Genomic DNA, 113,860 nt, shown 5'->3' on the forward strand with positions numbered 1-113,860 from the left:
CTGGCATGGAGCAAGCGCTGATGGGCTATTGTTGGCCATCGTTATTGGTTGCAAGTAAACTTAAAACTATACTAAGTGCTCTGAAGAAAAATCACAAGAGAGATACTTTAAGAAAGTAAAACAGGACGATAACCTGGCCAGGGTTTTCAAGAAAGGCTTCCTGGAGGAAGTGAATGCTTGAAGTAAGATTTTCCAAATAATTACTAACACGACTAGGAGAAGGGTGAGTCTTCTGGGCAATGGTCAAATAGGTCCCAGAGCTCTGGGGTGAGAGGAGGCACGGCCCTGAAGTCCATTGTTATTGGAATGGAGAGAGCAAAGTGAGAGGGAGCAGGGCAAGCAGGGGAGAGTGAGGCTGGATGTGGTGGGCGGGGCCTGGTCCAGTAGGCCATGTTCAGGAGGGCTGGCATTTCCTAAGAACCACGCAAAGTCGCAGGAGGAGGTGTTTATTACTTTTCGAAGTTTTTGTTTTTATTTATTTTGAGAGAGCAGGGAGGGGCAGAGAGAGAGAGAGGGAGTCAGAATCCCAAGCAGGCTCCTTGGCAGAGCCCGATGCGGGGCTCAAACCCACAAACTGCAAGATGTTTATTTTTGCGAGATGTTTGACCTGAGCTGAAATCAACCGACTGAGCCACCCAGGTGCCCCCCTCTTCCCCCCCCCCTTTTTTTTTTTACAGAGAATGGTTTAACCCTTCCTGGCAATGCTGCAAGCCCTGCCACGTGAACAAACTTGGGCTGGCCTGCGGTAGACACATGGCCCAGTTCAGAGCCATTACCCCAGCCACCTACACCCACTGCCAGCCAGCCATACATGTGAGTGAAACCACCCCAGACCAAACAGCCCCCAGTCACCCCACTAGCTGACTGCAGCTGCGAGAGTCAGCCCAGGTGAGACCAACTGGAGAACTGAACTGCCTGGCTGGGCTCAGCCCAAATGGTCCGGAAGAATCAGGAGGTACAAAATAATAATTATTTTAAGCCACTGTGTTTCGGGTGGTTAAAAAAAAAAAAAGCTAACTGACATACCCTGGACCAGAGTAGTTTCTAGGCAACAAATATCACTTACCTGGATTCTGGGTCTTGAAAGTTGAAAAATTCCTTCTGTTTCCAGACTGGTTTCAATTTTTTGAATGAATTTTTATGAGATGAACTTATTTAAAAAAATTTTTTTTAATATTTATTTTTGAGAGACAGAGCGTGAGTGGGGGAGGAGCAGAGAGAGGAAGACACAGAATCCAAAGCAGGCTCCAGGCTCTGAGCTGTCAGCACAGAGCCCGAGGCGGGGCTCGAACTGAAGAACAATGAGATCATGACCTGACCTGGAGTCAGCTGCTTAATAACCGACTGAGCCTTGGAGGTGCCCCTTATGAGATTAACTTTAATGCCTGGGATCTTTTGGTCATTTTTCCCCTAGTAGGACTGAAAGTGGCTTTTCAAAAAACAAACAAACAAAAACCAGTTGCTCTGTTTTGCATCTATTTTCGTTTGCAGAGCATCTGAATAGGCAATTAAGGGAGAAATCATGATTCTATTTCATATTTTCGATACTTCTCTTGGTTAAATGATGCATCCCTAGCTGGGCTCAAGGAGGTGCTAGAGGTGGCCAGCTACAAGGGGGAGGGGAGTAACAGCCACCTGTTGGGCACAACCCATTGCCAACTGGAACAAAGCCCTGGAATCTGGAGAGAAGCCTCTAACTTGCAGTGTCCCTCCAGCGCCCTCTACTGGCAAGACCTGACCTCATGCCAGCTGATAAATATTGGAATTAAGAGGCAATCAATCAAAAATTGGCCCGGTGACTAATGGGCTCCCCAAATGTTAATAACAATGATAGCCAAGAGAATGGCTAACATTGAGTTCTCAGTGCTTTTTGTGTTATTTATCTCTGAATAATCAGGAGACAGCTTATGGGGAGAGAGGATAGTGGTCCTTTCTGTGTCTATGGTCTGTTCACCCTTCCCTAGGCTCAGAGCCTGAGTTGGCCCTGGGTAGCCAACTTTCCCCCCGGCAGGGCAGGCCCATTGGGTGGAGCTGAGTCCATCCCTGCTCCAAGGCAGGCATGTGCCCCGGGGATGGTGAGTCTGAGCTCTCTCCAACCCTCCACACCACATTGCGGTGGTGGGACAATGGGAAATAATCCAGGGGAGGAGCCATGTCACCTCCAGAAACTCAGACATCCAGACAGGATGTGCATGTGGTGCTGACACTCCTTGCCTCGCTTCCCTGCTAGTTTTAAAAATTCCTTTTTCTACCTAGCACTTACTATCCTCTGACATGTATGTTTCCCTTCTTGGTTTCCTTGATCTCCTCCTCTGAAGGGTAAGCTTTTATAAAGGGAGAGACTGAGGTCTGATTTGTTCCCTGCCGGGTCCCCAGATCTAGAACAGTGCCTGGTGCACATGTTAGGCAAGCAATAAATATTTGAATGTATGAATGAGCCATTAACAATTATACCACCTAGGACAGGGGCAGATGCAACTTACCTCAGCATAGCTTCCTGGGCCCCCAACTGGGTCTTAAGATATCAGTGACATTGTCTGCATAACATTGGTTCTCACTAGATCTGGAAAATTTGAGTCTTCTAATTCTACAGTGCCTTGAACACCCAGGACTTAACACCAGTTAAAGAATTTTTGATAAATTCAGTGCGTTGTCCGTTTGGTAACATGAACATCTTGTGAGTTGGTTTCTAGTAAATCACCCTATTTCCTTATTTTCACTCCAGTCCTCAGCCATGTGTAATTTCTTCCTGCAATCCAAAATGAAAACATTTTGAAATAATGCCAACAGATAAAAAATGTCAAATAGGGGCGCCTGGGTGGCTCAGTCAGTTGAGTGCCCGACTTCAGCTTAGGTCATGATCTCCTGGTTTGTGGATTCGAGCCCCGCGACAGGCTCTGTGTTGACAGCTCAGAGCCTGGAGCCCGTTTCGGATTCTTTGTCTCTGTCTCTCTCTCTCTCAAAAATAAACATTAAAAAATTTTTTAAATAATGACATTTGTCAGGTAGGTACTCTGAAAAACTCATGATGCAAGCGTGAATATACATTTAAAAAATATTCATCAATTGTCGGTGGATAATCATTTCCGAATCAAGGAAAATTACTCATAAAAATACAAGGGCATTTCCTGTGCATACACAAATGTTTCCCTTTTTTCCCCTCCTTTTTAGAGTTCTACAAATGTAGAAACATACATTCAGTTGTTTCAAATAAACTTTTTATTTTGGAAGAATTTTGAATTTGCAGAAAAGTTGCAGAGACAGTACAGAGAATTCTTGTATGCCCTTTACCCAGTTTCCCCTAATGTTAACATATTACATAGCCATGGACATGTATCAAAACGAAGAAATTAATGTTGGTACACTACCATTAATCTTCAGACTTTATTTGGATTGTGCCATTTTTTCCACTAATATATCTGGTCTTCCAGGCTCCAATCTAGGATAACAGTTTGCACTGAGCATATATTCAGTTTTGGGCGTTGCGCTTTTATCAATAAACAATATATCTTGGAGATGGTTTCATATCAGCAAATATAAATGCGGCTCCCTTTAAACCTAGCCGCATAGTATTGCGTGGTGTGAAAAGAGAATTAGAGAACTATTTCTTTTCTGACATGATTTATGCTGTTTTTCGGGGATTGCTTTTAGGTTATTCTCGTACAGAGCATCTTTGCACACACTTGTGAATGCATATGCAGAATAGATTCCCAGAGGTGGAATCACGTGGTCAAAGGGGTGAGTTTTACATTTTCGGGACTAAGCTTACCTGCCCTCGTGTGAGGAATGTAAACCACAGCGGGTGTAGACAGAGGCGTGTGCCTGCCCGATGGCTTGTACGGTGTATTCTTTCCATTCTATACTCTCAGATGATGAAAGAAACATTGACCCAGTGGGGCAGGAGAGGGAGATAAGCCTGGGGAGGTGGCAAGGAGACAAGCCATAAGGGACCTTCAGTGCCAGGCCGAGGTGCTGGACGTTATCCCGAGGACACTGGGGAGCCGAGTAGGATTAGAGGCTGGATCAAGCCATGGACAGACGTGGTCAGGTAGAGATGTGGTAAGAAGAAACATCAAATGGCTACCTCTCCCTTGGGTGGCCCCGGGAGCCTCACTGGGCCCTCACGTCTCTCTCCTTCCCTCTCACCCACAGGAGTGGGCATGTGAGCGGAGGGACCAGGGTGGACAAACCTGTTCTGCCGGCCGAGGCCTGCCTAGGACAGGCCACGCTGCTGCCAGTCCGGCTGAGTGAACTACACTCTGCAGGCGTGTGACCAGATGGAGCCAAGGAAGGTGGTGGCAGATGTGGGACAGAGGTGGAAGCCTGCCTGCCCGGCCTCTCCGAAGCCAGCGCAACCCCCAGCCCCAGCATTTGGCAGGGCCTGGCCTGTTTTAACTGTTTAGGTAAAATTCGAAAATGTTTCGCAGAACCATTCTTTCCTTGATACACATCTCATGTCCCATGGTGACGTTTTTCTTAACATTTGTGTATTGTTTTTGGAGGACAAGCAATAATCATAGAATATTGGCAAATACCAAAATAGCCAAGGAATGAACTAAAAGTCCCTGCAAGTCTCTCCTCTTCCTTAGTAACCGACGATAACCTTTGGGAGACTTTGTTTTACACTTTTATTTATTGATTTTTTAATGTTTATTTTTGAGAGAGAGACAGAGTGCAAGTGGGGGAGGGGCAGAGAGAGGGAGACACGGAACCCGAAGCAGGCTCCAGGCTCCGAGCTGTCAGCACACAGCCCGATGCGGGGCTCGAATCCACCAACTGTGAGATCATGACCTGAGCTGGATGCTCAACTGACTGAGCCACCCAGGCGCCCCTGTTTTACAATTTTAACGCTAACGTGCACATATTTATATTTTTATCAGAAAAGCGATCACACCCAGCACGCTCTTTTGTAATCTTCTGCATTGAACAATTTCCCAAGTATTTTCCCATGACATTAAATATTCTTTTGCAATGTGATTTTTAAGGAAAAAAACTGATTTTATGCGTACCAATTTCCATTAATTCCACAAACACTCTTTTAAAGTTCTTCAGATAGGGGCGCCTGGGTGGCTCAGTCGGTTGGGCGGCCGACTTCGGCTCGGGTCGTGATCTCGCAGTCCGTGAGTTCGAGCCCCGCGTCGGGCTCTGTGCTGACAGCTCAGAGCCTGGAGCCTGTTTCAGATTCTGTGTCTCCCTCTCTCTGATCCTCCCCTGTTCATGCTTTGTCTCTCTCTGTCTCAAAAATAAAATTAAAAAAAACGTTAAAAAAAATAAAGTTGTTCAGATAAAAAGCATATTAACTCTGGGGTGGTTGGGTGGCTCAGTCAGTTAAGAGTCCAACTTTGGCTCAAGTCATGATCTCACAGTTCGTGAGTTCGAGTCCCATGTCGGGCTCTATGCAGACATTTGAAAGCCTGCTTTGGATTCTGTGTCTCCCTGTCTCTCTGCCCTCCCCCACTTGCGCTCCGTCTCCCTCTCAAAAATAAACATTAAGAAAATTTTAAAAAAGTATATTAACTCTAATGTACGCTGAGCCCATGGGTTGAATATCCGCCGCGAAAGCACTAAGCATTTTCCAATAAGACTTTAGTGTTTAAAGCACAAGTGTGGGAGTCACTTTGGTGAATCAGCTTCTGTACGTTGAGCATGGTGGAGCCCCAAACATTTGAAATTGGGACTCATCAGAGACGGTAGCAGCCTCAGCAGATGGTGTATTTCTGCACTCGATTCTGATTACACAGGATTGAGAAAATTCCTGATTCATAATAATAAGGTCTATTAGTTCCTGAACTCAGAATGAATTGGGCCCTATGCCCTGAGGTAGGGGCTGTTAGAACACCCATTTCATAGACGGGCACACTGAGGCTCAGAGAGTTCAGTGGGGCTTGTGAGAACCTGGCGCTGCCTCTTTGCCTCTCTCAGAGAATCCACGTCACAGACGGGTCACCCTGAACTTGCTTATGAGGACACACCTACATCTAGCAGTAGATTTGGCTGCAATCCCCCATTTCCTTGACATGTTTACAAGACAGTCAAATATGTGCCCAGGATCGGGGAGAATTTTCATTCCAGAGCCTGCAGGAAAGCCAGGTAGGTCAGTTAACACGGGGCAGTTAAAATGTGGTGGGTATCACATCTATGTGGTGTTTAAAAAAATTTTTTTTTAATGTTTACCTATTTTCGAGAGAGAGAGAGAGACAGACAGAGCGTGAGCAGGGGAGGGGCAGAGACAGAGGGAGACACGGAATCCAAAGCAGGCTCCAGGCTCCAAACTATGGGGGGTTTTAAAGCTCTGGGTTTCAAAGCAAAGCTATGTGTTGTTCAGTATTTTAGAAACCACTTTTCTTGTTTTTGAAAAATAATAATCTTTCTAAAAAGTTTTTCAAACATTATAAAGATATGTATGGTATGCAGACCCTTCTCCTGTCAGCTCCCCGTTCTGCTCCCCTCCTTAAAGGAGTCCTTTGTGGGGAAATTTTATATATATATATATATATATATATAATAGTATGTATTATATATATTATATATGTACATATTATTATATATGTATATATATTCTGTGTATATATACTGTGTGATCTATATATTATATATATAATATATATAATTTTTATAAAAATGAGATCATGCCTCCTGTTCTGCTCCTTGCCTAATTACATAACAAGATGATCTATGACACATCTAAACCCTGGAATGCATTGCAACAATAAAAAGAAAAAAAAAAGAGGTGAATTCATAAATACTGAATGGAAAGTGACCATAATACATAGTTAAGTGAAGAAAGCAAGTTACAAAGCAATATTTTATAGCATGATTCCATTAAATGTGTGTGCACTTATATAAATATCTATAGATGTGTCTATATAAACTGTTGAAAAGCTAAAAAAGACATTCATCATGTGTCAATAGCAATTATCCAGGGGGATAATTTGGGGGAGGGGTGATGATTTCCTGGGGCGTGAAATATGGGACGCTTCCATTTCTAAATTTTTATAATCTTTAAGTAGAAGGGTTATAAATTCTTTTAAACATCATTCTGAAAACATCGACCCATTTCTTTAAAAAGACCCAGCCCTGAATATGTTATCCACAGGAATAAAAGTACTGTATGTGCAAGTTTTTCTACTCTGCATTTCTTGGAGATTTTTCCACGTTAAAACATTATTTTTTACTACCGTGTGGTATTCTAGAGTATAGACATAGCATAGCTAACTTAACCAGTCCCCGACAGAGGCTCATTTAGGTCACTCTAATGAACATCCTTATGTATACTTGCCAATTATTTATGTCATGATGACATTTTTCTATATTGGCTCATGTAGTTCTCCTTTTTTTAATGTTTTTATTTTTGAGAGACACAGAGCACGAGCGGGGGAGGGGCAGAGAGCGAAGGAGACGCAGAATCCGAAGCAGGCTCCAGGCTCTGAGCTGTCAGCACAGATCCTGACTCAGGTGGGGCTCAAACTCACAAACCGTGAGATCGTGGCCTGAGCCGAAGTCGGGCGCTTAACAGACTGGGCCACCCAGGCGCCTCCCTCTACATTCTTCTTAAACAGCCACAGAGATTCCGGCCTAAGGATGTAACGTGAGTTGTACAACCCACCCCCTGCCGATGGTTGTTTGCCGTTTTTCACCCTAACAAAAAAGCCTCTTTGACCATTACAAATTAAAAAAAAAAAAATGTTTATTTTTGAAAGAGAGAGAGGGAAAGAGAGACAGACAGAGCGTGAGTGGGGGAGGGGAAGAGAGAGAGGGACACGGAATCCGAAGCAGACCTTGGGCTCTGAGCTGTCAGCACAGATCCTGACACAGGGCTCCAACTCACGAACTGTGAGATCATGACCTGAGCTGAAGTCGGCCGCTCACCCGACTGAGACACCCAGGTGCCCCAGATCATTGCAGATTTTTAAAAGTATATTTTTAAAAGTTTGATATCTGAATTCAGCATTTGCAGACCATCTGTGGAGTAAATGAGGAGTGTGGGAAACTTCATTTGATGGAGAAGGAGGCCAGGCCCTCTTGGCAGGGCCTAATTACTATAAAATGGACAGAGGATGGCCTGCTTCAGAGAGGACAAAAGAGCGAGGATGAGATTCCTAGAGTTTTGCTGTCATCCACCCATTAGAGAACTTGCTGGAAGCTACAGCCCGTAGGAGGAGGTTATCTGTCACCCATACCAGCCCAACAGCCCGAGCTCTAATTTTCCTTTGATAAACCACCCCCACTTCCCAACACCACCCTTAGCAGTATTAATCCAGATACCCTCCCTTCCCCAACCAAAGGATGGGCTAGACTCTAAAGTAAGACAGTGAGATTGAATCCCTGACCTTGGGTACAGCTGTTGGGAGAGAGGCCTCTCTTGCTGCTGTGTTGCTTAGCTATGAGAAAGTCTGTCTGCGAATGAAGCAGGTTTCCTTGAAACTTAGATTGAACCCCTGGATCCAGACATGCCTGAAGCCAGCAATACTGACTCAGTTGCATGAGTCGAGAAATTCTATGTTATGTTTCAGTCAGTGCCAGTTGGGTTTCTGCCACTTCCATTGGAAGAGTTATTGTTCATTTGTCTTTGCCCCAGAAGAAAGCAAATTAATTCATTCAACCAGTATTTATTGAATATCCACGCTCAGCCCTCTGCTGGGTGATGCTGGGGACAATACAGTGACCATGACAGAGCTTGTTCCTCCCTTCCTGGCGACCCTAGTCCACCAGAGAATAAACAACCCCAAACTATTTAGCAATGAGGGCCAACATCTACCATGAAGGAGGAGCTTGGGGAGCTATAAGAGAGGCATTGGTGATGGGGTGGCTGGGATCCCGGAAGGGTTCCGGGAGGACAGGACTTGAAATTGACACTGAAAGATGGGCCAGGAATCAGCAAAGTGAAATGACGTCAAGGGCTAAGGGCCCACGCACCCATGTCCCAGGGTTTCGGGGCACCTCCAAGTCCCAGCAGGGCTCAGAAACCTGGGAAAAGGTCTTTGGTGAGGAAGGAGGGAAGCTTGAGGGAGGTGGGAAGGGGAGAGGTGAGGCAGCCATCCAGTCCGCGGCCGGAGGAGACAGGAACAGGAGGAGGAAGAGGCCGAGGCGTGCATGTGGCCTTCCTGTCCCTCACAACGTGGTGTAGAAATACATGGCCATCAGCATCACAGGCAGCTGGAGGAGGAGGCAGTGGAGTGAGGGGCGCTCCAGCCCCACACGCACATCCCGCCTAGCCCAGAGGCTCCCCACCTCTCACCGTCCACATCAGGATGGCAAACCCAAACCACGAGATGCCCCACGTGTAGCTGTCGATGGCATGGCTGATGTGCTCGAAGCAACCCTGGGAGGGGGAGAGACAGGGGGTGGGGGTTGAAAAAACGTCACCGTGAGCCTTGGGAAGGTGATTTCCTTCCTCAAGCCCTGGTTTGCTCACCTGTGCAATGGGGGGTGTGGCAGTGTCTACCTCCCAGAGCGGTTCTGGGGAACCAGGGATGCGATGTTGAGCCCACGACCCGCACAAGTGGGTACTGCCCTGTTGGTGGCTATGAGAGTCTGAGGGCAGTCTTGTCTAGAGCTGGCTTTCCATGCTGCCCGTAAGTTCCCAGGGTTTGAAATCTGCCTTTAGGATGAGTGCAGTTTTGCTACGTCCTTTAGGAATGAGGCCAGGTGGGGCCCGAGTCTCACAAGCGAGTCATTTCCATGTAGACCCCTGCCTCGACTTGGAAGCAGCAGAGAACGAGATTCAGGGTGTCTGTCCTGGAGTCAGGTGGGACTGAATTGGGGACCAGCTCTGCCACCTGTTAGCTGTTGGAGCCTAGGAATGATTCTGACCCTCTAAGCCTCAGCTTCCCCGTCTGTGCAAGTGGCAACCCTGACGCACCGGCCTCCGAGAGCACTTGTGGGGATTCCATGGGACGACATGCGCGCACACGCGCGCGCGCACACACACGCACTCCGCACAGAGTCGGGCTTGAGAAACGGCTGGGTGACTCTGACAGCGGTGATGGTTTGCACAGGCTCCTCTCTCCGTGACACCTGATCTAAGACGTGGCTGAAGGCCCCCCCCCCCCCGGGGGCCCAAAGCAGCCAGAGCAACCACTGGGACTGGTTCTCCTCCCAGCTAATCTCCTCTGGTTTCAATCTCTGCCTCGGCACTCACCTTGCACTGTTAAAGCGCCTAGTTGGGGCCTGCCCTCCTGAAATCCAGCCCCAGCTCCATCCCTCACTAGCGAGTGAGCTCCGTTTCCTCATCCTTAAAATGGGATCATTCTAATCTTTGCCTCCCAGGGCTGCGGTGAGAAATCAGACAAAAACCTGAAACACCTAGAAGAATGCCCGGCACCACGCAAAGGCTGGATAAGCGATGGCTGGCGTTGCTGTTGTGCTGGTATTGTTGTTGTTCTTATTCCCAACTGAGAAAGGCCAGGTCCTGGGCCTCCCCCTGACTAGCAGAGGGAGGCAGGGACTGACGGGGAGAGGTTTGGGCGAGCCAGAGAGAGGGGGGAGAAAGAAAAAGCCAGAGAGGGGAGGAGAGGACGGGAGGGAGAGATAGAAGAAACCGAGGCGGCCAGACCTGCAGACCGGTGGGGGCGGGGGGGGGGGGGGCGCACCTTGGTGAACAGGTAGTCTGTGTGGCCCAGGCGGCAGCCTTCTTCATTGAGGGGAATGAAGTTGCCTGTCCGCCGACAGCACAATGGGGGCCAGGGGAGCACCACCTCCGGGGTGGCTGCCCGGAAGGCCGAGGTGAAGTTCACCCAATCCATAGGACCGGATGTGCCACAGCACTCTTGCTGGAGAGAAAGGCCGGAGTCAGGCAGGCTTCGGCTCAGAGAGGACAGCCACTCGCCCGAGGTTGCAGAGTGAGGAAGCTGGGCCTGACTTCCCTATGTCCTCTTCGCAGGGGCTGGGGGGGTGGGGGTGGGGCAAGTGTCCGTGTGTGTGAACAGGGAGCAGGAGATATTTGTCCCGTCACCAAGAGGCTGGTGGAGGATTTGGATCAAACCCACCGTTTCGTTACTTATTTTAAAATTCTTTTGAATTAGCTGTCAACAAAACCCGAAGTAAATGACACCCAAAGGCAGAATTTTGGCTTCTTCTGGCCCCTGTAGGTGTTTAATTTGTGGCCCTGAATGATAAAAACATAGGTTCCTTCAAGTCCCCATCTTGGCTAGCTGTATGACTTGAACCGAATTGGGACCTCAATTTCCCTTGGGTCCTCAATATTCTTCTCTTGTGCCACATCGCATTGGGTTTAATTAAGAATGTGGCTTCGGGGGCGCCTGGGTGGCTCAGTCAGTGAAACAGCGACTTTCGGCTCAGGTCATAATCTCGCGGTTCACGAGTGTGAGCCCCACGTTGGGCTCTGTGCCGACAGCTCAGAGCCTGGAGTCTGCTTCGGATTCTGTGTCTCTCACTTTCTCTCTGCCCCTCCCTCGCTCATGCTGTCTCTGTCTCTCTCTCAAAAATAAACATTAGGAAAAAAAAAAAAAAGAATGTGGCTTCTGGAAACTGCTGGTCTGGGTTTCAATCCTTCTGGTTCTGCGACCTACCAGCTGTGTGACCTTGTGTAAGCCACGCAACCCCTTACCTTGGTTTCCTCATTGTTAAAAAGCTGATCTCCTTTATGGGGTAGTTGTGAGGAAAAAGTAAGCTTTAAAGGTGCTTTGAACAGTACTAAAGAAGTTAGTACTCATTACATTTCGTTATTATTATTACCATCATTATTAAGAAGGTATGTGTCATGATTAAGAGCAGGGACTCTGGTTATAGGCTGTCAGATCTTGATCCCAGCTTACCAACCACGTGACATTGGACAAGTGACATTCCCTTTTTGGGCCTGTCTCCTCATCTGGAAAATGGCCATGACCAGCCCTCCCCACCCCCCATAAGAACCGCAGGAGTGGGTATCATCTACCAGTGGGCATAATGGGAGCCCTAGCTACCTCAGAGTCCCAGGTCCTCCAGCCCTCCCCATCCCTTCGCCCGCCTCCACCCCTCCCCCCCCCCCCATGTCCACCTCAATCATGATGCGGTCCCAGAGACGAGTCAGTTCCCGGCCCTGGTCCGTGTCTGCACTGTAGAAGGTCAGCATCTGCTTGGTAATCAGGGATGGGTTGGACACCATCTGCGGAGGTCCAGGAAGAACAGGATCCAGTGGGGCTGGGTGGGGCGGGAGGTCGACCTCCATCCACCCCACCCCCAGGCCCAGACCCTTGCCACCCTCCCCCAAGTCATGCCCCTCCCCTGGCCTCTGCCCAGCTCACATAGTCTCGGTGAGTGTAGGATGTGATGCAGGAGGCGCATTCAAAGATGTAGACGATGAGCATGAGCACCAGGTACTGGGGAAAGAGGGAGGGAGAGACAGGGGGACAGCCCGGTCAGGGCAAAGCCTGTATCAAGTCACACCCCTTCAAGGGACGGACTGATGGATAGAAATGCAACTTTATTTTATTTTATTTTAATGCTTTTATTTATTTCTGAGAGAGAGAGAGAGAGAGACAGAGCATGAGCAGGGCAGGGGCAGAGAGAGAATTCTAAGCAATTCACAGAATTCTAAGCAGGCTCCAGGCTCTGAGCTGTCGGCCCAAAGTCCGACATGGGGCTTGAACCCACAAACCATGAGATCATGACCTGAGCCGAAGTCAGATGCCCGATCGACTGAGCCACCAAGGCGCCCCTAGAAATGCAACTTTATTTTTATTTATTTATTTATTTATTTTTAATTTTTTTTTTCAACATTTATTTATTTTTGGGACAGAGAGAGACAGAGCATGAACGGGGGAGGGGCAGAGAGAGAGAGGGAGACACAGAATCGGAAACAGGCTCCAGGCTCCGAGCCATCAGCCCAGAGCCCGACGCGGGGCTCGAACTCACGGACCGCGAGATCGTGACCTGGCTGAAGTCGGACGCTTAACCGACTGCGCCACCCAGGCGCCCCTAGAAATGCAACTTTAAAAAGAAGTGTAGGACAATGTGAACGGTAGCATCTACGTGGTGGGTGTACGTACAGGGGTTCCCCGTTCAAGTCTTTCACCTTTTCTGTGTTTTTGATATATTTCTGTATTTTTTTTGTAATAAAATGTTAGGAACAAATGAAAGCAACAGAAATATGTAAAGTATTTCCTGAAGCTAACTATTGGCTTGGGTGCGGTAAAATAAATGTCTACCATAGGAGAAAAAAAAAAAAAAAAGACCTTCTTGAGACAACCAGGAACATTTGGTTGTCTGTTTGTCTAGTCTGCGTTCAAACAGATATCGGAAGAGAGATAAGAAGGAATTTGGGTGGGTTTTGTAGGTGCACCAGTGGCATGATGGTTGTGCATAAGAAGAAAAAAAAAAGCTCTTCCCTCACCCCACGCCCTCTGCCTCAGAGCAACAGGGGGTGGAAAGTGGTCGTGCTAACCCCTCTGCCATGAGCTGAGACGCTGCGGTATAACCCGTCTGGCTGCTCAAAACAGTGTCCTCATCACAGAAATGTGCACTCAAATATTTATGGGTAAATGACTTGGTGTCTGCAATGCACTTCAAAATACCCCAGAAAGAAGAATGTGGGCAGGCAGGGGTGGAGCAGAGGGGACAAAGCTGGCCAAGTCTATGGCCGATGTCGTTGAAACCAGGTGATGGGGGTGCAGGGCTCATGCCACTCACTCTGCTCTATGTTTGAAATTTCCCATAAATTTCCCATAAAATTCTATGCCTTACGTGGAAAGATGCTCAACGTCACTCATCATCAGGGAAATACAAATCAAAACCACACCAAGATATCACCTCACATCCATCAGAGTGGCTAAAATCAACGACTCAGGAAACAACAGATGCTGGCGAGGATGTGGTGAAACGGGAATCCTCTCGCACTGCTGGTGGGAACGCAAACTGGTGCCACCGCTCTGGAAAACTGTGTGGAGGTTCCTTGAAAAACTAAAAATAGGGGCGCCTGGGTGGCGCAGTCGGTTAAGCGACCGACTTCAGCCAGGTCACGATCTCGCGGTCCGTGAGTTCGAGCCCCGCGTCGGGCTCTGGGCTGATGGCTCAGAGCCTGGAGCTTGTTTCCGATTCTGTGTCTCCCTCTCTCTCTCTGCCCCTCCCCCGTTCATGCTCTGTCTCTCTCTGTCCCAAAAATAAATAAATGTTGAAAAAAAAAATTAAAAAAAAAAAAAAGAAAAACTAAAAATAGACCTACCCTATGACCCAGCAGTAGCACTACTAGGAATTTACCCAAAGGATACAGGAGTACTGATGCATAGGCACTTGTACCCCAATGTTTATAGCAGCGCTTTCAACAATAGCCAAGTCATGGAAAGAGCCTAAATGTCCATCAACTGACGAATCGATCAAGAAGATGTGGTTTATACATACAATGGAATACTACTTGGCAATAAGAAAGAAATCCTGCCGTTTGCAGCAACCTGGATGGAACTGGAGGGTGTTCTGCTAAGTGACATAAGTCAGGCAGAGAAAGATATCATATGTTTTCACTCATATGTGGAATTTCAGAAACTTAACAGAAGACCAGAGGGAAGGGAAGGGGAAAAATAGTTTCAAACAGAGAGGGAGGCAAACCATAAGAGACTCTTAAATACAGAGAACAAACTGAGGGTTGAAGGGGCAGGGGCGCGGCGGGGAGGGGAAAATGGGTGATGGGCATTGAGGAGGGCACTTGTGGGGATGAGCACTGGGTGTTGTATGTAAGCGATGGATCACGGGAATCTACTCCCAAAGCCAAGAGCACACTGTATGCACTATGTTAGCCAACTTGACAATAAACTACATTAAAAAATAAAAAATAAATAATGAAAGATTGAGAAACAAAGCAACATGTTAATGACTGGTGAATTTAGAAAGATTTGTGGGAGTTTACTGTTGCCACGATTCTGTAAGTTGGATAATTTTTCAAAATAAAATGTTTAAAAATGTTCTCCAGTCGGTAACCAATGTTCAATTTGCAATATTTGCAATAAAATATCATGTGAAAAAATGCCCAGTTAAAAAAATAAAAATAAAAAAATAAATACAATTAAAATAAAATAAATAAAATTAAAATAAAATAAAATAAATAAATAAAAATAAAATTTTGTGTCTTAGTTAATGACAAACTAATAAGGGAGACAGCCACCTTTTTTTTTTTTTTTTTCACCCGTTGGGTGAGCTTTTAGGGCTTAGGTTAAATGGTTATGCCAGAGAATTCCGTGTAGGAAAGAAAGAAAAAGAGAAGGAAAGCCTTTCCAAGGCTCCATCTTACAATAATGCCCAGGTCCTTACCAAGGCTGGCAAGACTCACCCGATAGGCCCACCTTCCCCTTCTCGGCCTCCTGCCCCTTGCCCACCGCCCACTGTACCCACTCCATCCAACCTCATTTCCTCTCCTTCCCCACCACCCCCACTTGGCTCTGACTTCAGAGCCTTTGCTCTTGTTGTTCCCTCCCCCACGCATGCTCTTCCGCATGCTCTTCCTGTAGACTCAAGGCTCACTCCCTCACCTCCCCAAGGCCTTCGCTTTCTCTGGCTGCAGGCCTCCCCTGCCCCAGCTCCGACTCTCCCTTCCCTCTTCGCTGTGCACTGCTGCTCCCGTTGGAGCATCCTCCCCTGGGACAAGGGGTTCACCAGAGCCCCAGTGCCCAGCGCGGGGTTTGGCACGTGGTTCTTGCTCAATAAACGTTTGTCGATTGAATAAGTAGCTGCTCCCGGGAATCGAAAAGGCCCTTGATTGTAGAGGAGGCACCATGTTGGCTCTGCAGCAGTGGGGCCGGGATTAGAGGCCCTGCCTTCCCGAACGCCTGGGCTGTTGGCCTCTTTGAACCCCAGTTTCCTCAACTGGTAAAGGGGCCGAGAAGCATAACTTCGGAGGCTTCTGGCGGAGCTCATTTTCTAAACTGCTCAGCCTAGTGCCGGGCACATGAGGGGTGCTTGGGAAGTGTGGGTTTTGTGGTGGTGGTCATTCCCGGCAGAAATTCAGAGCACAGGCTCGAGCTGAACTACTCGGGTTCAAATCCCGGCTCTGTCACCCACTCGCCGTGCAACCCTGGATAAGTGACTTCACTTCTCCGAGCCTCAGTTTCTACTCTGTCAAACGGGTTCACGAGGAGGATGGTATCTCATGGTAGGTTGTGAGGAATAAATGAGCCAATCTATGTAAAACATTTAGAATATAGCGAGCACTCCTTGACTGGTAGCTGTGCTGTCATTACTGTTGTTGTTCACGAGCACAGACTCTGGGGACCAACTAGCTGAGGTTCGAATCTCAGCCCTGCCACTCAAGAATCATCCTCCTGGGCAGAGCTCCCTTGCCTCCCTCTCTGTGCCCCAATTTTCTTTGGAAATTGAGGATAACAGCTGAGCCTGTTACTGGGTGAGGGGAAGGTTAAATAGGACGACAGGCCCAAGTGTGGCACCATGCTGAACACACGCTCGTGGCCGCGGCGGTGGTTGTTACTATGGTTCCGTGTGGATGATCTCCGTGCCCACCCGTCCCCATGCCCTGCCCCCGGGGCCTCACCGTGAGGATCATGGACCGGCGGCGGCAGAGTGCCGCGCCCACTCCAAAGCTGGCCACCACGAAGAAGGAGAAGCCGCAGAAGATGGCGATCCAGGCGCCAGCGAAGACGTCATCCTTGCCTGAGACGCCCATCAGTGGGTACACGCGGTACTGGTCAGCGGTCACCCATACGGTCTCGGCAAACAGGGCCAGGCCTGACAGCTGGACAGGGCAACAGGTTAGAAAGGCTGGCTCAGGCGTGGCAGCCGGGGCTGCGGGACTCTCTGTGAACAAGTTCCCCTTCCGAGCCCCCACCGGCCTCGGTAAAGCCGGCTGTAAGAAGAAGGGCAAGGACCTCGCCTTCCGTGAGTGGGGATGGGGCTGGGCAGAGGCCAGAAGGGAAGGGCTGCCCGGCCGGATCCCTGCCCCCCGCCCACATCCCAGCCGCCCGTTGCTTCAAGGATACGAGGAGATGCCACAGACACAGCCCAGAGCGCACGACCGGAACAGAGGAGATGCTTGATCACATGCCCTCTCTCAATAGTGTTGTTATTCCCGAGCTGAGGAATCTGGCCGGGGCAGAACAACTACAAACACATCAACCCTTTGATCCACAATTCCGCCTGCAGTAATCAATCCTGCTCGTGCAGGAAAATCATAAACCCACACAGTCATTCCCTGTGTCACCACGTAAAAGGAACCGGCGTGCCACACGAGGGGGTGCTCTGCAGTCATGACAAAGGGCGAGGAGGCTGAGGACTCATGTGGAAGGGCCTACAGACTAGGTCAGCAGGAGAAACTGGGAGGCACAGAACAGGATGTGGAATGAGCTGTATCTTGGACAAAAAGGGAAGAAAATAGGTATACACGTTCCTATTGCTTAAAGAAATTGTTGGAGAAACTAAAAATCTAGGTACTGATAGGGATGAGAGATGGGAAGCAAGGAGAGAGGAAGACTTCTAGAACAGTGGCTACCTTTGACGACACTCACACTGACACTCATGGGGTACTTAGTGTGTGCGCGCCAGGCACGGTCCCACTAACTGCTTTCTGTGTGATAATCATCGTCACCAGCTGCAGAGTCATGGCCGATACCAACAGTAACCATGTGTCGTCCCACGCTCCGCACGAATCTGATAACTCATCTTAAACTCTCGGCATTCCTTTTTTTATCTCCATCTACAGATGAGAAAACTGAGGCCCAGAAGGATTACGTTGCTGGCCCCAGGTCCCACAGTAGAAAGCAGCAGAGCTGGGGTTTGAGCCCAGGCTGTCTGGCTCCAGAGCCATGTACAGGCATCACAGTTTAAAAAATTAAATAGTAATTAATAAGACATTGCTATGGTTAGTATTCATTACGATGGGCCTCCTGTGCCCCAAGCAGGCACTTTATGTCTATAGTCATGTTAACAAGGACAACATTTGTCAAGCACTTTTTCGGAGCTGAGGGTCAGTATGGATGAACCCACACAACAGTCCCCACAATGGGGACATAATCTATCGATGAGGAAGCAGCACGGAGAAGGAGAGTGGCTTGCTGGAGTTTGCAAAGCTGGGGAGCCGCAGAGCTGCAGAGCGGGGATTGGAATCCAGGCCGCTCTGGTTTGACAGCCTGCAGCCATCACCAACCCGGGAGTCCTGGGCCCTGAGCCCCCACCCCCAGGTATCTCCTCCTCCCTGCCCGCCCACTGGGCTCCCAGCACTGGGGGAGGTCTCACCAGAATAATGATGTTGCCCACCACCAGCAGTCCCACCACAACTGGAGACCCCTTCTCCGCCTCTGCTGCTGCAGAAGCCATAGTCCTGCTGGGGACACATGAGTGGGAATGAGGCCAGGAGGGGAGGGAAGCCCCACCAGCCTCACTCCACACCCCAGCTGCCGGGGGTGCTCCTGGCTCTCTGCTGGGCCCAGACTGGTGCTGAATGAATCTCCCCACAACCCTGATGGCGGGCCACTTTACAGACAAGGAAACCGAGGCTCATTGGCCAGAGCTCAGTGCTGGCCTCCCTGCACCTCATAGCTTCCTACTTTCCCTTGCTCATCCAGACCCTCCAGAGCCCCCTCCTCACCTTCTCTTTCCGAAGCCTCTGTGGTCAGCCCCTCCCACAGTGGCTGCCTATATATATATGCCCAGGCCCCTCCTTGGGCCAGTCTCCCAGGAAGGAGGAAGGGAGTCTGGAGGAGGAGGGGACAAGAGGTCAAGCAAGCCGACCAGCATGGGAAAACAGATTTATGAGCACCCCACCCCCCAACCCAGGTGATTTATAGACCTGAAATTCAAGATTGTGCTAATGTCTGGCTACATGAGCAGCGTGATGTGCCCATGGCCTCTGGTTCCCAGGCTGTCTTGGTGGGGGAGGGGGCCGGGCCACCTGATGTCTCTCCTTAGGACATGGGCCTTCTTGGGAGCAGGGGGGAGATCCAAGTTGGATCCACGTGTGAATCCTGAATTCCAGAACTGCCTCCTGTGCTGGTGGCTCCACCTCTCCGAGGCTGGGAGCCCAGGGGGAGGCCCAGACAGGGACCCAGCAGGCTAGGACAGAGCTGGACCAAGGCAAGGAGGTGGGGAGGAGATGAGGGAGCAGGTGAGAGGGCAGCTCAGAAGGCTGATTATAGGGGCTGCAGGCTAAGGGAAGAGGACGGCTCGAGACAGGTGTGTGAGGGGAGTTCCAGATGAGTGCGCAAGAGGGGGAAGAGAGTGTGCCAGAAAAAGAGGGAGGGCACACTGAATGGGCTTGGTGGGAGAAAAGCAACCCCTCCCCCACCCCCCACGGACAAAGCAGGGTCACAGCGAGGAGCCATAAGTGGAAATGTCTTCAGGCTACAGAATCAAAAGAGACCTACGCTGAAATCCCAGCTCTGCTCCTCTGGGCTGCGCAACTTGGTGCGTGCGTTTGCCCATCTGCAGAATGGGTATCATTCTTATACTTATAGCAGTGGGAACTGAGTGCAGGGATGTCTGCAAAGGGTGCCCTCTGGGCGCGTGTACTGCAAGAGGCCAGGCTGCGCCAGCAATGCTCCCAAGAGGCCCACTTTTCCTCCGATGGCGCCCCCTAGTGGCAAGAGGTTGGTTCCTTAGATGAAAATGGCTTGGGGCACCCAGTCACTCCCCAGAACTTTTCAAGAACCAAGGCATTTACCATGTTTTTTCTCTGAGCTGTAGCTCCCTCAAGTGGATGTGAAACCGGCAAACAAATGGGACTTAAACTTCACTGTTAACACAATGGCTTGGTAATAAGACACATGAGACGTGTTCCAGTTAAAATTAAAACAATTTGGCTTTTAGTCAATCCACTTTACATGTAAAATAGTTTTTCTCGGGGCACCTGGGTGGCTCAGCCAGTTAAGCATCCGACTCTTGATTTAGTCCAGGCCATGATCTCTCAGGATCTTGGGATGAGACTCCTGTCAGGCCCCATGCTGAGCATGGAGTCGGAGCATCTCTCTGCCCCTCCCCACTCTCTCTCCCTCTCTTTCAAAATAAATAAACATTAAGAAATAGTTTTTCTCTGTTGATTTACATTTATATTAAGGACTAATAAGAAAATTTAAATAATAATGTACATGACCTGTCAAGTACATTTTATGAGCTTTAGCTAAAATAACTTGGTAATAATAGGACCATGTGAATAATATGAAATATTTTTATTTTCAAATGGTTGGTAACTGTTAGTAGTTGGGAGTTACATGAAATGTCTCAGGCTTTTGGCTAAAATCAAGTGTAAAATATCTAGTAAAAACAAAAAGTTATCAATGGGGCATTACTATGTCACCAGTCATAAAAGGGATCCATTCTGTTCTGAAACATGAAGCCAGTGTAGTTTGATGTCAAACTTGAATTTTCATGATTCTTTCTTCTTATTATATAAACCACTCTTCAAACAATACATTTTGAAGTGCTAATTACTTCCTTTAAAAAATCATAATGCCACATCCTCTAAAGATGACATATGGCTATCCTATGATCCAGCCATTTGTCCCTGGGAATGCCCCCATTCCCGGCTACCAAATGCTCTGAATGTATTCGTATCAGCCTTGAACTGGAAACCACCCAAATGCTCCTCAACAGTAGAATGGATACGCACGTTATGGCACACACATACAAGGGATACTATTCAGCAATAAGAGGCAATGAACTATTGACACTTGCAACTACCGGGATGAATTTCAAAAGCATTACACTAAATGGAAAAAGCCACACTCAAAAGATTGTAACTGTATGATTTTAGTATGAGGTTCTAAAACAGGCAAAACCAATCTAGGGAGATAAAAGTCAAGGAAGTGGTTACTCTCGGGGGCATTGTGACTTGGGGGGGGGGCAGGGAGGGGATTCTTTTTCTTGATTTGGATACTGGTTACATGGAGTTGTTCAGATTGTGTGAAAGTACATTAAGCTGTATAGTCATGATAAGTGCACTCTTCTATGTATATGTATATATTTTTAATTGCAATGCATTTTAAGAGGGTAAAATCTTGGGGCACCTGGGTGGCTCAGTAAGTTGAGCATCCAGCTGTCGGTTTCAGCTCAGGTCATGATCTCACGGTTTCACGAGTTCGAGCCCCACGTTGGGCTCTGTGCTGATGGTGCAGAGCCTGCTTGGGATTCTCTCTCTCCCTCTCTCTCCCTCCCTCCCCTGCTCACTCTGTCTCTCTCAAAATGAATAAATAAAACTTAAAAAAAAATTTTAAAAAGAGGGTAAAATATTTGCAAAGAGACTTACTCAATGTGTTGAAGGGGTGGTTTCTGCACAAGAGATGAGTTTAGGCTGTTTATGGACATGAAATGAAATGGCATGAACCAACTGACATCTAACAAGAAAATGATCTGGTTCTAATCGTGATGGTGCCATCGAGAAAGGCTCAGTAAGTAGTTTGATGCTGTGTCCTAAATGCCTCTCTAACCTTGCTTAGAGCAGGTCTCCACAGGCCTCAGTGTCTGATTAGAAGTGAATAATATATTTTCATTGTATTTATTTTTAAGATGAGATGTTTTGGGGGCGCCTGGGTAGCTCAGTCGGTTGAGTGTCAGACTTCGACTCAGGTCATGATCTCATGGTTCATGAGTTCAAGCCCCGCGTCGGGCTCTGTGCTGACAGCTCAGAGCCTGGAGCCTGCTTCCAATTCTGTCTCCCTCTCTCTCTGCCCCTCCCCCGCTCATGCTCTGTATCTCTCTCTCTTTCAAAAGTAAATAAACGTTAAAATTAAAAAAAAAAAAAAGATGAGATGTTTTGTTTTCCATGGTCAGTGGTGAAAGTCTTCTAAAAATTTTGATAGGAAATATTCCAGGCAGACAAGAAAATGTAGAGAATACTTGTAACAAACACCTACATCCTCCCCACCAGCTTTGTCAAATGTAAGTATTTTTCTATGTTCACTGAAGATTTTGTTTTTTTTTTTTTTTTCTTTTTCAAGTGGCATACATTGCAGATGGCATTTGAAGCCACCTGATCTCACCCCAGAGACAACTTCATTCCTACATTTGGGGCTCATCACCCTCCACAACCCTTACACTGTCCTCTTTTTCGGATCTCAGGCGTCATGGGTTGAGTTAATTCCATTCTCTCAGCTCATTATTTTCCACAAGATAACTCTTGTTTTACATTTGATTTATTCCCTTATGTTCCCATATCCCAGTCTCTGTCAGTGCCCTCTACTGGCAAACATTCACATATGTTCGAATGTTGAACATATTTTTTAGTTGGCTGTGCTCTTGTCGGATGGATACCATTGCTTTCTGTGCATCTTTTGTTTTCTTTTTCTTTTTTTTAAGTTTTTATTCATTTATTTTGAGAGAGAGAGAGAGAGCGCGCATGCAAGGGGCAGAGAGGGAGAAGCGCCTGTCAGTGCAGAGCCCGACACGGGGCTCGATCCCACGAACCGTGAGATCATGACCTGAGCTGAAATCAAGAGTCGGGACGCCTCACTGACCGAGCCACCCAGGTGCAAGTGTTTTCTAATTTATATGCCCATGACTGTGTGCATTCTTTTCTCGCTTAGCACTGATTTTAGGATCCACCCATGTTACTCTGGACACATGGAGTTCACAGTGTCTCATGGTTGCTTGGGGCACCCCTGGTGTGCCCCCTCCACGGTTTACTGTCTCCTCCCCAGTGAGGACACTCAGACTCCTTCCAACCCCCCTCCCCCACCACGACCCCTGTGAATAATGCTGCTGTGGGCACCCTCATGCATGGCCCTTGGAGACTTATATGTCTATTTCCAGGGAGAATGGCTGGGTCATGAATATGTACGTGCCAGATTGCTTTCCACGATGGTTGTCCCGTCCACACTCCAACCGAGAACTCATGAGGGTTCCTGTACCCTTCCGTCACTGCTGACACTTGGCATTATCCAACTTTCTAGTTTTTGCCAGAGTAATTCAGTGTCAAGTGGCACCCGCCATTACTTCAGCTCTCACTTCTCTTTACTACTAATGATTTTGAGCACCTTTTCAAATGTGTATGAGCCTTTTGGGTTTCCACCCCCTGCACGCTTTCATGTTTTTAATATATACATAGATTTATCAATATATAGTTCTATATAACGATACACTCTAGACAAACTCTATCTTACATGTCCTTACGCAATTGACTTTTTTCACCTCGACATTATGCTTTCGAAATTTATTTTCATCACATACGTGGCTCTAGCTCATCCATTTTTTTGCAGCAATATTTCATAGGTTAAGTTTCCTTTCCAAGTTCATTTTGGCAAAGATGATAGAGAACAATAGCAGCACAGAGCTTTGCAGTCCGTCTACAGAGTCTGAAACCTGAAGTTTGGGCGCTAAGGTCATAAGCAAAGTCTGAAATCTCAGGGGCTCCTTGGCTCAGCTGAGTAATGGAGGGCCTGAAATTTATGGGTAGGGCTGGGCAAGCTCCCAAGAAAGGGGGACTTTGGAGGTGGGTGGGGCCAGCGTGAAGTGTGGATGAGGTGGAAAGAAGAGAGAAGGCACAGGGAGACTAGGACGGGGTGTGAGATTGTGAAACGAGGAAAGCACTGAGGCAGAGTTGTCAAAAGGTCCTTTTATTTTTTTCTCAAATTCATTGAGCACCAACCACATGATCAGGCCAGAACTAAAGCATTAAGGACACGGTGCACCTAATGAGTTTTCTCAGGCCCAGCCCTATGTGGGGCCATGTTGGGAAACGGTGGTGGTCAGGCCAGCTCAGTTTCTGCCCTCCCAGGCTCACAGGAGAATAGGAAGACAGACATTCACCAGAGAATGACAGCCCAGTATGGTCAGGGAGATGCTGAAGTGACCCAGGCCCCGAGAGAGGAAGCATGGGCCAGAGTGATCAGGGCCAGTGGGGAACACAGAGGTGAATGCGTGAACCCAGAGGAGGCGCCTCACGCAGCCTGGGGTGCAGAGGAGGAGAATGAGGCCAGCAGGTAAAAGGCAGGAAAGAACATTCCTGACAGAGGGAACATGGTATATACGTACAGTGGAATATTAATCAGCCTTAGAAAAGGATATCCTGAGGCGCCTGGGTGACTCAGTTGGTTAAGTGACCAACTCTTGATTTTGGCTCAGGTCATGGTCTCCTGGCCATGAGATTGAGCCCCACGTCGGCTCTGCACAGAGTGTGGAGTCTGCTTGGGAGTCTCTCCCTCTCTCCCTGCCCGTCCCCTGCTCGCTGACATGTGCACTCGCTCTCTCTCTCAAAATAAATAAATAAACTTTAAAAAAAAAGAAAAGAAGGATATCCTGTAATATGTGACGACATGGAGGAAACTTGAAGGCATCATGCTAAATGAAATAAGCCAGTCTCAGGAAGACAAATACTGCATAATTCTATTTACAGAGGTATCTATAATAGTCAAACTCATTAAAGCAGAGAGTGGACTGGTGGTTGCCAGTGCTGGGGGGAAGGGGAGAGGGGGAGTTGCTAATCAATAGGTGCAAAGTTTCAGTTAAGCAAGACGAATAAGTGTGAGAGATCTGCTGTACAACATTGTGCCTCTAGTTAATAATACTGTATTGTAAACTAAAAATCTGTTAAGAGACTAGATCTCGTGTTAGGTGTTCTTACCATAATAACAATAATAATAATAGAAGACATTTAGAAGGAATATTTCCTTGGTATGTCCACAGCCTAGAAAGACCAATGTGTTGAGAGCAGCTAATAGTTAGCATTTCCAACCCACTGGGCACGGTTCTAAACATCCTACATATAGTATTAGGCACTATTTTATGCATCATACATGTAGTATCTCATTTAATCTGTACAACAGCTCTATGAAGAAGGGGTCATTAACTTCATTTTATAGATGAGGGAACAGAGACACAGAGAAGTCAAGGAACTTGCTCAGAGTCTAACAGCTGGTAAGCGGTAGAGCCTGAATTCGAACCCAGGCGGTCTGGCTCTAGTGCCTATCCCCTTAACCACTACACTGTACTGCTTCTCTGTGTGTATACTGCCTTTGCAGGAATAGCTTCCTTTTCTTGTTTTTAATCAGGAGAATATATTCGTGTATTGCTTGCACAATTTGAAAACCTTCAGAATATCAGATTGACGAGGAATGCTCTCTAAGTACTGTTATCAATGAAGAAAAGCCAAGTTCAGGACACCAGGAACAGCAGGCTATGGTGGTGGACAGGCAGGCAGGAGGGAAAGTCTCTTTGCAAATGCATAAACTATCTCTGGAAGGAGACACAAGAAACCAGTAATGGCAGTCACCTTCTCATGGCTAGAGGAGAAGGTAAGAAACATATTTTTCCTGGAGAGTTTTTGCACCTTTGAAAAGGTTGAGAGTGATGTAATCAAATGATGAAATAGTTTTTCTACTCTCTTTACCCCAAAGAACACTGATTTTGACAATCACCCATGGACAAGAGTGCCTTTGTGGAAACCTGGGAGTCCAGCAGAGAAGTTCCATCACACACCTGGTGGAAAAACCTCAGACTGGATGCACTGAAGAGAAGTTCTACGCAACTAGGGGTCAGGAAGCAGCTGGGAGAATAGCAGCTGGGGGTCTTGGAAAGCATCAAAGGGACTTGGATCCTACTGACTGCACTGCAGACATCAGGGAGACCGCCCATGCTTTGCCTGTGGGTCCCCTCAACTGATCCATGGGCATCCCCTGTGCTGTGCATGCCTCACCCACACACCCACGCCCACCCCGTGGCTGGCTCCCTGTGGATGCCCATGAGGACTGAGAGTGAGTCTCTGAAGGTGGCTAGTAAGCATGTGCAGAAAGTCGGCTGACTCAGAGGGGCCGGGAGAAAGCAAGCAAACTTGAGCAATAAGCACAACCCAACGGAAAGCAAACGGGAGGCAGGCAGCACTTGGTCTGGCTTTGCAGGATCAAGAGGAGGCTTATCATCTTAAAAAGCACCCCCTTCCCTTGGGAATGCAAGCTGGTGCAGCCACTCTGGAAAACAGTATGGAGGTTCCTCAAAAAACTAAAAACAGGGGCGCCTGGGTGGCGCAGTTGGTTAAGCGTCCGACTTCAGCCAGGTCACGATCTCGCGGTCCGTGAGTTCGAGCCCCGCGTCGGGCTCTGGGCTGATGGCTCAGAACCTGGAGCCTGTTTCCAATTCTGTGTCTCCCTCTCTCTCTGCCCCTCGCCCGTTCATGCTCTGTCTCTCTCTGTCCCCAAAATAAATAAACGTTGAAAAAAAAAAAAAACACTAAAAACAGAACTACCTTACGACCCAGCAATTGCACTACTAGGCATTTATCCACGGGATACAGGTGTGCTGTTTCAAAGGGACACATGCACCCCCATGTTTATAGCAGCACTACTGACAATAGCCCAAGTATGGAAAGAGCCCAAATGTCCATCGATGGATGAATGGATAAAGAAGATGTGGTGTATATATACAATGGAGTATTACTCGGCAATCAAAAAGAAGGAAATCTTGCCTTTTGCAACTACATGGATGGAACTGGAGGGTATTATGCTAAGTGAAATTAGTCATTCAGAGAAAGACAAAAATCATATGACTTCACTCATATGAGGACTTTAAGAGACAAAACAGATGAACATAAGGGAAGGGAAACAAAAATAATATAAAAACAGGGAGGGAGACAAAACAGAAGAGACTCATAAATATGGAGAACAAACTGAGGGTTGCTGGAGGGGTTGGGGGAGGGGGGATGGGCTAAATGGGGAAGGGGCACTAAGGAATCTACTGCTGAAATCATTGTTGCACTATATGCTAACTAATTTGGATGTAAATTTCAAAAATAAATAAAATAAAATAAAATAAAATAAAATAAAAATAAAAAAATAAAAAATGAAATGAAATAAAATAAAATAAAATAAATAAAATAAAATAAAAAATAAAATAAAATAAAATAAAAATTTTTAAAAAAGCACCCCCTTCCCCAAGAGGGAACAAGAAGTATGGAGCAGGTGTATCCATAGAAAAGGTCTGAGGAAGCGTCAGAATCCCTCACAAAGCTTATGGAAGGTATTTCTTACCTGAAGCCATCAGTAAAGACTGGATAAGGTAACTGCTTCTACAAATGCAAACACAGCAACGCAAGACTTCAAGGAACATGAAAAATCAAGGAAACATACCGCCAAAGGAACACAATAATTTTCCAGCAACTGACCCCAAAGAAAGGATATCTGTGATTTGCCTGATAAAGAATTGAAATAGTTGTTTAAGGAAGCTCAGTGAGCTATGAGAAAACACAGAAAGACAATTCAAGACATTAGGGAAAAATACACACAAACAAAACTAGAAGTTTAACAGAGATATAAGTCATTAAAAAGTATCAAAAAAAGTGGTGCCTGGCTGGCTCACTCGGTGAGGTGAGTGACTTCAGCTCAGGTCACGATCTCACGGTTCGTGAGTTTGAGCCCCGCATAGGGCTGTCTGCTCTCAGGACAGAGCCCGTTTTGGGTCCTCTGTCCCTCCCCTGCTCATGTTCTCTCTCTCTCTCTCTCTCTCTCTCTCTCTCTCTCTCTCTCACACACACACACACACACACACACACACATAAAACTTTTACAAAAAAGTTACCAAAAAGAAATTCTGGAGTGAAGAATACAATGAATGAAATGAAAAATGCAATACAAAGAATCAGCAACAGACTGGATCAAATGGAGTAAAGAATGAAAAACAGTTGGGGCATCTGGGTGGCTTGGTTAAGCCTCCACTCTTGATTTCAGGTCAGGTCATGATCTCATAGTTGTGAGATTGAGCCTTGCATCGGGCTCCATGCTGAGTGTGGAGCCTGCTTGGGACTCTCTCTCTGTCCTCCCCTGCTCATGCTCTCTCTCTCTCAAAATAAAACAAAAAAACACATTTTTTTTTTAAAGTGAAAAAAGCCGGGGCGCCTGGGTGGCTCAGTTGGTTAAGCGTCTGACTTTGCCTCAGGTCATGATCTTGCGGGTTTGAGTTCGAGCCCCCCACATTGGGCTCTGTGCTGACAGCTCAGAGCCTGGAGCCTGCTTCAGATTCTGTGCTCCCTCTCTCTCTCTGTTCCTCTCCTGCTCACGCTCTGTCTCTCTCTCAAAAGCAAATAAAAACATTAAAAAAAATAAAGAGTGAAAAAAGCCTAAGTGAATGATGGGATCCATTAAGATAAACTCTATGCAATGGTCGAGTCCCTGAGAGAGAAGAGAGGGAGAAAGGGCGATACGCTATATTTACATCAGACAAAATAGCTTTTAAGTAAAAAACTGTAACGAGACAAAGAAGGTCATTATGTAACGATAAAGGGGTCAATTCATCAATAGAATATAAAAATTGTATATATACAGGTAATATTGCAGCACCTAAATATATTAAGCAGGTACTAACAGATCCGAAGGGAGAAACAGACAACACAATAATAGTAGGGGACTTCAATACCCCACCTTCAACAATGGATAGATCGTCCAGATGCAAAATCAATAAGGAGACACTGGACATGAGCTGTATACTTTAGACTGAATAGAACTAGCCGACATATACAGAACATTCCATCCACTAGCAGCAGAACACACTTCTCAGGTGCACACAGAACATGCACAAGGATAGATGATATGTTGGGCCCCAGAACAAATCTTAGAAAATTTAAGACTGAAATCATAACGAGCATCTTTTCTGATCACAATGTTATAAAAAGGAGAAAATGATTTTTTTAAAAGCCCTGGAAGATTCACAAATATGTGGCTATTAAACAACATGCTCTTGAGCAACCAATGGGTCAAAGGGGAAATCAAAAGAAAATAAAGAAAACAACTTGAGACAAATGAAAATGGAAACACAGCATACCAAAATTTATGGGAGGCAGCAGAAACATTTAAGAGGGAAGTTTATAGAGATAAATGCCTACATTAAGAAAAAAGAAAAATCTCAAACAACCAGAATGTACACATCAAGGAGCTAAAAGAAAAAAGAAAAAAAACAAATCCCAAAGTTAGCAGAAGGAAGGAAATAACAAAGATCATAGCAGAAATAAATGAAGATACCAGAAACACAATAGAAAAATCAATGGAACTAGGAATTGGTCTTTTTCTTTCTTTTTTAAAAAAACGTTTGTTCATTTTTTTTTTAGAGAGAGAGTGGAAGCAGGGGAGGGGCAGAGGATCCAAAGCAGGCTCTGCACTGACAGCAGAGAGCCCCACACGGGGCTCCAACTCACAAACCGTGAGATCATGAGCTGAAGTCGGACACTCAACAGACGGAGCCACCTGGGCACCCTAAGAATTGGTCTTTTAAAGAGATAAACAAAACTGACAAACCTTTAGCTAGGCTAAGAAAACAAGAAGACTCAAATAAGTAAAATAAAAAATGGAAGAGGAGACTATACAACTGATAACACAGGAATACAAAGGACGTAAGAGGCTACTATGAAAAATTGTTTACCAACATATTGAACAACCTAGAAAAAATGTATAAATTCCTAGAAAGATAGAGCCTACCAAGACTGAATTATGAAGACATGGAAAATCTGAACAGATTGATTACAAGTAAGGAGATTGAGTCAGTAATAAGAAACCTCCTAACAAAAGAAAAGTCTAGGACAAGATGGTTTCATTGGTGAGTTTTACCAGACATTTAAAGATGAATTAATACGGGGTCCCTGGGTAGCTCTGTTGGTTAAGAGTCTGACTCTTGACAGTTTGTGAGTTTGAGCCACAAGTGGGGCTCTGCACTGACAGTGTGGAGCCTGCTTGGGATTCTGTCTCTCTCCTTCTCTCTCTGCCCCTCTCTTGCTCGCTCTCTCTCTCTCAAAATAAATAAATAAACTTAACAAGAATGAAAGAAGACTTAATAACAATCCTTCTCAAACTTCTCCAAAAAATTAAAGGGACGGGAACACTGTCAAATCATTTTACAAGGTCAGCATTACCTCGATACCAAAGTCAGATAAGTACACTAGTAGAAAAGAAAGCTATAGACTAATATCCCTGATAAATACGAATGCAAAATTCTCAGCAAAATATTAGCAAATTGAATTCAGCAACACATGAAAAGGATCATATACCACGATCAAGTGAGATTTATCCCTGGGATGCAGGGATGATTCAATATATGTAAATCAATAAAAGTGATACACTATATTAACAAAATAAAAAGATAACAATGATAGGATCATCCCAATATGTGCAAAAAAAGCATTTAACAAAATTCAACATTCTTTAATGTAACGATAAAAACTTTCAACTGGGCATAGGAGAAACATACCTCAACATAACATAGGCCATGCATGACAAGCCTACAGCTAACATCAAATTCAACAACAAAAAGCCAAAACCTTTTCCTCTAAGTTCAGGAAGAAGACAAAGGTTCCCAGTCTCTTCACTCCTATCAATCTAGTACTGGAAACACAAGGCAAAACAATTAGGCAAAAAAAAAAAAAAAAAAAAAAAAAAAAAAAAGAAAGAAAGAAAGAAAGAAAGAAAAAGAAAAAAAGGCATCCAAATCAGAGAGGAAGAAGTAAAATAGTCTCTCTTTGTAGATGTTATGATCTTATATAAAGAAAATCCTAAAACTCCACCCCCAAACTGTTAGAACTAATCAACAAATTCAGCAAAGTTGAAGGATACAAAGTAAACATACCAAAATGCATTTCGATACACTGTTGGAGGAGGTAAAAAGACAGGACTGCTTGTTGACCCCTGAGCTGGATCGGGGGGCAGTTGGAGGCTCCTCACCCACTACCGTATCTTTGGAATGTACGCTCTGCCTACCATTCCCACAGTGGGAGGTATTCCAAGGACATAGCCTTGACAGAGTAAGGTGTTGTTGAGACCATCTGGAAGTCTCATTACTGAACCCAGTTAAGGACTCTATGCAAACTTTAAGATTCTGGTAAGTAGGTGCAGAAACATACCCATTTTGTGGCTGTCCAAGACAAGCCTGATAAAGTTCTCTTGCTTATTAAACCTTCCACCTACCAATCTGAGCAGTCTACCTCTTTCTTCAGTCTCTCCTTGCCCTTTGTTTGTAGAGGTCAATTTGCAAACCAACATTCACTAACAACAAACTATGTGAAAAAGAAACAAACCATCTTTTTTTTTTTTTTTTTAATGTTTATTTATTTTTGAGAGAAAGAGAGACAAAGTGTGAGCCAGGGGAGGGGCAGAGAGAGAGGGAGACACAGAATCCAAAGCAGGCTCCAGGCTCTGAGCTGTCAGCACAGAACCCGACATGGGGCTTGAACTCATGGACTGCGAGATCATGACCTGAGCTGAATTGTATGCTTAACCGACTAAGCCACCCAGGCACCCCAACAATCTTTATGATAGCATCAAAAGGAACAAAATACTTAGGAATAAATTTAACCAAGGAGGTGAAAGATCTGCACACTAAAAACTGTAAGACATTGATGGAAGAAATTGAAGAAGGCATAAATAAATGGAAAGGTATTCTGTGTTCTAGAAGAATTAACATTGCTAAAATGTCTATACTACCTGAAGCTATCTATAACTTCAGTGTAATCCCTACCAAAATTCCAATGGCATTTTTTACAAAAATAGAGAAAACAATCCTAAAATTTGTATGGAACCATAAAAGACCAGAATAGCCCAAGTAAGACTGAAAAGAATACAGCTGAAGGCATCACACTTCCTGATTTCAAACTATATCACAAAGCTATAAGTGATCAAAACAGTATGGTACTGGCATTAAAAAAAGACACACAGATCAATGAAACAGAACAGAGTGCCCAGAAATAAACCTGTGCATATACTGTCAATTAATTTTTGACAAAGGAGCCAAAAATTTATAATGAGGAAAGTACAGGCTCTTGCATGAATGGTGCTGGGAAAACTTGCGAGCAGCATGCAAAAAACTGGAACCCTATCTTACACCACACATATCCGCTCAAGCGGATTAAAGACTTAAACATGAGACCTAAAACCATAAAACTCCTGGAAGAAAACAGGAATAAGTTCCCTGATGTTGACCTTGGCAATGACTTTTTGGATTTGACACCAAAAGCAAGGGCAACAAAAGCAGAAATAAGCAACTGGGATTACATCAAACCCAGTTCTTCTTCTTTACAGCAAAGGAAACTGTCAACAAAATGAAAAGGAAACCTATGAAATGGGAGAAAGTACTTGCAAACCACATATCTTGGAGTTAACATCCAAAATATGTAACAAACTCATACTGCTCCATAGCAAAAAAACCAACCAAGCAACCAAGCAAGCGAGCAAGCAACAACCCCCCCCCCCCGCCGCCAACAAAACCCCAATTTAAAAACAGGCAAGACCTGAATAGATATTTCTCCAAAGAACACATGCAAATGGCCAAGTTACATGAAAAGGTGCTCAACATCACTAATGACCAGGGAAACACAAACCAAAGCCACAATGAGATATCACTTCACACCTGTTAGAATGACTATGATAAAAAAGATAAGAGATAGCCAATAATGGCAAGGATGTAGAGAAAAGAGAACCCTTGCACACTGTTGGTGGGACTGTAAACTGGTACAGCCACCGTGGAAACAGTAAGAAAGTTCAAGTTAAAAATAGAACTACCATATAAGCCAGCAACATCACTTGTGGATATATATCCAAAGCAAATGAAATCACTAGATCTCGAACAGCTATCTGCACGCCCATGTTGACTGCAGCACTATTGATAATAGCCAAGTATGGAAACAACCTAAGTGTCCGTAGACTGATAAATGGGTAAGAAAATGTAGTGCGCGCGCACACACACACACACACACACACACACACACACACACGCATGAATACCACCCAGTCTTTAAAAAGAAGGAAATCTACTTGTGACAACATGGGTGATCCCTGAGGGCACTGTACTAAGTGAAACAAGCCAGACAAAGACAAATACTGCCTGGTATCACTTATGTGTACCATCTACAAAAGCTCATAGGAACAGAATAGAATGGTGGCTGCCAGGGGCTGGTAGGGGTTTGGGGGCAGGGGCAGGGGCAGGGAATGGGGAAATACTGGTCAAAGGGTACAAACTTACAGTTATAAATTGAAGAAAGTTCTGGGATTCTAATGTACAGCATAGTGATGATGGTTAACGACACTGTATTATGTGCCTAAAAGTTGCTAAGAGTAAATTTTCTATATTCTCGCCACATGAATACACACACACACACACACACACACACACACACACACACACAAAGTGATTATGTGAGCGGGCGTCTGGGTGGCTCAGTTGGTTAAGCATCTGACTTTGGCTCAGGTCATGATCTCACAGTTAATGAGGTCCAGCCCTGCTTTGGGTGAGCCCTGCTTCTCCAGATCTCCCTCTCTCTCAAAAAAAAAGTAATTACGTGAGGTGATGGATGTATTAACCAACCTTATTATGGTAATCATTTTTTTTTAATGTTTTTTTTCAACATTTATTTACTTTTGGGACAGAGAGAGACAGAGCATGAACGGGGGAGGGGCAGAGAGAGAGGGAGACACAGAATCGGAAACAGGCTCCAGGCTCTGAGCCATCAGCCCAGAGCCCCACGCGGGGCTCGAACTCACGGACCGCGAGATCGCGACCTGGCTGAAGTCGGACACTTAACCGACTGCGCCACCCAGGCGCCCCAATGGTAATCATTTTGTAATACGTACATGAATCAAATCATTATGTTGTACAGCATAAACTTACACAATATGTAAAGCTGGAGGAAAAAAGGTTACCTGGGCTCAACTTCACTTAGAGTTCAGGGTGTCCAATTCGTTCTGGCAGTGAAAGCCCCTAAGATTGGGAGTACGGGGGAGTGGCAGTAAGGCAGGGTAACCCCCTTCTGCTTGAGGTATTTTCCAAGCACTGTCCTAGACACCCCTACCCTGGCTCCAGCTTTATGCCATGTAGCAGCCATGGGAATGGTGGGCTCTTGCTCCTGGAGCAGTTGTAATAGCATGTTCATGGCACCAGTAGGCACTGCCTGATTCCTCAACTTCTCAATTATAGGAGGGGTAGCTGGGCCCTGTAGCATGCCTGTGCTTGAGTATTTTTTTTTTTTAATTTTTAAAAAATGTTTTATTCATTTTCTGAGAGAGAGAGAGAGGGAGAGGGAGAGAGAGAGAGACAGAGAGAGAGAGAGAGAGGGAGAGTGGGAGCGAGCGATCAGGGTAGGGACAGAGAGAGAAAGGGAGACACAGAAACTGAAGTAGGCTCCACGGCCCGGAGCCTGATGTGGGGCTCAAACTCACGAACCGTGAGATCATGACCTGAGCTGTAGTCAGACATATAACTGACTGAGCCACCCAGACGCCCCTTGAGTATTTTCTTGAGAGTCATTTCTGCAAACCCAGGCTAGAGCCCGCTTCTCTTGGTCTTCCAACTGCTAAGGAGTTTTGATCCAATTTTAAGCATTTTTGGAAACCATAAATATGTCAGTATTCAGTATACTCAGGAAGTATCTCTAAAAAAGAAAAGCTTAAAACACAACCTCAGTATCGTCATCACACCTAAAAAATTAACAATAACTCCTTAACAGACTAAAATATTCAGTCAGTATTCAAATTTCCAACGGTCTCATAAATGTCATTAAAAATGTTTGGGGTGCCTGACTGGGTCAGTTGGTGGAGCCTGTGACTCTTGATCTTGGGGTTGTGAATTCAAGCCCCATGGTGGGTATAGAGATTACTTAAAGATAAGAAATATTGGAGCACCTGGGTGGCTCAGTCGTTTGAGCATCCGACTTTAGCTCAGGTTCGTGAGCCCCACTTCGGGCTCTCTGCTGTCAACGCAGAGCCAACTTCAGATGCTGTCCTCTGCACCTCCCCATTCATGCTCTCAAAAATAAACATAAAAAAAACAACAACAAAACTGTGAAATGTAGGCTCGTGTTGAGTTAAATATAATGAAGTAAGGTTGTGATACTATATCCAATTTCCTCATAGTAAGTCTCTTTCTACTTAATATGCTTTGGGAGGTTTCGGTTTTCTGCACTGAACGCTCTCCTGTCCAGACACACGAAAAGGAAATCCACAGCCACGTCAACTGGCAGAGGGCTGGAAGTGTCAGTTTCCTCACTTGTATAGTAGGGGTCATAATAAAATTTTTAGCTCGAGTTGTTAGGCCAGAGATAAGGCAGGTAAGGTGCTCAGCATGGGAGCTTCAGAGTCGTTTTATAGCGAGCAGCTCTACGGAAGGGTGAGGAAGAAAGTCCTATGCTGAATGGAAACAAGGGAGGTGGACGAGAAATGGTCTTGTAGCAGTCTCCTGCAAGAGACGGAGGTGGGGGCGGGGGGGGGGCGGCTGTGTGGCCATCAGTCGAGCATCCACCTTCGGCTCAGGTCATGATCTCATGGTTCATGGTTCAAACTCCACATTGGGCTCTGTGCTGACAGCTCAGAGCCTGGAGCCTGCTTCAGATTTTGTGTCTCCCTCTCTCTGCCCCTCCCCTGCTTGCACTCTCTCTCTCTCTCTCTCTCTCTCTCTCTCTCTCTCTCTCAGAAATAAACATTAAAAAAGAGACGGAAGTGGATGAGAAACTGCCTCAAGGCAGCTCTTCACAAGACCACTCATCTTTGTTTCCGGAGTCAGCAGGCCTTCTGCCAAAGTTCGGGTCAGATCACAGTTAAGTTTTCCCTGTGTGGCTTACGTGGAGATGTGCAAGGTTGTGGAGGTGCCATGGCAGAACGATTCATCACAGCACCACCCAACAGGTCATCTGCCTGTGATGAAAAGGGATAACATCTTTCTGGAGGAGACACCTGGTGGCCATCACCATTCCCAGGGATTAGACTTGACCGGCACTATTGGGGCGACATGGCACCAAGCACCTCCTGACGGGAAGCAAGAAGTCAGATACATAGGAAGGATTCTTGTAAAAAGTACTTAACCTGCACCTAATCAGGCCTTTAGAGCAAACTTCCAGTTTGTAAGATCTCCAGAAGATGGCAGAAGTTAATTGACACCACGAGAAAACAATTAGGCAAATCCAGAGTGGGGGACATTCTACAAGACAGCTGGCCTGGCCTCTTAAAAAAAAGTCCCGTCTTATAAAACTGGGTGGGGTGGAGCAGGGAGGCTACTGTAGAATTTAAAAAGACATTAGAGACCTAAAAAACCAACGTAGAATTTGAACTTTCATTGGATCCTGGAACAAAACACAAACAACAGTATAGAAGACTTTTGGGGTACAATTCGGGAAATCGGAATATCAGACATTAGAGAATTAATGTTAGTTTTTCTTACAAGTGATCATGGTATGAAGGAACGCGTCATTTTTCAGAGATACATACTTAAGTGCTTAGGACTGAAGTGTCAAGATGTTTGGAAATTAGTTACTCTTGAACCAAGACATATTTGAATTGCAAGGGTCCACTTACGAGCAGATTTACATATACGTGCAGTACTGTAAATGTATTTTCTCTTTCTTATGGTTTTTAAATAACATTTTCTTCTCTCTAGCTTACTTTATTGTAAGGATAGTATATAATACATAGAACATAGAAAATAATCGAGTGTTAATCGACTATTTCTGTTATCAGAAAGGCTTCCAGTCAGTAGTAGGCTATTAGTAGCTAGGTTTGTGGGAAGTCAAAAGTTATAGATTTTTTTTTTTTTTAATACATGGATTGTCGGCATTCCTAACCCTCACCTTGCCTGAGGGCCTACTGTACTTTTATTAAAAAAAATTTTTTTTTTAATGTTTATTCATTTTTGAGAGAGAGCGTGAGTGGAGGAGGGGTAAAAAGAGAGACACAGAACCTGAAGCAGGCTCCAGGCTCTGAGCTGTCAGCAGAGCCTGATGTGGGGCTCTAAACCATGAACCGTGAGATCATGACCTGAGCTAAAGTCGGATGCTTGACTGAGCCATCCAGGCACTCTTCCAACTGCACTTTTCATTGGTTCAGTAAAAAGAATATGTAGACACAAAGTAAATATGACACAATATTAACAATTGTTAAATTTAAGTGGTGGGTATGATAGCAATTATACAGATGTCCACTTTTTCTGTATGCTTGAAATTTTTCATAATAAAGTATTTAAAGAGGGAATACATATTTTAAAAAATCCCTGCCCTCATGGAAATTACATTCCAGTGTGTGTGGAGGGGGGAAATTATCAAGGATGAATTAAGTAAAACATAGGGAATGTTAGTGGTTAAGTGCTTATGAAACAAAAGGAGTCAAGGGCTGCAAACATTGTGTATGGGGGTTGAAACTGTAGGTCAAGAGATCAAGGGAGGGCCTAAGTTGTATGTGAGGAAGACCTGGTGGATACATGGTGGAAAGGCATTCCAGGCAGGGCAAACAGCAAGTGCAAAGGCCTTGAGGTTGGAGCCAGCCTGGCATATGCTGACACTTCTGGTTTGCTCACAGTTCCTGTCACACTGAGAAGGCCAGCTTGGCAGGAACTGCAGGAGCAAACAAGAAGTGGTGGATCAGAGAGGAAATAGAACCAGATCAAAGCTTTACCAAATCAAATACATATCAAGTATATATATTTATATATACACATATAAATACTTCTAGATGTGTGGGCAGTCTCTGGAAGAATGCATGGGAAACTGCTGATGGTAGTTGCCTCCAGACAGAATTGGGCATCTGGGGTCAGAGTGAGTCCTACATCTGGACTTTTCTCTGGACATCCTGATTCACTTGAAATTCTCACCATGTTTAAGTTCTTTCTTATTTCCAACACATGACATAAGCTACAGTTCCTCAAAGTCCCTGGGCACAGATGAGGATCCTCTGTTTAGAGCCTCTCCTCCTCATAGGCAGCCATTTCAGAAGACCCCTCCCTAGGCCATTTTCCCTCAATGCAAGAATCCTCTCTCTGCTCGCCCAAATATGCTTCAGGTAAGTCTGTCTCTCAACCACTTGAGTGGTCTTGAGGAAACACCAATTCAGCCACAACCTGGTGCTCTAAGCGAGTCAACTGTCTCAGGAGCTCCCTGCTGACAAATCTGGTGGGTGATATTCTGGACTATTGTGTGGCAATTCCTTTGGAGGCAGCAAGAAAAAATGTTCATCTGGCCTGCTTAAAACGACCTCCAATCATCACCACGATCAACATGAAAAAGGAGGACCAAAACAGAGGGAGAAATTCCACAGTGAAGAAAACTGATCAGACGATATTAAAAGTGTACCGTTAATATCTTAGATGTAATTCATGGCAGTGTAATCATGTGTAAAATAAATCTGCATCTCTAAGAGATACATATACTTATCTCTGGATAAATCTCCAGGATTTGCTTTAAAATCACCTAGGGGGGAGGGGAATAATTAGAGATGAAACTGATTGGTATTCTGTTGATAACTGTTAAAACTAGGTGATGGGTACACACAAGTTTTTATTATACTGTTTTCACATGGTTCAAAAATTACATAAAAAAAGTTTCTTGTAATTATATAGATAATAAAGGAATAATCAGATAAATTTTAGCATGTATGGGGGCTCGAGGCTATTTTGTATAATCAACTCACTCTACTGTCTGGTATAGAGAAGGCAGTCGTTTAATAACATAACATAAAACAAAACAAAACAAAACAGAAAAAAACCAATCACCCTGAAGCCCCTCTTACTGGTCAAGGTACTAATTCTACCCCAGCTTCTTGCCCGATCATCCAGCTCTTTCACACATACACAGTCTTACACTTTTCCAATGAGTATTTATTATTAGTTAAGCCATGCTTCAGGATCCCAGGGTGGGGATCACCATGTACCCAGGTCCCCCTTCACTGCCCTAGGAGAAGGATGGAGTACAGAGGAGAGGTGGGTGGAGCCAGTTCAGATCTTCCCAGGAAACGTGCCTTCCGCCCGGCGATCGTCCCAGGCTGCCACCTGTGGAAACACAGCCAATGTTACTCCCTTCCCCTGTGGGGAAACCAGATGAGTGACCTTGGTCTTCCTCACTTTGCTCACCTGCTCAGTCGTCAACAAGTAAGCCCAGTACTGCCACTATTTCAGGAGTGAGGGTTGGAGGGGGGCGAGTAACATGCAGAAAAATCCCACATTCACTGCAGGGCTGTCCCTGGGGAGATGTGTGACTGTAAAGAGGTTCAAGAGTACGGCTGTGCCGTATTTCAGGAACCCCAGAGTTAACACTCAGTGATGGTTGTCAGAATACAGGAAAGAACACTAGGCAGCTGCGAGACAAAAAAGAGGCTCATCTACGCCCTGGCACGAGTGGACCTCCCAAGTGCAAAAAGGTGCAAAACTGAATACAGAGTGTGATCCTGCTGATCACAGATGTACGCATATAGGCATATAAAAAATAACAGAAAGGCCCGTATCAAACTGTTAACACTCCCTAGAAGAAACACTCTGCAACCTGTGGACCTTCCTACAGGCAGTCAGAAGCACAACCACTGATACACACACACCCTCACACTCACATATATATGCCATGTATTAGAGGCAGTAGACCAAAGCACGGATAATAAGGAAGACTGAGTCTGAATTCCTAACTGTGACACCTCGGGCAAATTACTTAATCTTTCAGGGCCTGGTTTTTTTTTTTTTTTTATTTTAAATTTTTATTTTGAGAAAGAGAGAGAGAACACACAAGGTGGGGAGGGAGGCAGAGGGAGAGAGAAAGAATCTTAAGTAGGCTCCACGCCCAGCACAGAACTGGATACTGGGTTTGAACTCACGAAACCACGAGATCATGACCTGAGCCAAAATCAAGACCTGGATGCGCGACAGACTGAGCCACCCAGGCACCCCTCAGGGCCTCAGTTTTTAATTGTATAAAATGAGGACAGTGAGGGGCACCTGGGTGGCTCAGTCGGTTAAGCGTCTGACTTCAGCTCAGGTCATGATCTCATGGTTTGTGGGTTCGAGCCCTGCACTGGGCTCTGTGCTGACAGCAAGGAGCCTGGAGCCTGCTTCGGATTCTGTGTCTCCCTCTCTCTGCCCCTCCCCTGCCCGCGCTGTCTCCAAAAAATAAATAAAACATTAAAAAGAAATGAGGATAGCGATAACAGTCTCCATCTCATCCTGTTTTTCAGCACGTTTGCCCTTAGAAGATATCAAGTGCTTACAAATGAGCTGGCTTATAGTTAAGTGATGTGTATTTTATTTACATACTTACACACCATGTATCATGAATACTCTGTACTTTATTTTTTTTTTAATTTTTTTTTTCAACGTTTATTTATTTTTGGGACAGAGAGAGACAGAGCATGAACGGGGAGGGGCAGAGAGAGAGGGAGACACAGAATCGGAAACAGGCTCCAGGCTCCGAGCCGTCAGCCCAGAGTCCGACGCGGGGCTCGAACTCCCGGACCGCGAGATCGTGACCTGGCTGAAGTCGGACGCTCAACCGACTGCGCCACCCAGGCGCCCCTGTACTTTAAAAAACATACAGACAAATTGGGCCACACTACATATTGTCCTGCAACTTGCTTTTCCCACAAGTCTTAGAGCTCTTTCTGTTTTCTGTCACAAAGATCAAGATAAATGTACCAACATTTATCTAGCTCGGGTTGTTTCTGAATTACAAACAACTCTGCAATGAAGATCCTCACACAGGAGCATCTTTGTAGGTCTAGATGTAAAACTGCCACATGTATGTTTTTTTCCATTTTGAAAGATCCTGCCAAACTGACCTCAAAAGAGATTGTACCAATTTATAGAACAACTAACACTTAGCACTGTCCATCTTTATAATTCTTGCACCAGAATGCAAGGTAAAAACAAGCTTCTCTCTGTTGTTTTAAGCTGTGTTTTCCTGATGACTTGAGTGGAGATGGACATCTTTTCAGGTCAACGCTCATCTGGATTCCCTCATACTGGACTTGTACTGTCCACGGTCCACAGTACTTTATGAGTGAACTTCTCAGTCGCTGGGACTGACCCTCTCTCCATCTCTCTCTTTTTAAAAAATGTTTATTTTTGAGAGACAGAGATAGAGCTCAAGTGGGCAAGGGGCAGAGAGAGAGAGGGAGACACAGAATCTGAAGCAGGCTCTAGGCTCTGCACTGTCAGCACAGAGCCCGATGCAGGGCTCGAGCCCAGGAACCATGAGATCATGACTTGAGTCAAAGTTGAACGCTTAACCAACTGAGTCATCCAGGCGCCCCTCTCCATCTCCTTTTTTTAAAAATTTTATTATATTTTTAAAAAATATACATCCAAATTAGTTAGCATATGAAACAATGATTTCAGGAGTAGATTCTTTAATGCCCCTTACGCTCCTCTCCATCTCTTTTTAAAGGATCAGGTTGGTCTGATAACTTGGAAATTTCACTTTGCCCAATAATCCCACTTCATGGAAAGGAAACTAAGGGAACCATTCAAATAGAGGAGAAAACATTTCCCGGAATGGAAATGTACACTGAAGTATCATTTAAAATAGTGAAAAGATGTGAATCCAGCTAAAAGGGAAGGAAATATTTTATAACTATTAAGATGATGGCTGCCCAATAAGTGAGCAGATTGTACTGACATGGAAGTAGGTACACAATGCATGTTAAGTAAAAAAAGCAAAGCACAAAACAGTGTCAGGAGTATGACCCATATTAGCATTAAAAAGTAGATAACCACGTATCTACACATACACACACATTAGCACACAGAAAAGGAAGTAAAAGATTTGTGCCAAATGACTAAGGAAAGTTAACTTTAGGATCAGAAGGGAATGGCTCGGGGGCTTTCACTTTCTACATTACATAAATCTCCTGTTTTGAAGATTCCACAAAAGTCAGTGTTATTTTTTCATAGAGAAACTCAAGATTTTTTAACCTGGAAAATAAAACATGGTTGGAAAAAATGTTTTAAATGCCCTTCCAAAATACACATACTGGGATTAGAGACTAATTGAAAATAATACACAGGAAACACCTGGAAATGCGACAGTATTATTAGGGATGTCAGGAGGATGGGGAACATTTTTCTGCCCTTTCTCTATTTTTTAAGTTTTTGTGAAGTGGTTATATTTTTCATAAAAAACAAAACAGGGGTGCCTGGGAGGCTCTGTCGGTTAAGTGTCCGACTTCAGCTCAGGTCATGATCTCACAGGTCATGAGTTTGAGCCCCTCGTCGGGCTCTGTGCTGAGAGCTTGTAACCTGGAGGCTACTTCAGATTCTGGGTCTCCCTCTCTCTCTGACCCTCCCTGGCTCATGCTCTGTCTCTGTCTCAAAAATGAATAAACATGAAAAAAAAATTTAACAACAACAACAGCAATAACAAAACACTTGTTTTTACTTCACCAAGTTTTTAAAATAAAGAAGCCAGGGCAGCCAGGTTTAAAAGGGACTTGGCAGAATACATTTATATTCAGCCCTAACAGGGCAGACACAGCAGGCACCTGAGGGTAGGAACCACACAATCTGCTGCTCCCAAGGTAAGAGCAGGCCCAGGTCCTGGAGAATGGGGCGTAGGGCAGCACTGGGGCCGGAAGCATGCTTCCCAGGCCTCTGTCCAGCATGCACCCGATGGAGGCTCTGAGGCTGGAGGAGGGATGTTATGAATTCACAACATCATGCTACCCAAGATCACCCAGCGACAAGGAGAAATCCTGGAAGGGCACAGGGCATTCAAAGACACATGAGACACTGTGGCCAGAGAGGTGGGAGGAGAGCCAAGCAAGCTGAGGAAGACTGCATTAAGGCAATCTGTTCTCAAGAAATAAGCCCCAAAGGCGTACATCAAGGATGCTTCATATATACTGAAAAATTAGAACATAATCTCCATCAAAAGGGAATCAGTTAAATAAAAGCATCTGAAAGTTACTAAAACCTGAAACGGCAGATCTGTATGCATTATTATAAAAAAAGGCTTCAAGACACACTGAGAAGTCAAAGCAATTCAAAGACTATGTCGTGTGACTCATCCATACAGAGGCTCCACAGGAAAAAGGGAATGAGTTAACACTAGTTACCTCAGGGAAGGAGCACTGGGGAGCACAAGATGGCTTCTACTTTTTATTTTACTGTACTGCTCACATTTGGCTTTTTTTTTTTTTTTTTTAATAAGCACTATGACTTTTGTAATACTACCATATTTTGATCCTAAAACACAAGGTTTTTGCATTTTAACATCTCTGAAATTAGCATTAATTGCATTCCCTTCTGGCATTTTAAAAAAAGATTTCTCAATGTTTCTTGCAGTCAAGAGGATCTTTGATTTGAGGAAATAGTACAATGTTAAACATAAATATTTGGGGGGCGGGAGGCTCAATCAGAAGGACTTGGGCCCCTAAAGATAAATTCTTTATTTAAAGAAGTGTGTGACAGAGTATTAAATAGTGACAAAAGGTCTGGTCAATCAGGGCTAGCCAGATTGCCTTACTGTGTCCGCATCTTCTAGAGAAGCACATGGAAGTAGGTAGGGGTAAAAAGACATGTTTGAGATTTCCTTCAGAACACTACAGCAAAGAAAAGGGGACAGAAGAAGGGAATGTGGAAAAATCTTGAAAATAGTCAATTTGGGGAGTGGGTATAAGTGGAAGGTCACTGAATTATTCTCTCTACTTTTATGTATAATTTGAATGTGTTCATAATAAAAGGCCCAGAAATGCACAAGATGGCGAGCCCCACAGGGACAGGGAGCCGGCCATACGCATATTTGTGGGCTGCATGAGCAAGATGGATGTAGCATGGAGACGGCCCCAGCTGCCCCAGCTGCGAGTCCTGACTGGCTGAGAGTCTCATTAAAAAGAGACAAGGAGGGCAATTCCACAAAGCAAAGGTCAAGTCCCATGGACAGTGCAATGCCCTGTGTTTCCTCTGCCTCTCAGATGAGCCCCCACCGAGTTACCACACTCCCTTCTGCTAAGACCCCATCCAGCGAAGTTCCAAGGGCCCCAGCAGGCAGTACGTACCCAGGATATGGGGCAGAGGGACTTGTACACACGCCGGTACCATTCACACACGGAGACATCACCCCCTTTAGCAGTCATCGCCTTCTCACAGCGGTGGAAGTCTGCGAAGAAAGGGGCTCAGGTTCAGCCCAGACCAAGGACTGGAACACATTTTTTAAAAATGTTTATTTTTGAGAGAGAGAGAGAGAGAGAGAGAGAACAAGTGGGGGAGGGGGAGCATGCAGAGAGAGAGAGAGAGAGAGAGACAGACAGACAGACAGACAGAGAATCCCAAGCAGGCTCTGCGACGTCAGTGAAGAGCCCAACTCAGGGCTCCAACTCACAAACTGTGTGATCACGACCTGAGCCAAAATCAAGAGCCCAACACTTAACCAACTGAGCCACCCAGTTGCCCCTGGAACCCATTTTTGATCAAAACTCAGAGAAATATTTTTCACTTCACAGCAGTTATGCATGCATACACACACACACACACACGTTTGACAAAGAATGTACATTCCTACAAATGTGCTGAAAAAGGCTAGACATGCCTCGCCAAATTGATCTCGTGGCCCCTAGAGAACTACTGTTTGACCTGAAAATTCTGGGGTCGGGAATGAGGAGGTAACATGAGGGACATGTGCAGGGACTATGGAAGTCCAAAACCAGGGCAAGGGAAAGGGAAGATGATCTTGATGCTAAGATGCTGGCATCCTAAGACGGGAAGGGGATAATCTTGTTTTTAAAAGTAGGAAATTAGGGGTGCCTGGATGGCTCATTCATTCGACTATAGGTTTCAGCTCAGGTCCTGATCTTATGGTTTGTGAGTCTGAGCCTCCCCTTTCTCCCACCAGGATCTGTGCTGAACTGTGGGGAGCCTGCCTGGGATCCTCTCTCTTGGCCCTCCCCTGTTGGGGCTCTCTCTCTCAAAATAAATAAATAAACTAAAAATAAAAACACCTTTAAAAGTAGGCAATTAAGGGGTGCCTGGCTGGCTCTGTCGGTAGAGCATGCAACTCTTTATCTCGAAGCTGTGAGTTTGAGCCCCACAGTGGGTGCAAAGATTACTTAAAAACAAAATCTTTAAAATAAATAAATAAAATAAAAGTAGAAAATTAATTAAAAAAAAGAAAAATACTCCAAGTATTCTACTCCTGGGCACATTCTCTACATAACAAAAGCATTCATATGCACATCAAATTACACAGAACATTCATAGCATCATCATCCATAAAAGCCCCCAACTGGAAACCATGCAAGGGGCCAGAAATAAATTATGGAAAATTATACACGATGAAAATGACCAAACCATATATCATAGCATGGATGAATCTTCAAAACTGCCAAATGAAGAAATTCAAAAACCGAGACTATGTATAATGTCTATAAAGTTCATCAAGAGGCAAACCTAAAAGCAGTGATAAAACCAAAATGTGATTGCCTTAAGTCGGCAAGGTTACATCTCTAGTGGGCAGAGTAGGATGCTGTATTCAAGGCAAGGCATGCAGTAGGCAGGGAAGCTCAGAATGCTGGCCAGTATCTAATTTTTTATCCAGGTTATAGTTACGCAGGGGAATCACTTTAGTATTATTCATTTAGGTGTACATTATGCTTTACATATTTCCTTTATGTATGTTACGTCTGTCACATATACACACAAATAGTCTTCAAAAAAAAAAAAAAAATTATAGGAACCAAAGTTTGTGATCCTGACCTAGATGCTGGAACTTGAACACAGCTGTGATGAGGGGCATGGGCCCTGCAAGGTGGGATGCCCACAACAACAAAAAAAGAGGCCTGGGATGTACAGATCCGGTAGGAGACAACAGATAAGTGACATGAGGTGAGGCACCAGGAAAAGGTCTGCATCCCCTCCCACGTCTACGCCCTGCTTACCCAGGTAGTTCTGCCAGCAGTTCCTGGTCTGGTTCTGGTTGGGGAAGCGGCTGTCAAAAGGGGCAGTCTGGTAGTTCTTGATTTTGGTCTTGATGTCTTCTGCCATGGTGCTGAGTCCTGGAGGCATAGGCAGTGGAGGTTGGCAAAAGTTCTAAGGGACCTGGGCATGGGGAGGTCAGCCCACCCAGACACAGAATAATGGGGTAGGTTAGGTGTGAATCAGCCACCACCTTCTACCTCTCAGCATATACAAACAGAGGTAAAGCGTGGGGCAAATCCACACATCTAAGTGTGGAAGTCACAGCAGGGCTTGGCAGGGCGGGGGGATGGGACTCCTTAGCAAAATCGGGCCTTATTCGTCCCAAAATAACACTGGCTAACATTCACTGAGTACTCAGTATAGGCCAAGCCCTGTTCTACACACTTTACTCCTGCAGCCACTCTAAAAGGTAGGAACTATTACTTATTACTATCACTGTTTCACAGACAAGGGACAGGGTGTCCAAGTGACTTCCCAAGGTCACACAAGTGGAGGAGCCACACTCCATCACTGACAGATCTACACGGTAGAGGTTCTTAATCTCCTTGGTACCATGAACTCCTCAGGGATCTAATGAACCCTTTCTCAGAATATTTTTTAATGCATTAAAAGATTGCATAGGACCATAAAGAAAACCAGTTGTATGTAGCAGAGGATTTACTAACTACCACAATTCTGAAGTAGTCACGAGTGAAGATGTATTCTGTGACATCCGCAACCATAATGTGATATAAGATGACCTGTGATTTTGATTGCTGACAAAGCGACAGATGGATGCTAATATTACCAAGACTGATGCCTCCATTCTTAAAAGGAAATGCTACATTTAAATTAGAGATTAAGAAGAATAAAGGGGTGCCTGGATGGCTCAGTCTGTTAAGCCTCCAGCTCTTGATTTCAGCTCAGTTTGTATCTCATAGTTGGTGAGTTGGAACCCCGCATCAGTTGGAACTCTCTGTCTCCCTCTCTGCCCCTCCCCGCTCGCTTCTCTCAAAAATAAACAAACAGTTAAAAAGAAAGAAATTTTAAATTTCTTAAAATACATACGTAATTTTCCCCCCTTCAAGTACTAGCACACCTTGCATTCTATGGACTTTGCAGACTGAGAATCAAAAAGCTCTGCTGTATCTCTTACGAGGTGACACACAGTTTTCTCCATGGAATGTGAAACTGCCTCTATTCCAGAGAATTCAAAGAGTAATGGGGTTACAAAGGCCCATGTAAATTCAAGGGACCCAAGGTAGTGAGCAGGCCAGTGTTAAACTCAAGGGACCCAAGGTAGTGGTGGGGATCTGGGGCACCACAGCAGAATCTTTGGGGGGAAAGGGTAGAGGCGCATGGGGAGGAGACGTAGAATACCAGCGCTGGGACACAGAAGAAGAGTTGTTCTGAAGTGTTGTTTTGGGGGGAGACCTGGGAGGGAGGGTGGTTCAGGAATGACTCTTAGGCCCTCTAACATTCAAGAGGGAGGAGGAACCAGAAACCTGGGTGCAAGGCCAGGCCGCGGCCCGGGCAAGCCACGGGAGCCACGCCTGCCTACGGCCTGCTGATTGAGGGCACTACAGTCCTAACTACGGAATCCAAACCCCGGTCGCCGGCTAAGTAGCTTAATATCGCTGATCCTCAGTTGCTTCACTGTCAAAAAGGGATAATTGCGGGCCTTTCCTCATAGGGCTGGAGTGAAAATTAAATGAATTAATAAAGTCGCGTGAAACGTTACCTGGCATTAATTAAGGAAGACCGAAATAATCGTTAGCTACGAATACTAACAGAACAGGACCCTAGGGACCGGGGGGGGGGGGGGGGGGGGCAGACGCCGCGGGCCGGAAACTCACTTCGTCCTCGGGGAAACGAGGGTCCGGTTTCTCAGTTCCCCAGGATAGGGTCCCAGCTTCCCAAGCCCTGGACACTCACCTAAAGACACCCCTGAAGCACCTTGCAGCTCAATGTGACCCTCAGCAAAGACGCCAGAGTCGGACCGGAAGCGGAATTGAGGCCGGCCGGAAGCGGAGCGAGTCAGCGTGTGTGAGAGTTTTCCGCGAGGCTAGAACGCCCGCGGAAAAGCCGTCTCGGGAGCCATTAAGGCCACGCCCATCCGGGAGAACTCCGAAATCCTATTGGGCTGAATGCCTGTTGATCATCACTTCCGGCCCAATCGTGAGCTAGCGTGCGCTTTTCAAAGGTCCGACCTGGGGCTTGAGACTCCTGGTTACAGTTTCTCATCTCTTGTTTTTACCTAGGGAAAGGAGTTTCGAGTCCTGGGACTATCTGTAGAGTGGGCCGAGGGAAAAGTATCCCAGCGGAAGTATCCTTATTCATGCAGGTATTGCTTGTTTAACGCTTACCCGGTGCCAGGTACTTCGATAAGGGTCGGGGATGCATCACTGAACAAAACACGAGTCCCTACCCTCTTCATGATTACTATGGGATCAATTGTTAGGGGTTTGAAATCGAACCAGTCTTTCTCCCAGGGTCATTTGTCATATTGTGAGGAACATCCAGACTCCCACCTCCCTGTTCTTTACCGTCTTTCCCCAAACTCCAGAAGGCACAAATTAACACAGATTTGGGTGCCTGAAGGCTCAAACCAAAGTCCTGCATCGCAGAGAGGAGGGGTTAAGAACATAAAAGCTTGGGTCTGGCAGAAATTAGTCCCATCTTGGAAAGTGACACATCTATTCTAGTCACAGAGGTATCCCTGACTCTTTTTCTCACACCTCACAGCTAGCTGATCAAGAAATCTTGTCTTTGCCTGAAGCAATGTATCCAGAATCTTCGACATCTGGTTCAAGCCACAGGCACAGCCAGCCTAGGCTATAGAAGCAGCCCACACCCTAGCCTCCTGGTTTCCCCACTGCCCTCCACAATCATCCACTCAGCCAGAGAGACCCTGTTAACACCTCAGTCATCACTTCCCTTTAGCTTAGAACCCTCCCATTGAGTCTTGTCTGACTCAGTCAAAAGCCAAAGTCCTTATGAATGACCTACACAGTTTGGTCCCTCTTATACCCTCATTTCTTATCCTTTTCTCTTTATTCCCACTGCTCCAGCCATACTGGCCTCTTCCTGTTTATTTTTTTTAAAAGTTTTTTTTTTCAACATTTATTTATTTTTTTGGGGACAGAGAGAGCCAGAGCTTGAACGGGGGAGGGGCAGAGAGAGAGGGAGACACGGAATCGGAAACAGGCTCCAGGCTCTGAGCCATCAGCCCAGAGCCTGACGCGGGGCTCGAACTCACGGACCACGAGATCGTGACCTGGCTGAAGTCGGACGCTTAACCGACTACACCACCCAGGCGCCCCTAGCCTCTTCCTGTTTAAACACGCAGTCTGGCTTCCCTCTAAGGGCCTTTTGTATTTGCTCTCCCCTTGGCCTGGAACGCTTTTTGTGAAGCTGGCTCCCTTCCTCACTTCCTTCAGGTCTTTGCTTCAATGTCACCTTCCTGGTGAGTCCTTCTCAGACCAAATATTTAAAATTGTCATTTTGTCAGGAGGACCACTCTTTAGGGACTCAGTGGTTCCCAGAATGGGGTAGGCTCTCCTCGGGATCTAGATCCAAGTTCAACCACCCTCAACTTGGAGTGGTGAGACAGTTGGTGGTTTGGGGGATCTAGCACTAAGTCTAATTACTTAATGGTCCCAAGCACTGGAAGAACACACATAAGTCCTCTTTTGGAGTTTTGAGTCTTCTCTTCAGAAGGGACACAGCAGGTAAACTCAAACGTTAGTGACTGGGTCCGATTCCTTTACAAGTCCCAGCACGGGCAGGCACACAGTAGGCCCTAAAGGGACTGAGTTGATTCCTTTGAATATCCCATCACACAGTGAACACACAAGTAGGTCCCCTAAGGGTCTGGGTGTGTTTTAGTCACCGCGCGTCTTAAGATCACACAGGCCGGGGGTCGGGGTGGGATGTGAGTGTGGTGGTGCACACTTAGGGTCCTTAGTGGGTTTAGTCAGTGTCAAGTGGGAAGGACGCAGGCAGCACACGCGACTAATTTGACGGGGTATTTTTATTGGGTCGCTCCTCCCGGTCCACCTCCCGCGCAGTCGGTATGGGCCAGGCCGGGTACGCGGCCCCCGAAACGGTACGTGTACTTGCGCCCACCGCTCTTGCGCACGATGTCGCGGCGGTAGTAGTAGCGCAGGCCTCGACTCAGCTTCTCGTAGTTCATGCCGGGCTTCCTCTTGCGCTCACCCCAGAGCCGCGCCACCTAGGACGGAGGCTGGGCTTAGTCTGAGAGTCAGGAGGGAGCCTGGCTAGGCAACAGACGCGCGGGGCGGGGGACGCGGTTTCGGGTACGTTTTGGGCAAGAGTTAGTCCCTTTAACTCCTGCGGGGGTAGAGATGAGTACGAGCTGGGGTGGGGTGGGGGAGGTCAAGTGCTAGGCAAACTGTCTCGGCTAAATTGAACTGAAGGAGACTGGGGGCGAGACTGGGGCGGGACTTGGCCGGTCTGGGAAGCTGCCCCACCTCTCTGGGGTCACACAGCTGGAACTCGCGGCTGTTGCCCGTCCAGCGGATGCAGTTGCTACGCTCCCCGTCTCGGAGCAGCTCCAGGAGGAACTGCCACAGCTGAATGGGACCTGCGGAGTGCAGGCAGGTGAACACTCAGGCTTCCTAGCCCCGGACCAAGTCGCTTCGATGACCCATATGTCCGGGCTCCCTCGCCTCGAAGGTCCACGTGTCCGGTTTTCCCAACTCGGGGCCCAGAAGTCCATCCCCTTCGGGCCCAGCGAGTCCGGATCCCCCCATATAAGGATCCCCAGCATCGGCCTCAGGGACCCAGGCAGCCGGGGCCCCCATCTCTGAAACTTAGGAGTTGGGGTGCCACATCTTGGAGACCCAGATATCCAGACCCGCACCTCTTTCTTCTCAACTAATCCAGGAGCCTAGGTCTTTTGCTCCCTGGAAGACTACCAGTGTCTTAGTCCTCTCCTCCCCCAGGACTCACCATCACCACCTCTCTCGGACTCTTAGGTAACAGCCTCGCCCCCTCACTTCCAGTTTCCTGAGTCCCGCCCCTACGCGCCTAGGCCCCGCCTCATTAGATTCGGGTCTTGGGGACCCCTCACCTCGATGGTTACTTTTGGGGTAACAAGCCAAGGTTACGTGGTCCGACTGCTGGCTGGGTTCAGAGGACGTGGTGAGATCTGAAGCCTGGTATCCCTTTGAAGAAGTGGTGCAGTCCGTATGCAGCCCCGAGACCCAGGAGGTGGTAGAGTCTGAGACCGCAGGTCCAACCCACGAAATGGTAGAGTCCGCGTGAGGCTCCCCGCGGAGGCCCTTGCCCCAGTAGGTGGCGCCGTCGAGACCAATAGAACTGTCCCAGTTGGTGGAGCTGGGGGCGGCCTGGGCACAAGACCACGAATTGGTCCCTCCCCCGGAGGTGGCACAGTTCTGATCCGCTGTCCCCGCAGAACCGGCGAAGGGGGCGGGGCCCAGGCCGGGAGGGGCGGGGCCCGGGGCCTGGGAGAAGCCGTTCCAGTGGTCCGAGCCGTTGCACGTCAAGTCTGTCCAGTCTCCCGACCACGGAAGAGCCTGACGGGCGGGATCTGTGAGGAGCAACAGATCTCAAGTGAGGGGAGCCTAGGTGTCCCGGTCTCTGGCCGGGGGGTTCTTGGAGTCTAAGCTCTAAGCCCTGGGCCCTGGGCTCCCGGATCTAGGCCATGCCACCTCGAGGACACAGGTGTTTCCCGTCCTAGCCCCGTTCCCCTCAACGATCGAGTAGTTTAAACCTCCAGCTACGGAGGAGGACCCCAGTCCCTTTCTTCCCCCGCCTCTGTGTACACACTCACCCGCCTCCCATGTAGCTTCTGGATGCGTTAACGTGGAGCCCCAGTCCAGCGGTGAGAGCCCTGCGAGGGATAAGAACGGAGTTTAGGGAAGGTGCGAGCAGTGACTAGAGACGTCCCCTCGACCACTCACGCAGCAGTCTTTATTCTTCAGGGAATGAGTTATTACCTCCAGCCCCTACTCACGCATACCTAGAACTCAGGACCCTGGCCTCGTCCTCTTTCAACCTCAGGACTTCAAGCCCGCAGCCCTCCCCCCATTTTGCCTCCGGAGTCCAGGAACACACCCTTCCTCCCTCAGTCCCAGCAGCCCAGTCTCTCACCTTCCTCAGCTCCCAGGTGTCCCAGCCCCAAACCACCTTTCCAGCGTGTCTCCACTGTCAGCGTGTCCCCTGGGAACGCCAGCTCAGGGAAATAGAAGCCGAGCTCAGCTCCTTCTGCAGGCAATGAGGAGGTTAGGGCTGGGTCGGGGTCAGCAGAGACCCCCACCTGTGCACCCTCCCCATACAGTGACTCAGTGCAGCAGCCTACCCAGCCCTGAAAGCCTGTTCCCTGGGGGCACTTCCTGCGGTGAAGCTTCATCCCAGTTCCACAAGTCCATGGATACTCCTTGTGAATGTTCTGGGCAGGGGAAAAAAGGGGAAGGGGTGAGCTGGTGACACTTAGGGACTTTGGAGTCTGGCTGGAGACTCCCTCAGACCCAGAAGTCCAGGCCTTTTGTTCCCTTCTTCCCTGAGACCCTGGAATCTTGGCCTCCAGTGTCCTTTTTTCTCAGACTAGGAGTAGGGGACCTCAGCCCTCTCCCTCCCTCAGACCCAAGAGTCCAGACCCCCAGACATCCAGTCCCCAGTTCATGGCTCACCTCTGGCGGGTTTCTCTGTCCCCAGCCAGGGGTCTCAGCCCCATTTCATACCATGCACCCCCTCCCCTGGGGGCCGGGGCAGGGGGGGAATTTTCCGAGACGTCAGAGCTGGGGGTCGCAGCTGGGTCGAGTTGCAGGGACAGAGGCGGGGCCAAGCGTCGTCCCCCCCCCACCCTCCACCCCCCTCAGGGATGGCCGTCCGCCGCCTCCTGACAGCTCCGGCTATCCTGTTGCGGGGATGGCTTGGGCTTGGACAGGAGCTTGGGGAACAGCGGGCTGCGCGAGACCCGGGGTGCGGAGGGGAGTTTACGGGGTGATGGGGGTGGGGCGGGGGACTTGCTGGACAGGTTCTCCGTCTTGGGTCTTGATCCTGCGACATGGGGGGGGGGGAAGGGGGGAGGGTCTGGGGTCAGTTGGGTTGCGCCAGGCTTATCTACAACAGGAAGGGGGATTTCCGGCCAGACCCCAGGTCGGCCTACGTCACAATCTGCAGGGGGACTGCGTGGGGGGTGGGGAGGAAGGATACGGTTGGGGGAAGCTGACCCAGAATCCCCAACTGGGCAGAGTTCTCCCCTTCGAGGGCTTTGAGGACGACATTCTGGGGCTGCTCTTGAGGAGTGTCAATCATGGCAACAGCATCAACGATATAAATAATGACGACAGTACTTCTAATAGCTAACATTTATTGAGGGCTCATTGCCTGCCACCACTGTGTCACTGGGTTTTCACTTAATCCTTTTATGAGGTAGGTACTAGTCTTCATTTTATGGAAGGGGAAATTGAAACAGACTTCCTTCCACTTCTCTTCATGTCCAGAATCCATGCCTTTCCATGCTATAATAGTTTGAGACAAATGGGGAAAATTTGAGTATGAACTGAATATAAGATACAGAATTATTCATTTTCTTAGATGTGATCATGGTATTATAACATGAAAGATGTCTCTATAAGGAAATGGACACATATTTAGGGGCGAAGTGTTATGATGTCTGTAACTTACTTCAAATGACTCGGCATCCCCCCTCCCCCCCCCCCCCCCGCCCCCCACGTATACATATAACATATACATCTATACATGCAATAGTTGGGACATACTTATACTAAAAAATTATTTGTTTGTTTGAGCTTCAAATTTAACTAGGTGTCCTGTATTTTTATTTCCTAAATCTGGTAACCCTAAACCCAGGTAGCTTGGCTTCAGAGCCTGTGGTTGTACCCATTATGCTGTATTAGTAAGTGTTTACCATTAAAAATAACCTCCTTAATAATGGGCATTTTTCAACATTCACCCTGCTTGACCATTAACCATTTACCATTCTGAGGGTAGGAGGATGGAGGTGTGAGCACTACTCTTCTGTTGGTGTTACATGAGGAAACTGGGCTTGAAAGGGGAGAGCCACTTCCCAGGGCACATGGTGGGTGGGTGGTGTTGGGATTGGCTTCAGCATTGGGTGAGCAAAGAGCTCCCAGGCCACTGCTCCACCATCTATCTAACCCAAGGACCTGAAGGGTACCCTAACCTAGTGTTCCCCACCATGCCCCAGGCCTCCTCCCCCTGAAGCTGGTCTCTCTCCTGTGTGTCAGTCTCCATGACTCCCTACTCTAGTTTGGTGTCCCTGGCTCTGGGTCTCTGTTGCACCAGGCTTGATCCAGTGAGGCCTTGTCACCCAGTCTCTCCTGCTGAATCTCAGTCCCTTCCCTTCTCTCTCCTTACTTCCTTATCTCTCGTCTCCCTCTCTCTCTCTCTCTCTGCGTTTTCTCCCCATCTTCCCTCCCATTGTACTGCCTTGACCTGCCATTCTCGCCTCTCCATCTGTCTCTCTCATCTCTGCTTGCCACATCCTCTCCATCTCTGTCCATCTGTCTCCCAACCCCACCGAGCTTTCTTTCCCTTTCCTCAGGAAGACTTAAACACACACATTTAAAACTTCATTTTTGGAATCATTCCCTCTTCCCATCTCCTCCCTTGTTGCCCTCCCTGACTGAAGTGAGCAGAAGGGGGTCAGGAGCAGGGAGGGCTAGTGATGTGGGGATAGGGTCTGAGGGTCCTGGGGCTGGGTTGTCTGGCCCAGGTGACAGGGGGCTGAAGGACACTTCCTGTGAGGGAGGGAGACCCTCACCCTTCTAACCAGACTGGAAAATGTGACGTCAGAGAGGGAGCAGTAAGGGAGGAAGGCGGGAACAGAGGAAATTTGACACCTCTCCTGGGTAATCAGCTTCCTGAGAGGCCTTGGCATGGTTTCCTTCCTCCTCTGAGTGCCCCTTCTCAACCCAGGGTTCTGCTGGCTTTGGCCCTGGGAGACCCTCATCCCCTCCCCATGCTTGAATCATGGAGTATCCCTCTTCTGCCTGGTCCCTGCGCTAGCCCCTTTCAGACCTCCAGTCCACAGCACGGCAGTGTCAGGGCTGTTTCTAAAGTGCAAATCTGATGCCAGTCCCCGCGTGAACTTGGTTTCAACTACTTAGGGTTTGCTGCTGCCTTCAAGGCAAAGTCTAAGCTCTCAGCCTAGTGTTCAAGATTCTGCTTGGACACTTCAGACAGGCAGAGTCAAGCTTGGGGCTGGGAAAAGAGAGACCTGCAGATGCAGAGAATAGAAACTCAGAGAGATACAGACACTTAGAGACAAGAAACAGAGGGGCACTCACAGAGACATTCAGGGAAATAGACACAGAGAAACACTCGAGGACGCCCACACAGATGTACGGCAAGAGAAGTTGGCTGGGGTTTGGCAGAGTGAAGAAACTGGAAAACAGTCTGAGATCCAGAGGATGAGAACTGCAGAAACTGGGAGAGAATGACACGAAGAGCATGAGACAGACGCAGAAGTGGCGAGTTCCTTCAGGAAGCCCTTCCTGACTGCCAGGTCAGCACCCTGGGCTCCACTATCCCAGTCCCGACCACTCTGGGCTCTCACTGTGTGGCAGTGGGCCTATCTTCTGCCACTGGACCATGTGCTCTGAGGGAACAGGGCCTGAGACTGCTTCAGTCACCATGTCCCCAGCACTGGCTAGGCCTTCGGTGAGGTTGCTGAATGGATGAAAGCCTGGAAGGCTGTGGGCTCCGGAAGGCCTGGCCCAGAAGACCCCCTACCTTGGTGCTGAGAACACAAGCTGGAGTGAGAAGACAACGGGTCTGAGTCTCAGCTTGGCTTTGACCTTGCTAAAAGCCTCTGCTTCCTCCTTTGTGGAATGGGCTGTACTCAGCACACACTTAGGAGGTTTCAGGAAGATGTGACAGGCACTGAAAATGCCCATTTACATGTTTGGCTAGGTAAACTTATAAAGCTCCCCACTATTTCCAGGTCTGGGGATGTCAAGCCCTGCTCCCCAAAGAGTGCTTCTAAGCCCAGCCAGGGATGGAAATAACGTAAATTTATTGAAACTGGTTTTGGGGAGGGTGGATGGGTGGATAGTTGGGGATCTTCCAAAGAGAACTGGGGGAAGAGCCAGCGCCCGGCCAGGTGGGAGCGGGTGCCTGGCCACAGACCCTATCTTAGGCCCAGTTTCTTCTTCTCCTTCTGCTTCTTGCGCACCACATCCAGGTTCCGGTCCTTCCACATGCTCTTGCGCAGCTTGATGGGGCGCGAGCCCACATACTTCCCTGTGGGAATGGAGGGTTCAAGGTCAGGCTTGGGGTCAGGCTTAGGCCAGATGCTGGTCACACCCACTGTCCCTAAGAGAGGCTTCACCTACCATTCATCTCACGCATGGCGCGCACATAGTCACTGGGGTCCTTAAAGCTGACGAAGCCATAGCCCTTGGTCTTGCCTGTGCGCTTGTCTCGGATCACCTTAGCCTTAAGGAAGGATGGGAAGCGGCTGAAGGCGCGTGCCAAGATGTCATCGTTCACTTCATTGCCCAAATCCCCACAGAAGATCCGGAAATCATCTGGGGTTGGGAGAGAGGAGGTCAGGAGATGCAGATGCCTGGCCCCATGTCTGCCTTATTTAGATAGCCCCACCTTCTCTGAAGGCATCCCCCAAACCCTCCTCCCTCTATCCCCACGGTCTCTGCCTGGGGCCCTCTCAGTAACAACAGCCAACACCTATATGGTATTTACCCTGTGCTAGACTCTGCTAAGCACTCATGAGGTTTTCACACATCCGGCACTCCCAACACCCTTTAACACAGAGGCACAGAGAGGTCATGTCACCTGCCCAATGTTACTCAACTAGGAAGTGGCAGAGCTGGGACAAGAACTCTGGTACCTGACTCCAGAGTCCTCGCCTTTACCTCCTCACCCCAGAGCCATGTTCTCCATTCCCATGAATTAAGGCTCCAACTTTGTCCTAGCCAGGCTTCTCCTCTGAGCCCCCAGCATCCCTTGGTCCCCATGGATATCCCCTGGGCCCCTCACACCCATTTGCTTTAGAGAAAGCCCATTCTAATTCCCCCTTGAGTCTCTGAAACGTGAACACACTGTCAGATCCTTCTCCAAGGCTGACCTCAGCTTCCATTCCTGGGCATACCCTCTGGGCTGGACCTGAGCCAGACTGAATGTACTCAAGCCCAAAGAATCCCTTCCGCCACAAGGCACATACTATTATTATCCCCTTGTTGGAGTGAGGAAAGGATAGAAAGGCTAAGTGACTTGCTCAAGATCACAGAACTAGGGGCTACAGTCTGCACCGACCATACCTAGGCTGACATTGCCATGCCCTGGCCTGGAGCAGGTAGACAGTCCCAAAACAAGAGGCAGAAGTCAAGGACTCAGATGGGAGGTAGGGCTGTTTTCTCAGCTAGCACTGTGGTTGCCCCGCAGCTTCTGTGGTGATTAAGGACACTCTCTAAGAACAAGTTAGGCCACTCTAAAGAGGAAATTATGTGGCCAACTCAGAGGGAGGGGCCTTCTTCAAAACAACTGGGCTGGACACTGTTACATATAAGACAAAATGGTAGGAGGGAAACCATTCTCCTTAGGAGATAATCTAGAGACCTAAAACAGCATGCCTCCTGATCCATGGGAAAAGATGGCTACAACAGAATTTAGGAACAACTGGGGAAATTTAAATATAAAGGGAATATGAGATACAATAGAATTATCATTCATTTGCTTAGGAATGTTAATGGTATTATGACACAAAACAGAATGCCACTTTTTTTTTTTTAATTAAAAAAAAATTTTTTTTAAATTAACGTTTTATTTATTTTTGAGACAGAGAGAGACAGCATGAACGGGGGAGGGTCAGAGAGAGAGGGAGACACAGAATCCGAAACAGGCTCCAGGCTCTGAGCTGTCAGCATGGAGCTCTATGCGGGGCTCAAACTCACAGACTGTGAGATCATGACCTGAGCCAAAGTCGGACGCTCAACTGACTGAGCCACCCAGGCGCCCCCAGAATGCCACTTTTCTTAGGAGAAGAATACTGAGGTATTTAGGAGTGAAGTGAGAACTTCATTTATAACTTGCTTCAAATGATTGAGCAAAATCCAAGAAACACACATACACATAGAAGGATAAAGTGAATACAGCAAAATGTTAATTGCTGAATCTAGATGGTGGTTATATTTGGCTGTTCACTGTTAAATTCAGTGTTTAAAATTCTTCATCAGAAGGGGTGCCTGGGTGGCTCAGTTGGTTAAGCATCCGTCTCTTTGGCTCAGATCATGATCTCACAGCCCCATGTCGGGCTCTGTCTGGGCTGATAGCATAGAGGCTGCTTGGGATTTTCTCTCTCTCTCTCTCTCTCTCTCTCCCCCCCTCCTCTGTTTGCACATGCTCCCACATGTTCTCTTTCTCTCTCAAAATAAATAAACTTAAAATTGTTTTTTTCATAAGTTGGGAGAAAAAAGAACGTTCTTTTATCTTCAGCAACTCAGGCAGAGGTCAGAAGGTTCTAGGTGCCAATAACCTCTACCAAATTCTGTCCAGTGGCTTAGATGAGGGCCTGCCCTTCAGAGCCAATGTTTAGCCCTCCATGAGGTAGGCAAATAGCATGTGCCTGCCTTACAGAGAGGTGGCAGTTGTGGACCTACCCAGCTTACCCTCCTTGAGTCTGCCCCAAGGAGACCTTGGTGTGTCCTTGACTGAGCCCTGCACCTGGTGCCTGGCCCTGCACCTGGGCCCACTTACCTGCGTCCCACTCCAGCAGGCTGGGGTCCTCCCAGCTGCTCCCAGCTGCTGTGCGAATGCAGCGTTTCAATTTCTCTGGCTTCCCTTTCTTCTTGTCCTCACCCAAGGGCTCTGGGACCTGCAGAGGAAAGGGGATGGGGTGCAAAGGGCTTGGTGTTGGGAGTCTGCTGGACCGGTATGTCCCCTTCAGACTCTCCCACTTTCTTTCACCCCTTGCCCTCCTACTTCCATAATTAAACAACTAGATGTGCTTCTGGATGTGAGGTACATGTATCTGCCTCCTCCTCTCCCACGTCCTCCCAGCCCTTCCAATTTCCTGGTTCCCTCCTACCTTCATCGATAGAGGACTACATGTCTTTCTGGGTATAAAACGCATGAGTTCCTGCCTGCTCTCCCAGCCCTTTCTACTTGCTGCCCACCCCTGACTGCTATGCTCCCTGAGAGCTTACCTCAAGAGCCATGAGGCCAGGGGGTGGCTCAGGCCGTGGGGGCCGGGGTCGAGGACGCAGGGACAGGAGCTCAGGAATGCGCAGTGGGGGCAGTAGGCCTCGTACAACCTCCAGTGGGAGGGGCAGTGGCTCAGGCTCAGGCAAAGGCATGGCCAGGGCCAATGGCAGGCTGGGCCCAATGACTGCAGGGCCGGTGGGGGCACCTCCTGCCCCAACAGCCACTGCTGCACCAGCCTCCTCCAGCCCAGCTGCCACTGCCACCACTGCCTCTTCCTTCTCTTTAAGGCCCAACCCCAGGCCTAGGCCCAGCTCTCGGGGTGTTGCTGGCTCTTCCTGTGGGCAAGGGCAGACAATGAGGGATGCCATTTCACAGGCTCAGACCTAACTCCCATCCTATACAACAAAGCAAGGGCCTGAGGCCAGAAAGCAGACAAGAGACCTAAACAGAAAGGAGACTCTAGTCAGAGACAGACACAGGGACAAAGACATCAGGACAGAAAAACAGAGAAGGACAATCAAGAGAAAAATAGAGATAGAGACAGAATAGAATAAAAACAGAGACAGAACCCATTGCATGTGTTTCTCTCTCTATTTTCCTCACAAAAAGAAAGAAAAACAGACTCAGTCACCAAAAGAAATAGGGAAAGACAGAGACTGAGACAGAGTCAGAGAGTAAGAAGGCAGATTTAGACACAGCCTACCAGGCCAGGATTGAGCATCTCCCCACCCTTCGCACCTTTGACCATTAGCTCCCTGTCCATACTTACCAGAGGAGGCCTCAGAGCAGCCATGGAGCCCAGGGGGGGCCCTGGGGCCCGAGCCATCGGTGGCAGCATCATAGGTGGTCCAGGGGGCCCAGGCAGAGGGGGGCCCACAAGGGCTTGGTGAGGGGGCCGCAGGGCCATAGGGCGGGGACCACCTGCTGCAGAAGAAAGAGCAGAATCTGTCAGGGTGTTAGTGGGGGAGTTGGAGGGCTGAGGGGGGAAGTTATGTGGCAGGGATGATGACCCTGGCCCCCTCACCTGCTCTCTGTAGCACGTGGGGGACGAAGGCCGGACGCAGGATAGGGGCCCTCTGGGGGGCCACAGCTGTGGGAGAGAGAGATGGGGGTGTGTGTCATGGGGGACCGGGGCACTTGAGGTGAGGTGTGTGTGTGTAGGTACTCTCAGAATCCAAGAAATCCTGGAGAAGAGTCTGGGGAACCTTCTGGGAGATCAAGAGTCTTTCGATTTGTTCATTCAGCAAAAATTTACCACGGAACATCTCCTCTGGGCCGTCCCTGTTCTGGACAATCATAAGGACACACCAAAAGACCAAAAACTCTCAGGGATCTTCTGGTCCAGAGTAGGAGGGTGACAGCCCAGTGTGTCTCACCAGAGGGTGACAGCCCAGAGTGATCAGGGCCGGGATGGGGTAAAGCCCAGGCAGAGTGATCGGAACTAGAAGGGGGAAACCTGGGGAGTGGTGGGAGCCCGGAGGAGCCCTCTGACTTAGCCAGGGTGACTAGAAGCTTCCTGTGAGCTGAGACCCAAAGGATAATAAAGACCCAATTGCCTTTGGTCAGGCAAAGCGTGACTGTAAAGACTACTGGCAAGAAGAACATTTACGAACAAATTTTTTTCCCTTTTCAGTTTAGTATAAATTATAATAGCAGAAGTTGCAGTTTGGAGGGCATCATAAGAGAATGGTCAAGAAGACAGTAGGCATCCAAGAATAGACTCATTGGCTAGACCATGAATGTCCTCCTGAGGGCACCAGGGAGCCATAGCAGGACTGGAAGCTGGCCAGGGTGACTAAATCAGATGTGCATTTTGATCAAAACCATACTAAAGAGTAAGATGTTAAGATTTCTCAAACGTCAGACAAAAAAGTTTAACAGGATTTAACTAACACAAGTTTGATCCAATACAGATCGTACCAGAACTTTACAGAACGTGTATTTTTTTCTTACGTATAAGGAAGTAGTGTCACAAAAATTGACTGTAAAGGTCACCTCAACAAATGTAAGAATGACCCGTGGAGAGGATAGGGTTTAGTTGATTTTGGTTAACTTGATTCTGATTTGGGCAATAGGCTTTGGAAGATTACAGTTGGGTGGCAGCGAGCAGGAGAGAGAAGGGAGGTCAACAAGAATACTGCGGGCATATTCTAGCAATGTTTAGGGCTCCTGGGGAGTATGTGAGAGTCTCTCCATAAGGGGCCAGATGATGTAGGGTCTTGACTGCTAGGTGAGGAGCTTGGTGCTTGTTTGATGGTTTATTTATCCCATCAACAGATAGTACGTAATGCTTACAATGTGGCAGACATCAAGACTTTCGTCCCTCATGAAGCTTGTATTTTAGAGGAAACAAAAGAGGATAGCCATAATGGGTAAACTGTATAGCTTGTCACGGGGCGCCTGGGTGGCTCAGTCGGTTAAGCATCTGACTTCAGCTCAGGTCATGATATCATGGTTCATGAGTTTGAGCCCTGCATCGAGCTCTGTGCTGACAGCTCAGAGCCTGGAGCCTGCTTTGGATCCTGTGTCTCCCTCTCTCTCTGCCCCTCTTCTGCTTGCGCTGTCTCTCTCTCAAAAATAAATAAACATTAAAAAAAAAAAAACTGTACAGCTTGTTATAAAGTATTAAGTGCTATGGAGAAACACAACAAAGAATAAGGATTAGGAGTGACAGTAAGGAGGGTGGTTTGCAATGGTCAAGTCAAGCTCTACTAAGGCCAAACTGATGAAGTACATGATCAGGTTTGTGCTTTAGGAAGATGGTAATGTCAGGGTGGGGATGAAATTAAGCGGGTGAGTTAGCACAATGATGTAGGCAAGATGCTAGAGTAGTCAAAACAAGAGTGCTTCATTAAATGTGGGGTTCCCGGCCTGAGACCTACCTGCTCGACGCAGGAACATAGCTTCTCGGGCCTCTGGACTATCCAGGTGACTCCGATCACCAGGGCCAAAGCCAACTGTTGGGATGGGAAGAGACAAGGATGGTGGGAGGAGAATCCCAAGCATCCCATTTTATCACCTTGCCTGATCCCCTGGCTCCCTCTCCTCCACCACTCCTTACTTACCTGGACCTACAAAAGGAGGGCCACCCACCATGGGAGGAACCACTGTGGCTGCAGCAGCTGCCCGGGCCTCCAGAGTCTGTTGAACCTGTTGGGGAAGAAATTGGGGTGAGGGGCCTGACTCAGTGCCACCAAGCTGCCCTGGCTGGCTTACCCTGGGAGACCAAGGGTCTCATTCTTTGCATTCTATGTAGGGCTGGCTATCTGTCAACATTAAGTCTAAGCTAAACTGTCACTTTTCAGGGAGGCTTTTGGGATCACACTAGCGAAAACTGTCCTTAGCCCCTCCCAGGAGCAACTCATCTTGTTATCCTGTTTCATCTTCCTCAACGCATCTCACACCATCTGAAATTATGTCCAGCCTGTCTTTCTCATCTCCCATGCTACCACCCTGGTCCAAGCTATCATTATCTCTTGCCTAGATTATTATGGTAGCCTCTTCAGTCTCCTCGACTCTGCCCTAGCCCCCTTACGGTCTGTTCTCCAAACACAGCCATGATTAATTTCTAAGTTGGACCCTATTACTCCTCTGCTCAAAATCCTTCCACAGCCTCCCACATCAGAGTAAAAACCAAAGTCTTTAAGGTGGCCCACAAGGCCCTACCAGGTCTTATCTCTATCACCTCTCTGTCCTCATCTCTTCCCACTCTCCCCGTTGCTCGCTGTACTCTAGCCACACTTTTCTCTGCTCTTCTTTGAACATGTCAGGGATGCACCTGTGTCACAGCCCTTGCACTGGCAGTTCTCTCCACTGGGAATGCTCTTCCACCAGATATCTCCATGGTTCCCCGTATCATGTCCTTTATATCTTTGCTTAACTGTCACCTCCTCAGAAAGGCCTTCCCTGACCATGCTGATAAACCTCTGCTTTTCTTACTCTTTGACCTGTCACTCCCCAGTACAATGTAAGCTACAAAAAGATAGTGATTTTTTTTGGTCTATATTGTTCTCTGCTATGTGCTTAATGCCTAGAACAGTGCCTGGTGCATAGAAGGCACCCCATAATTATTTATTGACAGAATGAACCAGTTTCATTTGTCTTCTTTTTAGTAGTCTCCCTCTGCACTAGTTATATACAACTTGCTATTGAGCATGTGAATGTGACTAATGAGACTGAGGAACTACTGAACTTCAATGTAAACTTAAATAGATACAGAACATTTTCATCATTGCAGACAACTTTCTGGACAACAGGCTTTAGAATATAAGCTCCCAAAGGGCTGAGGCATTGTTTGGTTTAGTTGTTACTATGTTCTCAATGCCTGGCACAAACATTGTGTTCAAGCACTGTGCTCAGCTCAGTCGTACCTGCTGATAAGTGTTGGTTGCGATAATTGGGCGGATCACAGGAGCTGCTGGGACCTGCATCGCTTCTACCGTGGGGACCGTGGGCACCGCAGGCACAGCAGTCGGGATGCCGGTTACTGGAGCCCCCAGAACTTCCTGCTCAAACCTGAGGAGGCAAGACCAACAACACAGCTCAGGACCTTCCATTAATTCTGAAACGTTGGGTACACCGCGATAAAGCCTTCACCCCTGCCAATCTCTTCTTACTCCCGCCCGCACAATCCCGAAGGTCCCATTTCCCCATGATAGAGCCATATCGGGATAAATGCGGCCTCGAGGCTCCAGGGCTCGGTGGCTCTGACTCTGAGGGCTTTTATCGCGCCTTGCCAAGGGCCTTACAGGGCCATCTCCGCCTCCATCTCCTTCAGGCGTTCCTCTCCGCTCTTGCCCGGCATGCCGGCGCCAGGACCCGGGACCACAGGTCCTCCTGCACCCGGGAGTCCCGGGGCTGGCCCCGCCCCGGCCATCGCTGCTGCCGTCGCTGTCGCCGCTACTACCGCCTCAGCTCAGCGGCCTCCACCAGTTCCGCTGTCTACTCTCTAGTCTTGTCGGGTTGGGCGCCCTCGAATGACGTATCAGCGAAAGCGACGGGCGCTGGTGCATGACATCATACGCCAACGGGGTCTCGCCTTCGGAGCAAGGCCAATGAGAATCTGGCCACACCTGGAGGGCCCACCCCCAGAAGGAATATAGACCAATCAGAGTGCGGGAAAAACAAACCAATGAAGAGCCTGGGTCTAAGTAAGTGAAGGCAAATGGGGTGGCCACGCCTTCATTGGAGGAACGAAGGCTAATGAGGGCGCTGTAAAGTAGTTGGCCCCGTCCCTACAGAGGAAACTGGGCCTTTGAGAGCTCAGAAAAGTTTGGAGGCCCCGCCTGTGCCACTGAAGCTCGTTCCGGAAGTTTTAAAATGCATCGAAGTCCGCGTCAGCCCAGGGATGTTTGAGGCTGGAGACTGCTGAATACCGTAGCCTTCCCAACTGGGATAGACTGACACCGGTGACTCCCAGAAAAACCAGGAACAGGATGTGGGAAGCTCATAGGGGGCGCCTGACCTTCTCCAGGAGGAGAAGGTAACACCTGACGACTTCTTGCTAGATGAAAATGGAGATGGGAGGAATCGTAAAGGCCTAGAGTAGTAAAATGCGGCAACTCAGAAAGTCGTGTGTAGGTTTGGTCTCTGTGTCCTTATTTGGGACACAGCTGAACCCTCCTTTTCTTCCTAGTCCTCAATAGGTTTCATTATGAATATTTAAAAAACACAACACTAGAGAAGAATATAACGAGCTTCCATGTACCTCTCAACAATTACTAATATTCTACCTTGTTTCATCTATACTTCTCCTCCCTCTTCTTGTTGGAGTATATTAAAGCAAATTCCAGACATCAATTCCTCCACAAATACTTCATGATGTGTGTCTTAACAGATAAGGCCTATTTTCACGCCCAAGAAAATTAATTTCTGATTTCGTTCTCGGATTTCGGTGCGCGCGCGCGCACACACACACGCACACACACAGGGAAAAAATTAACTTTTTTGGTGTCATCTTACACCCAGACTGTTCAATTTTCTCTGCCTCAAAAAATTTGTATAAAATCAGGCTACAAATAAGGTATGCACATTGGGTTTGATTGGTTGGTGGGTCTTTTTTTTCTGTCAAAACTTTTGTTGGCTGTCTTGGTTTCTTGAAGTTCCAAGATTAAATCAGCACTAATGAATGATTTGTTAAAATACTGGCTTTTGTTTGCTTCTTTACCATAGATGTGATAAGAGAATAGGACGCTTTTTCTTTTTTAACATTATCATTAACTAGAGTCCATACTTTGATTTTCTTAGTGTTTAAGCTCTTCTGTTCGTTCATTGCATCCAGGATACATTGCATGTAGTTGTCATATTTTCTTAGGCTTCTCTTGCCGGTGACAATTTTTCACACTTGTTTTTCATGAATTTGTTAGTTTTGAGGAGTACTGGTCAGGTATTTTGTAGAATGTTCCTCGTTTGGGATCTGCTATTTTCCTCATCATTAGGCTGGGGTTATGCATTTTGTGGGGGTGAGGGGAAAGGCTGCAGAAGTAAAGTGAAGTTCTCATCATGTCGTATCAAAGGTACATTTTATCAACACAACTGTTGGTGTTAACTTTGATCTTCCAGCTGGGGTACCATTTGTCAGGTTTCTCCACTATACTTTTCTTTTTACTCCCTTTCCATGCTCTTTGGAAGGAAGTCACTATGCCCAGCCTACACTTAAGGGGTGGAGAGTTAAATTCCACCTCCTTGAGAATGGAATATTTACATAAATTATTTGTAATTCTTCTGCACAGGAGATTTGTCTATTCTCCTTTTATTACATCTTTTTTATCAGTATGGACTCATATTTTATACTTTGGGTTGTAATTCAGTATTACTTTATTTTGTTGCTCAAATTGTTCCAATTTTAAAATCTTAAGTCTTGGGGTGTCTGGGAGGCTCAGTCAGTTAAGCGTTGGACTCGTGACTTTGGCTCAGGCCATGATTTCAAGACTCGTGAGTTTGAGCCCCACATTGGGCTCCACACTGACATTACATAGCCTGCTTGGGATTCTTTCCCTCCTGCTCTCATTTGCACGCTCTCTCAAAATAATCTTTAAAATCTTGTCTTTTAGTCTATAAATTTCCCTCCCTCTGCCTTTTTCTTCCTTCCTTCCTTCTACCCTTTCCTTCTTTTTCTTGTTTTTATGTTTTCATCAGTAATTCCCCTTACTGCATCTGGATTTTGAATTATATTTAGGCAAGTTTGCCCAACTTCTAGTTTATAGAGAACTTCACCTTCATGGAACTCATATTCTGTTTGGAAGACAATAAAGGATAAATAAAGTAGAACATAAAGTATATTAGAAGACGTACTACAGAGAAAGATTAAGCAGGGAGGGGGGGCAAGGGCCCCCCGTGTTCAGTCTTGGCTAAGAGCCAAGACGAAGAGAGGGGGGGAACACTAAGGTGGCACATTGTAAAGCAAACATGTTAAAGACACAAAGATGTGAAATCTCCCTCATTGTAAACTCCCCGCAACCCTGATAAAACCCCCATCTGTGTATTTTTTCTGGAACCAGGTAAGTTGGGTATAAAGTTATTTCATTTTGGAAAAAAAATTAGCAAGAGGGAAACCTTGAAAAATTAGAGCAAGACAGCAACCAGCCATTTCAGATACTAAAACATATTTCAAAATCTTTATAATCACAACACTGTGGGGATGGCATATGAGAGTCAGACAGACAATAGGCTTGGAGAGAGTCCAAATATAGCCTGATTAATCATGGAAACTTAGCTTATGAAGAGGTGGCATCTCAGATCACCTGAAGTTTTACTTTATATAGGTGGGTAGTTTTACTCTATAAATTGAAGAATAATTTACAGTGAAATGCACAGATCTAAAAAGTATAGCTAGATGGGTTCTGACACCTACCCTTATTACCTTCAACATATAATCCACTTCCAACTCTACAAAGTTCCCTTGTCTCCTCCTTGGTTGATCCCTGCTACCCACCTCTCCTTCAGAGGCAACAACTGCTCTGAGAATTTTAAGAAGTGCTATTGGGATACATGTAAAATATGACAAAATTGGATCCATTTGGATAAATTCCAAATGACTTCAGAGATTTAGATGTAAAAAAAGGAAACTACATAAAAACTAGAAGACAACCCCCCGCCCCCCGCCCCTGCCCCGTCTCCTTGACCCTCACACTGGCATGTTCGAGCTCAGGACTGTTGCTAAGCTGCAACCTCCCTCCCACCCCTGACCCCCACAAGCCCTCCTCAGACACCCACATGCTTCCCTCTCATTACCTTTACAGAGTGTGTGTGGCCTTCTATGTAAAGTTGCACCTCTTTACAGCTTGCTTTATTTTTCTCCAGAGCAGTTACCTCCCAACATACTAGATATTTTGCCCGCTTAACTTGCCAGGGGTCCATTTCCCTGTCCTAGAATAACAGCTTCCTGAAGTCTGGGACTTCTGTCCATTTCGTTCAGTGCTGGATCCTCAGTGTTTAGGGCAGGTGCTCAATGACGTTTTGCTAAGGGTGAAAGTGACGAGGGGAGTTTCAGGGGGACTTAGGGTGGGGTCCAGATAGCCCACTGCCTTGGCTTTGATGGGATGAAAGGACAGGTGCAAGGCAATCGAGAGGAATAGAATAGCCTGTGAGGGGGACAGCAAGTGTGGGTAGAGACGGTGGGTTGATATATCTGGGCGATGCTCCCTTCCAAAGGTCTTATGATGGGGTGAACAAACGAAGCTCTTGAGTTCTGTTGGGCCCCCTTTTCATCTGCACAGTTGTTGCAGGATGCCTTGGGCCTGGACCCAGCGCAGCCGCCACTGGGGCAGGGACAGGCCCTGGCAGAGCTCCCCGGACAGGGCGGCTTGGCCTGGCTGCTCCCACCTGGGGAAAGGGGACAGTGTCACAGGGAAGGCCCGGGACTGTAGACACTCAGTGGCCTCCACCCCCCCCCCCCAACACCTCCTCCCCTGCCTGCACCCCCAGGTCCTTCCCCAGTCCACCCAACTCAGGACCCTGCCCCCACCATCGTGCCCCCCTCTCACCAGTCCCCAACAACCCCCTGTAGCTCGGGGATTCGCTCCAGCGCTTGTTTCAGCAGGTTCTCCAGCTGCTTCAGAGCCTGTCCCAGATTCTCTTTCTGCTCCTTTTCCCGAGCTGCCCGGATCTGCAGCAGCTCTGCAGGTGAGAAACCCAGGAGGCAGTGCTGAGTCCTCTGGCTCCTGGGGTCTCACAGCCAATGGGTCACCAAGTCTCCAGTCACCTAGTGTTGACCTCACCTCTCCCACACCTCTCCTTCCTCCCACTTCCTCATCTCAAGGGCAAGCCCACCATCCCCCAAGCTTCATCCCGGATACCTTCCTCCCTCCAGGATAGACCATCAATGTTCTCGGCCCATCCTTCAGCTTCCTCCCCCTTCCCCCCTTCCCTACTCACCCCCCAGCCTCCCTCCTATGCTCCAGGCCTCAGCCTCCCATTCTGGTCCATGCCTCTGGTACATGGCAGCCAGAATGATCTTCCTAAGGCATAAACCTGATCCTTTCCCTCTCCTGCATGGAACCCTCCAAGGCCCCCCAGTACTCCCAAGAGAGAGTCTGAGCTCCTCAGGCCAGTACTTGAGGGTTTGCACTATGTGACCTCTGCTACTATCAGCCCTCACCTATCCCTCTGGACCCATTCGAGACACCACTTTCCCCCTGGAAGCCCTTCCCAGCGTTCCCCACCCCAAGGCTTCCTCCTCAGACTGCTGTAGGTTCACTCCAGCAGTGTTGCCCTGGAGACTATGACTGGGTCTAGTCCCTCTCCATAGGCCCAAACAGGCCCATCTCAGAGCAAGTACAGATCGGATTGTGGTCAGAGCCCTTGGGCCTGAATCCTGACTCCATTCCATCCTTGCCTTCTGACCTCAGGCATGACATGTGCCCTTTCTTCAGCCACTTCTGCAGTCAGGTGTAACTGAGCCACAGGCTAGCAGGGCAGGCTGCAGACTGGGGCACTCTGAAGCAGAACGTACAAGGCTTGTTGACAGGTTGAAGGTGGGGGGGCGGCTTAGGGACCTGGGAGGAATTAGGATGACTCGTGGATTGCTGACCTCAGTAAGGAGGGTGAGGTCACTTTTTGAGGGAAGGAAACCAGGCAGAAGAAAAACAAAATTGCTTTTCAGAACAGGGGGGACTATGCTCTGTTACAGACATGCTAAAGCCCAAGATGCCCATGAGGTGCGACGATGCTGTGCCAGTCTTAGGCTGCTCCCGACACAGCTCCCTGTCACTGGAGGGGGAGGCAGGGAGCCTGAAACTCAAAGGCCCGAAAATGGCCTCTTCCTGCTTTGCTGATGGCACCTCGGTTCATTTCTCATCAATACACCTCTTCCACCTATTTATCCTTTGATTCTGCGCTCTTTGCTTCTACCACTGGGACCCCTGGGGCTGGACAGCTCGGGCGTCCTCTCCCCATTGAGCTTGGGGGGCCAGTAGCAACCCAGCAAGTGCTAGTTGAGGGAATCTAGTGATGAACAACTTTTCCGAGTTTCAGTATTTTCATCTGTAAATTGGTCTTAATAATCTCTACCCTTATAGTAAGGACTGAAAGAGACTCCACATGTGCAGACAAAAAGATCGCAACCACACCAGAGACGCATAGCGCTTACTGTATGCTGTGCATTGTTCAGTGCCCTGTTTGGGTAACCGGACTGAGTCTTTGCAGCAACTCTGTAAGGTGCTATGATTATGCTTACTCCACTGAGGAGGAAACTGAGGTACAAAGAGATCAACAGCAGGGAATAGGTAGGGCTAAGAAGAGTTTAACTCCACAGCCTAGCTTTTAACTACTCAAGTATCCTATTGGATGGTGATACATGAGAACTTTGCAATTTGATAGGCAGTGTCACCTGGTTAGGAGTACAGACACATGTCAGACTGCCTGGATTTAAATCCTAGCTCTGCTACCTAAGCAGTCACCAAGGCCTCCTGTCTTAGTTCTTGCCTCTGTAAATGGGGCAAATGGCAGTGCTAACCCCATGGAGCTGCTGTGCAGATGAAAGCTGTGAACATGCTTAAAGCTGACTCAGCACACAGTAGGCACTGTGTCAGCACTGAGTGTTTGTGATTTCTTCTGGAGGCTGATGGCCCTGGGAATGGGCAGGAATGCCACTTGTGAAGGCAAGGCCTTACCCTGGGTGGATGGTCCTGGGGGCAGGCTGGTCTTCATGTGGAGCAGATCCCAGGACCGGAGACTCTGCTGGTCCTGGAGAAACAGAAGTTCCTGACGAAGACAGGCAGCCTTTGGGAGGAGCAGTTCTGGAGCCTGGAGGGAGGGGGAAGGACAGTCATTTTGGGAGGGGGAAGGACAGTCATTTTGGGAGGGGGTAGGAGTGGGAAGACAGGTCCTGGGGACAGAAACTCACCTTCCCTGCAGGCAGCCCCAATCTGTGGCTCAGCACTATGAGGCTGGAGCTCCTTGGGGACGTGGGATGCAGCTGGTAGATGGATGGCAGGACCGTGGGCAGGGGCTGTAACCTGGAGGGAAAGTCCAGGTTGGGTGGGGCACTGGGAGGAGGCTTGGGTCCCAGAGGTTCCGGGGGCTGAGAGGTGGGCTCAGGAGGCCCAGGAACTTGGAGGTGGGTCTGGGGACTAGGATTCCAGAGTTAGGACTGAGGACTTGTGGGCGAGGTCTGGCAGGTTGGGAACACTGTGGGCCTGGGATTATTTTTTTGGAGTAGAATCAGGGAGTGATAGTCATCGGTGGGAGGGGATATAAGGGGTGGCTCCAGTCTTACCCTCCAGGGCTGTGCCGAAGCAAGGTGTCCAACAGAAGGTGGGGAAGATGCCGGGCTTCCTCCTCCAGACAATGAAGCAGTTTCTGGGACTGTGGTGCCACCGCTTCAGATGTGGGGACCACTTTTCGCTGAAGCAGAGCCAGTACCTGTGGGGAAGGACAGGGATGGGAAGGGCAGCCTGGAGCCACCCAGCCCCATCTGTAGGAGCCCTAGCCCTACCCAGACCTTGCCTCAACTCCCGTCTCACCTCTGCAGGGCTCCGGCACAGGCGCGTCTTGCTGGCTGAGTTGCCTTTGATGAGCAGGCGGATCTGTTCCTGTGTCTCCTCCTGGGTAACCATGAGGCCACTGAGATGGGCTGCTTTTACTTCCTACCTCCCAGCTTCTGGCCCTGCCTGCCCCTTTGTACAGGTCCTGCTTCCTCTTGGAAGACTCATCCTGGGCCCCTCCCCACCACCAGAGGCCCAGTTCTGGATCCTAAGGCTCCCAGCCTCTCTCTGGCCCTCCATGCAGCACTGCCACTTCCCCTGAGGCCCGCCTCTCACCACCAGCCGGCGCCAGTGCAGGATCCGTTGCTGTTTGGCCTGTAGCTCCTGTAGCAGAAGCTGCCGGCGCCCAGCCACCTCCTCCAGCTCCTGGCTCTGAGCACGCAGGGCCTTGAGCTCTGCCCACAGGCCACAGGCTCGGAGTCCCAGCATCAATGCCTGCCTGGGGCGCAAGCAGAAGAGGGCAAGGGAGAGGAAGGTGACTAAGACTCATAGTGGAAGAGGGAAATCAGATCTATGAGGATGCACAAGGAGCCACAAACACGGAGACAAACCAGAAGAGCAGGGAGGCAGAACTGGGAGCCACAGGGGCAGAAAAAGTCCAGTATTCTGAGACTTCTGGGAGAGAGATGGCCTAGAGTCTCTGCTGAGAGAGCCCCCTCACCTCTCGCTGGATTCCAGGGCACATTTCTTCACCTCCTCCATCAGGCCTTGGAGGCGCTGGGTCAGGATTTGATGCTCCTTCAGCAGGGGGCCCCGCTGTGCAATCAGCATACCCACGTCCCGCCAGCCCTCCTGGGGCAGGGGTATAAAGTCAGGGTGGGTATGATCCCTGGGGGTGAGGGGATTAACTGGGGCTTGGGATGGGAAGGAGATGGAATCCTGGGAAGGATGCCTGGGGGTCACCTGGATGAGATGGACCATGGACGGCAGGGCCCGGCTGGAGTCTGGCTGGTCTGGTGCCTGGGACCTGGAGGTGGGATAAAACTGCTGAGGGAGGAGCCCTCTCCCCTTCCTGAGTTCTCAGGGATGGCCAATGTCAGCCCACCTGCCAGACTGATCATTGGGTTTCAGCTCCATCCCCATCAGCAGGTGACTGTGCTTGGCCCTGAGTCTTCTGGCTTAGCCATCCCCTGGCCCTGCCCCACCCTCAGGAGCACTCCACTTCACACCTGGTTATCTCCGTATCTTGGAGCCCATCTGGACTGCACAGGGACCGAATCTCTGCCTCCCGCTCCTCAGCCAGGTGCTCCAAGGAGGCCAGGATGTGGCCCGGAGGATGGTTTGTCAGTAGTGTCTAGTGGGGGGAAGGGTAAAGTAGGGCTAGATGGGTGTAGGGCTGTGAGCTAGGACCCATGGTGATGAGGCAGGGATCAAGAGTTAGGTTCTGGCACCCTGAGGTTCGCTCATGGGGCAGAAGGTGTGGCCTTTCCTGAAAGCCCCCCTCACCTCCACTGAGCTAAGCCACTGCTGGTAGGAAGCTCCAAAGTGGTCATCTCGAGGGGTTCTGCAAGGTTAGGGAAGGGGACAGAGAATATTACAAGATCATGTCAACACTCCCTCTACTGATTACCACTACCCCTAAGGTGGGGGCTATTGTCCCTATTTTAAGGATGAGGAAACCAAGTCCATCAGGAGTCCATGCCTCCTAGACTTGAGTTCCCTGCTTATACCAACTAGCTAGACTTAGGGCCTTTCACATGTGCTATTTGTCTAGAATACTCTCTTAACCTTTTACCCTCGCTAAGCCTCCTCACCAGAGAATCTGTCCTCCCTGACTCCTTAGCTGAGTAGTGTCTCCTTTGGGTACCTGGAGTTTCTCAGGCTTCCCCGCCTCCAACATCCCTAACCACCTGGTTGTCACTATCTGTGATGGATTTGTCTCTTCCTTGTCCCAGCCTGGGAGCCGTCAGGGCAAGATCTGCAGCTGACATAGTCCAGAGGCTCAGTGGCTGAGGAATTAACAGATAAGTGACTCCCTCCTCAAAGCCCAGGTTCTTGGCAGGGTCTGTGTGGCCTGGATGACACTCACAGGATGCTGCCTCCCTTGGCCTGAGGAACTAGGAGGTTCTGCAAAAATTGGGTCCGGAGGGTACAGGCTGTTCGGACATCACCCTGGGAAAAAGAGGATGGGGCATGAGAGGAACCCAGACTGACCCACCCACCCACCTGACCCCAGACTCTCCACCTCTTTCCCCATGGCCCAGGACTCTTACCAGGACCACAGGCTCCAGTCCCAGGGATGCTGATGATAAGGGTCGAAAGGTTATATCTACTGTGGCCTTCCTGGAGAGAAAAATACAGTTGGGGTGGGGGTCCCTGGGAGAAGAGAGCTAGGAGAACAGATATCTGTGTCTCCTCCTGCTGCAAGGCTAGTCACAGGGATCAGTGAGCCTGGATCTCAGGGGCCACCTCTAAAATTAGACCACTGTCATCTCCTGGCTGTATTAGCTTCCTCACTGGCCTCTGCTCTTGGCTCCTGTGGTCTGTTTCTATCTAGTAGTTAACGATCCTGCTAAAACCTGACACGTCATGTCACCTTTCTGCCCCAAACCCTTGAAAACAGTGTGTTTTCCCACCACATTCAGAATAGCAACAGTGGGTATCAGAAACTCTTTTAAGCATTCTGCGTGATTTGACTCATTAATTATCATACTTACCCTATACAGTAGGTTTAACATTATCCCCATTCTACAGTGCTTACAAACTGAGGCACAGAGAAGTTAAATCGTTTGCCCAAGTTCATAGAGAAGTGGACAAGCTAGGGCATGAACCCAGCCTCAGAGTCAAATTCCGATGCTTCCATAGCACTCTGTCACTGTCTCTGACCTCATCTCATGCTCTCCCTTTTGCCTGTGTAACTTAAGCTGAACTGGCCTCCTGGCTGTTCTTCCCACATGCCAAGCTCAGCACCTCTGCTCTTGGTGCCCCTCTCCATGGAGATTCCTCCCCCAACACAAATGTCACCTTCTCAGAAAGGTCTTTTCTGACCATCCTACCTAGAGTAGCATCTCCCTCTCCCGTTCTCCACACTACCCTTTTTATCATAGCATTTATGTCTCCCTGCAATTATAGAGTTTGCTTCCTAATTTACCATCTCTCTCTTCTGCATCAGAGTATAAGATCCATGAGGGCAGGGACTTGTCCCTTATTTACTGTTCTTTCCCCAGAACATTCCCTAGGTATACAGCTGGCACCGTTCTAGGCACTGGAAATGTAAGTGGCTAAGGTGACAAAATTTCTTGGCCTCACAGACTTTAAATCCTAAGGAGTGGAGCTCAGAATTGTGGAACCCAAGAAGGGGTCAGGGTCTCTAAGGAAAATGTCTGTGGACCTGGCCTGGTGAACGCTGGTCCCTGGGAACCTGAGGCCTACCTCTCTATGTCCTGCAGACGCTTCAATTGATTCTGTAGCCGCTGCATGGGATCTTGAAGCCCACGCTGCTGTCTTCGCATGGCCCCAGCTTGGGCTCGGAGGAGGAGAGCACGACGCTGGGTGTCTTGAATGCTCTGCAGGGCCTGCTCCATGGCCATGTCTGTAAGAGAAATGGGGTGGCCATCAGCACTGCTGCTCATCTTCTCAGCCCCGTAGGTCACCCTGAGCCTCGGTCTCTCGCTCCATCAGCTCCAGGCTGTTCATCTTCCCAGCCCCATAGGTCACCCTGAGCCTCGGTCTCTTGCTCCATCAGCTCCAGGCTCTGGTCTAACTCCTGGATCTCTGCCCGCAGGCGAGCAACAGTGGCTTCCAGCTCCAACTTCCGACGGGCCTGGTGGGATCAGGTACAGAGTCAGGTGCATGGCCTGGCTGGGGCTTGGCCTGGCTGCCCTTTGTGGAACACCAGTGTCCTCACCTGCACAGGTAGGTGGCAGGGGTTTTTTCCTAAGCAGTTTCTGTGTCTGATTCTCTAGGCCCAGAAGAACACTAGGGTACCATCTGTCTTCCTCCTTCCTCCTGGGATTGCCTCACCTATCCTCTTAACCTGTTTCCTGTCTCTGCACTGATGACACTACAGCTGTGCCCTAGTTCTCATCTCGCCACGAAGAGCCAAATCTAGGAGTCCCAAGGTCTTCTGGAATCCTCCCCCAGATGTCACCTGGGCCTCTTGCACACAATAGGTCCTCCATTGGCCTCAGTATATCTCCTAAACCAGTCCCTTCTCCCATCTCCCCTCATCAGCTTTGATGCCTCATATCCACGTCCCCTCAACATCCAGCTCATGCCTGTCTCCCCTGGACTGTAAGCCCTGAGTGTCAAGATCAGAGCTGGCAGATCAACCCAGCGTCCCCAACATTACACAACACGAAGCTGGGCCTAGGGCAGAAATCTACAAATCCTCTTTTTGGATGGAAGAAAATCTTATAATACATGCTTCTCACCTCTGGACTGTCCTGGTGGCCATACCTGAGGAAATGAGGCCAGAGTTAGCGGGTGACGGGACTTCCAGGGGGAGACAGGAGGTGTGAGGCTACGGGTAAAAATACAGCTGGATGGGAGTAGGGAAAATAGGAAGGAATAGCTTTTAGAACCAGTTACCAAAGTAAGTTTCCTCGGATCTTCTTGACATTCCTACAGTGGAGAGGTAGAAGGAAGAAGTGTTACTGTGAGGTTTGCCTGTGTCCCCTCCCTTGTCACAGCCTCCCTCATGCAGCCAGGCTCACCTCTGGCTATGCACATGCCGCAAGACATAGGCCCAGATGTCGGCCCCCTGGCCCAGACACAGTCTGTGGAGACAGTGTGTAAGTGTATGCCTGGGGCATCACAAAGGTTGGGGGATCCTTATTCCCAGGGTGGCAGTGGTGGGGAAAGTCTTTACTAGGGAATTGTCGCTTCTGGGGCGAATGGGGATGTGTCCACAGTCTTTGGGGTGAGATATTCCTTCCTGGGGAATTCTTGGTCACTGAGTTGTGGGCTTTTCACTGGGTGTGGATATTCTCATTCCCTGGGGGGGGGGGGGGGGTTGGTGGTGCAGAGATTCCTTTCTCTGGGAGAGGGCTATCGCTGGTCACTTCCAGAGGTGGGAGTGGAGAGTATACTGCCAGGAACTGCTCTGTCATTACCAGATATGGATCATCACCCTTCTAGATTCAGTCTCCAGTGGGGTGGTCTTTGCTGACCTGGAGTCTCCTCACTGGCTTGGGACGGTAGGGGTGGTAGGTGCTGTAGGGGCAGTCTTGCTCCAAAGATCTCACTTCTACATAGTTTGGGGGCTTTACTAACTCTCAGAGGATCCTCACTGGTGCCTCGCCCTCACTCTGGGTGGTCTCACGGGGTGGGGGGTGGGAGTGGGGGGGGTCTTCACTCAATCCGGGATCCTCTTCCCAGATATATTACTGGGTGGGTAAGGGGGACGCCCTCGGGGGTTATTCCCATTGGGGCAGAGGTGGGGAAGACGAAGGAGGGTCTTCAGTGAGGGGTGGGGTTCTCACCCCCGGAGACTATCTCTAAGGTATGGAGTCCTCACTGTCAGAGCGTCCCTCACCTGCGCAGAGTTGACTCCGGGGCCCGGGCTGCCGCGGGCGCCCCCATCTCTTCCGCCGCCCAGCAGCCCAGTTCCCGCGCTTCCTGCACTAACTCCATGTCAGCGCGCCGCGGCGGCCGCTTCCCGCACCCTCTTCAAGTGTGGCGCCCGCCTCTGGCGTCACGGGCGCGCCGTCAGTGACGCCATCGGTTGCCAAGCAGACTGGGGCCTCGCGGCTCTTCAGCGTCGCGGAGCAGTCCTGCGTGTCTGGCTCCTCCTGGATGGGTCCCTTCGAATGAAGACGAAAGGGGTGTGGAGAAACGGTGAGGCCTCTTCGCTTCCGGCCTCCTCCCGCTCACTACCAAGTGTCCCCAAGAGGCAAAAGGTCCCAAATGCCTCCCTCGATTTTCTTGACAAGATGGGACTTTCATCCTTGGAGGGCAGGTGCGGAGATGCCAAACTTATGCTTTTTGATTTCAGAAACAGAGTGTTTCCGGTCTGAGGGATAGGGGGCCGATAGCAGGACCCTAATATTTCCCTGGCATGCATTCTTCCAGGTATTCGTTCGTCTTTACCATTCCATAACATTCGTGAGCCGACGCTGCCGACCCTGCCCTGGGGACACCGCGGTGGAGGAGACTGGTCCAGTCCCATGTGGAGCTCACAGTTCAGTGGGGGAGTTAGACGCCTCACCACCACCAGGTAGGGATGGTAGAGTATAAGCTGCAGGACTGGGTCACTTGGGGACACAGGGAGTTTGCGAGGTCTGTCGCCCGCCCCTGAAAGCACAGGATACTGGGGCTGGGGTTCTGGAGAGCCCACTCAGCCTCAGACAGGCCCCCGAGGAATGGCAGCATTCGGGGACCTTTTACCGAGCATGCATGCCCAGCTCACTACTCTGTCCTCGGTGTCCAGTATAAAGCCTAAGTCTCTAAGTAGTTATTCAATAAACAAATGAGGGGAGAGGTGGTGGGGTGAGAATAAAGCTGGGGACTGAGGGACGAGGGTGGGGCAGGATGAAGTGTGGGGGTCGAGGGCAATGGTGGGTGAAGTAGGGATGCGGAGAAGAGAGGAGGACACTGAGTGGGTCATGAGACTGATTGGCTGTAGAGGGCGGGGCTGTAGAGGGCTGTATCCAGGGTGAGGTCCCAGCTCTGGGCTGGGGATTAGATGGAGCAGACCTTGAAATGCTGATGTGAGAGAAGGGACAGCTTTGGGGGAGGTGCTGATAACAATGTGGGTGTGAGGAGTTAAGGGGACATCCAAGGACTGGCTGAGTCACTGGCCCAGGGACAAGGGGAGATGGCATCACCACTGAGATAGCACATTTCGGGGAGAAGCTGAGGCCAGCTTCTAAATGCTTCATAAGGGCTGAGAAGCAGAAGGGGGTGCCAGGGGCTGATGTAATCCAGGTGGGTTTCCTGGAAGAAAGATTAGCAGCTACTACTCCACAATGCTTAATTCTCAAAAGGTGCCGTTTCTCTCAAACATTGCCACCCTTCTGCCTTTTGTAGGGTGTTTTGCTATTAAAAAACAAAATCAATTAGCATGTCTGCCATTTGTCTATGAGCCTTTCCAGGGGCTTTAAAACGTACTGTCCAAATGTCCATCGACAGATGCATGGATAAAGAAAATGTGGTATATATATAGACAATCGAGTATTACTCAGCAATCAAAAAGAATGAAATCTTGCCATTTGCAACAACGTGGATGGAACCAGAGGGTATTATGCTAAGCAAAATTAGTCAGAGAAAAACAAATATCATATGACTTCACTCATGTGGAATTTTAAGATACAAAACAGATGACCATAAGGAAGGGAAGCAAAAATAATATAAAACAAGGAGGGGGACCATATATGAGACTCTTAAATACAGAGAACAAACTGAGGGTGGGGGGATGGGCTAAATGGGCAAGGGGCATTAGGGAGGACTCTTGTTGGGATGACTACTGGGTATTATATGAAGGGGAAGAATCACTGGAATCTACTCCTGAAATCATCATTGCACTCTATGCTGACTAACTGGGATGTAAATTAAAAAATAAATAAGTGAAATTTAAAAAATTAAAAAAAGAAAGTACTGGTTGTTAGGAGAACAAAAAGATAAATCACAGACTGGCAGAAAATATTTGCAAAACATATACCTGACGATGGACTTGTATCCAAAATATACAAAGAACTCTTAAAACTCAACCATAAGAAAACAAACAATCTACTTAAAAATAGACAAAAGTTATGAACAGATATCTCACTGAAGGAGATGTACAGGTGGCAAATAAGCACGAAAAGTTGCTAATACCATGTCATTAAGGAATTGCAAATTAAAACAATGAGATAACTCTACCCACCTATTAGAATGTCTAAAATCCATTTAAAAAAGTGGTACCAAATGCTTTCGAGGATGTGGAACAACAGGAATCTCATTCATTGCTGGTGGAATGCAGAATGATACAGCCACTTTGGAAGACGATCTGAAAAGATCGTCTGTATGACTACAAATATATAGCATTCTAGAAAAGGCAAAACTAGATCAATGGTTGCCAGGAGATCATGAGGTGGGGGATAGGGATGGAAAGGTGAGGCTCGGCATTTTTTTTTTTAAGTTTATTTATTTATTGTGTGTGAGAGAGAAAGAGAACGCAAGCGGGGTAGGGCAGAGAGAGAGAGGGAGAGCCAAGAATCCCAAGCAGGCCCCATGCCATCAGTGCACACCACTATGAGGTCATGACCTGAGCCAAAATCAAGAGTTGGATGCCTACCCAACTGAGCCACCCAGGCGCCCCGAGGCTTGGCATTTTTAGGAGCGTGAAACTATTTTGTGTGATACTGAAATGGTGGGTACATCACATTATGCATTTATAAAAAGCCACAGAACCGTACAATAGAGAGTGAGTCTTAATGTGAAGCATAGATTCTAGTTAATAATGTTTACTCTTGGTCATCAGTTGTAACAAAGGTACCATACTCCTGCAAGATGGTAATAATAATAAGGGAAAATATGTGTGGAGGGACAGGAAGTATATGGGAACTTTCCTTTCTTTTTGGGTAACTTTCTGTAAGCATAAAACTGCTCGTGAAAAATAAAATCTATTAAAAAAGAGAATTGGCTGAAAGTTGGAATATTATCTAATGAAACATCTATAACCATGACCTAATGATAACTAATCAGATACACCTTGACTGAAGCTATGGCATAAAAGGATTCTGTATGTTTTGGAAGAAAGGCTAAAACCAAATAAGAGATAACTACTACAGTTTCCCCTCCAACTCTAAAGAAATGCCACCCGGAAATTATTAGAAACATCCACTCAAGCTGCTTATGTGACCATCTCCCTGGCAGTCATTGATGAGCTTCTCACCACTCTCCTCCAGTCTCTGTGCTGTGGCTTTGTAATGTGTCAGCTTGACCAGGCTGAACGACCTGTATCTTGGAATTACCTTCTCTGTATGATTTCAATTAGGATGGACCCATAGAGAGTCTTGGGCAAGATTTGGTGGGCAGAAGTGAAGCAGCTGCCATTTTGCAGATCACACAGGTTGTCACTGGCTGGCTCTGCTGGGTCATCACGTTTGCACAGGGCAGCAGCCGGGCCAGCAATTGTTTCACCTTTTCCTGGATCTTCCTCCCAGCTTCTCAGCTCCTGGGCCAGGTGTGGGTTTATCTCCGTAATGAAGGATGGCAGCTGTTCCTGTGGACGTTCACACCACCAAGGGCAGAGGCCCCCTTGTCGAGTTTCTCCCCACTTTATGTCTGTCTTCCTTTCCTAACTGCCTGCCCTGTGCACTTCGAGTGCCAGCATCAGACCCTAAGGCCACAATGTTAGGGACTGCTTCATAACTCCAATTGCATAAGGTTAAATCCCAGTTCATCTGCCTATCTATCTATCCGTCCATCTATCCATCCCCCCAGTGGGTCAGCTTCTCTGATGGAACCCTGATACACTCTAAGCAGAGACTCTGGATGCCTGTGGAATTACTGTTACCTCAAGCTGTCGTTCACGGAGGAAGTTGCAGTGGCTTTCCTCTTCCTCTCTTACATAAGAAGAGGATGTTTTCGTCTCTACCCTCCAAAAGGCTGATACAAAAAGGTGAGATTGGCATCTTACAGAAGAAATATAAGTCCCCTCTGTACCCCTACTGTGTTCGGTCTGTTCAATATACTTGACAAAATAATTATCATCACCTGTATTCTGCTCCTGGTCCCTGTTTGACAAGCTTCAAGCTTTCACATTAGTGTCTGTAAATTGCTGCTGTATCACAAGGTGTTCAAAGACCAGCATTCTCCAGGGGCTTGTTAGAAATACAGAATCCCTTGCCCCTCCACTCCTGGACTTACTGTATCAAAACATGCATTAAATTTTTTTAATAAAAACATTTTTTAATGTTTATTTATTTTTGAGAGAGAGAGCGAGAGAGCGCACATGAGCTGGGGAGGGGCAGAGAGAGAAGGGTACAGAGGGTCCAAAGCAGGCTCTTTGCTGACAGCCGAGAGCCCGATGCGGGGCTCGAATCCATGAACTGTGAGATCATGACCTGAGCCAAAGTTGGACGCTTAACCAACCGAGCCACCCAGGCGCCCCCTAAACATGCATTTTGATCAAATCTATCAGTGATTTGTATGCATATTAAAGCTTAAGAAGTGTCATCTATAGGACACTACTTTTGGGGGATAAAACCTTCTTTAGTAGCATTAATACCCAGAGATGGGTTCTTATCATTTGCCTCTTGGACATAGTGTTTTAAAATTTGTGCTCAACATCTGGCACATTTTAGACTAGCCTGTCTCTAATTTCCTACTAACAATTGACCTTTTATGACCATGTCAACTGAAACATCAACTGGACCAGGTGAGAGACCCAGAAGGTGAGTCTTGGAAGATGAAGAGCTGGAAAGATTTGGCAGAAGTCACTAAGGACTACTACACGCCCAAACGCAACAACTCTACACCATCAAGTGTGTCCACATCCATTGAGTAAAAGTACAAAATACACATAGAATTTGCTTACGGCAACATGAGTTTGGTGGTTTCTTTCAGGGATGGAGGGAGGGAAGAAGAGAACAGAGGAGAAGGGGGAGGCATTTAATTTGTACATACAACATTTAATTTTCAAAAAGGAGATCCGGTGCAAGTATAGGAAAATGTTTACATCTGCCAAATGTGGATGTCACATGGAGGCTAGACTTGTTCTTCACAGTTTGTAGATTTGAAACACTTATTTAAATAAATTATGAAATTAAAAGTTAAAAAAAAAGTGGGAGGAACATTCTGGGTGTTGTGTAGATGGTGGATCAGAGGAGGAGACAGGCCAGGGCCGGTAACTGGGGCAGGTGATGACAGAGTTGAGGCTTAGCAGAGGGCTGGTGGGAGAGATGATTGGGCTGAGTGGGGGACACTTATCCTTAGGTTAAGACCTTTCCAGAGAGGAAGATAGTGTTCTCACTGGGGCATTACCTGTCAAGGCTCCCTCCTTCCCATCTCTGGGATTTTATTCCTGCTGTGCTCCCTACCTCCATCACCCTTCATTATCTTCAATGGCTACCTCCTCCTCAGTCTTTTAAGTCTTATCTCAGATGTGCCCTTCCATGCAAGCCTTCTCTGACTCCCCCTACCCCCGACCCCAGATTGGTTGGATTACCTCCTCTGGACTCTCACAGCTAAGCCTCTTTCTGGTTACGAATGTCCCCAAACCCAACTCAGTGTAGTGTTTTTCCTCCCAAATAAGAAATATCTTGGTTCCTGTGATTTAAAAGAGGTACTGCCTTGTCCTGGTTCAGGTGAGGTGTAATCCAGCAGCTCAAACACTGAAAGGCAATTATCATGAGCAAAAGTTCTGCAGTCTGACTCATTGGGTTTGAATCCTCATTCCACCACTCACAGGCTAAATGATCTAGGGCAAGTCTCTCAATCTCTGCAGCCTCAGTTTCTCATTTATGAATTTGGGACAGTAATAATATCTGTTTTTAGTGTTGTGGGGTTTAAATGAGACAACATGCATGGGCTCCTTGAACAGTGCCTGCAAACAGTTGACGGCTCAGCGACTATCATGATGTTATTGGGGACCCAGTTTCTGGCTCCTCTTCCTCGCGCTTGCTTCTTTTTTGGCTCCTCCTTCATCCTAGTAGCTTTAGCCTCTTCCACCTGGCTGCAGAACAGCTTACCCTGCACCAGCCGAGGTGGAGGAGAAAGATGTGGTCTTAGAAGGTAACATGGAAGAAGTGGGCTGCTTCTCTCTACCATAAGCTCCAGAAACCATTTATCCCATTTTCATTTGCTCAGGCAGGGTCACATGCCCACTGCTGAACCAGCCTGCAGCCAGAACATTGGCTCCTAAACCTTAGAATGACCATTACAGTGTAGTCCCCAGTACTTCTTTTTCTCCCACTTCTCCAGATCAGACAAGGGCAGCTCTGTGATTCCGGTTCCCAAGGCCAAAATTCCTTCTTTCTCTTACACCCATATCATGCATCAGCAATTCCTATTTGCCTTTAAAAATCATCAAGGCTTTTCCCTTTCTTCTTCTTCCCCATTCTGGCCTAATATTCTATCACCTCCCATCTGGAATATCACACGAGTCTCCCTGCCGTCACCTGTGCACCAAAGTCTCCTCCCCTCCAGAGTTAGAGAGAGACTATTAACACCTGAGTTGGCACAGGTCCCTTACCTTTCCAATGTCTGTTCATGTCACTCAGCGTAAAGTAAGTTCTCTTTGATCTTGCCTATGTTACCTCCCTGATTGCATCTCTAACCATTCCCTACGTTACTTCACTTCAGCTATACTGGCCTCCTTACTGTGTCTCAGAAATATCAGATGTGCCCCTCCCTCTAGGCCCTTGAACTAGTAGTTCCATCTGCCTGAGACTCTCGCCCCAGATACATGTCTGGTTCCCTCTCCTAAGTCCCGCAAGTCTTTGGTAAAAGTCAGATCCTAATTGGGGCATTACCTGCCTCTCTATTTCAAACTATAGCCCCTCCCCTATCTCTAATACTTCCAATCACCCTTACCATGCTTTATTTTTATTCCCCAGTACTCTTAATATTTTCTTAAGTTTATCATCTTTCACGCACCACCAGAATGGCACTGTAATAAATGAACAGTAGAACTTCACTGAATGAAAGAATAAATGAAAGAACAATTCACAGCCCCATCTGGTGGTTGGCCTGTCTTCTCCACTGGACTGCAGATGTCCTGAGGGCAGGGATGGGGTCTGTGTTGGTCACTGCTGTATCCCCAGCATCACCCAGGGCAGAGCCAGGCATGGAGAAGGTTGGAGGTCCTAAAGATAGGCAGCCGTATGTCTGCAAAGATTCCTGTGAGCAGATCTCTTGTCAGACTGAGGGTAAAGGACAAGTGTTGGATTTCCTCTTCAGGAGAGCTGGGATTGGGGCTCATCTTAGGGACCTTCATAAGCACCTACAAGGGTTCTTACAGGGAAGAGAGAACCCCACCTGCTTTGGAGAGTAGATGTGTGACATTACTGCCACAATGGCCTCCTTTTTGTTCCTTGAATCTCCAAGCTCATTCCAGCATTAAGGCTTTCTGATTGCCATTCCTACTCTGGGAACCCTGTTCTCACAGTTCTTGGAGCAGCTCTTACACTTAGGCTTCCGTGTCTCAGCTCAAAGAACATCTTAGAAAGACTTTCTGTGGCAAAGCCAGCTAGGTGTCTATTGGCTGTGCAGTCTAAGACTACATTTTCCAGAGACCCCTGCAACCAGGTGAGGCCATGAGATTAGCTATGTCCAATGGGCTGAGAGCAAGAGGTGTATGTCACCTAGCACCAAAGCTTTATTTGTTACTGAGGTATAATTGACAAAAATGTAACATATTTAAGGTATACAACATAGTTATTTGATGTATACACTGTGAAATTATTACCACAATCAATACATCCATTACCTCGCACCTATTTTTTTTTTTTTTTTGGTGAGAATGCTTAAGATCTACTCTCTTAGCACATCTTAAGTATACAATACAGTATTGTTCACCATAGCCACCATGTTATACATTAGATCCTAAGATCTTACTCATTTTATAACTGAGTGATGTATCTTTTTAACAGCCTGTCCCCATTTCCCCCAGCCTCCACCTGGCAACCATCATTCTACTTTCTGTTTCTGTCAGATTGGCTTTTTTAGATTTCATACATAAGTGATACCATACCTTTTGTCTTTCTCTTTCTTATTTTACTAGCATACTGCCCTCAAGGTCTATCCGTATTGTTGCAAATGGTAAGATTTCATATTTCTCATGGTTTAATAATATTTCTTTGTATATGTATTGGTATATCCTCTTTATTCCTCTGTCCATTGAAGGGCTATTTCCATATCTTGGATGTTGTGAATAAGGCTACAGTGATTACGGGAGTACAGATATCTCTGAGACAGTGATTTTTATCCTTTAGATATATTCCCAAGGAAGTGAGATGGCTGGATCATGTGGTACTTCTATTTTTAATATTTTGAGGAGCCTCCATATTATATTTTATAGTGGCTATACCAATTTACATTTCTACCCAAGAGTGTATAAGGATTCGCTTTTGGGCTAAGGATTTTAAGAAGCAAGTGGGGGTTCTCTAGTCTCTCATCTGCCTAGGTTCAGAAGACTCTAAGCACTTATGATGGTGGAATTACCAAGTGGAAGGAGCCTGGATCCCTAACTTAATATGTGGGCAACCAGAAATGCCCACTTTGGGAGGTTCTTTAAGTGTGAAGTAAGCTATTTTGTGAGCTACTGAAATGGTGGGGTTTATTTGTTACAGCCACTGGCATAACTCTAAACAATATACTCCTAGACCTCATTCTAGCTTAGTGTACCTCAAACTATTTGTGGTTGCAGAGTAGGACTCATTTTTTGATATCTCCAAAATGTCATGTACAGATAGATTCTTTTGGTCTATGTCCTGTCCAATAAGACAAGTCTGTTGATTCTATTGTTGGATGTCACGGCCATGTCAAATTTCTGTGAGTTTTGAACTGCTTACTGGAAATTTCTGCACTTAATCTTGTTGCAGACCATCAACAGAAGTGAACCACTAGTGGCACTGCTTTAGCTTATTGCCCTATTTGATTTTTCTCCTTATCATTTACCGCTCCCTGTAATTATCTTATTTACTTAGAGGTCTATTTGTTTATGGTTCTTCCCAGTAGAATGTAAGCTCCTTCAGAAAGGAGACTTATCTTGCTCTGTTGAATCTCCAGCTCCTAGTACAGTGCCTGATAAGTCATAGGTGCTGAGAAATTATTTGTTGAATAATGAATAAATGACAAGCTTTGGTGGTGAGGGGGGACACGAGGCCATCATAACTGTAACAGAAGCTCTCTACAATTGTAACTTGACCTGAATTCTTATCAGTTCACTGACAGCTGCTTGACTTCCTGGCTTTCTGGTAGACCACAAGTACCCAAGATTAGGTCAGGCCTCTTACAACCGTCCTCTCTAGGTTCACCCTACTAGAGATTAGACCGCACTGAACTATCACTCTCTGATGATATGTCTATCTTTACCTGATTTATAAGTTCTGAGAGGGGTGTGGTTGGATCTGAAGTGGTCACTGCTGTATCTCCAGAGTCAGGTTGCAGAGCTAAGGTCCTTGGCATGAACAGATTTATGACATGAATGCATGATGTGAGCAGGAGGGGAGACTTCCCTGGGGAAACAGTGGCATACCCTGCCTCCATGGCCCCCATCCCTTGGCAAGATCCCAGGGTTGGTCCTGAAGGTCCAGTGGGCTGCCCAACCTGCCCCTTTCTTGCCCCATCAACTACCTCAAGGTGCTGGCTCAGGCTGTCAACACTTGGCAACCAGACATTTTGGAACAGGTGTCCCATTTGGCCCAAATGGATACTTAGAGCCAAGGTATGTAACACTGTTATATATTTTTAGTGGTTTGCTGAAAAGGAGGTTAACGAGAAAATAAGTCCACCATGAGGAAAATCAAGATGGTGAATGTGATGATGCTTCCCAAGACAATCCCCAAGACTGCCATGTAGTAGACTTGCTGGGACGTCTCAGCTGCCAAGGCTCGGTTATTCCACTTGTTGCTGTGCCTTGTCTGATTAGAGGGGAGAGGCAGGACAGGAATAGTTGGCTTCAGTGGGTTATTGTAATGGGTGAGCTATGGGACTGTAAGGACCCAGGTGGGGATTTGAGCCCACAGGAGGGACAAAAGAAAGAATTTGAGTCAGGGTCAAGGCCAGGATGAAAAGGAAAGGAGGAGAGGATTAGCCTGATGCAGATTCCCACCTGGAGAGAGAAGATCAAGGCTACAATGCCTATGGGAAAACACAGGAGTAAGGCACAAATGGACAGGCACATGTGGTCTCTGGGGGGCTTGTCCTGCAAAATTTCAAACGCCTGTGGGGAGGGAGTGGGTTATGGCTCAGTATGGCTTCTGTACTGTGCTGTCCCCTCTGACTCCTTTTCAAGATATTTGGCTGTATAGATTCTTATTTGATTTCCTTAAAAACTCTTACCAACCCCTTCTAACTCCTACCATGTGCCCTCTAATCTGTTCTTATTCCAATACCTCCTTCTACCTGGATCTCCCAGCATCCCTCCACCCCTATGCTCTATAGTCCCTGCCTATTCCCTGTCTCCTATAACCTCTCCCTGTCTTCTATAACTGCCTTCAGGTCCCTACAGCATATCTCACTTGGCCCCTAACACCACCCCCACAAAACCCCTTACTGACTCTGATGACTGTCACTTGTCCTCCGTGAAACCTCAACTGAGTCGTTAACAAACTCTGTTCCTATAACACCCTCATGGTCCTCCCAAAGCAGCCTTCTTTTTGCCCCTATAAAACACCCTAATAAGAAGACCCCTACTGAACACTTGAACACTCTCACTTTCCATCTGTGAAACCTCCTTTGTTCCCTTATAAAACTCTTACCCTATAAAACTGTGAATGTCTCCAATAGCTCTCTCCTTATCCCACTTGTAATATCCCTCACTTTGTCCCCATGAACCTGTCGTGGTCCTGTTATGAGCCTTACTGTTCGCCCATAAACTTCTCTCTTCCCCTTCCCCCCACCCATTACCTCTCTGTTGGCTCCTCTTAAGACCTTCTTTGACCAACTCTAAACTCTAAGTCCTCTCCCTGTCATAGTCTCATAGCCTCTTTTTGTCCTCTTATAAAGGCCTGCCCTTTCTCCCTCTACCACCTTCTCTCCACCTCTGAAACCAGAGTCCTGACCGTCTGAACCTCTCCTTCCTCCACTCATAGCAGCCTCCCTGTTCTCCTAAACCGGTGTTCCCTCTAGATAGTTCTCTTCTTATAACACCCCCTCTGCCCCCTGAAACCCTTCTTGCCCCCTCATTCTGCCGCTACCCATGCTTTCTCCCACCCTATCCCCCCGTAAATTCCCTCCCTGCCCCTTCAAACACCTCCCATCAGGGTATCTGGATCTGGGTACAAGGAGGCTCTCCCTCACTCCAACCCGCCATGGGTTACCGTGGAGACCATGCTGGACCAGCCTCCTAGCTTGCCTTTCTATTACTATTGGCTGATTGGAGGTTGTCTGTGATAGGGTGGGGAATCCAATACTCATGTGGCTACTGATTGGTCTGAAGGAGTGCAAGCTCTTCCTACTCTCTTAGGTGATTGGTCAATTCTGGGAGTTGCTTTTTATTACAGTTTAGTTTTGAAGGTGATTTATATATTTTGGATAGAAGTCCTTTCTCAGGTATGTGATTCGCAAATGTTTTCTCTGGGTGTGTAGATTATCTTTTTTGTTTTCCAACAATGTCATTTGGAGAGCAAAGTTTTTAATTTATATTAAGCCCAAATTATTTTTTAATTTTATTTTATGACGTCCTTTTGGTGTCATGTCTAAGAATCTCTTCTTAATACAGTGTCAGGAAGATTTTCTCCTATGTTTTCTTCTAAGTGTGTGATAGACTTACATTTTACATTTAGATCTATGATCCATATTGAGTTCATTATTTTATAAGAGGTGAGGTTTTAGATGAGATGGTGATGATGATGATTTTCATTTGGTTTTTCAATTAATTAACACCATAAAAAAACCTGTTCGTTCTCTGATAAGTTGCACTGGCCTTCGTTTGAAAGTAAATTGTTTGTAATTAGCACCATTAAAAAAAAAAAAACCAACCTGTTTGTTCTCTGGTAAGTTGCATTGGCCTTCGTTTGAAAATAAATTGGATATATATATCTGTATATATCCAGAAAGATATATATATCCATCCAATTTATTTTCAAACGAAGTCCATATATATGTATATATGGGTCTCTTTCTGGACTTTTTATTCTGTTCTGTTGATCAGTGTGTCCGTTCCTTTGCAAATACCATGTTCTCTTATAATGTAGCTTTATAGTGATTCTAAAAATTGAATGAGTATTCCAACTTCATTCTTCTTTCACAGAATTATTTTGACTCTGCTTGTATAGATCTACAAATCTTGTTGGTCTTTTAATAGGAATTGCATTAGAATTTCAGATCAATTTTAGGAGAGACATTGAGCCTCCATTTCACTGTAATTGGAAGCCTCTCCATTTATTTAGTTTTTTTTTCTTTCTTTTTTTCAGCAGCTGCAGTTTAAACACATGGCTGATACACATAATAGTTTAGATTTATGCCTAACTACTTGCTTTGCGGGGCTATTGAAAATGGTATTATGATTATCATTGTTTGCTAGCTGTTATTTATTTTTATTTACTATTTTGATGGAACTATAATTAACGTAGTGTTATATTAGTTTCAGGTGTACAATGTAATGATTCAACAATTCTATGTATTACTTAGTGCTCATCAAGATAAGTGTATTCTTAATCCCCTTTATTTATTTAAATTTATTTATTTATTTTGAGAGAGAGAGAGAGAGAGAGAGAGAGAGAGAGAGAGAGAATCCCAAACAGGCTCTGTACTATACAGAGCCTGATGTGGGGCTTGAACTCATGAACTACAAGATCATGACCTAAGCGGAAGTTGGACACTTAACCAAATGAGCCACCCAGGCACTTCTCTATTTGTGTAAATAAATTTGATTTCTGATTGTTCATTGCTAGCATAAGGAAGCACATTAGATTTTTATGTGTTGATATTGCAATCTGTGATCTTGATAAACCCATTTTTATCAACTGTAAGAGGATTTTTTTGTTTTTTGTTTTCTGAGTTTTTTGTAAATTCTTTGGGGTTTTCTATACAGACAATCATGTCATTTACAAATAAGGGTAGTTTTATTTATTCCCTTAAATCCCTATGACATTTCTTTCTTTTTCTGACTTATTGTGCATATTAGGACTTCCAGTCTGATGTGGAATAGGAATAGGAATAGGAGAGATGTGGAATAGGACATTCTTGCCTTGTTGCAAATTTTAGAGAGAAAACTTTTCCCTTCATTGTTATGTATTACTTTAGATAGGTTTTCTGTAGATGCCCTTTATCAAGATGAAGAAGTTCCTTGTTAGTCCTGGTGTGCTGAATTTTTATGGTGAATTAATGTTGAATATTTCCAAATGACTTTTCTGTATCAGTTAATAACATGGTTTTCCTTCTTTAGATGGTTAATATAGTGGATTGCATTGACTGATTTTCTAATATTGAACCAGCTTTGCATTCTTGGGAGAAACCCCAGTTGGTGATGGTGTATTTTTTTAAGTTTATTTATTTATTTTTGAGATGGTGTGGGGGGGGGGTGGTGGGGGAGCAGAAAAAGAGGAAGAGATAGAATCCTGAGCAGGCTCCACGCTGTTAGCGCTGAACCCGACATGGGCTCAATCTCACAAACCATGAGATCATGACCTGAGCCAAAATCAAGAGTTGGATGTTCAGCTGACTGAGCCACCCAGGCACCCCAGCAATGGTGTATTCTATTTATATACTTCTGGTTTTGGATTTCTAATACTTTATTGAGAATATTTCTGTCTATATTCATGAGAGATATTGGTCTATAGCGTTGTATACACAATCTGCCTTAAGATAATGCTGGCCTCATAAAACATATTGGGAAATATTCTCCCCTCTTCTGTTTTCTGGAAGAAATTGTGTGGAAATGGTGTTTTTTTGTTTTTTGTTTTTTTTTTGGTATAATGACCAACGAAACCATCTGGGTCTGGAGATTAATTTTTCAGAAGATTTTTAGTTTCAAAATCTTTAATAGATTTCTTTAATAGATACAAATAGATACAATTTCTTTACTAGATACAAAACTACTTAATTTCTTTTTCTTGATTAGTTTTGAGTTTTTGTTTCTGAAGGATGGGCCAATTTTTACCTTAGTGGTAGAATTTATGTGTAAAGACTTGTTTGTAGTTGTCCTTTATTTTCCCTTTAGTGTCTCAGGCACATGTAGTGGTATTCTGTCCCTCATTTTTGATATTGGTCATTGTGTCTTCTGTCTTATTTTGTCAGTCTTACAAGAGGTTTATCAATCAGTCATTTTCAAGAACCAGCTGTTGGTTTCATTGATTTTCACCATGGTTTCATTGTTTTTCCCTGTTCAATTTCATTGATTTTTACTCTTATCTCTTCTGGTTTTCTTTGGGAGGGGGTGTTTATTTTGCTCTTATCTTCTAGTGTCTTAGGTTGGAAGCTTAGATCGTTAATTTGAGACATTTCTTATTTTCTAACATAAGCATTTGAGGTTGTACATCTTCTAAGCACTGCTTTAGCTGCACTCCAAATATTTTGATACCTTATATACTTCAATTTTGGTCTGAAATGTTTTAGAAAACATTTTCTAATTGCCCATGACCCATGAATTACCCATGGGGAAATTGCATGTTTTTTTCCCCAAGAATTGGGAGATTTTCATGTCATCTGTCTGCTATTGATCCTTGCTTTACTTTTATTATGGCCAACACATCAGCTTTATATTTCTATTTAACAAATCACCATACACTCAGTGACTTAAGACAATAGCGATTTATTATCACACCGTTCTGTAGGTAAGAAATCCAGAAACTGTATGCCTGAGTTGTCAGGATTTCACCAGGTTGAAATGAATATGTCTACTGAAATGTGTCCTCATGTGGAGCTCTGTTCTCATGCTCTTCCAAGCTCGTGTGGTTGTGGCAGAATTCAGTTCTTTGTGGTTTGGGAACTGAGGGCATTCTCTTTTCCTTGCTGGCTATCAGCTAATATCTATTCTCGGTTCCTAAAATCTATGTGCATACTTTGCTTTGTGGTCCTGTTCATCTCAGAGCTATCAAGGGAGAATCTCCCTCCATCAAAGTCCCTCTCACACTTTGAGTCTCTGACTTCCTCTGTCTCTGACCTCTAGGCCCAGATATAAAGGCCTCATGAATTTAGGTTAGGTCCACCTAGGTAATGTCCCTTTCTTAGAGTCAGCTGTGCCACATACCTAACCTAGTCACAGGAGAGATATGCCATCATATTGACAGTCACAGATTATATAGGATAATACCTCAGAGTGGGCAGGAATATTGGTATGGGGGCATATTAGAATTCTTTTTTTTTTTTTCAACGTTTATTTATTTTTGGGACAGAGAGAGACAGAGCATGAACGGGGGAGGGGCAGAGAGAATGGGAGACACAGAATCGGAAACAGGCTCCAGGCTCCAAGCCATCAGCCCAGAGCCTGACGTGGGGCTCGAACTCACGGACTGCGAGATCGTGACCTGGTTGAAGTCGGACGCTTAACCGACTGCGCCACCCAGGCGCCCCTAGAATTCTTGAAGCACAGTCAGATAATATGACTCCATGTGGTTTGCTTTGTGTGGTTTCATATGCTTTTTATAATTTTAATTCTTAGAGATTTGTTAAGTTTGTTTAATGAGAAAGGATAGTTTCTATATTGATGAGGTCCCATATGTACTTGAAAAGAATATGTATCTGCCTTCTTTGGCTAGAGTGTTGTATAAATGACAGTTAGATACAGATGGTTGATAGTATTCAATTTTTCTACATCTTTGCTAATTTTCTGTTTACTTGTCCTACTAGTTATTGAGAGAGGAATGTGAAGTCTTCAACTATAATAGTGGATTTGTTTATTTCTCCCTTTGTTTTATTTATCAGGTTTAACATGTATTTTGAAGTTCTGTTGTCAGTGCTCATACATTTAGGATTCTTATGTCTTCCTGTTGAATTGTCTCTTTTATCATTATTTAATGTGTTTCTTTATCCTTTTTAATTATCCTTGCTTTGACATCTACTCTGTCTGATGTTATTATAATCACCCATCTTTGTTTTGGTAGTGTTTTTTAAAATTAATTTTTTTAATGAGAGAGAGAGAGAAAGAGAGAGAGAGAGAGAGGAGCACGCACAAGTGGGGGAGGGGCAGAGAGAAGAAGAGACAGAATCCCAAGCAGGCTGTGCACCGTCAGCACAGAAGCCTGATGTGGGGCTTGAACCCATGAACTGTGAGATCATGACCTGAGCTGAGACCAAGAGTTGGACACCCAAGTGACAGTGCCACCCCAAGCACCCTTATTTGGTAGTGTTTTCATGTCTTTCCCCCAACATTCTTTACTTTATTATCCTACATACATCATTATATTTAATGTGGGTTTCTTATAGACAGTATATAGGTGGGTCTTGTTTTTTAATTTTAATACATTCTGAAAATCTCTATATTATAACTTTTGCATTTAATGTGATGATTGGTATATTTGGCCTCAATTCTGCCTTTTTATTATTTGTTCTCTATTTGTTTCTCTGTTTTTCGTTTTCTTTCATTTTTTCTTTTCATTTTCCTTTTTCTTTCCTGCTTCTTTTTGGATTTCTTGAATATTATTTTAGTACTCCATTTAAGTTATCTCTTGTGATTTTTGAGGATATATCTTTGCAAATTTTGCTAGTTGTTGCTGTAGAGATGACCATAAAGGTAATTAAAGTTTTCATGGTCTACCTAGAATATTTTACAATTTCTATTTTTTTTTCAACGTTTATTTATTTTTGGGACAGAGAGAGACAGAGCATGAACGGGCGAGGGGCAGAGAGAGAGGGAGACACAGAATCGGAAACAGGCTCCAGGCTCTGAGCCATCAGCCCAGAGCCCGACGCGGGGCTCGAACTCACAGACCGCGAGATCGTGACCTGGCTGAAGTCGGACGCTCAACCGACTGCGCCACCCAGGCGCCCCTACAATTTCAAGTGGAATATAGCAACCTGCCACAATATTAATCCCTCCACCTTGCCCCCTTTATATTTTAGTTTCTGTATGTATTACATCTACACACATTGAAAAATCTCATCACTGTTACCATTTTTGCTCTCAACTGTCACATATATTTTCAAGAACCAAAAGAAGAATAATATTTCATGTTTTCCCAGATCTTGACCAATTTATATTGCTTCTACTTCTTCCTGATACTCCAAGTTTTCCTCTAGTATCATTTCCCTCTTCAAGAATTAACTTTAGCATTTATTTTAAAGTAGGTCTGTGACAATGTATTCTGCTAGTTTCCTCTTACCTTCATTCCTGAAGAACATTTTCACCAGTTTTGGAATTCTGGGTTGACAGTTCTTTTCTCCCAGCAGTTAAAAATATTGTTCCCCTTCCTTTCGGCAGTCAAGATTTCTAGTAAGACCTTCACAGTCTTTTGAATTTTTGTTTCTTTTTAGGCATGTGTAATTTTTTCCTTGGATGTGTTCATAACTTTTTCTTTGCCTCTGGTTTTAAGCTGTTTGAGTAATATGGTCTGACCATGGATCTTTGAGTAGATGATTTTTTTTTTTGAGGGTCATTGAGCTTTTTGAATGTGTAAATTTAAGCCTTTTGCCAAATTGGGATGTATTTGATCATCCTTTCCTTCTTTGTAAAAACTTTTTTTGAAGATACTATATAAAGTTCCCTTCTGGGACTCTCATGGTATGCACATTAAATCTTTTAGTACTGTTTGCTTCCAGTTCCCTGCGGTTCCGTTAATTTTTGTTTCAATTTTTTTTCTCTCTCTATTGTTCAAATTGTGTGATTTCTATTTTCAAATTCGCTCTTCAAATCAACTATTTCCTCTGTCATCTCCATTATTCTATGTAGCCCCTACATTGAGTGTTTTTATTTCATTATTATGTTTTTCAGTTCTATAATTTCCATCTGATTCTTCTTTTTATTTAGAAATAAACTTTTAGGGGCGCCTGGGTGGCGCAGTCGGTTGAGTGTCCGACTTCAGCCAGGTCACGATCTCGCGGTCGGTGAGTTCGAGCCCCGCGTCAGGCTCTGGGCTGATGGCTCGGAGCCTGGAGCCTGTTTCTGGTTCTGTGTCTCCCTCTCTCTCTGCCCCTCCCCCGTTCATGCTCTGTCTCTCTCTGTCCCAAAAATAAATAAAAACGTTAAAATAAATAAATAAATAAATAAATAAATAAATAAACTTTTATTTATTTTAAAAATTTCTTTTTTTTAAATATAATTTATTGTCAAGTTAGCTAACATACAGTGTATGCATTGTGCTCTTGGGTTTGGGTGTAGATTCCATGATTCATCACTTATATACAACACTCAGTGCTCATCCCAAGAAGTGCCCTCCTCAATGCCCATCACCCATCTTCTCCTCCCCCCTGCTCCCCCATCAACCTTCAGTTCTCTATATTTAAGAGTCTCTTATGGTTTGCCTCCCTCTCTGTTTGAAATTATTTTTCCCTCTTCCCCTCCCCCATGGTCTTCTGTTAAGTTTCTCAAATTCCACATGTGAGTGAAAACATAGGATATCTATCTTTCTCTGACTGACTTATTTCACTTAGCATAATACCCTCCAGTTCCATCCATGTTGTTACAAATGGCAAGATTTCATTCTTTCTCATTGGCAAGTAGTATTCCATTGTATATATAAACCAAATCTTCTTTATCCATTCATTAGTCTATGGATATTTGGGCTCTTTACATAATTGGGCTATTATTGATAGCAGTGCTGTAAATATTGGGGTACATGTGCCCATATGAATCAGCACTCCTGTATCCTTTGAATAAATTCCTAGTAGTGCTATTGCTGGGTCATAGGTTAGTTCTATTTTTAATTTTTTGAGGAACCTCCACACTGTTTTCCAGAGTGGCTGCACCAGCTTGCATTCCCACCAACAGTGCAAGAGGGTTCCCCTTTCTCCACTTCCTTGTCAACATCTGTTGTTCCCTGAGTTGTTCATTTTAGCCACTCTGACCGGTGTGAGGTGGTATCTCAATGTGGTTTTGATTTGTATTTCCCTGATGATGAGTATGTTGGGCATCTTTTCATGTGTCTGTTGGCCATCTGGATGTCTTCTTTGGAAAAGTGTCTATTCATGTCTTTTGCCCATTTTTTCACTGGATTATTTGTTTATTCAGGTGTTGAATTTGGTAAGTTCTTTGTAGATTTTGGATACTAACCCTTTATCTGATATATCATTTGCAAATATATTCTCCCATTTTGTCAGTTGCCTTTTAGTTTTGTTGATCGTTTCCATTGCTGTGCAGAAGATTTTTATCTTGATAAAGTCCCAATAATTAATTTTTGCTTTTATTTCCCTTGCCTTCAGAGACGTGTCAAGTAAGAAGTTGCTGCAGCTGAGGGCAAAGAGGTTGTTGCCTGTTTTCTCCTCTAGGGTCTTGATGGTTTCCTGTCTCTCATTTAGGTGTTTCATCCATTTTGAGTTTATTTTTGTGTATGGTGTAAGAAAGTGGTTCAGTTTCATTCTTCTGCATGTTGCTGTCCAGTTTTTCCAGCACCATTTGCTAAAGAGACTCTTTTTTTTCCATTGGATACTCTTTCATGCTTTGTTGAAGATTAGTTGGCCATACTTTTGTGAGTCCAATTCTGGGTTCTCTATCCTATTCCATTGGTCAATGTATCTGTTTTTGTGCCAATGATGATTACAGCTTTGTAGTAAAGTCCGGGATTGTGATGCCTCCTGCTTTGGTTTTCTTTTTCAACATTACTTTGGCTATTCAGAGTCTTTTTTGGTTCCATACAAATTTTAGGAATATTTGTTCTAGCTCTGAGAAGAATGCTAGTGCAGTTTTGATTGGGATTGCATTGAATGTGTAGATTGCTTTGGGAAGTATTGACATTTTAACAATATTTGTTCTTCCAATCCATGGGCATGGAATGTTTATCCATTTCTTTGTGTCTTCTTCAATTTCTTTCATAAGTTGTCTAATGGTTTCCAGTGTATAGATCTTTTACCTCTTTGGTTAGGTTTATTCCTAGGTATCCTATGGTTCTTGGTGAAATTGTAAATAGGATTGATTTTTTGATTTCTTTTTCTGTTTTGCTTCATTTTTGGTGTATAGAAATGTGACCAATTTCTGTACATTGATTTTATATCCTGTGACTTTGCTGAATTCATGTATCAGTTCTAGCAGTTTTTTAGTGGAATCTTTTGGGTTTTCCCTGTAGAGTATCATGTCATCTGCAAAAAGTGAAAGTTTGACTTCTTCTTTGCCAATTTGGATGCCTTTTATTTCATTTTATTGTCTGATTGCTGAGGCTAGGACTTCCAACACTATATTAAACAGCAGTGGTGAGAGTGGACATCCCTGTCATGTTCCTGATCTCATGGGGAAAGCTCTAAGTTTTCCTCCATTGAGGATTATATAGCTGTGGGCCTTTCATATATGGCTTTTATAATGTTAAGGTATGTTCCTTCTATTCTGACTTTCTTGTGAGGGTTTTTATTAAGAAAGGATGCTGTATTTTGTCAAATGCTTTTTCTGCATCTATTGAAAGGATCATATAGTTCTAATCCTTTCTTCTATTAATGTGATGTATCACATTGATTGATTAGTGAATACTGAACCAGCCTGGAGCCCAGGAATGAATCCCACTTGATCATGGTGAATAATGCTTTTAATTATACTGTTGAATTCGATTTGCGAGTATCTTGTTGAGAATTTTTGCATCTGTATTCATTAGGGATATTGGCCTGTAATTCTCCTTTTTAGTGGGGTCTCTGTCTGGTTTGGGAATCAAGGTAATACTGGCTTTATAGAATGAGTCTAGAAGCTTTCCTTCCATTTCTATTTTTTAGAACAGCTTGAGAAGAATAGGTATTAACTTTGCTTTAAATGTCTGGTAGAATTCCCATTGGAAGCCATCTGGCCCAGGACTCTTATTTGCTGAGAGATTTTTGATAACTGATTCAATTTCTTTCCTGGTTATGGATCTGCTCAGATTTTCTATCTTTTCCAATTTGAGTTTTGGTAGTGTGTGGGTGTCTAGCAATTTGCCCATTTCTTCCACATTGTCCAGTTTGTTGGCATGTAATTTTTAATAGTATTGTCTTGTAATTGTTTGTATTTCTGTGGTGTTGGTTGTGATCTCTTCTCTTTCTTTTGTGATTTTATCTGTTTGGGTTCTCTCTCTTTTCTTTTTGAGAAGTCTGGCTAGGGGGCTATCAATTTTGTTTATTTTTTCAAAAAAACAGCTCTTAGATTCATTGATCTGTTCTACTGGTTTTTCTTTTTATTCTGTATTGTTTTTTCCTGCTCTATTCTTTATTATTTCTCTTCTTCTGCTAGATTTGGGATTTCTTTGTTGCTCTGCTTCTAGTTCCTTTAGATGTGAGGTTAGGTTCTATATTGGAATTTTTCTTGTTTCTTGAGATAGGCCTGGATTGCAATGTATTTTCCTCTTAGTACTGCCTTTGCTGCATCCCAAAGTGTTTGGATTGTCATGTTTTCATTTTAATTTGCTTCCATATATTTTTAAATTTCTTCTTATATGCCTATTTGACCCATTATTTCTTTAGCAGGATGTTCTTTAACCCCCATGCCTTTGGAGGCTTTCCAAATTTTTTCTTGTTGTTGATTTCAAGTTTCATAGCGTTGTGATCTGAAAATATGCGTGGTATGATCTCAATCCTTTTATATTTATTTAGGCCTGTTTTGTGACCCAGTATGTGATCTATTTTGGAGAATGTTCCATGCACTTGAGAAGAATGTGTATTCTGCTTTTGGATGAAGAGTCCTGAATATATCTGTCAAGTCCATCTGGTCCAGTGTATCATTCAAAGCCATTGTTTCTTTATTGATTTTCTGCCTAGATGATCTGTCCATTGTTGTAAGTAGAGAATTAAAGTCACCTACAATTACTGTATTATTATCAATAAGATTGCTTATGTTTGTAACTAATTTTATACTTGGGTGTTTCATGTTGGGGACATAAACATTTACAATTATTAGCTCTTCTTGATGGATAGGCACCTTAATTATTATATAATGCCCTTCTTTATCTCTTGTTGCAGTCTTTAAAATCTAGTTTGTCTGATATAAGTATGGCTACTCCAGCTTTCCTTTGACTTCCAGTAGCATGATAGATGGTTTTCCATCTCCACACTTTCAATCTGCAGGTGTCCTCAGGTCTAAAATGAGTCTCTTGTAAACAGCATATAGATAGATCTTGTGTTTTTTTTTTAATCCATTCTGATACCCTATGTCTTTTGGTTGGGGCATTTAGTCCATTTACAGAGTGATTATTGAAAGATATGGATTTAGCATCATTGTATTATCTGTAGGTTTCATGATTGTGGTGATATCTCTGGTCCTTTGTAGTCTTTGAAACATTCCACTCACAGAGTGCCCCTTAGGACTTCCTGCAGGACTAGTTTTAATCATCATGAACTCCTTCAGGTTTTGTTTGTTTGTCTGGGAAAGCCTTTATCTCTCCTTCTATTCTGAATGACAGCCTTGCTGGGTAAATGATTCTTGGCTGCATATTTTTCCTATTCAGCACATTGAATATTTCCTGTCACTCCCTTCTGGCCTGCAAAGTTTCAGTGAACAGGTCTGCTACAACCCTTATGTGTCTACCCTTATAGGTTAAAGCCCATTTGTCCCTAGCTACTTTCAGAATTCTCTCTTTATCTTTGTATTGTGCCAGTTTCACTATGATATGCCATGGTGTTGACCTGTTCCTGTTGATTCTGAGGGGAATTCTCTGTGCCTCCTGGACTTGGACGTCTGCTTCCTTCCCCAGATTAGGGAAGTTCTCAGCTATAATTTTTTTCAAGTAAACCTTCTGCCCCTTTCTTTCTCTCTTCTTTTGGACCTCCTATGATACAGATATTATTATGTTTCATTGAATCACTTAGATCTCTAATTCTCCCCTCGTGGTCTAGTATTTTCTTATCTCTCTTTTTCTTAGCTTCATCATTTCCCATAATTTTATCATGTATTTCACTTATTCTCCCATCCTTGCTGTCACTGCATCTAGTTTATTTTGCATCTCATTTACAGCATTTCTTAATTAATTGTACTTAATTAATTGTGCAGAGGTCCTTGATCTCTGCAGCTATAGATTCTCTGCTGCCTTCTATGCTTTTTTTCAAGCCCAGCTCTTAGTCTTATGACTATTATTCTAAATTCTTATTCACATATATTGTTTATATCTGTTTTGAGAAAGTCTCTGGCTGTCATTTCTTCCTGCAATTTCTTTTTTTTTTTAATTTTTTTAACCTTTATTTATTTTTGAGACAGAGAGAGACAGAGCATAAACGGAGGAGGGTCAGAGAGAGGGAGACACAGACTCTGAAACAGGCTCCAAGCTCTGAGCTGTCAGCACAGAGCCTGACGTGGGGCTCGAACTCGCGGATTGCGAGATCACGACCTGAGCCAAAGTCGGACGCTTAACCAACTGAGCCACCCAGACGCCCCTCTTCCTGCAATTTCTTTTGAGGAGAATTCTTCTGTTTCATCATTTTGGCTAGTTTTGTCTTTTATGTGTCCTGCACCTGCTAGTACTACTGTATTCAAAAGGGGTCATATGCTGTCCAGGGCCTGGCCCTTCAGGAGGTGTTTTGGAGTGTCCTGTGTGCTCCCTGTTGTTGTGACTCTGGTTGCTTTATCTCCCTACTCGTAGTGATGGTTTGGACTTCCCACCAGGTGTGCTTTGATTTGTTCATTGAAGTAACCCTGGAAAAAATTTAAAAGGGGGGTAGTGGTGGAAGAAGCCTTATCCCATACAAAGAGAGAAATGACAGGGGCAGGGAAAAAGAAAAGAAAAAAATTGACCAGGCAGAGAATCAGAGAAACTATACGGCTTAATCTAGAGAGAGAGAGAGAGAAAGAGAGAGAGTGAGTGAGAGAGAGGGGAAAATAAAGAAGGAGATACAGAAGAGGTGTAAGAAGAATAGATTAAAAATGCCTGCTTAAACAAACCAACAATCAGAATAGAGAAGGGAAGAAATAAGAAGAAAAGAAAAAAAATATATATAATAAGAATTGACCAAGAATCAAATCAGAAAATGCAAAACCACTGGACCAATGTCCAGTGGTGCCTTGGAACAAGTGGCTGTGCTGGTCTGGAGGAGGAGCCCTCTGGTTCAGTGTCAATCTTGCTCTGGTAGATATGCAGTTACCAGGCACAGAGGGGTGGGGTTTGGTGTAAGCAGGTCCGGTCTCCACTGGGGCAGCTGTCCTGTTCTCTGAAGCCCATCATGTTGGTGATGGGGAGAAAAATGGCAACACCCCTGTCTCTCCTCCCTGGACCATGTGTCCCAAACCACACTGTTAAGGCTGTCCTCACAGTGCCAGGGATGTGAGCAGACCAGTTTGTTCCACTCCACAGTCTCCCATGCCTCCCAGGCACTGGGCTGGGATTCAAATCCCTATGTCTTAAAGGATTCCACTCTGCATGACCTGGTTCTGGGGTAATGCCACTCTGTCCAGCCAACAGAGGGCCTCTGGCTGGCACCTGCAGGTCTTTTGTCCTTGGAGCTGCAATATACCTTCTTCTTACAGTGCTCGAGAGAGGGGACTGCTCTTCCAATTCGCCTCTGAGCTAGCTACCGAGCCGGAGCTGGCTCCCCCACCCTCCACCCAGGGTAATGAGGTCTGGAGAAAGTCATGCCAACCCTGGATCATCACTCCTAAGGCTGTTTGCAAGTTAGAAACTGACTCTGTTTTTTCCATTCCCCAGACCTTGGTCCAGAGAGGTTTTTCTCTTGTCCAAATACAATTCCACACTTCCACAGCCTCTCTTTCTCTTCCTTTTGTCTCTCCACAGAAGGGGATCCCTCCCCTCTGTGCCTACACTGCCCAAGCTGTCCCTGTGGGCCTCTGGATATGTTTCTGTCACTCTGTAGCCTGGATTCCTGGAATTCCAAGTCTTCTGGCCTCAATACTGCTGTATTTGAGATGAGGGAACTTCGGGACCCCCTACTTCTCCACCATACTGACTCCCTATCTGATTCTTCTTTAAATCAGGATATTCAGCTTCTATTTCTGACAAAAATTCCTGGAACTGACAACAGTGAATGAAGTTTATTGTTGATACTATTGGCTTAATAGGAAACATCATAGATTTCCACAGCCTCTGGCCCACCTGGAAAGCCATATGTGGAGGTTTTTTTCCCAATAAATATATGTCCAGTACTGTAAATGCATTTTCTCTTCCTTATGATTTTCTTAACATTTTTTCTCTAGCTTACTTTATTGTAAGAATACAATATGTGCTGCTTATAACATACAAAATACATGTTAATTGACTGCTTAAATTCTTGGTAAGGCTTCTGGTCCATAGTAGGCTATTAGTAGTTAAGTTTTTGGGGAGTCAAAAATTATAGGTGGATTTTCACCTGCATGGGGGTCCCCCACACTGCATTGTTCAAGGGTTAATTGTAGTTGACGTACAATATTGTGTCATTTTAAGGTGTACAATGTGTTGATTTGATACACTTTTATATATTGCAATATTATCCTCACTGTCATGTTAGATAATACCTCCATCATGACAGATAATTACCATTTCTTTCTTGTAATGAGACTATTTAAGATTTACTCTGTTAGCAACTTTCAAGTAAGTAGTACAGCATTGTTCTCTATCATTACAATTTTGTGCATTACGTCCCCAGAACCTATTCTTCTTCTAATTGGGAGTTTGTAGTTTTTGAGCAACATCTCCCCAATACCCCCACCCACAGCCTCTGGCAACCACTATTCTCTCTGTTTCTTTGAGTTTGGATTTTTTTAGGTTACACATATCAGTGATATCATAAGATATTTGTCTTTCTCTGTCTGGCTTATATCACTTATGCTGTTGCAAATGTCGGAATTTCGTTCTTTTTCATGGCTGAATATATATCCAAATATATAACATATAATAAATATATGTAATATATAGTCCAAATATGTGTTTGTATGAGTTTTTTTTAACCACATCTTTATTATCTGTTCATCCATTAACAGATAAATACTTATTGTTTCCATGTCTTATCTATTGTGAATAATGCTGCAGTGAACACAGGAGTGCAGATGTCTTTGAGAGCCTATTTTCATCTCCTGTAGCTATATACCCAGAAGTAGATTGATGGATCATATGATAGTTTTATTTTTAATTTTTTGAAGAACCTCCATATTGTTTTCCTTAGCACCTGTATGAATTTACATTCCCACCAACAGTGTACAACATTTCTCTTTTCTCCATATCCTCCACCACTTGTTATCTTTTGTCTTTTTAATGGTAGCTGTTCTAACAGGTGTGAGGTGATAGCTCATTGTGGTTTTAATCTGCATTTCCCTGCTGATTAGTGACATTGAGTATTTTTTCATATACCTGTTGACCATTTGGATGTCTTCTTTGGAAAAGTGTCTTTTCTGTTCTTCTGCCTATTTTTAAGCTGGATTGATTTTGTTTTATTATTGAATTGTATGAGTTCTTCATATATTTTTGATAGAACCCATTATCATGTATATGGTTTGCAAGGATTTTCTCCCCTTCCATAGGTTGCCTTCTCATTGTGTTTATTGTTTGCTTTGCTATGCAGAAACTTTATAGATTGATGTAGTCTAACATATTTATTTTACCCTTTGTTGTTTGTGCTATTGGTGCCATATCCAAAAAAGTCATTGTCAACACCAATGTCAAGGAACTTTTCGTTATGTTTTCTTCTATAAGTTTTACAGTTTCAATTCTTTAAAAAAAATTTTTTTTAATGTTTATTCATTTTGAAAGACAGAGAGAGAGCACAAACAGGGGTGGGGCAGAGAGAGAGGGGGACACAGAATCTGAAGCATGCTCCAAGCTCCTAGCTGTCAGCACAGAGCCCAATGTGGGACTCGAACTCACAAACCGTGAGACCATGACCCGAGCCAAAGTCTGACACTCAACTGACTGAGCCACCCAGGCGCCTCTACAGTTTCAATTCTATGTTGAAGTCTTTAATTCATTTTGAGTTAATTTTTGTAAGTGGTGTAAGATAAAGGTCCAATTTCATTTTTCTGCATGTGGCTATGCAGTTTTCCCAATACTATTTATTGAAGAGACTATACTTTTCTCATTCAATATTGGCTCCTTTATCAAATATTAGTTGGCCATATATGCAGGGGTTTGTTTCTGGGCTATCTATTCTGTTCCATTGATATATATGTCTATTTATATGCTAGTGCCATACTGCTTTGATCACTTTAGCTTTCTGGTAAGTTTGAAATCAGGACGTGTGATACCTCCAGCTTTGTTCTTCTTTCTCAAGATTGCTTTGGCTATTTGGGTGAGTACTCCATACAAATTTTAGGAGTGTTTTTTCTATTTCTGTAAATTGTCATTGGAATACAGATTTAATACGGATTTCATGAAATCTGTAGGTGGCTTTGAGTAGTATGGTCATTTTAACAAAATTAATTCTTCCAGTCCATGAACATAGACTATCTTTCCATTTGTTTGTGTCTTCTTCAATTTTTTTTTGACCAGAGGCTTATAGTTTTCAGTGTACAGATCTTTCTGCTCCTTGGTTAAATTTATACTTAAGTATTTTATTGTTTTTTATGCTCTTGTGAATGGAAATATTTTGTTTCTTTTTCAAATATTTCATTATTAGCATATAGAAATGCATCTAATTTATGTATGTTGATTTTATATTTTACAACTTTAGTGAATTTGTTGATTAGTTCTAACAGTTTTGAGTCTTGGGGATTTTGCAATATATAAGTTCATATCAACTGCAAATAAGATGATTTTACTTCTTCCTTTCATTTGGATGCTTTGTATTTTTTTTTCCTGATTGCTCTAGATAGGACTTCCAGTATTATGTTGAATAAGAGTGGGCATACTTGCCTTGTTCCTGATCTTAGAGGTAAAGCTTTCCACTTTTCACCATTGAGTATGAAACTTGCTGTGGGTTTGTCATATATGGCTTTTATTGTGTTCAGATATGTTCCTTCTATATCAAATTTGTTGAGAGTTTTTATCATGAAATGCTGTATTTTGTCAGATTTTTTTTTCTGAATGTATTGAGATGATCACACGATTTTTATCTTTCATTCTATTAATGTGGTCTATCACATTTATTGATTTGTGGCAACTACCTTTCTACTTTTGGTCTGTATGAATTGACTACTGTAGATATGTTTTAGTAATTGACCGTGATGTTGCTTCCAATCCTCCCTACTCTTTAGTAATTCTCATGAAGGGTGAATAGTCTTAAATAACTTTACTTGCTCTGGACATATTTTCTTTTGCTGCAATAAAATATGATTTAATTAACTGACCATTGGTAAACGCTTTCCTTGCTTGATGAACAAATGGGCCATTCAGAAACTTACTTTGGCTGTAGCCTCATTTTCATTTTTTATTTTTGTGAAGAAATTTGTGATGAGATATTCCACTTTACACATTCTAATTTTTCTGAACATTTCTTTCCAGTGGGTTAGGAATATTGCATAGGGGGCTTTATTCTGGTAATGTCAGTATATGGTGCGGTCTTTTAGCACAGTTACAGTGTTATTTTGTAATAAACACAATGTTTACCATATAGTTCATTAACACAATAATCCACACTTAAAAGCATGACATTCGAAGCCCATTTTTCTCTCTCTCCTTTTTTTGGCTCATGACATTAAGAAAAACAAAAACAAGTCATGGTATGTGGATATGTGTGGCACTTGAAACTCTCTTGGATTTTAACTGCATCATGAGTGTTTGTAGTGTGCCAAGAAACAGTGCAAAGTGATGAGAGCACGCATATAATCTCCATTGCAACTACTCGACTCTGCTGTTGTAGCATAGAAACAGTCATAGACAATAAGTCAGTACATAAAGGAATGTGGCTGTGTTTCAGACTACACATACTTAAATGTACAGTTGGATAAGTTTTGATGAATGAATGTAAACACTTGTGAAATCATGACCACAGTTGAGATAATGAACACCTCTATAACCCCAAAAAGTTTCCTCAAGCCTCTTTGAAATCCCTTTTCACCCCAGCACTCTCTGTCCCCATAACCCCTAGCATCCCCAGGAAGCCACTCCTCCATTTTTTGTAATTATAGATTAGTTTACATTTTCTAGAATTTTTACATAATTGGAATCATAATATATGCTCTCTTTTCTCTGTTTTCTTTTCACACAACATAATTATGAGATTTATCCATGTTGTGGGTATCAGTGATTCATTCCTATTTATTACTGCTTAATATTTATTTGTATGGAAATACCAAATTGTATATAAATTCACCTATTGATGGACATTGGATTGTTTCTATTTTTTGTCTGTTACAAAGAAAACATATATAGTAGCACCTGGGTGGCTCAGTCAGTTAAGTGTCCAGCTCTTGATCTCAGCTCAGGTGTTGATCTCAAGGTCAGTTCAAGCTCCACACTTCTGTAAACATTCATGTGCAAGTGTGAATTCATTTGTGTGTGAATGTAAGTTTCATTTCTCAGATGTAAATATCCAACAACTCAATTCTTGAATTGCGTAGTTTTATAAGTAACTGCTAAATTGTTTTCCAAACTAGATATACCGTCTTCCATTGCCACCAGCAATGTATAAGGATCAGGTTTCTCTGCACTCTTGCTAGTATTTGATGTTACCACTACTTTTTGTAAATCTTAGCCACTCTGGCAGTTTTGCAGTGATATCTCATTGTGGCTTTAATTTGCATTACCTTGATGGCTAATGAGTTTAACATATTCATGTGTTTACTTGCCATCTGTGTATCTTCTTTGGTAGAAGAATGGCCATGCTTTGGTCCATTTTCTAATTGGATTTTTAAAAAATATTTGGTTTTGGTACACTTTTTATATTCTTTTTTAATAATTTTATATATTTTTAAATTTACATCCAAATTAGTTAGCATATAGTACAACAATGATTTCAGGAGTAGATTCCTTAATGCCCCCTACCCATTTAGCCCATCCCGCCTCCCACAACCCCTCCAGTAACCCTCTGTTTGTTCTCCATATTTAAGAGTCTCTTATGTTTTGTCCCCATCCCTGTTTTTATATTATTTTTGTTTCCCTTCCCTTATGTTCATCTGTTTTGTCTCTTAAAGTCCTCATATGAGTGAAGTCATATGATATTTGTCTTTCTCTGAATGACTAATTTCGCTTAGCATAATACCCTCCAGTTCCATCCATGTAGTTGCAAATGGCAAGATTTCATTGCTTTTGATTGCCAAGTAATACTCCATTGTATATATATACCACATCTTTGTCCATTCATCCATCGATGGACATTTGGGCTCTTTCCATACTTTGGCTATTGTTGATAGTGCTGCTATAAACATTGGGGTGCATGTGTCCCTTCGAAACAGCACACCTGTTATCCCTGGATAAATACCTAGTAGTGCAATTTCTGGGTCGTAGGGTAGTTCTATTTTTAATTTTTTGAGGAAACTCCATACTATTTTCCAGAGTGGCTGCACCAGCTTGCATTCCCACCAACAATGCAAAAGAGATCCTCTTTCTCCTCATCCTCACTAACATCTGTTGTTGCCTGAGTTGTTAATGTTAGCCATTCTGACAGGTGTAAGGTAGTATTTCATTGTGGTTTTGATTTGTATTTCCCTGATGATGAGTGATGTTGAGCATATTTTCATGTGTCTGTTGGCCATCTGGATGTCTTCTTTTGGAGAAGTGTCTATTCATGTCTTTTGCCCATTTCTTCACTGGGTTATTTGTGTTTTGGGTGTTCAGTTTGATAAGTTCTTTATAGATTTTGGATACTAATCCTTCATCTGATAAGTCATTTGCAAATATCTTCTCCTATTCTGTTGGTTGCCTTTTAGTTTTGCTAACTGTTTCCTTCACTGTGCAGAAGCTTTTTATTTTGACGAAGTCCCAGTAGTTAATTTTTGCTTTTGTTTCCCTTGCCTCCGGAGATGTGTTGAGTAAGAAGTTGCTGCGGGCGGGGCGCCTGGGTGGCGCAGTCGGTTAAGCGTCCGACTTCAGCCAGGTCACGATCTCGCGGTCCGTGAGTTCGAGCCCCGCGTCGGGCTCTGGGCTGATGGCTCAGAGCCTGGAGCCTGCTTCCGATTCTGTGTCTCCCTCTCTCTCTGCCCCTCGCCCGTTCATGCTCTGTCTCTCTCTGTCCCAAAAATAAATAAACGTTGAAAAAAAAAATTAAAAAAAAAAAAAAAAAAGAAGTTGCTGCGGCCAACATCAAAGAGGTTTTTGCCTGCTTTCTCCTCGAGGATTTTGATGGTTTCCTGTCTTACATTTAGGTCTTTCATCCATTTTGAGTTTATTTTTGTGTATAGTGTAAGAAAGTGGTCCAGGTTCATTCTTCTGCATGTCGCTGTCCAGTTTTCCCAGCACCACTTGCTGAAGAGACTGTCTTTATTCCATGGGATATTCTTTCCTGCTTTGTCAAAGATTACTTGGCCATACGTTTGTGGGTCCATTTCTGAGTTTTCTATTCTGTTCCATTGATCTGAGTGTTCTTGTGCCAGTACGATACTGTCTTGATGATTACAGCTTTGTAGTATGGCTTGAAGTCCAGGATTGTGTTGCCTCCTGCTTTGGTTTTCTTTTTCAAGATTGCTTTGGATTTGGGGTCTTTTCTGGCTCCATACAAGTTTTAGAATTATTTGTTCTAGCTCTGTGAAGAATGCTGGTATTATTTTGATAGGGATTGCATTGAATATGTAGATTGCTTTGGGTAGTATCGACATTTAACAGTATTTGTTCTTCCTATCCAGGAGCATGGAATCTTTTTCCATTTTTTTGTGTCTGCTTCAATTTCTTTCATAAGCTTACTATAGTTTTCAGTGTACAGATTTTTCACTTCTTTGGTTAGATTTATTCCTAGGTATTTTATGGGTTTTGGTGCAATTATAAATGGGATTGATTCCTTGATTTCTCTTTCTGTTGCTTCATTGTTGGTGAATAGGAATGCAACTGATTTCTGTGCATTGATTTTATATCCTACAACTTTGCTGAATTCATGAATCAGTTCTGGCAGTTTTTTGGTGGAATCTTTTGGGTTTTCCATGTAGAGTATCATGTCATCTGCGAAGAATGAAAGTTTTATCTCCTCTTGGCCGATTTGGATGCCTTTTATTTCTTTGTGTTGTCTGATTGCAGAGGCTGAGACCTCCAATACTATGTTGAATAACAGTGGCGAGAGTGGACATCCCTGTCTTGTCTCTGACCTTAGGGGGAAAGCTGTCAGTTTTTCCCCATTGAGGATGATATTAGCATTGGGTCGTTCATATATGACTTTTATGATCTCGAGGTATGATCCTCTATCCCTACTTTCCTGAGGGTTTTATCAAGAAAAGATGCTGTATTTTGTCAAATGCTTTCTCTGCATCTATTGAGAAGATCATATGATTCTTGTCTTTCTTTTATTGGTGTGATGAACCACGTTAATTGTTTTTGCAGATATTGAACCAGCCCTGCATCCCATGTATAAATCCCACTTGATCGTGGTGAATAATGTTTTTAATGTATTGTTGGATCTGGTTGGCTAATATCTTGTTGAGGATTTTTGCATTCATGTTCATCAGGGAAATTGGTCTATAGTTCTCCTTTTTAGTGGGGTCTCCGTCTGGTTTTGGAATCAAGGTAATGCTGGCCTCATAGAAAGAGTTTGGAAGTTTTCCTTCCATTTCTATTTTTTGGAACAGCTTCAAGAGAATAGGTGTTAACTCTTCCTTAAATGTTTGGTAGCATTTCCCTGGAAAACGATCTGGCCCTAGACTCTTGTTTTTTGGGAGATTTTTTATTACTAATTCGATTTCTTTACTGGTTATGGGTCTGTTCAAATTTTCTACTTCTTCCTGTTTCAGTTTTGGTAGTGTATATGTTTCTAGGAATTTGTCCATTTCCTCCAGATTGCCCATTTTATTGGCATATAATTGCTCATAATATTATCTTATTGTTTTTATTTCTACTGTGTTGGTTGTGATCTCTCCTCTTTCATTCTTGATTTTATTTATTTGGGTCTTTTCCTTTTTCTTTTTGATCAAACTGGCTAGTGGTTTATCAGTTTTCCTAATTCTTTCAAAGAACCAGCTTCTGGTTTCATTGATCTGTTCTACTGTTTTTTTTTGGTTTCAATAGCATTAATTACTGCCCTAATCTTTATTATTTCCTGTCTTCTGCTGGTTTTGGGTTTTATTTGCTGTTCTTTTTCCAGCTCTTTAAGGTGTAAGGTTAGGTGTATCTGAGACCTTTCTTCCTTCTTTAGGAAAGCCTGGATTGCTATATACTTTCCTCTTATGACCACCTTTGCTGTGTCCCAGAGGTTTTGGGTTGTGGTGTTATCATTTTCATTGGCTTCCATATACTTTTCAATTTCCTCTTTAACTTCTTGGTTAGCCCATTCGTTCTTTAGTAGGATGTTCTTTAGTCTCCAACTATTTGTTATCTTTCCAAATTTTTTCTTGTGGTTGATTTCGAGTTTCATAGTGTTGTGGTCTGAAAATATTCATGGTATAATCTTTTTGTACTTGCTGAGGGCTGATTTATGTCCCAGTATGTGGTCTATTCTGGAGAACATTCCACATGCACTGGAGAAGAATGTATATTCCACTGCTTTAGGATGAAATGTTCTGAATATATATCTGTTAATTCCATCTGGTCCAGTGTGCCATTCAAAGCCATTGTTTCCTTGTTGATTTTCTGATTGGATGATCTGTCCGTTGTTATAAGTGGGGTGTTGAAGTCCCTTACTGTTACGGTATTCCTATCAATGAGTTTCTTTATGTTTGTGATTAATTGATTTATATATTTGGGTGCTTTCACATTTGGTGCATAAATGTTTACAATTGTTAGGTCTTCTTGGTGGATAGACCCCTTAATTATGATATAATGCCCTTCTTCATCTCTTGATACAGTCTTTATTTGAAAGTCTAGATTGTCTGATATAAGTATGGCTACTCCAGCTTTCTTTTGTTGACCATTAGCATGATAGATGGTTCTCCATCCCCTTACTTTCAATCTGAAGGTGTCTTTAGGTCTAAAGTGGGTCTCTTGTAAACAGCATATAGATGGATCTTGTTTTCTTATCCATTCTGTTACCCTATGTCTTTTGATTGGAGCACTTAGTCCATTGATGTTTAGAGTGAGTACTGAAAGATATGAATTTATTGCCATTATGTTGCTTGTAGAGTTGGAGTTTCTGGTGGTGTTTTCTGGTCCTTTCTAATCTTTGTTGCTTTTGGCTTTTTATATTCTCAATACAATATTGTCAGCTATCTTCAAACACAGTTATGCAGGGAGTTAAGGTTTCAGTATATCAGTTTTATAGAACTACCCCATGATCCAGTAATTGCACTACTGGGTATTTACCTCTAAAATACAAAAACACTAATTCAGAGAGATACATGCACCCCTATGTTTATTGCAGCATTGTTTATAATAGTTAAATTATGGAACCAACCCAAGTGCCCATCAATAGATAAATGGATGCAGAAGATGTGGTATGTGTATATATATATATATATGTATATATATATATATATATACACACACACACACACACATATGTATATATATATACACATATATGTGTATACACACATACATATATATATATACATATACATATATATATATGTATACACACACACACATATATATATATGGTATGTATACAGATGTATATGCATATGCTAAGTGAAATAAGTCAGTCAGAGAAAGACAAATCCCATATGATTTCACTCATGTGGAATTTAAGAAACAAAATGAATGAGCAAAGGACAAAAAAAGAGAGACAAACCAAGAAACAGACTCTTAGCTACAGAGAACAAAACGATGGTTACTAGGGGGGAAGTGGGTGGGGGATGGGTGAAATAGGTGATGGGGATTAAGAGTGTGCTTACCATGATGAGCACTGAGTAATGTATAGAATTGTTGACTCACTGTTTTGTACACCTGAAACTACTATAATACTGTATGTTAACTATGCTGGAATTAAAACAAAAAAAACTAATTAAAAATATATCAATTTTGGGGGGATACAATTCAGTCCTTAGCAGTGTTCAAATTCACTAGTCATCAGAGGAATGTAAATTAAAGCAATAAGGAACTATCACTTCTCATTCATCAAATTGGCAGAATTTCATAGGATTGATGATATCATGTGATGACAAGAAGACAAAGAATGTTTTTTTCAAACACTGGGATTAGGTGTGTGATTTGATGAAGCCTTTGCAGAAGTCATCATGGTATTAGCCATCAAAGTGTACAAAGCCCTTTATGCTTCAACCCTGCAATCCCACTTCTTGGACTCTGTTCTAGAGAAAAACCTGCTCATGTGAACAGAGAAGCATGCTCAGGGATGTTCTTTGCACTATGGTTTGTGGCAGCCAAAAGGTAGGAATAATCTAAATATCCATCAACAGGAAGTCCCGTTAGTAAATTTGGCATTCCCTGACATGGTCTACCAGGCAGTTATTTTAAAAAGGGAGAGCAGGTTAGGGTGGGAGTTATCTTTTGTAGGAAGTGACTGGAAGAGGGCACCAGAGTCTTCTGGTCTATGCCTTGTTTAAGGAGCAGGTTACATAAGTGTGCATTTTGTGAAAGTGTGTGTAAGTTCATTGGTATGCACATATGATTTATACACTCTTATGCACTTGAATAAAAATATTTTTAAAATTAGAAACCCAGTGTACTCTTGATTTAAATGAGACTCAGATTCTCATACTCTTCATTTGAATAAGAAATATAGCTCTATCATGGGTTATTGGGGAATTATTATTTTTCTTTTTTTAATCCACATACCCATGGATTTCATGTTAGTAATGTCCTTCTGGCTTAACAAAGAAAATTCAGGGGCACTCAGGTGGCTCAGTTGGTTGGGTGTCTGACTCTTTATTTCAGCTCAGGTCATGATCCCAGGGTTATGAGATTGAGCCCTACATCAGTCTCCATGCTAAGCATGGAGCCTGCTTAAGATTCTCTCTCTCTCCTTCTGCCCCTCTCCCCTGCTTGTGTGTATGCGCTCTCTCTCTCTCTCTCTCTCTCTAAAATAAAAAACCAAAAAAACAAAAAACAGCAAAGAAAATTCAAAGGTACATGTTTCTTCCAGAAAATAAGGACATCAGTTTAAGTATTATTACAAGGGTGCTACAATAAATGGGTCGTCAGAATTGAAGACTGTAAGAGGTTAAGAATCACAATCATAGGACATGGTAATAATGTCACAGTGTGAGTGTCCTAAAGTTTGTTAAGTTTTCAGTGGTCAGAAATAAAATTTGCAAAACTAGTTCTTGGTATACAGAAGAATCTGCTCTCCTGCAGCTCTTTATTCTATGGATACTCTCCCTCTTACCCTGCTCAGGATATCCTTATCTTCCCAGGAGGAAGAAGGGCCTACAGGTTCATGCCAGGTGCTGGAATCCATGAGCTACCATTGAGAGAGAAAAGGCAGGTCTGAGAACATAGGAATGTACCCTTTGGGCCAGAAGAAGACAGAGGGGAATAATTCAAAAGTGGAATACAGGGCATTGAGTGTTGAAGATCTTCAGTACTAATTGAGTGTTGAAGATCATCAAGACCTAGTGGTAAACAGAAAAACAGTGTAATGGCAATGTGTGTGGACACAAATGCACATGGAAATGCATAGAAAGGTAACTAGAAAGAGTTACAACAAAATATTGACAGCAATTACCTTTGAGAGAGGGAAATGATACCACATCCAGCCATGAAGTGAGCTCTTCCATACTCTTTGTATTACTTGTGGGTGTATTTTTGTGAACGTTGTGTAAATTAAAAAATCCCAAGTAAATAAATGATCCAAGGTTTAATGATCCAAGGGAGAAAGAGAATTGAAAAATTACCTGGCCTACTTGACCATGGGGAAATTCTGTTGAAAGCCGTGATAGAATTCTTCTGGAGAGTTTGGGAATGATTAGTGAAGGGGCACATAGATAACTGAGGAAGTAGAACAAACAAAGTGAAGATGAGGAGGATCAGGAGGAGGAGGGGCAGGAGGGGCAGGATGTGGAAGAAAAGAAGGTGGAGGAAGAGGAGGCAGAAGAAGAAGAAAAGGAAGAAAAATCTGAAGGATTACAGACAGATGGATTGGTTGGCTCCTGAGTTCAAATATGAGTTCAGCAAGAGTATGTAATCACCATAGTAGTCCAGTAATGGAGTCTACTTATACAGGCATAATGAAATGGAAAGTCTGTAAATTGAGTTAAAAATTGTCATCTCATTCTGTGGGAGATAGTGGAGAGAGAGAAGAGTGAATAAAATTGTTAAATCTGCATGTGTCATTATAGTAATTCAAATGATGATGTTTCAAGATGCAAGACTACAAATTTTGTTTGTTTTATATTTACATGAATGATAAATACCAGATAAATGCCTGAGAGTGGAATACAGGTTAGAGGGAGTCAGAGAGCTGGAATGGAGAAGATTGGCTGGATTTCCAAGTCTTGTAGCACAGTGTGACTTTTTTGAACCTGGCTGTTCATGCCGACATGGGCCATTCTGATTCCACATGGCTTTGCAGCCGAATGTGACAGGCCCAGCATTCTGGGCTTCTCTGGGGAGGGACAGGGATGGCTGACCTTCTAGGCCCACTAACATAGCAGACAACCAGGAATAATCCCCTCTCCAGACACACCCTTAACATGGAGCATTGTCCCATAA

At 45.3% G+C, this 113,860-nt stretch overlaps 6 protein-coding genes and 1 long non-coding RNA gene across 12 annotated transcripts; 1 reads left to right on the forward strand and 6 right to left on the reverse strand.

Moving 5' to 3' along the window:
• Positions 1 to 8,593: 8,593 nt before the first annotated feature.
• On the reverse strand, positions 8,594 to 18,279 carry UPK1A (uroplakin 1A). The gene is made up of 7 exons (XM_043600743.1): positions 18,172 to 18,279; positions 16,475 to 16,675; positions 12,246 to 12,320; positions 11,999 to 12,106; positions 10,593 to 10,772; positions 9,239 to 9,322; positions 8,594 to 9,156 (listed from the first exon to the last, which is right to left on the reverse strand). The coding sequence occupies exons 1-7, from the start codon at positions 18,250 to 18,252 to the stop codon at positions 9,112 to 9,114; spliced, it is 774 nt and encodes a 257-aa protein (XP_043456678.1). The 5' UTR covers positions 18,253 to 18,279; the 3' UTR covers positions 8,594 to 9,111.
• Positions 18,280 to 38,439: 20,160 nt separating this feature from the next.
• Positions 38,440 to 47,577, reverse strand: LOC122495060 (cytochrome c oxidase subunit 6B1). Of its 2 annotated transcripts, none has more exons than XM_043600778.1 (4): positions 47,446 to 47,577; positions 45,492 to 45,608; positions 43,617 to 43,717; positions 38,440 to 38,631 (listed from the first exon to the last, which is right to left on the reverse strand). In XM_043600778.1, exons 2-4 carry the CDS (start codon positions 45,595 to 45,597, stop codon positions 38,578 to 38,580), a joined length of 261 nt encoding a protein of 86 aa, XP_043456713.1. In that variant the 5' UTR covers positions 45,598 to 45,608; positions 47,446 to 47,577; the 3' UTR covers positions 38,440 to 38,577. The 2 variants fall into 2 exon arrangements, with proteins under 2 accessions (XP_043456713.1, XP_043456714.1); XM_043600779.1 differs by having other exon boundaries at positions 47,367 to 47,521.
• Positions 47,578 to 49,525: 1,948 nt separating this feature from the next.
• On the reverse strand, positions 49,526 to 52,590 carry ETV2 (ETS variant transcription factor 2). Its single transcript, XM_043600718.1, has 7 exons — positions 52,188 to 52,590; positions 51,857 to 51,946; positions 51,649 to 51,762; positions 51,329 to 51,388; positions 50,606 to 51,085; positions 50,004 to 50,116; positions 49,526 to 49,744 (listed from the first exon to the last, which is right to left on the reverse strand). Exons 2-7 carry the CDS (start codon positions 51,924 to 51,926, stop codon positions 49,544 to 49,546), a joined length of 1,038 nt encoding a protein of 345 aa, XP_043456653.1. The 5' UTR covers positions 51,927 to 51,946; positions 52,188 to 52,590; the 3' UTR covers positions 49,526 to 49,543.
• A 2,954-nt stretch (positions 52,591 to 55,544) lies between these two features.
• RBM42 (RNA binding motif protein 42) lies at positions 55,545 to 63,691 on the reverse strand. Of its 4 annotated transcripts, none has more exons than XM_043600684.1 (10): positions 63,456 to 63,691; positions 63,078 to 63,222; positions 61,773 to 61,857; positions 61,590 to 61,664; positions 59,732 to 59,797; positions 59,477 to 59,652; positions 58,710 to 59,042; positions 58,261 to 58,378; positions 55,881 to 56,075; positions 55,545 to 55,788 (listed from the first exon to the last, which is right to left on the reverse strand). In XM_043600684.1, the coding sequence occupies exons 1-10, from the start codon at positions 63,581 to 63,583 to the stop codon at positions 55,676 to 55,678; spliced, it is 1,434 nt and encodes a 477-aa protein (XP_043456619.1). In that variant the 5' UTR covers positions 63,584 to 63,691; the 3' UTR covers positions 55,545 to 55,675. The 4 variants fall into 4 exon arrangements, with proteins under 4 accessions (XP_043456619.1, XP_043456620.1, XP_043456622.1 ...); XM_043600685.1 differs by having other exon boundaries at positions 59,477 to 59,631; positions 63,456 to 63,688; XM_043600687.1 differs by lacking the exon at positions 59,732 to 59,797 and having other exon boundaries at positions 59,477 to 59,631; positions 63,456 to 63,688.
• Positions 63,692 to 66,309: 2,618 nt separating this feature from the next.
• On the reverse strand, positions 66,310 to 76,276 carry HAUS5 (HAUS augmin like complex subunit 5). Of its 2 annotated transcripts, none has more exons than XM_043600615.1 (19): positions 76,168 to 76,276; positions 75,347 to 75,409; positions 75,222 to 75,254; positions 75,065 to 75,089; positions 74,349 to 74,454; positions 74,064 to 74,223; positions 72,905 to 72,974; positions 72,721 to 72,803; positions 72,138 to 72,195; positions 71,861 to 71,985; positions 71,595 to 71,658; positions 71,353 to 71,483; positions 70,968 to 71,130; positions 70,671 to 70,751; positions 70,424 to 70,569; positions 70,052 to 70,163; positions 69,819 to 69,951; positions 67,692 to 67,824; positions 66,310 to 67,530 (listed from the first exon to the last, which is right to left on the reverse strand). In XM_043600615.1, the coding sequence occupies exons 1-19, from the start codon at positions 76,263 to 76,265 to the stop codon at positions 67,413 to 67,415; spliced, it is 1,902 nt and encodes a 633-aa protein (XP_043456550.1). In that variant the 5' UTR covers positions 76,266 to 76,276; the 3' UTR covers positions 66,310 to 67,412. The 2 variants fall into 2 exon arrangements, with proteins under 2 accessions (XP_043456550.1, XP_043456551.1); XM_043600616.1 differs by having other exon boundaries at positions 76,115 to 76,222.
• LOC122494301 lies at positions 71,611 to 77,695 on the forward strand. The gene is made up of 6 exons (XM_043599367.1): positions 71,611 to 71,664; positions 74,102 to 74,275; positions 74,416 to 74,546; positions 74,865 to 74,924; positions 76,156 to 76,586; positions 76,702 to 77,695. Exons 1-6 carry the CDS (start codon positions 71,611 to 71,613, stop codon positions 76,866 to 76,868), a joined length of 1,017 nt encoding a protein of 338 aa, XP_043455302.1. The 3' UTR covers positions 76,869 to 77,695.
• An 8,310-nt stretch (positions 77,696 to 86,005) lies between these two features.
• LOC122495079 lies at positions 86,006 to 87,610 on the reverse strand. Its single transcript, XR_006300330.1, has 3 exons — positions 87,535 to 87,610; positions 86,392 to 86,502; positions 86,006 to 86,200 (listed from the first exon to the last, which is right to left on the reverse strand). It is a non-coding gene; the product is annotated as an uncharacterized LOC122495079 (long non-coding RNA).
• Positions 87,611 to 113,860: the final 26,250 nt, after the last annotated feature.

This window comes from Prionailurus bengalensis, chromosome E2 (genome assembly GCF_016509475.1).
Source record: "Prionailurus bengalensis isolate Pbe53 chromosome E2, Fcat_Pben_1.1_paternal_pri, whole genome shotgun sequence".
Taxonomy (NCBI): Eukaryota; Metazoa; Chordata; class Mammalia; order Carnivora; family Felidae; genus Prionailurus; species Prionailurus bengalensis.

Coding starts and splice junctions, on each gene's coding strand:
- UPK1A (XM_043600743.1), bottom strand. CDS start 18,252: ATGGCTTCTGCAGCAGCAGAGGCGGAGAAGGGGTCTCCAGTTGTGGTG. Junction 16,676..18,171: donor TGGGCAACATCATTATTCTG/GTGAGACCTCCC, acceptor TGCCCTGTCCAG/CTGTCAGGCCTGGCCCTGTT. Junction 12,107..12,245: donor CCTACACTCACCGAGACTAT/GTGAGCTGGGCA, acceptor GGACCTCCGCAG/ATGGTGTCCAACCCATCCCT.
- LOC122495060 (XM_043600778.1), bottom strand. CDS start 45,597: ATGGCAGAAGACATCAAGACCAAAATCAAGAACTACCAGACTGCCCCT. Junction 43,718..45,491: donor CTGCTGGCAGAACTACCTGG/GTAAGCAGGGCG, acceptor CTTTCTTCGCAG/ACTTCCACCGCTGTGAGAAG. Junction 38,632..43,616: donor CCCTCTGCCCCATATCCTGG/GTACGTACTGCC, acceptor GTGTTTCCACAG/GTGGCAGCCTGGGACGATCG.
- ETV2 (XM_043600718.1), bottom strand. CDS start 51,926: ATGGACTTGTGGAACTGGGATGAAGCTTCACCGCAGGAAGTGCCCCCA. Junction 51,389..51,648: donor ACACCTGGGAGCTGAGGAAG/GTGAGAGACTGG, acceptor TATCCCTCGCAG/GGCTCTCACCGCTGGACTGG. Junction 50,117..50,605: donor CCCCAAAAGTAACCATCGAG/GTGAGGGGTCCC, acceptor TGCACTCCGCAG/GTCCCATTCAGCTGTGGCAG.
- RBM42 (XM_043600684.1), bottom strand. CDS start 63,583: ATGGCCGGGGCGGGGCCAGCCCCGGGACTCCCGGGTGCAGGAGGACCT. Junction 59,798..61,589: donor TATGTTCCTGCGTCGAGCAG/GTAGGTCTCAGG, acceptor TCTCTCCCACAG/CTGTGGCCCCCCAGAGGGCC. Junction 56,076..58,260: donor CCTGCTGGAGTGGGACGCAG/GTAAGTGGGCCC, acceptor TCCCAACCCCAG/ATGATTTCCGGATCTTCTGT.
- LOC122494301 (XM_043599367.1), top strand. CDS start 71,611: ATGGACGGCAGGGCCCGGCTGGAGTCTGGCTGGTCTGGTGCCTGGGAC. Junction 71,665..74,101: donor CTGGTGCCTGGGACCTGGAG/GTGGGATAAAAC, acceptor TTGATTCTGTAG/CCGCTGCATGGGATCTTGAA. Junction 76,587..76,701: donor GGGACTTTCATCCTTGGAGG/GCAGGTGCGGAG, acceptor ATGCATTCTTCC/AGGTATTCGTTCGTCTTTAC.
- HAUS5 (XM_043600615.1), bottom strand. CDS start 76,265: ATGGAGTTAGTGCAGGAAGCGCGGGAACTGGGCTGCTGGGCGGCGGAA. Junction 72,196..72,720: donor GCCAAGGGAGGCAGCATCCT/GTGAGTGTCATC, acceptor CTAACCTTGCAG/AACCCCTCGAGATGACCACT. Junction 70,570..70,670: donor TGTGCCGGAGCCCTGCAGAG/GTGAGACGGGAG, acceptor CCTTCCCCACAG/GTACTGGCTCTGCTTCAGCG.